Here is a 144,179-nt window from a genome sequence, read left to right as displayed (position 1 = left end):
CATAGGCTTTATGAGCATAGGCAAGTCCCTTAACTTAACCCTACATTATTCCAGGCATCTCTCTAACACTTAAGTTGTAAAGGAAGTAGTAATCTACATTGATGGAGGAAATTTCCTCACTTGGCAGTTCCCTATACCAATGAAATTATAGGTCCTGTCCCTATTTTTGGTTTAACAGACATAACTGATATTATTAGAATTTTCTGAGAATTTAAAAGTGATATTTTATATTTTTTATAATTTTGATTAACTCACATAATAATTTACATCTCTATAATACTTGAAAGTTTCTCTAGCACTTAAATTGGCCCTCTGAAATAAAGAATAGGAGAATCATTATATTTAGATACCATCATAGGATGTAGAACTAGAAGATTAGAGATCATATAGTCCAAACCCTATTAGATGAAGAAGGAAACTGAAGCCTGAAGAGGTGAAATAACTTACCAGTGTTCTACAACTCCCAAGTACCAGAGCTGTGACTCAAAACCAAAACTCTGACTTTCAATCCAGTATATGTTGTTGTTTTTCTACTCCCCATTATCCTTCATTCCTCAGATGTTAGAGTTCTTATTCCTATTATGGGAATTTTTTCCTTAATAAGGACCTTCTGTTTTAAGGTCACTAATATTTAAATGTTTTGTGTTGTGCATGTTTGAGAGTAATAGAGATAAAGGGGGTAGAGATAAAAATATCTCTCCAAGAGGTTGTGATGGAAAGGAGTGTGCCAAAAAACCAACTCCCATCTGTAGTTCTAGGAGGTTGAGTCATGGGAAATAAAAGGAAATGAGAACTGAGGTAATTCTCTCTTATTTTTACTCTGTAGCTGACATCAACTGCTTTGGAAGAGATTGTTATATACTTGTCTTGGGGGTTTCTGGATTATTTCAACTGTCTGCAGTGGGTAAGTTACTCTGGGGTAGTAGTGAGAGGCAGAATGCTAATTTCTAGGAATGAGGAGAACAACAAAAACAGTGATGACACTTACCTGAATAAACAACGATAGTAGTCAGGACTTCTGATTTTCTACTCTAAGAATATATTTTCTTTCCCAGGTTTTTTTATTTTCAATTAACTAGCACTTATTTCACACACACCAGCTTCTTGTAATTCCCAGAGAGAACCAATATGCTTGTAAGAAATTTGCAAAGTTAAGCAAAAAAATTCCCACATTGACTATGTAAAAATTCATGTATCATTCTTCATCTTGAGGACATCATCTTATGATGGGTAGTATTTTTAATCACTGGTCTTCTGCAAACATGGTTAGTCATGGCATTGATTAGCATTAAACTTTTCCAAGTTGTTTTTCTCTAAAACATTTTCATTGCATAAATTGTTCTCTTATTTCTGCTCACTTCAATTTCTTTCACTTTCTCTGCAACTGTCCCTTTCATTATTTCTTCTGGCATAATGATGTTCCAGTACACTTATATAGCACAATTTGTTAGTAAGACTTGTCATTTAGCACCTTTTTTGCTTTCTGCACAAGGTTAGAGCCCTCTGTAACAGATCTGGAACTATTTTTGTCTTGCAGCACAGATGAGGCAGTTCTCAAGTTGGAAGGCTCTATGCAAAGCACTGCTGGCTGAACATTGTTCCCAGTGTCATCAAGCCTTGCTGTCTCTCCATGCTGACCTTAGTTAAAAATGACTCACTAATTTTTTTCTTTGAATTTTCCAAACAGAAAAATGTGGTATGTTTTCTAGACTTTGGTAATACAGAATTTGGGTATACTTTGTCCTTTTAGTATGACATCTTGATCTTAAAGACTTTAAGGTGAGTCACTGTGACCCTAGTCCACTTTTCCAAAGCTCCCTGATGATTTAGTGTTTAGTGAATTACACACCAATGGATGTGGGAAATTCTCTAGAAATGTTTACTGTTAGAAATGGTTTATCTTATTGATATGAACTGATGCAAGGTGAAATGAGCCAAATCACGAAAATGTTGTATACAGTCACAGCAATATTGTAAGATGATCAACCAATAATGACTTAGCATTTCTCAGCAGTACAATTATTCACATGACTCTGAATGGTTTATGACAAAAAGCTATCCATCTCCAGGGAAAAAACTGATGGAGTTTGAATACAGATTGGAGCATACTTAATTTTACTGTCTTTATTTTTCTTATTTTTTAGGGGGAGGTCTATATTTTACTTTACAACATTACTAATATTGAAATATGTTTTACATGACTATACATTATTATAACATATCAAATTGCTTGCCTTTTCAATGAAGCAAGGGAAGAGATACAATTTGGAACTCAAATTTTTAAAGCTTAATGTTAAAAATTTTTTTTACATGTAATTGAAGAAAATCAGATACAAAACAAATAATTTTAAAAAGAATAATGGCTTACTGTTGGAACTCTGTCTTCCCAGAAATTAGCCGGAGTCAGGATTATTAAACGTCTTTATTCTTGATCTTTTAGGGTCAAGGTCAGGGGATTAAATCTAGCAATCTCCCCACACACCTTCCTCCCTCAAATGCCAGAAGAGACTGACTCAGTGTCTGCCTCAATTCCTCTTCCTCCTTCTACTCCTCCCACACCCGTCACTTCCCCCTCTTTGTCCCACCAAACTGACTAGATCAGCACAGAACAGCTGGGGAGGGTCAACCTTCAAACAAATTAAAAAAAAAAAAACAACTACCTATACATATGTACTGTCAAAGAAAATGTTATTATTATAAAAATTAATAAAAAATAGATAGAAAAAAATTTAAAATATACATTTGAAAAATAAAAACAAAACAAAACAAAAAATGAATAGAAAAGTTTATAGGGTAAGTATTGAGAATCGACTACTCACTATATTGCTATTCAACCTGGTTGCCTGCAGGTTGGCAATTAGTCTCACATGCTTCATTATCCAAGTGCATTGCTCAGTTCTAGCCCTTTACAGCTTACAATTATATAGGACTTTATAATTTACAAGTACTTTTCTTATAGTAAGTCTGAAAAAAAACTTAGATCAAAACAACTTGAACTTCTGGGGTCCATATAATGAATTTTTATAGAATCTCCTTAACATGTTTTCACTAGTATATATTCAATTTTAGGCATAGTCTCAAGATTACAAATGCCATATAAGTGTCAAGGGAAAGGACAAATCCCTCATCATCAGAATCTTGGGATGCTGTATAAATTGGAGTTATTGTTGTTACTTGTGTTAATCTTATTATAATCAAATATTACTAAAGACTTGTGTCTCTCCAAGGAACTAAAGAGCTGTAACTTTGGCTCAAAACGTATGTAAATCCAGGGTTTCTTATATGTCCAACTACCCCAAAACTTCCTCCACCTTGCCTCCATGATAATTTATTGTAGATCAAATTAGACAAATCAGACTGTCTGATTTCTACATAGGAACCTAGCACTAACATTCCAGATGATGTCCATGTGACAAAGGCTTAAGTCCTACCAAAGGGAGAAAATGAGATGAAGTACTCACACAAGCCTACAGAAAGAGAAACCTACATCCTATTGTTTCAAATACTCTTTACACCTCTTGTTTTGCTTAAGCCCTCCTCCCACTAAAATATTCTTTAACTCTCAATGACTCTAAGAAGGGAAGAGGAGATTCTTCCTGCCTATGAGGGAAGGTATAATTTCTAATGACAAGGAAAAAAGTGAGATGAGGAAGAGGCGGTATAATTTCTAATGACAAGGAAAAAAGTGAGATGAGGAAGAGGCCCAGGAGAACTTTTGGATTGAGAAAAGGAAGGGAGGAGAAAGAGGAGAAACTGGGAGACTTTCATAGAATGAAGGACTGATATCCTCCCTATCCTGTTTGTCTCCATGAAGCTTGTGCTTTCTCCTTACATTATATGAAAGTTCTCACACTGTTCTCTCTCTGCCCAGGGCTCTCAGTGGATTCTGCAGGCAACCAGGTTGAATAGCAATATAGTGAGTAGTCGATTCTCAATACTTACCCTATAAACTTTTCTATTCATTTTTTGTTTTGTTTTGTTTTTATTTTTCAAATGTATATTTAAAATTTTTTTCTATTTTTTATTAATTTTTATAATAATAACATTTTCTTTGACAGTACATATGTATAGGTAGTTTTTTTTTTTTTTAACAACATTATCCCTTGTACTCCCTTCTGTTCCGAGTTTTTCCCCTCCTTCCCTCCACCCCCTCCCTTAGATGGCAGGCATTGCCATACATATTAGATATCTTATAGAATATCTTAGGTACAATATATATGTATATATATATATATGTATTCGCAAGGTAAACATAATCTGGGAAGAGAAACAAAACAAAACAAAACAAACAACAAAAAAAAAAACCAATGCTCTCAGTTTACACTCATTTCCCAGTGTCCCTTTTTCTGGGTGTAGCTGATTCTGTCCATCATTGGTCAATTGGAATTGGATTAGCTCTTCTCTATGTTGAAGATATCCACTTCCATCAGAATACATCCTCATACAGTATCATTGTTGAAGTGTATAATGATCCCCTAGTTCTACTCATTTCACTCAGCATCAGTTGATGTAAGTCTCTCCAAGCCTCTCTGTATTCCTCCTGTTGGTCATTTCTTACTGAACAATAATATTCCATAACATTCATATACCATAATTTACCCAACCATTCTCCAATTGATGGACATCCATTCAACTTCCAGTTTCTAGCTACAACAAAAAGGGCTGCCCCAAACATTTTGGCACACACAGGTCCCTTTCCCTTCTTTAGTATTTCCTTGGGATATAAGCCCAGTAGTAGCACTGCTGGGTCAAAGGGTATGCACAGTGTGATAACCTTTTTGGGCATAATTCCAGATTGCTCTCCAGAATGGCTGGATTCTTTCACAACTCCACCAACAATGCATCAGTGTCCCAGTTTTCCCACAGCCCCTCCAACATTCATTGTTATTAGTTCCTGTCATCTTAGCCAATCTGACAGGTGTGTAATGATATCTCAGAGTTGTCTTAATTTGCATTTCTCTGATCAATAGTGATTTGGAACACTCTTTCATATGAGTGGAAATAGTTTTAATTTCATCATCTCTAAATTGTCTGTTCATATCCTTTGATGTATATTTTAAATTAATCTGGTCCTTTCACTTACAACTCCTCTCTCTCATTGAACAAAATTTTTAAATCCCTCAGTATATAGGTACATAGTCTAGCAACATAAATCTCTGCATTAAACCATGTCAGAAAATGCATGTCTGCATTTTAAGTTCATCACTTCTCAAGAAGAGTGTTTCAGGTTTTATCTTCATTTTTTTGGACTGTGGTTAGTTGGTTACTGTGTTAGCTGGAGTGCTAATATTTTTCTAAGTAGTTTTCCTCTATAATGTTATCACTGCACACATTATTTTCCTAGTTCTGTTTATTTTGCTCTGCGTAAGTCCATAAAGTCTTTCCAGTTTCCTCTAAAATAGTTCTGTTATTTTTCATGATAGAATGATATTCCACTACATTTATTTACTGTTATTTGTTTAGCCAGTCCTCAATATGAGGCTAACTTCTATTTTCCCATTTTAGGTTTACTTTTTCAATCTTTTCTCCCATTATTACCTTCCTTCCCCTATTCTAGATTCTCTGTTCCTATTATTAACCTCAATACTATTAACTTTAGGCACAGCTGCTGTCTATGGTGCTGACATGAATTCCCCATCAGGTCTTCATTGTGCACAAGAAGGATATACCTCTGTCCCAACCTCATTCCACCCCTGATCCTGTAGCAAATAGTTTAAATGGTTCAACAATTAATGCCCCGTTTTAATGGAGCAAAAAGAAAAGGATAAAAGAAGGAGGGCTAGTCCCTGAATATTATTTAGCTCTATTCTATCATTTAGAAATAAAGATCCAGTAAGATAAAGTGACTTATCTAAAGTCACATAGCTATTTAGGATTAAAAATAGGGCTAGCACCTATTCTTACTCTTACCCTTAATGTTAATCCTTACACTGCACTGCATCCTAATGTCATGTCCATTTTCATGTATTGTCTTGACTTATTTTGATATTTCATCCTATTGTATCTTATATTGGTACCTGTCTCATTTCTTTGTTGCTTGTCTTCCCAGCATAACAGAAAAAATTTTGGGATTGTGAGCCATTGTGTAGATACCTTTTGTTTACTCCAAAGCACTCAGCACAGTTCTAAGTACTCAATATATATTTCTTTAATTGAAGTAAATTTCAATTCACTTAAGAGACATTTAAGCAGATCAATTCAACTATTTTCCCTGAATATAGAAGTCTATTGACCCATCTCATTCATCTATCTCCAGGGTCAAGAATTTACACCAGAAATTTCTTCAAAATATACTACTGTATCAGTCTTAGAAGCAATCTCATTGGTGCAATGACAGAAGATGGTCCTTAGAGATGCAATGTGTTTATTAATGTTCATAGTCAAGTTGAATTAGAAATTGCTTCTTTTGAGTTGGAAAAATTTCAGAATTCTCTTGTCTCAAGTATATTCACAAACTTCTCTTGGTCTCATTCACACTGATCTCTGCTAATCCCTTATTACGTATGTGTCATATTAGTCTATTAGATTGTGATATTCATGAAAATAGAAACCTTTTATTATGCAAACTTGGCATGTCTCTGCTTCTAATACAGTGTTCTGCACAACACAAGCACTTAATAGTAATAGCTAGCATTTATAAAGGGTCTTAAGATTTAGATGATAGTTAACATATCATAACATATTTTTAGAGATGAAAATCAAGGTCCAGAGAAGATGTAATATGCTCAGGGTTACATAATTAATAAGAATTTGAGACAGGTTTTAAACTCAGATCTTCCTGATTCTAAATCCAGAATTTTATCCACTACAGTACCTAGTTAGCTTTTAATGAAACTTAATAATTGTCAAATTGAGACACAGTAGTGCCTTCCTTATGATTCCAAAATCAACCTTATCTCCCTCCCAAGAAAGAGCCTCAGAATCCCATCCAAATATATAAGGAATAGAACAGAAAGATTGATTTGTATCTTGAAATACAACTTGACTTCTTCCTTCATTCAATTAATGAATATTTAGTGCCTAGCATGTGGTGTCATGGCCTGTGCTAAATGTTGAGGATACAAAGACAAGAGTGAATATATCTCTGCCCTCAATGAGTATAATTGCAACCTAATGAGAAAAATAATATATACACATATTAAGCACATGTACAGTATGTACAAAATGAATATAAAGGAATTTTGGGACTAGCAAAAGTAGCACCTGAGTTAGTCTTGAAGGCAACCAGATTCCAAGAACTGGAGTTGAAGAGGAAATACATTCCAGATCTAGAGGATAGTAATGGAAAGGAATGAAACTAGGAGATGAAATGTCTTTTCCAATAAGTCAATATGGCTGTACTGCAGCAAAGCACAAGAAAATTGGCAAGTTAAGGAGGTACCAAGCTGTGAAAAGCTTTAAATGTCAAGTAGAGAAGTTTATACTTAATTATAAATGTAATAGGGAGCCATAGGCGTTTAGTGAGCTCTTAAGGAAGTGACATGATCAGTCTTTGACTTTTGGAAAATCAGTATGGAAAGTCCGGAGGCAGGAAGATCAAAAATGATGCTATTGTAATAGTATTGGCAAGAGGTGATGAGATTCCTAAACTAGGGAGACAGCAGGATGATTAGAGACTAAAAGACATATGTAAAAATATTGTTGATATATAAATGATAAGATTTGATTTGTGAGAATAAGGTATTGGAGATGACATATTTCAAATGTGGCTAGAAGGATGATGATGATGCCTTTAATAGAAATGGGTAAGTTAGGAAGAAGAGTGCATTTAGGGGAAGGGGAATATATACATTTTTTTGGATATATAAAGATTGAAATATCTATGTGGCATCTGGTTGGAAGTGTTCAGTATGCAGTATATAATGTGATTTGTAGGGCATGATTTTTAAGGGACTTAGCATATCCCACTTCATTTGTTAATATTAACAGATACTTTTAATATCAGATAGTGTGGCAATACCTAATTAGCTGTTTCATTCTTTTTCAAAGACTTTTTGTAATCAAGCCTGATCAAGTTCAGGTAAGAATCTGTACTGCCATCATGGTGTTCTACCTTTTGTCCTCTTTCAATTTGCTTTGCTTATTATTTTATAACTCAAATAATACATGATAAGTTTGGAGTAGGGAGGAGATTTTTATGAATTGGATCAGAACAAAATTGGGGAAATTCCCTTTCAGTTTAGCTATAAGAAGTTCCCAAAATGTTTTCATGGATTCAGGAAGGTGATGAGGGGTATAATGGAAGTTTAAAGAAATGTACTTGCCCTGTTCCCCTGCTCAAATAACAGACTGAGTTCAAGGGAGTGGTAGGCTGTTGGGGGAAAATCAGTTCAAAAGACAAATATAATCTAAATCCAAAGACTGCTGGGGGGAGTTGGGGTGGGAATAAGGTGACAGCTTGTTGCAGCTATGGATTTGACTCATAAAAATCCGAAATATCCTAAAGCTATGGACTAAAAATGCTGAAACTCTCTCCTTATAGAGAAGAAATTATATATGCTAAATTTTAAAATAGGGGTTATTTCTCAATTATTCTCTAGTTTTAGCATATCTGAGAATTGTGAATTAGAGAACTTTCATTCAGAGAGGAGTCTGATTCTCTCTTTTACTCTTTAATGGTTTTTACATAAAGGGAACAAGACTCCAGGAGGGCTATTCAAACTCTCCAGGACAGTTCGTCTCTAGCTCTCTCTCTGCTGTTTTCTTTTACAAATCTTTGTTCTCAGAATGAGTTTTCATAACTTTTTCTGGCCAATCTAATTTCTTCTTTCATCCCAAATTATCAGGGGTTAAAAGAAGTGATTAATTATCTGAATGTCTCTGAATATGAGCTTATCACTGGTTCTTCTTATCTGGTGCAACTATCCCTTCATCCCAACATTTGACTTGGTCATTTACCCACTAATAAAGATGTGCAGATTCAACTTAATGTTACCCCTGTCCTAGAAGGTCCTTCTGACATATTTCTGTTCCCAGGAAGGACTATTCCTCCTATACTGATATATTTTATATTGGTAAAATTCTTTGAGGAAAGATACTATATAGATTGCTTATATTCCATATTGGTCTTTTTCTTTGTTTTTATTTTATGAATGGGGAAGTAGAAATGAAAAATTCGTGGATCCAAGTTATGCAGAGTCAATTAAAAAAGGAAAACCACTTATGTACTCTAGCTCTACTGCTAGGCTCCTTGCATGATTGACCTGAAGCAAAACTAAGAAATAGGAAAAGTTTATCTTTGGGCTCCTTCCTTTCTTCTCCTCCTCCTTTCTCTTATTCCTATGCTGAAACTCTCTTCTTATAGAGAAGAAATCTGCTTTCAGAAGATTTGTCTGTTACTTATGCATTAGTATCAACTTTAGGAAAGAAGGAAACAAGCATTTAAGTGCCTACTATATATCAGGCACTACACTAAGCCCTTGACTAATATTATCTCATTTTAACAATCCTAGGGGGTAGATGGTATTATCTCCATTTTGGAGCTGAGGAAACTGAGTTAGACAGAGAGTAAGTAGGTTCAATGATAAGTTTCTGAGCATTAGCTCTTCTGGAGTTATTTTCATTTATTATCTCTAACTGAAGAAGGTTTTGTTCTTCCTTAAGAGAATTTCCAACATCCATAAATAATAAGAGACATAGGCTATAGTGGAGAGTGCTGTACTTGGAATCAGTGGGACTCAGGTTTAAATTCTGCCTCACTAGTTTTTTTTCAGCTTTATTTTCTTCATTTGTAAAATTTGGGATTGGACTCAATTACCTTTAAAGTTTCTTTGAACTCTAGTTCTATTATCTTGTGAAATTTGAAGATATTTTAAGGCAAGGGAATTTTCTTTGAGGAGGTGGTCATGTATAAAAATGAAGGTATTTCCTCATCACACCTTATTTGAAGTGCTGCCTATAAGTTTGATGAGCTCTTGATTCATTTTCTGACTCATCAAGCTTCTCTTGTGTGAAGACCTTTTATTTCTGGTACCCAATAATTTTGAGGATTTACCCCAAATAATTGCTTTAGTAGTTTTATGTCCATGGGCAAGTCACTTCGTTGTTCTATCTTTCATTATCTATCAAATTAGGAGGAATGAGTAAAATGATCATCCCTTCTAGCAATAATGGTTTTTTTTTTCATTTCTCAAGAGTTCCATGACTACATATGCAGCAAATACTCCCTGAATTCCCCTAATTCAAAATTCTTTTTTTTTTAATCATTTAATAAAAAATCACAGGGATGTTGTGTTTCTAAAATCTATACTTTTGTCTTTCATGGCACAAGGATAAGAAATGTGTTAATAGGCATCTGCCTCCTGAGATTTAATTAAGTGGGTGCTTTTGGTATTCCCCTAATTCAAAATCACAGAAGAAATTTTACATTTAATTTATGTCTTTTTATTAAAACCTCAAACATAGAAGTACTTGCATTTATAACAATAATAGCTAACTTTTACATAACTCTTTAAAGTTTGCAAAGAGCTTTATATATATATCATCTCATGATCATAATGTACCCCCTCAATTGAACAATCATTTTTTTCTGTTTGGCAGAGAGTGAGGGAGAGAGGTCACATAGGGCAGTTCCATTGCACATGGTCAGCCTTTGGCAAAAGCAAACTGAAGAAAACTCACAGATTAAGGATACTATCTAAGACTCAAGTAGCTTCAGTTATGGTATCTAGATATTTAAGGGAAAAAATTCAAGGGCAACTTCCAGGAGTGTGTTTCTCTCAAGCTTTTCAGCAGTTTCTCCCCTCAAACAAGAGTGATATCCTCAAGGACTGGGTTATTTGCTAGGTTTTCTCCCTTCATTAAACAGAGATAAACAATTAGTAGATGTCCTTTTCATAGTGTGTGTTCCCTTTTCCCACGTTATATACCTGAGCTAAGTTCTTTCCTTTTTTCTCCACATCTCCCAGTTTTTACGAGATTGTCCAATTCAGTGTCAAGTTCATGAAGGAATCTGGGAATGTATTGATGGGTACCTACAAACTCCAACCCATGTTAATTTACCATTTTACTAAACACTAATAATATATTGTAATATGATGTGATTTGACAATATATGGTAAGGTATAACATTGCATATATAACTGGAGGAAAGAGGGAGAGGATGGGAAATTTGGATCTGTGATTTCATTTGTGTGGACAACTAAGAGCATTGGCAAATGAGAGCTTTTTAAGGCACTGACAGTAATTTTCCATCTAAGTCTGATTCCAAGTCAATATGCTAAGGCTTGATTCAACAAAAAATAGCAATGGTAATATCAAAAGCAATAGCAATAATGCATATGGCTTAGAAATACCATCTTACAAACAAATAAAAGTAATGGGAAGAAGGGTAGTATGGAGAACTGTCTCCTTTGTTTAGAGAGGTAAACTTATCCCCTCTCTATGTAAACACATATACACACATGCATATATACAAATACATACATTCAACACATTTGTCCAAGAGCAGCTGAAAAGCCTGTATGTTTTAGGAGATAATGGAAGCCATTTGAAATAAGTTATTATAAATAAACATACCTAATTAAAATGATTGAAGTAAATATTGACCTATGGTGATTTTCATTCAGTAAAGTCAGTAAAATAAGACCTTTTAAAAGAAGATTGCTGGACCATGCTAACCTATACACTCAACAATAATTAGGACATAGTTCTTTGGAACCATATTTCTATTTCTTTTTTTTAATGCCTTTGATTTAAAAAATGGGAGATTAGAGAAGTCTGGACAAAGCAGGATATGACAGGAAACATGTCTTAGGATATTGTTTGATTGATGCGGAGGATTTGCTTCTCCTGATATGGCCTAGGCAAAATCTATTTCACACTAAATGTAGCTGCCTTTTCATAGACCACTAATTTATATGGGATTTTGTCCCAAGCACTCTTTTCTTCATCCCTCTGGAGACCCATTACTAAGATGATTATTAGAATGATATTGACAGCTTTGACATTCGTTGCTGCAGTCATTCTACAGTTTAATGTAGATGTAAATATAAACCATCACAGTGCCCAGAATCTCAGGATTTACAGGTATTAAAAGGATTTTGCTCAAAGCCCATTGCTTTGAGTTTAGAATTTAATTAGCCAATTGTGGAAAACTTAATTATATATCTTGAATGCCAATTAACATAATATGTTTATCAGATTATGTAGTTTACTGTTTTGTATCAATGGGTACAAAGTAAGAGCACTCCATGTAATCACAGGTCTGTGGATTATCTGTCTGACCCACCCATAACTTGTTGTCTAAGCTAACACTTTTGTGAGATAATCTATTTAAATAGGGGTTATTTAATGATTTGCTTGGCTTCTGTAAGAAGAAGCCTATTGTGCTGGATTGATTGATTGTATCTGTTAATCTTTCTTTGTGAGTTTTCCTATGTCCTTTTCATGTGTGTGTTTCCTTCTCCCACATTATATACCTAAGTTAAGGTCCACATGGGTAGGAACTATATCTTCTCTATGTACTCACTATGTCTTGTACAGTTTTCCACATAAGTATTAATTATAAGAAATATTTCAGTTATCAGGAGATTAGCCTTCCAGCAGCCTAAATAATCTGAAACAGTTGTGAGTATAGAAGAAGCAAAACTAAATTTCCATCAATGAGAACAGAATCCATAAAGAATAAAAATAGCTAAGGAGACCCAGAGCACCAATGATTTGAATATTCTATTTCAAACACTGTAAGATTGGTCTGTTGTTGACATGAAAAAAAAAAAAAAAAAAAAAAGGAGTATCTTAATGGATTAGTGTTGATTGTAAAACTCAGTCCTAATAGTTTAAAAGTTAAGAAACCCAGGAAAAACAGATGAGGAAAGAGGATTTTGTGTTAAGAATAAAAACAGGGAAAAAATGAAATGATAGAAAGAAACCTTGATGGAGATTAGGAATACTCCTGATAGAGGGTGAGGGAAACAGACTACAGATACTGACAGTATGAAGAAGTGAATCAACTATGAGGAGTATCCTAGACCAGCTCTGAAGTACAAATACTTGGCAACATAGTGATGGAAAAAGCATCCTGGAATTAAAATAAATGGGTTCAAATCCAACTAGTACCTGTATGAACTAGTGCAAGACATCTAACTTCAGTTAAGACAGTTTAGACACTAAGCTTCAGTTACCTTATATATAAAATGAGAATACTGGACTCATTTATTATGAAGGTTTCTTTCAGCTTGGAATCCTGTGGAATTACTTTCCCTTTAAAAGCATTAAAAAGTTCTACTCTCAGCTCTCTGAGATACGTAGTAATGTAGAATCAATCAATAACTCCTCAGGACACCAAACTTAGGACACTTCTGTAATGTTGTATAAGGAGATATTATGTATCTAGTGAAAAGATAGGCTAAGTTCTTTAATGGCTTCAAAGGGCATCTTTCAAGTAATGCCATAAGAAAGGCTCTAGGACCATTTTGAAGTTGGGATAGGAAGTGTCATATTATAATGTAGATTTGCAAAATTCCTCCTGGATACTTTTGAACAGTCAAAAATTTGAATGAGTTATGGCTCACAAAATAAAATTAAGTCATGAAAAGGATGTGTCTTGCAAATTTTGATCAGAGAAAATATTTGATATTTCAATCTTTGAAAATGATTGATGTCTAAATGTTTTGTTTTTCCTCCCCAATTCTGAGTGAAATAGTTAAAATACTGTCATTCCAATACATTTGGTTAAATCTGCTTTTTCCATTTTTTTCCCTCAGAGATTTTGTCCTGTTTGTTCTTAGAATATTACTTCAGAGTGAGCACTCAATAAATGTTTAATATTAGCTCTACTAGATATTTTATATGACATATGGTAATTTATATCCATGTATATCTTATATGTTGCTATATGATATCTTTTATGAGTAAAAAGATCAGAGTACATTTTACTTCCTATTTTACATTGCAAATCAAGACCACTAGGGATGGATCCAGATAGGTAGAGAGATGACAGATGATAAAAATACAGAACTGCTTAAATATCATTTTGCTTCTGTTTTCTGTGAATGCTCTTTAGACTGGGATGGATACAATAACAAAAAAGTGAAAAGGGAGCAAAGTCCAAAGATCAGTTAGGCATCTAGTTCTCTTTAATAAGTTCAAGTTAACAAGGCCCCAAAGAATTACCTGCTTGCATTTTGAAATACCTGGCAGATATGATTGTTGCAAGATATTGGAAAATGGGAGAAGTTGACAGGAATTTTAAAAAGACAAATGTCCTTGTTTTTAAAGAAAGCAAGAAAATAGAGGTTGTGGACTATAGAGCAGTAAGCTCAACTATTTTTTTGCAAAATTATAGAAAAGTATTAATGAAATAGTTTGTGAGTACTTAGAAAAGTAGTAATCATTAAAAGCAAGTATGACTTCCTCAAGAACAGGGGATACTAGTCTAATTTAATTTCCTAATTTGATAGTGTAGTGAAACTAGTAGATCAGGGGAATGCTGCACACAAATAGTACACTTCAATTAAACAAGGCATTTGACAAAGTGTCACATAATATTCTTGAGCAGAAGATGAAAAGATATGGCCTCAATGATAGTACACGTAAGTGTATTTAGAACTGTTTGAATGACTGGAGCAAAGAGCAATTATTAATTATGGTTTAATCACTCTGGAAGGAAGTTTCCAGCGGAAGGCCTCTGGGATTTGTCCTTGGTCTATTCTATAGTCTTTATTTTAATTAGTGACTTGGATGAAGACCTAGATTGAATGCTTATCAGATTTACAAATGAAACATAGGATAGTGAACGTGTTGGATAATAGGAAGTTTGAATATGTCCAAAGAGGATGGCCAAGATGTTAAGAGGCCTGGAGAACATGCAAATCAGTTGAAGAAAATGGGCATGCTTAGCCTGTAAAAAAGAAGACTTATTACTGAATACTGTGTTCAAATGTTTGAAGGGTTGTCATGTTGTCTAAGAGATTTGTTCTGCGTGACTCTGGAGGGCAGAACTAGGAATAATAGAAATTTTTGAAAGTCTAACATGAGGCAAAACTTCTTAGCAGGGCAATTCCTAATTGCACTGCCCACAAGAGATATTTTTAAAGGTCTTCAAGCAAAAGCTGGAAGATCACTATTGCAGATATTGTAGAAGGGAATCTTGGTCTTGTGAAGACTTCTGAGAAGCCACCCAGTCTAAGTTTCTATGATCCTTTCTCTCTTTCTCTCAATTTGTATCCATCTCTTTTCTGTACTAATTCTCCTTTCCTTTCTTCCTCCACCTGTACTCTTGATCCCATCAACTCCCATTTATTTTTGTTCCCTTTCTACCCTTTTACCTCAAATCCTTCAAACATCTTTAATCCTTCTTGCAAACATGTATTTCTCTTAACTTGATGAACCCTATAGCCACTATCCTATTTTTTGCCTTTATTCCATAGCTATATTTCTGGACTAAACATTCTATACTGAGTGCCTCTATTTCCTCAACTACCCTTTATAACTCACTTGCAATGTGATTTCTGACCCCTCCCTCAGTCTACTGAAATAACTTTTGTAGAGGTCCTTTAATAATTTCTTAAATACCAGTGTTCATTTACTAGGTGCTCATTTTCCTTAACTAATAATGATGGTCCTCAAAGAATGTACCTCAAGTTTCCTAATCTTGCAGCAATCCAGGTATAATCCTGACCCCAAGTTTCTTCCCCTTTCTTTTAAGACAAAAGGAAATCCTACATGGTAGAAATTGTTCCTGGTAGGAAATCCTTCAGAAAGTGTTTCCAGACTTCTTTCCCAGCTCTTTATTAGTTTCACCACTATGGGAATCAATTTGAGAGCACAACTGGAGTTGGTATTAATGGTAAATCCAGGGCCAGAGTTGAATATCTGAACTTCATTTTCTGTATTTCCAAAAGGTAGTGTCTTCAAAGTACTGAGAATTTTTCTAGATCTAAGAGGAGCTCTTTTGCTTAACTAAATGAATTCTGAAGTGGGAGGAATAGTAGAAGGGAGAGGTAATCCTGGAAATAAACATTTTTCCCCCATTTAAGTGTAGTGAGGAGGAAAAGAGAGTAATCAGTAGAATGTAAGCTCCTTGAGGTCAGTAATTGTTTCTTTTTTTTTTTTTTATCATTTCCAATACTTTACAGAAATAGTGCAAATAGGGTTTTGCACAAATTTGTGGAAATTAATAAACTCAACAATTCAGCATTTATTAAACATATGCTATCTAAAAGGAAGGCACTATTCTAGGTTATATCGAAGTAGCATATCTGGGGTGTGGGTGCAAAAACAACAATTTGCCTTCAGGGAGCATATGTCTTTATTTATATAACATGTACCCAAATAAGTAAATACAAAATATATGGAAAATAATATAAAGTAATTGAGAGAAGGGAGGAAGAAGTAGAAAAGGTAGAAAGGGTAAAGAGGAGTGAGGAGAGAAGGAAGTGAAAAAGGAGAGAGGAGAGGGAGGGGAGAAGAAGTAAAAAGAGATGGAGGAGAGAAAGGAGAAAGGAAAGAAAATAGAGGAAGAGGAGACAGAGAAACAGATACAGAGAGACAGAGAGAGATAGAAACAAAGAGAGAAGCGGAGAGAGAGAGAAAGAGAGAGGGAGGGAGAGAAAGAGAGAAGAAATGGAAATTAAATAACTATGGGCATTAGGGAAGAATTCAAATAATAAGTAGTGACTGATCTATATTTTTGATGGAAGGTAGAAATTCTATGGGGGGAAAGTGAAGAGAGAATGCACTCTTAACTTGATACAAAGGCATAGATACCGAGAGATTCCATATTGTGCCAGATGAACAAGAAAATAGGAGAGTTAGATTATAAATGGAGAATTATAATAGAGCAAAGGGGGATGATATGAAATGGCAATAAAGGTAGTTAGGAGCCGAATTATGAAGGACTTTAAATGTGAGGCTGGGGGATTCACATTTTATTCTAGAAGCAATAAAGAATCCAGTGAAAGGTTTTTTGTTTTTTTTTTTAGGGTGAGGGGAAGTGACATGTTCATATGTATATTTTAGGAATATCAATGTGTAGTATACATGTAGAAGACAGATCAGAGAGTATAGTGACTGGAGGCAGGGAGACCGAATTAGAAAGTTATTGAAGTAGTCCAAGTCAGAGGTTAATACAGCCTGAGGTAGGATAGAGGATATTTGAGTAGAGAGGAGGGTGAATGTGAGAGATATTGTGAAAACTTGGCAAACAACTGAATCTAAGGGATGTGCAAGAGAAAGAGTTGAGTATGGCACCAAGATTGAAAATCTGGGTTATTGCAAGGAGACTAATGCTGTCAATAAAAATACAGGGGGAAAAAAGAAAATTTTGGAGGAAAAATGAATGGATCTGGCTTGGGAAGAGGAATATAAGGAGATCCATTTTGGATATATTGAATTTGAGATTCTATGGCACATTGAGGTTGAGATGTTCAATAGATGACTGCTAATGTGGGACTAGAGTTAAGGGGAGAGATTAGTGCTGGATAAATATATCTGAGAGTCTGCACAAAATGATCATCACCTCCATGGGAACCCTTTGAACTCACCATTGTTCTTTTGAAGGGAGACAAAAAGAAAATGGTCTTTCTTGAGGAACTACCATACTTAGAGTGGGCAAAGATATAGTAAAAGAACAGAAAAGGAATGATTAGACATGTAAGAGGAGGGAAGGGGATACGCATTTATATAGTATCTACTATGTAACAGATACTGTACTAAGTGCTTTTCAAATATTGTCTAATTTTATCCTCACAAAAAACCCTGGGAAGTAGATGCTGTTATTCTTCATTTGAAGGAACTGAAGCCAATAAATATTGTAACTTGTTTAGGGTTACACAGTTATTAAGTGTCATGGAAGCCAAGAGAAGAGTGTGTTCATGGAGGAGAATGTCAAACACTAAAAAGAGATTAAGTAGAATGAAAAATGAGAAAAAGTGATTTTTAGCAGGGAAAATCATTGATGACTTTGGAGAAATCAGTTTCAGTTAACTAACGGGGTTGGAAACCAGACTGAAAGGAGTTTAAAAGTGAAGGAGAAGTAAGGAAGTAGTGGTAACAGGCATAGGCAACCCTTTCTAGGAGTTTAGCTCTGAAAGAAGCAAAAATAGAGTATCATAGAAGAGGGAATGGCAGATCAAGTGAAAGTTTTTAAAGATAGAGGAGATGTGATCATGTTTGTAGGCAGTTAAAAAAGCCAAGGAATAAGGAAAGTTTAAGATAAATTGAAATGTTTGAAGTTAAAGTTCTTGAAGGAGATAGGAGAAGGTGGGATTAGCTTTAGCAAATAAAACTATAAAGACAACCTCTTCATTCACAAGTGTTTGTTGAAGTACTCACTATATGTAAAAAAAGAAAAAAAAACCTAGGAAACTATGCCTTTTGGCCTATACCTCCACATTTTTTCTTTTAACTAAGGGGGAAGGATGGGAGAGATGAGATTTTTTATTTCATTGGTCTAACAGAGGTCCTCAAACTTTTTAAATAGAAGGCCAGTTCACTGTCCTTCAGATTGTTGGAGGGCCGGACTATAATAAAAACAAAACCTCATACTCTGTTTCCTCCCCTCAGCCTATTTGCCATAACCGGAGGGCTGCATAAACGTCCTCAGCCTGCAGCATCTGGCCCTCGAGCCATAGTTTGAGAACCCCTGCTCTAAGAAATGCTCAATGATGGAACATATTTAACTGCAAGGTAATTAAATAGGTGTTAAAATAGGTGTTAGACCTTCTAATTTTCTTGAAGAATCAAGAAGGAAGTGTCAAGAATTCTTTTTCTTAGAGAAAACTTTGGAAAAGTGACACAAAATGTGTTTCACAATCCACTAGTCTTATTTTTAAAGGTAGTGTTAAGGTTATTGCTACATTCTCCCTAGGAGCTACATTATATAATTTGCCCTCAAGAAAACAGGAAAAAACAGGTACTGAAAAACCACTATTTGGAACAAAGGCATTATAAGAATTTATATTAGATTTAGAATTGTAAAGGGCCAGAGAAGTTATCTAGTGCAATTCCCCAATTTTTAAAGTTGAGAAGCAGAGACCTAGAAAGGGGAATATTTGAAAATTGCATATCCTATTAATGGAAACTTTGGGGCTGTCACAGTTGACCTTGGATCCAGGATGAAAGAAAACAAATCAATTTCATGAGATTCTATATAAAAGTTTAGTTTTTTGTTTTGTTTTGTTTTGTTTTTTCTCAGCTAGGTTTGGGTCTGATTTTAAAGTGACATTTTATGAATAAAATGGTAGAATCTTATCCCATGGAAAAAGCAGTTACAGTTTGCTCAAAGAAAAGTAAAATCAGACAGAACTATAGATCTTTAGAATATAAGGGACTTTGGAGAGAGAAATGAATTGCAAAAATTTTCAAAGTAGTCATCAAATGTCAAAATAAATAATTTTGTTATTGCTATTTCTATTAATGTTCAAACAATTTTTGGTTTTCAGTCTTCTGGTAGGTCATTTATTGTCTTGCTGGATTCAGATTCCAAAGAGTTCCTATGGTCCAAGAAGTTAAAATAAGTGAATCTTATTATTTGAGGATTTGTGAGTGAAACTCTCATAGAATCTTGTCATTAGAAGGAACCTCAGTGGTCATCTGGTCATTCCTCTATATGAAAGATATTTATCTCTAGAACATCCTTGAGAAATGCTCAACGAGTATCCACTTAAAGATCCCTAAGGATGAGGAATCCATTATCACCATTACACTTTTGGAGAGCTCTAATTTTTGAGAGTTTTGTTTTTTTATAATGAGCCAAAATCTGCTTCTTGGGAACTTCTGTTATTATTTCTGTTTTCTAAATTCAAATTGCCTACTAAAACAATACCTTTTTCACTCAAAATTATGACTTACCCACCATATGCTTATGCTGTTGATTATATCTCTGCTCAGATTTCTAAATGCTTTGCAAAAAATTATGTTAGTAGAGGAAACTAATGTCATATTTAGTTTTCTTTTTTAATTAATTAGAGAGAATTAGCAAGCCATGACGCCTGGTACCACTAAAATATGAGAACCAGGCTGCACACAAAAAAAAAAAAAAATTATCATCATATAATCCCAGTTAGGAAACTGAGAGTAGGTCAAAATGTTTGAGAATGTATTTATATATTTTTAATTTTTATTTTCAGTTCCAAATTATCTCTGTCCTCTCACCCATCCTGCACCCATTGGGAAGTCAAGAAATATGATGCTCATTATAAAGGATGTATTTGGAAATTACCTTCACCTAGGAGTGGAGGTAAGGGTGGAGGCATAGGAGGGATTTGCTTTTTTTGGCACATGTTCATGATAATTTCAGGTAATGTCATTATGACTATGTGGTACTAAATAAAAATGATATTGAGAACCACTGAAATTACTTTTCCAGTCATTAAGCAGCTTGGGCATAGCCTTAGAGAGTGGATGCTCCTTCCTGTAGCATTTGCAATGACATGCTAAGTACTTTGAATAATTAGGATCCTCCTGTGTGGACTCATGTTAGTAGAATTGCTTTTTTGCTTTAGAAGACGGCTTTTCACAGACTGGGAAGTTATATGGGCCTAGTAGGGGTTCAGAACAAGGCAAACAAAATGGGTAAGGAGGGGAAATGGAAAAGGAAGACATGGATCTAAGAAATCTAATGGAGAATCACTATTACTTGGTATTAAATTGGATGGTGGAATGTTGGGGATAGGGGAAGAAGGGCTAAAGAGATGACTGAAAAATTATTCAAAAGTTGTTTACCATGGGCTTAGTGCTCCTTGGATGGGCAGAGTGATGGGTCAGGGATGAGCCTTGAGCTAATAAAACAATACTGTAAATGTAATCTCTAACCCAAAGCTCTCCTTAGAGATGGTTCCTGTCACGTCAGCTGAGAGAGCTTTCTAGAGATCATAAATCTGGCCAAATCAGATGTGAAGATGATAATGCAGAGTAACCAGGATGATACCTCAAGGCCCTTCCTTCCAAGGAAAAGGGAGGAGAGAAATGGACAGGGTGGGGCTGATTTAATAGTAAATTACACTGTGTCTTTCCCATCACTATTATCTTACTTAAGCCAAATATCCCATTATATCTTAAATTACTAATCTTTCTAGAGAGGGATGGGGAAACTTTTTTCTTCCAAAGCCCATTTGGATATTTATAACATTTTCTGTGTGCCATATAAAATTAACAACAGCAGTGGAAGGTTGCTGTACCTAGCTGTCAGCTCATCATTACCTGTGGTTGCTTTAACAAATGATTTTGTGGGCCTTATACAATCTGTATGTACCAGATGTTCCCCATCCTTGCTCTAGAGCTTGACTTATTAATTTTTTTTTTTGTCATGGAACTTTTTTACAGTCTGGTGAAGCTTATGGATCTTTTCTCAGCATAATGTTTTTTAAATTCATTCAATAAAAGATATAGGTTTACAAAAGAAATTAATTATATTGAAATTAAATGTAGTTTTTCCATCCAAATTTATGTATTCCCTGAAATCTATACAGAGAATTCTTGGGGATCCATGGATTCCAAGATAAGAACCCTTGCTCTAGATACCTTTGAACAATAGAGCAAGTAATGAGAATTATGGGTATTCCTGCTTAAAATTAGGGAATTGTCATAAATTAGAAAAGTTATTTATCTAGGGTTAGACATGTAAAACATAAATCCAGGATATTAGAGAAAGTCCAACACTTTCATTTTTAATACAAAATTACATTGCAGTTTTTACAGAGAATTATGATTTAGCACAACACTATTTTATTATAGTTATCTTAAGCAAACCTTTGATAATCACTCTAAGTTAAGGATAGCATAAGTAAATTTAAAACAGTAATTTGAAACAATATACTGAAATATTTATGATGAGCTAAGACTATGAAGCCATAAAGAGAAAACCCATGTTCTAATGTAGACTAAATAATAAGAATAGATATCTATCAAAAATTGCAGAGAGCTAAATGGCACAATAAATAGAGCACTACTTCTGGAGTCAGGAGGATCTGAGTTCAAATTTGCCCTCAAACATTTAACACTAGTTGTGTAACTATGGGCAAGTCACTTAATCCCAATTGCCTCACCAAAAAAACCAAACAAATAAATAAATAAAGAGAAAGGAAAGAAGAAAAAAAAATATTAGCTATGAGGAACCGAAGAAAGGAAAGACATTGTTCCCTTCTTTGTTTAGCAGGCACTAAAATGGTTTGCCATCAAATATCATGCTAGGAATTGTGATTATTTTTGAGTTCCTTTTTTTTTTTCTTTTCATCTAAGTGTTCATTGTTGTAAGCTGCAGTGATTTATCAGAGTAGGCTTTTCTGAAATTTTTTAATATTTTTAATATTTTTCTCAAATTATACATGAAAAAATTTTAAACATTGCTTTATACATGTGATAATTTAAAACATATTTTCATATTAGCCATATTACAAAACAAAACAGACTGCTCCTCTAAGAAAAAAACAAGGAAGAAAAATAAAATTTTGAAATTCAAATACCATCAGTTCTTTTTCTGGAAGTGGATAACATTTTTCATCATAAGTCTTTTGGAACTGTCTTGAACCATTATATTGCAAAACATAACTAAATTGATCATTGTTTAATATTACTATTATTTTGCATAATGTTCTCTTAGTTCTGCTCATTTCACTTTGCATAAGTTCACATAAGTCTTTTCAAGTTTTTCTGCAGAGAAAAAGATGATCCCTTTTCTCAAAGAGTTTATCTTTTAATTGGGTGTGACAACATATATATATATGTGTATATATATATATGAGGGCCCAGATGTAGGGCAGGAGGTTCTAAGGGTGAAGTGACAGAACTGATGGCAAGCCCCCAAGAGTTCTAGGGAATGGGAGTTCAGCAACCCAATGCAAACCTGGCCCCACTAGCAAAGAATGGCCTGCAAGCCTTAGAATCAGCAGCAACACTAGCAGTTTCTACACGTCTTTGGCCAGAGACACCAAGATGACTTGGAGGGCTAGCATAAAAGATTTGTAAGTAGGGTGTGAGGGTCCTGGGAAACCATACCAGGAGGGGGTGTGGGCAGTGGTGGTAGCTTCTGGAGGCTGCAGCTCATCGGAGTATTGCTTTAGCACACTAGATCTTAAAGCTACAGTGGGGCAGGAGCACTCTTAACAGCACCAGGGCAAAAAAGGATTGTGGCCAGATTCCTAGAAGGATCTCTGAAAACAGCTGCACAAACCACTTAGAGCTTGGGACAGTGCACTCTACACTCTGGAATCAGAGCCCTACTTTATTTATTTTTATTTTTTAGCTTTTTTTTTTTAACAAGTTCTTTTATTATTATTATTATATATTTTTATTTACAAAACACATGCATGGGTAATTTTTCCAACATTGACCCTTGCCAAACCTTCTGTTCCAAATTTTCCCCTTCTTCCTCCCACCCCCTCCCCCAGATGGCAGGCAGACCCATACATGTTAACTATGTTAAAGTATATGCTAAATCCAATATATGTATATATATTTATACAGTTATCTTGTTGCACTAGAAAAATCAGATCTAGAAAGAAAAAAAAAAACCTGAGAAGGAAAAGAAAATGCAAGCAAACAACAACAGATAGAGTGAGAATGTTATGTTGTATTCCACACTCTGTTCCCACAGTCCTCTCTCTGTATGTAGCTGGTTTTCTTCATTATTGAACAATTGGAACTGGTTTGAATCCTCTCATTGTTGAAGAGAGCGATGTCCATCAGAATTGATCATCATATAGTCCTATTGTTGCCGTGTACAATGATCTGGTTCTGCTCATTTCACTCAGCATCAGTTCATGTAAGTCTCTCCAAGCCTCTCTGTATTCATCCTGCTGGTCATTTCTTACAGAGCAATAATATTCCATAACCTTCATATACCATAACTTATTCAGCCATTCTCCAATAGATGGGCATCCATTTAATTTCCAGTTTCTAGTCTACAAAAAGGGCTGCCACAAACATTTTTGCACATGCGGGTCCCATTCCCTCCTTTCTGATCTCTTTTGGGATACAGTAAAGACACTGCTGGGTCAAAGGGTATGCACAGTTTGGTAACTTTTTGAGCATAGATCCAAATTGTTCTCCAGAATGGTTGGATCCGTTCATAATTCCACCAACAATGCATCAGTGTCCCAGTTTTCCCACATTCCCCTCCAACATTCATGATTATCTTTTCCTGTCATCTTAGCCAATCTGAGAGGTGTGTAGTGGTATCTCAGAGTTGTCTTAACTTGCATTTATATCTGATCAATAATGATTTGGAACACCTTTTCATATGACTAGAAATATTTTTAATTTCTTCAGACAAAAATTGTCTGTTCAAATCCTTTGACCATTTATCAGTTGGAGACTGGGTTGATTTCTTATAAATTAGAGTCAATTCTCTATATATTTTGAAAATGAGGCCTTTATCAGAACCTTTAGCTGGAAAAATGTTATCCCAGTTTATTGCTTCCCTTCTAATCCTGTCCACATTAGTTTTATTTGTACAAAAGTGTTTTTTTTTTAATTTAATATAATCAACATTTTTTATTTTGTGATCAATAATGATCTCCAGTTCTCCTTTGGTCACAAATTCCTTCCTCCACAAGTCTGAGAGGTAAACTATTCTATGTTCTTCTAATTTATTTATAATCTCATTCTTTATGCCTAAATCATGAACCCATTTTGATCTCATCTTGGTGTACAGTGTTAAGTATGGGTCAGTGCCTTGTTTCTGCCATACTAATTTTCCCAGCAATTTTTGTCAAATAACGAACTTATCCCAAAAGCTGAGGTCTTTGGGTTTGTCAAACACTAGATTGCTATAGTTATTGTCCTGTGAACTTAACCTATTCCATTGATCAACTAGTCTATTTCTTAGCCAATATCAAATGATTTTGACAGTTGCTGCTTTATAATATAGTTTTAGGTCTGGCACAGCTAGGCCACCTTCATTTGATTTTTTTTTTCATTACTTTCCTTGAAATTCTTGGCCTTTTGTTCTTCCAGATGAATTTTGTTGTTATTTTTTCTAGGTCAGTAAAATAGTTTCTTGAGAGTTTGATTGGTATAGCACTAAATAAATTGATTAGTTTAGGTAATATTGTCATCTTTATTATATTTGCTTGACCTATTCAAGAGCATTTGATATTTTTCCAATTGTTTAGATTTGACTTTATTTGTGTGGAAAGTGTTTTGTAGTTTTGCTCATATAGTTCCTGACTTTCTATTGGAAGATAGATTCCCAAATATTTTATACTATCAATAGTTATTTTAAATGGAATTTCTGTTTGTATCTCTTGCTATTGGATTTTGTTAATGATGTATAAAAATGCTGATGACTTATGTGGATTTATTTTGTATCCTGCTACTTTGCTAAAGTTATGGATTATTTACAGAGTCCTACTTTAACAAAGAGCTAAAAGCAGAGTAATGAGCTAGGAAAATGAGCAGACAATAGAAAAAGTTTCTAACCATAGGAAGTTATTATAGTGACAAGGAAGATCAAAACACACACTCAGAAGATAATAAAGTCAAAGCTCCTACATCCAAAGCCTCCAAGACAAATAAGAATTGGCCTCAGTGTATGTAACAACTCAAAAGGGATATTGAAAATCAAGTAAAAAAGATAGAGAGACATTACCTGTAAAGAATTTATCAAGGAAAACTGTCCTGATAATTTAGAACCAAAAAGTAAAATAGAAATTGAAAGAATCCACCAATCACCTCCTGAATCCCCAAATCTGTTCAATCAAAAAGTGTCTCCTTTACAAAGTTGTAGCAAAGAATTATTCATTGGTGTTAGATGTTTGTTCCTGGGGTAGTTGATTGATGTTTCTCCTTTCTCCTCTTTTGCAGAAATCTGGAGAAGGCCCTTCAGCCTAGAAAACAAAGAATATTCCAGCCAACAAGGTGTCTATCTTGTGGCAAATGCCACAATATGTGCTTATCACAGCTGGAGAGGTCATGCTCTCTGTCACTAGCTTTAAATCCAGTTACATTGAGGTATACATTTCTGACTTTAGGGAAATGAGTACTGGAGCCATTGATTGGAGACGTTGGTCCCTCATGGTTCTTAAATTCTAAAGACATCTAAAGCTGTCACTCCAATGTTACTACTTCTGCCCTCAGGGATCAGGTAGCTTATATAGATTCATATAGTAATAGGTAGAAGAAGAACTATGAGAACCCTAGAGTCTAGTCCCAAACTCTAAATACATTTCCATATTTCTATTTCATGGCCATTCTAACTTTACAGAATAGGGATTGGGAATTCAGTTGATGATTTTGAGACCTGAAGTTTCCCCAACCAAATCTCTCTTCTCTGTAATGCTACAGAGAAATCCAGCTCTTCACTTAATTCAGCTCTGGCCCCACACACAGCAAATTCTCCCCAAAGCCAGACCCGATATACTGCATTAAGTGCAGACATTTATCCACTCTGATACAAAGGCTCCACAAGGCCCACAGCTTCCTTTCTTTTTCTTTGCATGCTCCTTCCAACATGAAGGTAGTGCTACAGGCAGTCTGACAGCTGACAATCTCCTTAGGAAACTATATTGTGCTCATTGTGGCAAAATCTGTTTTTCTCCAGGTAAAAGTTCCAAATTCTGGGGCATGGGACTTGTGGTTAAAATTATAGTATTGTTCTCTAATATTTAACAAGCTTTAGCAGATTCTACATTCACATATGATTGTACACAGAAGTCTGATATGTGGTCTTCCATGGGTTCATCTTAGAGGAATTTGCCTAAACAAGAAGGATGAGTATCAGGATGGTGTAGGGGACAGAGACCTGAGGGTTGCTTCATCCATATATTTCCATCACTCATACTGTCTGGAGGGGAAATGGCTCAGCAACTGAGAAGGCAGAAATCTTTCTCATTAGACAAGAGATTAGTTTATCCTTTTCTCTGTGAGCACTTGCAAAAACAGAAGTTATATGTAGTTCAGTCAAAGGGCTGAGGGTCCACACACTGGAGTTCAGCTCCTTGTTTTGTCCTTCACTTGCTGTGTGATAAGAACAGAATTCATGATTCTCCCATAATAACCCTGTAAAGTGAGTAGTATGACTATCATCATTTTACAGACATATAATTTAAGTTAAGGACAAAGTTGACAAAGAAGATTGTTATGTTGAAAGGGATGTTATTTTATGGAGAGGGAAGATAAGGATTTTAAAGTGCTCTCCACACCTGCGGCTATTCTGTAAAGTTAGAATGGCCATGAAATAGAAATATGGAAATGTATTTAGAGTTTGGGACTAGACTTAGGGTTCTCATAGTTCTTCTTCTACCTATTACTATATGAATCTCTATAAGCTACCTGATCCCTGAGGGTAGAAAGTAGTAACATTGGAGTGATAGCTTTAGATGTCTTTAGAATTCAAGAACCATGAGGGACCAATTTCTCCAATCAATGGCTCCAGCATGAATTTCCCATCTTGAAGTGCAGGGACAAGAGTCTCCATGATTTTACATTAAAATTATTTCCAGCTTTTCCTTCCTACCTCTTCATGGATCATGAAATTGTTGCTCAGTGTTTTCAATAGTGATCCCATTTGAGGTTGGTTTGGCAAGATCTTGGAGTAGTTTGCCATTTCTTCTCCAGTTCATTTTACAGATGAAGAAACTGAGGCAAACAGGATTAAGTGATTTGCCCAGGTTCACAAAGTTAAGTGTCTGAAGTCACTATCCACTGTATCATCTAGCTTCTCTATCTCTAAATTAGGTGCCTCCAAATTAATTTATAATCTCATTTTTTTCTTCTCTGAAACCTAATAAAGGCAACTAACATTTGATGGTCTTTGTTCTAAAATTTCATAGAACTTTTTTCTTCTAAACATCCCTGTCAGAGGGAAGGATAAATTTTTAATCATGAAAAAAACTTGAGAGCAGAGAGAGAGAACAAACATGGCTTCTGAGAAGTACCCTGATATGACTATTACAGAGAAGAATTGAAACACCTCTAATATATGTCAGATGGGAGTCATTTTGTGTAAAAAGGGAAAGCTTATGAGCTTCCTATTGACCCTAAACCTTTTTCTCATCTCTACCTCCTAAGCCCCTTCTCCATCTCCATCCCTTGTGTCCCCAGTAACTGAAGTTAGACAGCAAGTGATTTTGTGAAAATTACTTCTACTCTTTAATCTTCCACAGACCCCTGGGGGTTACCCTTTACCCTTTACTACCAGTCCTTTGGGAGTTCTTGCCTCTTCCCTTCTCCCATCCCCTTCCTGGATGATCTAAAACTACCCACCCTTGCTCTTGGAGAAGTGGCAGACAATTTAAAAAACAGATTTGAGCAGGATCTTGTCTCACTTCCATCTTTGAGGCCTCTACTGCCTACAAAGAATATCCTTCTATAAATATTATATTTGCAATTTTTATTCAATTAACTTGTTTCTTTTTCTTCTGGTTGTGTTGGTGAGTTTATTACAAAGTCCTCATTTACAGCCAAGTAAATATAGTTAGTAATTTGAATAGGAGAAATCATTCAGTCCTCTTCATTTTCTTTCTATGCTCTACTTATACTTTCTATAAACCCCAAGAGTTATACTAGAAGTGGGGGGAAGGAGTAGGGCCCTAAAATGGCTATTTAACATTCTTCTCAATGTTTTAGCAAGTCCCTTGTCCTCTCAGAGTCTCAGATAATTCTATAAAATTAGCTGCAGAATAGTTGGAGGTGTTTTTTGGTTAAGAGGGTTTCCTTACTGCAACTTTCCTTTGCCAATAAAGGCATAGATCTACACACAAAACAATGTCTTGGATAAAGATAAGCATAGCATGCTTGTAAAATTTGAATGTCACACAAAGCTGGAAGAAACTTAACACAGTCTGTGACTGAGTTGGATTCAAGAGAAAATGTTTTAAGGTTAAATACTGGACTGAATTTTAATAAGATGAAATTTAATAGGGATAAAATTAAATTTCATTTACAATTTTCCAAGTACAAAATGGAGGAAATGTAGCTAGAAAGTAGTTTACCTGAAAAAAAAATCTATGGCAGCCAAGAACACAAATCCAATAATTCAGTTATACTGAGAAAAGTTATTGTTGTAGATAATACCTGAGGAAATAATTTGAGCTACATGATTTATTTGCAAAACAGGCATAAGAAAGGATTCAGTCCAGTCAGACCATTCTGAATACAGAATGAGATAGATTTTTATGTACTGAAAACAAATAAGACCTAATTAAAAGAAAACAATTAACCAAGATATAACATTAGGTAATCTGATTTGTGACTGAAGGAATGATTTCCAAGTTGGGGGCAGGAAAGTGGTATAGAGTAGAGAGGGGAAACAAACGGTGCAATTCCCTGAAATCAGAAAAAAAGGTATCCCACTCCCCACAAGTATCTGCATTCAATCAAAGGAACATGAAAACAATAACTGATTGATAGAACAAGGCCAGTTTTCAAGGGTTACTTGAGATGTACAATTGTGAGAAAACTCCTTGCATCGATCTTTGAATCTGACTAGATTTCTAGTCAGCATAACTGAGGTCCCTAGTTAATAAGGGTCTCTAAGCAACAAGGTGGTCCTGCTTCCCAGCCATGTAGAGTTAGGCTCGAACAATAAAGTTTTTTCACAACTCCCACAATTGAATAAAGTTTTCTCACAAGTCAGAAGTTGGACTAGATCCATAATTGAATAGAAAGAAAACTGAGCTAGCTTCCAGAATTGAGTCACAAGATGGAGTCAGTCTGGTTCACTCAATTCCCACAGTATAGTGTCCAGGACTGGAAAGTAAATAGACTTGTTGTACTCAGTCTTGGTCACAGAACAGATCAAGCATCATATTCAGTTTTGGATAGCACATTTTAGGAAGAACATTAGTTATAGGGGGCCATCCCACAAGAAAATTAGTTGAAGGAATTAAGAACGTTTAAATTGGAAGAGAGAAAACTTTGGAGGGGAGGATGAGGATTAGGAGGGAAAAGTACATAATAATTACCACCTATGTTAGTATTTATATATTTGGTTATTCAATCATTTCAGCCATGTCAACTCTTTGTGACCCCATTTGGGGTTTTCTTGGCAAAGATACTGAAGTGGTTTGCCACTTCCTTGCCAGTATTATATAACACTCTAAGATTAAATATGTTATTTGATACTTAACAAAAACCTTGAACTCATACTTATCCCTATTTCATAGAAGAGGAAATGGAGACTTCAAATTTAAATGCCTTTCCCTGGATCACTTGTAAAAAGTATCTGCAGTAGGACTTGATCCAGAGGATCTTCTTAACTCTTGACTATATTATACTCAATTCACAATGCAACTTTTCAACTATTTGAAGAGTTTTCAAGTGAAGGAGGGTTCTAACTTGTTTTATTTGACTCCTAAAGATAAACATCAGTCATCATAGTCATGATTATCATCATCATCATCATCATCATCATCATCATCATCATCATCATCATCACTAATAATACAATGCTTTAAGATTTCCTAAGTGCTTTTATACACACATACTTACACATAAACACATTATCTCATTAGATATTTAGAACACCAGAACATCTACATGAGAATAATTGTTATTATTATCTATCTCCACTCAAATTGAGGCAGGGAGAGGTCCATTATCACACTGCTAGACTTCCTGGTCAATAAATCCAGTGCTTTATTCATGAGTGAAAATAAAACAAAACAAAACAAAACAATAAAAAAAGGAACATTAGACAATATAAACAAATACTTCCTAATATTCAGAGTTATCAAAACAAGTAGAAGCAAAGGGATGCTCCTCACTGGACAGAGATAAAAGGTGGATAATCACTTGTGGGTACAGAGGAGATTCTTGTTCAGATCTAAGATAGCTAATATGATCTCTGGGATTCTTTCTGAGATTGTGTGATCTACTGTGTTCCCTTTTCTAGCTCCCACCTTTCCCAAGATCTCTTTCTCCATGGCTCCTTGCTCTATCTGCTTTGAATTTGGAAGGTAGTTAGCCAAGGTCAAGAGGACAGTTTTAGAAGAACAAATATAAAGTTATTTTGTTAGGATGATGCTTTCAGAGATTGCAATCTTTACTTCTGGTGACTGTGGATTGTGTAGTCTCAGTTTTTAGCAGAATCCATAGTACAGAGGTGGAAAACCTCATGGTGGGGGTAGAAGGGAAGGTGTGAAAAGAATAGATAAGATGACTCCTAAAATCTGGCTGGAAGAGGATGAGAATGATGGTGATAGTAAAGTTCTTTAAGCATATTATCTCCTTTTATTCTCACAATTTTCCTAAGTAGTAGGTGCTATTATAATCCGAATTTTGCAGTTGAAGAAACTGAGGTTAAGTGACTTGCCCAGAATCACACAATTAGTAAACATTTGAAACAAGACTTGAATCCAGGTCTAACTGATTCCAGGTCCAGTATTCTATTTATTGCCACCTCGCTGCAACTGGTCCATATTCCTCGGGGCCCCAGAAAGAAAACCTGTGAAAAAGAGGAAAAACAATGATCTATTGTTCATCTGAATTTATTTGAAGCAATGAAACGGATAATCCAAGGAAAATGAGAGCAAATAAAATGATTTTTTTAAACAGTAGAGCCTCAATTAACCAGAACCCAACTATCAGAATTATCAATTAACTGGAACTAGGGCAATTTTTTTTTTTTTTTTTTTTTTTTAGGAAAAAAGGCAAATGACAAGATAAATGCCAGTGGATTACTAAAGGACTAACACCAAGTTAACAAGCATTTATTTCTATTTATACCAACTTCAACAGTAGGTCCTAGGGAAACAAAGGATGAAACAATCTCCATTCCCCAGGAGCTTACATTCTATCAGGAAAGACAATATGCACAATATCTTAATATGTTTTTTAGGTTTGGTACTAGATTTGTGATCTCACTGCTATAAAAGAACTCCCAGATGAAGCAACTCCCTCTGCTAATGCAAAAAACACCACTTTTCTTTCCCACTTAAGAGTGGGAAAGCATCCTGGGGCACTGAAGTTTTAAATCACTTGCCTAGAATAACAGTCATTCTCTGTCAAGGGATTTGAACACACATGTTTACACAGAATAATATAACTAGTAAAGAGGAAGGACACTAGTAAATAGGGGAGGAAGGAAGTGCATTCTAGGCAGGAGAAATGTACAAAGTCAGAGAGATGGTAGAAGTAATTGTGTGTGTAAGGTACAGAGAAAAGACTAATTTGGCTGTACTGCAGAGTTCAGGACAGAAAGTAATGTATAGTGAGTTAAGCAATAAATCCTTATTAAAATACCTACAATATGTCACACACTGTGCTAAATTAGCTCTGAGGATACAAAAAGAAATAAAAGGCAGTACTTGCCCTCAAAAAGTTTACACTCTTAGGAGGGAAGACAATAGTTAAACAAATATATACAAAGCAAACTACACACAGGATAAATAGGAAATAATTAAAAGAAATCACTGGAATGAGGAGATACAAAAGGTTTCCTGTAGGAAGTGGGATTTTAATTGGCAAAGTTAGGTTGGAGCTAAGTTTTGAAGAATTTTAAAAGACACAGAGGCATTATATTTTCTTCTATAGGCATTAGGAAGCTGCTGAAGTTTACTGAGTAAGCATGATCTGCCTTTAATGAAAGTCACTTTGGCAGCCATAGGAATGAGATATTGGATTGGACTGAGAGTTGAAGTCACTGAAATTGTACAGACTAGTATTGACATGAACTAAGTGGCTATATGAGTAGAGAGGAGTCAGAGACAAAAGATGCCATGGAAGAAGAAATAAGATTTGGCAAGTGATGGACTACGTAGGTAGAGGAAAGAGCCAAGTAAGCTGAAGTTTTGAAGCTAGAGACTGGAAGAAGGGTGGTGCCCTTGAGAGAAACATGGAAATTCAGTTCAGGGGAATGACTTAGGAGAAAGATGATGAATTATTCTTTAGGCATATTCAATTTGATATACTTATGGGCCATTCAGTTTGAAATAATGAATAGGTAGTTTATGATGTGGTACTGGAGCTCAGAGTGGATGTATAGATTTGTGAGTCTTCTGCATAGAAATGGTAACTAAGCCAATGAGATGATAAGGTAACCAAGAGGAACAGTGTAGAGGGATAGAAGAGAAGGGCCTTGTGGTATAACTCGTGTATACAAAGATTCTCAGGGTATGGGCTACACATTTAGCCCAATTTCTTACATATAAAAAATTGGCAATACATTTAATGACAGAACAGGGATTCAAAATATTTCAACAGACTGGAACAGCAGGCTGAACTGGCAAGCTGAATTGGAAAGTTGTTTGCTGTAGCTTGATTGGGTAGGTTTTTAGAAATTCATTTACACAAGAATTGGATGGGAGAGATGTGACTAGAAAGTGGTTCATGTGGAAAATCCTAGGTGTTCTAGTTGACCGCAAGTTCAATGTAAGTCAGTAATGTGATGTGGAAGCAAAACAAACTCTACAACTACTTTAACTTGTAGTAAATGCATAATGTCCCAACTCAAAGAAAATGGTAGTCTTTCCATACTAAATGTGCCAGTCACATCACTCTGTTAAAATGTGTGCTATTTTAAGCATTATATTTTACACGGTACATTGACAAAGTATATTCCTCCTAGAACAGGGTAACCAAAAAGATGAAGAGACTGAAAATTATGACATATATTGAAGCTGAAAGAACAAGCTATGCTTTTTCAACTGTCCTTTAATTTTTTCAGTGATGTGCTCCTACATTTACACCTGCAAATTCTTAACTTAGTCATATCCCCAAATACACACTCACACACAACTCATTATGAACTCTTAAGTCAATGACCCCACTGTCAGATGATGGGTAGCATATTGATGGTTGGTTGCTATGTTGATTAGAGTTCTTAATCAAAGTGATTTGTCTTTACAATGTTGTTGTAACTGTATAATTTATTCTCCCAGTTCTGTTCACTCCACTCTGAATCAGGGGATATGTCTTCTTAACTTTCTTTGAACCTTCCCTTACAACATAATATTAAAATGAGTTATGAGAAGAAATGAAAAGGCTCAGGGAGATCACTATTCACTGTTTCTCTATCATTGTCATGAAAAACAGTGGAGGAAAATGGCAAGAACTCTTGCTGAAGGACATTCAAAAGATGCTAAAGGAGGTACTTGTCTGCCCGTGTTCACACATAAAAATATCCATGGGTCACGGAGTATAGCCAACCCTGTGAAGTTTTGGCCAGCTTTGACTTTTTGTTGTTTACCCCAGCAGCAAACTAACATGTCCCAGCTCGGGTCCTGACCTCTTGTCAGTAAGTTGACACGGTTCTACTTTTGACTTTTCTTCTGAATCAAACCAGTTCCTTGGGAGAAACATTTCTTAAACTACTACTATGTGCAAGGTGTTGAGCTTGACACAAAGTGCTGGTGCTAGGAATCACTTGGCTCTAGTCAGAAGGCATTCATCGTACACATTTCTGGTACAACAGGTGTCAATGCCCAAGGTCTCGGAGGGTGCTGGCAAGGCTGTGGAGAGCTACCTGCCAGGAGCTGTCCATGATCAAGAGGACAGGATCACCCCACTAAGTCTGCTGGACCGTGTCTCCCGAGGGCAGATTCAGATGAACCCCTCATTGAGAGTCAGAATGGCAGCGAGAGCTCTGGCTAAGGCTGGCTGACTGGTGGATAAAACCATGAGGTTTTTGTTCTTAATAGTTGTTAGAAAGGAGCAATTATGTGTAAGGAAGGAGAGGTTTATCTAAGGTACCGAAACTGTACGAGCTCAGACGGCGCTTTAGGGCCACTTCAAATTATCTTTATAAAACTTTGCCTACAGCGTGTAACCAGTGGGGCTAACTATGGTTACATTAATTTATATGTTTCTTTTTAAAATTTAAAAAGAAGCTGCTTTGCTAAGAGTAGGGGACATGCTTTGAATGATAGTCATACATAATATGGGAGCTTTAGGAATTTTGTAGACTCCACAAAGGCGCTATGCTTGGTGCGAGTATACCAAGGCAAACAGGAATTATCAACTGGTCTCAAGGAGTTTACATTGTACTGGAAAGAAAAGATCTAAGTGGATAGAGGATGATCTGAGAAGGGAGGAGAGCTCTAGCCACCAGGTTGTTAAGGAAATACTTCACACCTAAAACCTACCTGAGAAAGCCAAGGATTATGAGATGAACTGGAAGTGCATCGTCTAGTTAGAAGGGGTGGCCTAAGCAAAGGCCTGGAGGCAGGAGAAGGGATATTGAGTACATTTAAGGATGAGTTAATTGCCAACATTTAGAAGAGCAGCTCTCCAAGGTCAGATGTTAAGCAAACAAAGGAAAGTATTAAATGTTAAGGGGAGAAAACAGATTGGGGAGCTTTAAAAGTCAAATTGATTTTGTAATTTACCTTGAGGTAATAGATAAATGGGGACTTTTCATCTGAGTGGTGACGTGGTCATAGGATCAAAGGTTTGTGTCCAGAAAGGACCTTAAAAGACCTTTAATTGGTTTTTTTTTTTTTAAAGCAAATAAATTGAATCAAAACCAATAAATAATTGTTTTATGGTGGTATCCTAATTCTATTTCTAGTTTAATTCTGAATTTTAACACAAGAAGTCTGGGATATATCACACACATATAATTTATCTATCCATCATCAATGGAGATGTTTCCATTAAATGAAAGAAAATTCCAAAAATAACCTTGTAACAATGATTATAAACCAAGAACAGAATATTTATCAAAGGAAAAAAGTGTCAAATATATATTTTGTGATGTTAGATCATATATAGAATATATAAAGTCATTTCAAATCATAAAGATGCAAGCAAAAGTGCATTATTTACAGTGGAAAAAACAATAGAAGCTTTCTCAATCAAGATGAGGATGAGATCATCTCTAATATCGTATAAATCTAGACATGTTAGTGATAACAAGATAAGAGAAAGAAATTAAAGGCATAAACATTGGCAAAGATGAAACTATTGCCATTTGCAAATGATATGATATTTACTTTGAAAGACTAGAGAGAGTCCCTGAAGAAACTAATGGAGACAATTAATAGCTTCAGTAAATTCTTAAATTTTCTCAAACAAAATAAATCCACCAAAAAATCACCAGCATTTACATAAAGCAGTAACAACACAAAAAGTAAAAATGCATAAAAATCTGGGAATTAATTTACTGAGACTCATTCAAGACTTTTATGAATAGAATTATAAAATATTCTTTACAGAAATAAAAGACTACTTCTCATCACAACTTTTTTTTTTCTCCCTAAATGTATTTCCACCCTGTTATTTCTTCAGTTTTCTTTATCCTAAGTGTCAATGGCCTGTTGGGAACAAGTCTTTTCAGTAGAAAGACCCTGGGCTTTGGGGGCTGGGGCTAATCTGGAGAAGCTGGAAGGAAGGGTGATAGAGAACAGTTTTAAAGAAGAAAATGTCATCTTCTTTATCTGAGATAGTATGATCACTGTGTCACTTCCCTAATCATCATCTTCAGTTGTTCACAGAGCTCTGAAAGGAAGATCCATGGTTCCAGATCCGGCACTGGTTGTCTTGCCTACAAGCAATTTGATCATTAGCAATTTGTAGGTTTATCATACTTCTTCCACAGCCGTTGCTGACTAGCTATGTGACCCATGAGTTCCTCATCTCTATTTCCTGGCTTCCCTGAAGTCCCAAATCTCATCTTTAATAAGAAGCTTTTCCTGATCACCTTTCCTTTATTGATTATCTCCAATTTCGATTGATTGATTGATTTATCTTATCTCTCCATCCATCTATCTATCTAGCTATATTTATTATTTGTATATTTTATTGCAGATTGTCTCCTGCCATTAGATTGTAAGCTCCTTGAAGTCTTGTTTCTTTTTTGTTTTTTTGTATTCCTGGGTTTAGCATGGTGTCCAGCATATAGTAAGTCTTCCTGTTAATGACTGACTGGTGTCATCTAGACATCTAGTTGGTACATGGGGAGGTCACTCATTTATCAGATCATAATCACTGCAGCAGATTTTTGACACATTTTTTGGAAGAGGGTATGGCACGAATGGGATGGCTTTTTAACCGAAATTATCCCACCTGTTTTAATTTGAAGTCAACAGCTTATTTGTTGCAGGGGAAGAATAGGATGGATTTTCAATAGGAAATGTTCTTTCACCTATTTTAACCTGAAGGTGACAGACTCTTTATTGCAGGAAAGAATTTTGTACATTTTAATGCAAGCAATCATTTATTCACTTGTGTTTATGTGTTAGACACTGTGTTGAAATGGTGGAGTTACAAAGACAAAAAAAAAAAGTGTAAAAATGATCATTTTTATTACCATAAATCCTTTGGCTCCAAACACCTATTATGCTTTTAAAGAGTTGATGCATTATTAACATAGTGGTCAAAATTCACATTTGTGTAGGTGAAAACCTTGTATCCAGTGTGAAGTCCAGAGGTATGTGGACCTGTGAAAGAGAAATGTATGTCACAACTAATTCACGCAACTCTCCTCCTTTCCTTGAATCAGTTACAAAATGTCTAATATACTGTCACCAATTTCTTTCAGCAGTGAGCAGGCACAAATTAGTAGTCAGTTTGAGTTCAGCATTATGTGCATTGCTAAGCTTGAAGTTTAGCTTGGTTTGGCATTTTACCCAGTGCTACATACCAACATGAGTTAACCATTATGAGCTGTAAAATAAGTTTTTCTCCAGCTTAAGTTCTTATAAAGGGATTTTTAAATGAATAATTTCAAGATTGACCACCAAAAACAAACAAACAAACAAACAAAAACAATCAGCAGAGTTTGTGAGGGGGGAATGGAGGCCTATTTGGGAGTATTTCATCTGAGCTTCATAGAGTATAAATCCTGTTCACTAGAGTGACTGGAATACATATCTCTCCCTTGGATAGAGCTGACATTCTTAAGAAATTCTATTTAATAGTCTAGTAGACCATTACCTCTCTGTTTTGTGTTCATAATAAATGTTATGTCCAGGACACAAGTTGCTTTTACATTATGTTTTCATTAGTGTCTTTTTGATGGGATTTCAGTAGATAAACCAATTTTAATAGCACCAGCTTTTCCAACATTTTTTCTCCCATGGCCAGTTTTTTCATTAGATGACTAACATTATCCACATTTCTGTCAGCATCCAATTTTAGTGTGTGACATTTATTGAACTCTCCCCTAGATTCTGGATTGTACTCATTTTTGGCATGTAGATCTTTGTGAATAGAATAGACTGTGTTACTACTAGAAGGAAACATTTCCTATTGCAATTTATTAAATTGCTTTTCTTATACAACTCTATTTCCTCTTAATTCATTCAATTTACATTTATCAAATGCAGATTCACTTAAAGACATGTGTCAATCTCTTGGGCATCTACAGTGTCTAATTCCTTGTGACTCCGTTTGGAGGTTTTTTGGACAAAGATATTGGAGTGGTTTGCTATTTCCTTCTCTAGCTCATTTTATACATGAGGAACCTTGAGGTAAATGGGGTTAAGTGACTTGCCCAGAGTCATACAGTTAGTGTGTCCGAGGGCAGATTTGAACTCGGAAGATGAGTCTGACTGATTCCAGGCCTGGTACTCCAGCTGTTACAGTATGGGCTCAGGAACTGGCACCTGCAAAACCATAGCAGTTGGCCGACATTAAGGAAGCTCACCAAATGGGGCAATTGCAAACAAACAAAAAATGAGATCACAAATCCATTCGATATCTGTCTTAGACAACACTAGCCAGCTTTTCTTTCCCTCACTCTTGCTTCTTCAAATAAGTAGCCCTAAGCGGCAGAAGTCAGTCTGTTAATATGCATTTATGGAGGATCTACTAAGCCCTGACAAATGGGAAAAAGCTTGATACCTTTTGGAATACTCAAAAGATTTTACAGGACCAAGCAGGATCAAGATTAGATTTCGGATAATCTGACTTCAGATCTAGAGGTCCAAATCTCAATTAAGTACACTGAGAAGAGAAAGGAAAATCTTCTCGATTTGTTAAACATCCCGCAATTTCCTTCGCCTGCGGCTCCTTTAAATCTTATTAGCTCAATTGATAAATCCTTTGTTACTGAGAATTACAGTTATTCATTTAACTTTTCTGTATTTCCTAAGGGGAAATAGGGAGCGAGATTGGAGGGAGGGACTAGCTGGGATTTGAGATTTATTTCTTAGGGCAATTCTGAAACAGACAAATTTTAAAACAGCCCTGAGGCAAGTAGCTTAAAACTCTAACTTCCTTTCTTTCTTTTTAAAATTAGCTTTTAAAGGCAAACTAGAGTCCGTGGAGGAAAGCGGGATGGGAGGGACTCGGCCTTTAGGAGAAGTGGGTTGAGCGGGAAGGAGCCGGACTGCACAGTGGTTGCTGCCTGCTCGGGCATTTTCCCTCGCCGGAGCCCCAAGCCTGGAGCACTCGGCCCCAGCCACGGACCTCCGGGCTTCTTTTAAGTCTCCACTAAAAACCTCACCTTCGCCTTTCCCAAGCGCTTCCAAAGCCTTCCCTCCTTTAACTTTTTTTCTCTAACTTGTATATTTCCCACTTTGATTGCCCCTAATCTCCCATTGAGGGATGTAAATAAGCTTCTTAAAGAAAGGTGCAATCTTTTGCCTCCTTTTGTGTCTATTTCTTGATAATGAAACTCACCGCCCACAAAGGGCAGAGCACTTGTTGTAAGGACACTACCCACAGCTCTTGGCACGTAGTAGGCGCTTAGTCCCGGATGAGACACCGAGAAGCTCGAGAGGTTCACGCGATGGAGTTGCACAGAGCTCATGGCGGCAGAGCTGGTCTGGACAAGTCACCTCGCGGCTATTTGCAATATAGATCATAAGCTGCCTCTTAATTACCGTTTTAAAGTTTGCAAAATGTTCTAAAAATATTTTATTTTTACAATAAATCAGGACAGAACAGGAAACTGAGGCAGGCAGTGAAGACTTGCCCGGGGTTAGCAGATGTCTTGAAGGAACATTTGAACTTCCACGTTTCCAATCCAACCTTGCACTCACGTCACGGCAAGGAAGTGAAGTGAAGCCCGAGAGCTGGGGAACCCCCCTCTAAAGAACACCTAGGAAACCGACCCAACCTCAAAGGTCGCTCTAGCCGTCTCCTCTCGGCCTCTCCCTAATAAAAAAGAGCGCCTTCTCTATGGTCTCTGAGGTGACTCCATACGCCGAACTCTATGGTTCCGGGGCTGGGTGGGAGGCCTGGATTTGAAACCGCCGGCGGGAAAATGGCGACGGCTGCAGCGCCGGGACCCGGGAGCCGCCGGCTTCTCCTGCAGCAGCCGGCACGGAGCTGACGAGCAGCTGGGACGATGAAACTCACCAGGCGGAACGTGAAGCGGCGGCGCTCGTCGTCGCCCGGCTCGGATTCTTTCTTGGGACGCGGTAGCAGCGGCAGCGGCAAGAGAAGAGACAGAAGCAGCGAAGGTGTTGGGGCGAGCCCGCGGGAGCCCGTGGGACCGGTGCTGAGCCCGCCCCCGGAGCTGGCGAGTAGCCTTCGCAGGAGCAGCCTCAGCTCGCCAGGTGCGGCAGCGGGAGTGGGATCGGGGACAGCCGGGACCAAGAGGCCAGCCTGGAAGTGTGCGGCCACCCCCGCCGCTGTCATTCACTTTCTCTCGGAATCGCCGCCTCCGGGGATGTCAATTGCACCCAGGGAAAGTCTTTTCTGACGCTCCCGATCCTTCCCTCTTAATTTCCCCCTGTCCTTTCTCCTCCCCCTCTTCCTCAGTATTCTTCTGTGTAACTCCCCTCTCCTTTCAATCTTCCTCTCTTCCTTCTCCGTTTCCCCCTTTCTCTCCCTCTCCCCCTTTTCCCATCCAATTTTTAAAAACTTCCCTCCTTCTGTCCCTCGTCCTCTCTCCCCCTTCCCCCCCCCACTCCTTTCCTTGGTTGCTTTTCTCTTACCTCCTCAAAGGATTATCACAATGCTTGGAATTTACTAAGCACTTGTTAACCTAATGAGGTTAATATTCAGTGTAATTGATTTCCTTTGTAATTCTATACATTTTATTTTTAAACCTACATTTCTTTTTATACTGTAAAATTTTCTTCCAGTATCCTTAACAGCGCCTTACCTCCCAGAGCCAAATAACTACATTTTTATTTATTTTAAAAATAATAGGTTTTTCATTTCAAAATACATGCAAAGATAATTTTAAACATTCACTCTTGCAAAGTCTTGTGTTCCAGATTTTTCTCCCTCCCTTCCCCTGCCCCCAGATAACAAGTAATCCACTATATACATATGCTAAAATTTAAAAAAATATTTAATTTAATTTTCAGTTCTAGATTCTCTTCCTCAGCCATTGGGAAGACAAGAAATTCAAAACCATTACAAATATGATGCCATATTTTCTTTTGTGTGTATTTTTTAATGTATTAGCTATGATGGGGGTAGCAGAAAAAATATCCTTCAGTTCACACTTTGAGTCTATCCGTTCTTTCAGGGGTTCCTAGCATTTTAAATTGTGAGTTCTTTGGAATTTTGGTGAATGATTGTCTTAATCATAGTTTCTAAGTCTTTCAAAGTTGGTTATTATTATTATTATTGTTTTACAATATTGCTGTTGTTTTGTAAATTGTTTTCTTGGTTCTCACTTCATTTTGCATCAGATCATATAATTCTTATCAGGGTTTTCTGAAACTATCTCTTACATCATTTCCTATAATATAGTACTGTATTCTATCACATTCAATACATTATAGCTTCTTCAGCCATTCCCCAAGTAATGGACATCCCTTCAATTTTCAGTTCTTTTCTACACAAAAAGAACTATATGAGATAGTTTTTTAAAGAAAACATTAGCAAAACTGATCATACATAGAAAAAATAAAAATATATGCAGCATTCCACACTCCAGAACCTTCTACCTCTGCAAAGGGGAAGAGTTGAAATGTTTTCTTATATCTCTTCATTATTGCATGTTCTTGTGTTCTGAAAAATTTAAAATTTTTTTATTTGCCTTTTGTTTTTACATCGCCCAAATTTCTTCCCTATCCGCTTCTCAACTCCTTTCAACAGAGTAATTTCATATAACCAACAATATTTTTAAAGAGGAAAAAAAAAAAGAAGGGGAGAGGAAGCAAAGCTGATGTGTAGGCTGAAAATATATGTGGTGTTCCACATTCTTAAACCTCTCACCTTTGCAAAAAAAAATGGAGGGGTATTTTTTCTTATCTCTTTCTTAAGACAAAGCTTATTCCTTATAATTGTGCAACATTCACTTTTTATCCTTTCAAGCTTCCTAAACTTGTCACTATATTCATTGTTATATATAATGTACACATTTTCATTTGATGCATCTAAAAACATTATTGTGAGAAGTAGAAATGTTAAAAATTCATAGTCTACTGAAAAATTCCCAGCCCTCTTTTTATGGATGGGGAAAAATAAGCTCAGGAGTTGGGCACAGAGGAAAATGTACTCCATTTGGAGGAGAGGCCCTGGGTTTGCATCTTGGCTCTGGCAATTCCTCTCTGGGTGACCAGTTATTAATAGCAGGTATTTATATAATGTTTTGAGGTTTGCAAAGCACCCTTCATTCGTTATCTCAATGGATTCTCAAAACAATCTTGTGAGCTAGATACTATTATCATCCCTGTTTTACACATTAGGAAACTGAGAAGTTAAGTAACTCACTCTGATGACAGAACTGTTGTTATTTATCTGCCTGCCAGTTAATTCTGTTGTGCCTTTTGTTTCTCAGATCCTAACGTTTCCAAGGTCCAAAAGCTGGAATGGACTGAGGCTCCTTCCATCAGGTCCAAGCCATTCTCAAAAGGAATCCCCACTGTAGACATAATCTTTGAGTGGCCATCCAGACTCTGCCTGAAGGACTATAACTAGTAGCAGAGCAGCTCATGTTACTTTGGGATAGTTTCTAATTGTTTATCAGCTTTTCCTGGCAGTAAGCTGAAATTTGCCTCTTTATAATTTACATCTATGGTTCCCAGTGCTAACTCCATGGCTAGAAGAAACAAGTCCATTTGCTGGTCAATATGTTCATTCCTCAGGGTCAGCTTATATCTACCAATTAAATCTAAGCATTCAGACTAAACATTCTAGTTCTTCAACCTTTCTTTTTATAAAATTTACTCAAGCTGTTTCAGGCACTCTGTTGGTTCTGGGATTACAGATCAAAATAGAAACAATCCTCGTTCTCTATGAGTTTGTATAATGAGGAAGGATGAATAAGTATATATGAATCATATATGTCTATAATATATATATATATATATACACACACACATATAGATATATATACATATATAAAGCATAAACATAAAATTAACAACCACAAATATGGTCCATGGATTTAGCAGTTAAGAGACTTTTGTAATCTTGGAAAAGTTGGTGGGATTAGAAGACAGATTTTAAGGTGGGGAAGAAATGGAGGATGTAGAAGTAGAACCATTGAATATAGACAACTTTTTCTGTGAATTTAGCTTTGAAAGTCAATATGTAAAAGTAGTTAAATACTGGATGATGAATATAAATATAATAATAAATATATAAAAAATAATAAATATAATAAAATTGATCTCTAAGGCCTCATTTGTTCTAAATGTGTGACAGTAACATGCCAGAATTATAAGGGAACTTAGCAGTTATCTAATCTAACCACTTTTTAAAGATTCTCATTTAAAGATGAGAAAACTGACTTGCTCAATATCAAGGTAGTAAGCTCAGGGCTCTAAAGTTCTAAATTGGTTCTAAATTTCTTTCTCTTTCAATTGCATAACGCTGTCTTCTTTTATGATTTCTTAGAAATTTCTTGTCCTTATCCACAATACAAATAATCAGAGCATACTAGACAAGAGACTAGTGCTGTAGTTCAGGTGTGGCATTGAGGAGAAGTATGAACTTGAGCCGGTCACAAACTCTCTGTAGTAGATGACTCCTTTGAGTTTTAACAATCTTAAAATGAAATTTCTATTCCACCAGTCATCACTGTTTGTTTGTTTGTTTTTTCCCTAAAAGGACCTTTCAAGCCAGTGGTAGTTCCTGATAACCAAATAGACAAATTGCTCTTGGCAAGCTGGGGGCTTCCCAAAGCAGTTCTAGAAAAATATCAAAGTTTTGGTGTGGTTCAGATGTTTGAATGGCAAGCAGAATGTCTCTTGCTTGGACAGGTCCTGGAAGGAAGAAATTTAGTCTATTCAGGTATTCAGATTTCTATTAACTATTATCTAATTTATTTTAAAGACATTATGGATATGTAAAATAGTATGCTAAATAATTATAGGTGGAATGTTTTTTTTAATCAAATAAACACGTTCAGATCAAATATAATTATCTTATAATGAATTGTTATGTAGTTATAGGATGCTATTTGATAACAGCTTTAATTTTTTGGAATTGGAATTTATTTATTTCACTGTGGTGGCCTGAAGATGAATGAATTAATTTACAATACATAAAGTATTTCAAAGTCTTAAAATGTGTTTTAATCAGATACCAAGCTCATAATAAGCCTTTTTTTTTTTTTTTTTTTTTTTTTTTTTTTTTTTTTGGCAAAGCATTTGGGCTAACTTGCCCAGAGTTACTACACATCTAGTAAGTGTTAAGTATCTGAGACTAGATTTGAGCTCCAATTTTCCTGATTTCAGAACTAGTGCTCTATCTACTATGCCATCTAGCTGCCCCTTCCCCCGAGTATACTTTTGATATTTTTTTTATTTAGTCTGTAAGTACATGTGGCTTCAGATTCTTAGTTCATCATTAAGAGTATTCCAGCATATTATTTCAAATTATTGTCTTAAATTTATTGACTCTAGCTTTAATCTAAAGAACTATCAAAGATATGCTTAAAATAAGTATAATAAAATAGTGTTAAACGCTATTTACTTTGTGATGACTTTTAAAATAATCATGTCCTTTTAGCCCCTACCAGTGCTGGAAAGACTCTTGTTGCTGAATTACTTATTCTGAAGAGGGTTTTGGAAATGCGAAAGAAAGCTCTATTCATTCTGCCCTTTGTTTCGGTGGCTAAAGAGAAAAAATATTACCTTCAGGTAAGTTTAAAATAACCATCTCCTTAAGATTACTTATATTCTGACTGAAATGAATGAAAAGTCCACTGTTGAAAATTGTGCTCTAAATCTTTTTTAAAGTGAGTTCCAGAAACAGTTTTTTTTTTGTGATAATAACATTGTGTCTTCAGAATGTCATTTTTAAAGAAGGAAATTTGAAAAGAATGATATAAGTTCAGTTCAACAAGTACTTATTAAATGCTTACTATTTGCTGGGTACTAGTAATAAATGCTGGGGATAACAGATAAATATGTAACAGTACCTGCCTTCAAGTTGTCTTTACATTTTTTTGGGGAAGAGCTATATCATGTACATATATTATTCATATGTATAATATACAATATAATATAATAATTTGAGGGACAGAGTAGTGATAACTTAGAGATCAGAAAAGACTTTCCCTAGTTACCAGAGTTAAATCTTGAAGAAAAGTAAAGATACTTTGAGGAGGTGAATGGAAATGATTTCAGGTATAAGAATGACTACTTAGGTACAGATGTGAGAGATCAAATATTGAATTTCAGAGATAACTATTATAGTCTACTTTGGCTGGAATGTAGCATTTGCTAAAAGAAGTAGTATGATATAAGATAGCAAAAGTAGGTGAGAGCTAGATTGCAAAGGGTTTAAATGATAGTCATGGGAATTAATTTTTTATCTCAGAGGTAATAGGGATTCACTGAAAGATTTTGAGCTGTGAAGTGTCATGGTTAAACCTGGGTTTAGGAAGATTATGTAGGTTGCTCCACAGTGGTGCTTACCCTAGGATAGGGAAGAAAAGGCAGCGGATGTGAGAGGTGTTCTTGAGGCAGGATTGGCAAAACTCGGTGATTGTATGTGAGGGATGAGAGAATGGAATGAAGTGAAGATGAGCCCAAGTTTGCTACACTGAATGACTGGAAGGATGATGGTGCCGTAATTTGAAATAGGGAAGCTTGGAGAAGGGTCACGTTTAGATAGTAAAAGAATGACTTTTGTTTTGAATGTTCATGAATTACCTAGGTAGAGAGTTTGGTGATATGGTACTAGAGGCCAGGGTCATTTATTTGGGAATCATTTATGTAGAACTATAATTGAACTGATGGGAGCTGATTAAATCACTTGAAAAGGATTTAAGCCCAGACAGAACTTTGTAGAATAAACAAGGTTCAAGGCTGAGACATGAATATTTCACTGAAGAATGAGAGACAGGAAGGAGAACTAGAAAAAAAGAATATTCAGAAAAAGTGGAGGGATACAACAGTGTCAGAAACTGCAGAGAGGTCAAGTAGGATAAAGACTGAGAAATATCCATGGATTTAACAATTAAGAGACTTTTGTAACCTTGGAAAAGTTGGTGGGGTTGGAAGACAGATTTTAAGGTGTGAAAAAAATGGAGGGTGTAGAAGTAGAACCATTGGTTATAGACAACTTTTTCTATAAATTTAGCTTTGAAAGTCAAGAAAGATATGTAATTATAATTTGAAGGAATGATATAGTCAGGTAAAATTTTTTAATGGATTGGGAGGCCTGGGAATATTTGTAGGCAGCAGGAAAATAATGGATACCTCTTTCTTTTGTAAGTTAAGGAGTTATAAAAATGGTAGTATAATCTTGGAAAGGAAGATGGAAAACTCATTGAGCATTTGATGCCTCAGATTTGTAGGAATTTATATCTTTTTGGTTTATATTTTATATTTACTTATCTGTGTATATATTAATTTCTAATACCTTCAGCAGAATGTAAGCTTGTAAAGGCAGGAATTGTTTTGTTTGAATCTTTTAGTCCTTAAGTACCTTGCTCAGTGCTCATTATATATTAGACACTTAACAAATCCTTATTTAACTGAATTGTATTTGGCTCCAGTTAGCAGGATGGGGTTCATGCATAAATCAACCAATTTTACTGTTGCTAATTAACAGGACATAGTTTATATTTAAGACAAAGAAACAATTTTGTTGTTGTTGTTAATATTATTTACACCATTCATCATCTCAAACAGGATTTCACTGCTCATATATTAGCCAGAGATGGGGCAAGGCAGAGTAGGAAGGGGAAGAGGGAAAGAATGTGTGTGTGTGTGTGTGTGTGTGTGTGTGTGTGTGTGTGTGTGTGTGTGTGTGTGTGTGAGAGAGAGAGAGAGAGAGAGAGAGAGAGAATAATTCTGATCCCAGACGATAGTCTTCAAGCTTTAAGTCATGCTTCATAGACCATAATACTTTTTCATAGATATTTCAGAGTAAAATAATCAACAAGTCTGGGCTTAAATGCTGTTAGCTTTAACAGAATTCTCTCAAATATGTGGCAGGTCCAAAGTTAAGAAAATGATGAAAACATCCTTGTTATGAACACCTTGGATTAAAGGTTAACTTCAAAGTCTGTTACAATGGAAAGATTTCATTTTATATAATAGGCCAAAACTGCACTAAAACATTTGGGACACTCCATAAAAATTTATCAGAATTAGTTTATGACAATGAGAGTTTAAATTCTATGGTCAAATTATTTTCTTTTAGCATTATAATGAAACTATAGGCATGATTTTACTTTGTTTGGGGATTTAATGCTATAGTCTAAGGTGGTTTTCCTGTATTTTTTATTTTTGCAGATGGCTATGCATATTTGCATATATGCATATCAATTAATTACTTTGATCGTTGTCATTAAAATAGTACTTGAAAATTTTTTTATTTGTTTTGTACATTTCTTCATTGCTTACTTTGATGTCTTATTTTCTAGTAGAGATAATTCTGTATTTTAGAGACTTTGCCAATAAATAGTATTTCTACCCTGCTATGACTTAGCAAGCTGAAAAGACATGGGGTGTGGTTCAGGTCTGGTCTCTGAGGACTAACTTAGCTATATTAGGAGTGGGCTCCTTACCAGAGGGTTGGCTACTGGGGGATGACTGTTTCTAGCTAGAGCAACTAGCAATCTGTGTCTTAGAGGTGGAAATGGCAAGGCTTGATGATTGTATATGAGGAATGAGGGAATGGAATGAATTGAAGATTACCCCAAGTTTGCTAAACTGTTTGGAAGGATGATGGTGCCATAATTAAAAATTGAAAACTTTGATGAAATCATGAATCCTGAAGAGTATAATGTCTTAAAGCCAAATATGTACTATGTTCTAGAATTTCTACATTTTAGCACATAATTCTGAGTTGAACCAAATAGGCTCAGGTTTATAAGATGGATATGAGTGGTAAGTGATCTTCAGAGTTTTAATATCTCTACATTTATGAGTGCTTGACTATTTAATTTATCTTGTAAATTACAATTCAAGTCAGGAATTTTTTGTTTTTTTATTTTTAGAACCTGTTTCAGGAAGTAGGATTGCTGGTGGAAGGCTACATGGGCAGCTGCTCCCCAGCAGTCCGTTTTTCTGCTTTGGATATTGCTGTCTGTACAATCGAGAGAGCCAATGGTCTGGTCAATCGCTTAATAGAGGAAGACAAGATGGATTTGTTAGGTGAGCTCTCTATGAAAATAAGCAATTTTGTTCCCATTGTTTGGTAGTGGAAAGGAAAAGTCACTATGGAATGGTTCCTGTTCCCAGTATTTACTTCTCAGGTTTTTCACACTTTGCTTATTTCTTCTATTGACAAAATCAGCAAGGTGATAAGACCAGGATGTAGTAGAAGAATAATTTTTGTTGTTGTTGTTTAGTTCAACAGTTATTTTTTAAGACCCTATTTTGTACAATGCACTATGCTAGACAGTAGGGGAAATCCTAAATGTCTTACAAGATGAAATTTAATGGGGAAAGTGATGCATTTACAAATACTATTATAAAATACATAAAAACTTAAGAGAGTTGTAAATTAAGAACTTTTAGATCTGGCCTGGGGAAGATAGATTGGTGATATCAGTAAGAGTTGTCAAGGAGACATAAGATTATCTTTTGCTATTTGGCTCAAAAGCACTTTCTTCATAGTGCAAAGGGTAGCAATTAAAAAGGCAAGTATGTGAAAACACTGCACGGTAGGTGAACAAGAATTATTTTACTCTGTAAAAAAAAATTATAGGTTACAAATTATATGCACAGTAGAAAAGTAAAGCATATATAATTTTATTAAATTGACACAGCTTTATTCTAGCTCATCTTTCCTTGCTTTTGTACCTTTGCAATACTGGTTTTTTTTTTTTTTTTTTTTTTGTTGTTGTTGTTGTTTTAATTTATGAAACAAACTCCACTCCAATCTCCTCTTGAACTTCTCTGCCATTAATACCTGACTCATATGTCATCTCTGGTGCCTTTTCTAAGTAGTCTTTTCCCAATCCCAAGCTAGAAGTGATTGCTTCTTTTGTTATTTTGTGATTTTGCCTGTGTGATTAGTCATTTTCTAATTTCTACACAAATAATTATTATACCTGAATCACTTGCTCTCATAAGATCTTAAGCTTATGTTTTCGGAGGTAGGGACTGTTTTCATCTTTGTAGCTTAGCACTGTTTTTTTGTAAGTAAGCACTTAACAAATATTTGTTGAATTAAGTTGAGTTATTAAGTGGAGTAGAATTAAGTATAAGTTCTCTCATTCAAATTAATTGTGATTTATGTCAGTCTTTATTAGTGATGTTAAAATTTTAGACTGTTGTAAAACACTGTTTATTGCACAATACATTAACTGTTAATTAGGTGATAGTAAATACAAGTGAATACAATTAATAATAGTAGCAGAATTCCTAAAAAACACTTCACCTGAAGTGCATAAAAATATGATATAATTGATTTCATTAATTTGCTTGCCAACACTTAATTTTTTTATTTTTCTAATTATATTGTAAAGACAGTTTTCAGCATTCATTTTTGTAAGATTCCGAGTTCCAAATTTTTTTCTCCTTTTCTTCTTTCCCTCCCCCCTCCCCAAGGCAGTAAGCAATCTGATATAGATTATATATGTAGAATCATTTTATACATATTTTCATATTTATCATATTGTGAAAGAAAAATCAGAACAAAAGGAAAAAGTGAGAAAGAAAAAGCAAACAACAAAAAAGATGAAAATAGTATGCATTGATCTTCATTTAATCTCCATAGTTCTCTCTCTGAATGCAGATGGCATTTTCCATCCCAAGTCTGTTGGAATTGTCTTGGATCTGTATTGCTGTATTGTTGAGAAGAGCTAAGTCTACCATAGTTGATCATTACATAATCTTGTTATTGTGTACAATGATCTCATGGTTCTGCTCATTTCACTCATCATCAGTTCGCAAAAGTCTTTCCAAGCTTTTCTGAAATCAGCCTGCTTATTATTTCTTATAGAACAAAAATATTCCATCACATTTTCACACCATAATTTATTCAGCTGTTCCCCAAAGGATGGACATCCACTCAATTCTTTGCCACTATAAAAAGAGCTGTTAACATTTTGCACATATAGGTCCTTTTCCCTTTTTTATGATCTCTCTGGGATACAGACCCAATAGTGACACTCCTGGATCAAAGAATATGCATAACCTTTTGTTGCCAGCACTTTTTAAAAAAATAATGTAGAGGTAGACTTCATGGGAGTCCAATTTGAAGAATCACAAATTCTGAATTAATGGATTCCAAAATAATGAGATTTACTGAATCATCTGAACTTTCTTTATATTTTTCTGATATTTGACGATATCTTTGTTGCCACTGTGCCACTGTAGAAGTCTGAAATGTTTGACTGGAATGTGATGTGTGTAATTTAATCTTCGCTCCCAACCATTATCATTTTTAATAGTAATGTCACTCTAAAGAATTGTGACATACCTGCAACAAGATTCTTCTCCCAAGTGGGCTTTTAGGAATTTGAGGTTCCAATTCATGTGATTATTATGCCTGCTGTATAATTAGAAGAGTTGTAATTATAGAATCACTTTGAGTTTAAAGCTGGCAGGGATATTAAAGGTTTAATCTCCTAATTTTATAGATTTTTCAGAGACTGAAAAGCCAGAGATGGTATTTACTCAAAGTCACATTTGTGTAAATGGAAAGCAGTTGGGATTTGAATCAGTAATGTGATTTAAATCCAATTTGCTCTTTCCTCTAAGGCTGATTGATGCCTATGTGAAGGATATAAATAGGGGAAACATGTTGAAATGGGGATGAATTAATAGGCCCAAATGGTATTGGTTCTCAGAGTCTTGAGCATAAAAAATATATGTTTGTTGAGATTCATTCTTTAGTGTTGACCGGAGAAGAAATTGTCCCATCTGGTTTATAAGAAAATTCGCAAGAACATTTTTCTTTCTTGATCAAGTGTGACAAATTATGCAACTATAGTTTAATGAAAACATCTATAAAGCCATCCATTTTCCTTTGTTCTAATTTTTCTTTTTTTTAAACTAAGCAACCTCATGATAAGAAAGCAAAAAGGCATGTTCTACTGAGAAGCAAGTATACTGCTAGCTGGTAGTTAGTTAGTATTTTTGACTGTTATATTTTCTTTAAAGGTACTTAATTGTCTTTTTGATAGAAATAAGTTTAGATAATATGAGTCAATTTTTCAGGGTTTGCTCATCAAGGCCCTTATGTAGAATTAGGACTAATTGTATTCCACCAAAACACAGCTGGCCAACTTTATCCAAAATCTTTATTGTAGAGGTTAGAGTATAAAACGGATAGTTTATCATATGAAACTTTTTTACATTATTTCTACTTTTAGAATTTTATTATGCCTAGGCATAATAATCTACCTAATATTTATAATATTTGATCTTTTTAAAGTTTATGGGACTTAATGTGAAACTCTGTAGAACTTAATATCTGAAGATATCTTTTTAGGAATGGTGGTTGTAGATGAGTTGCACATGCTGGGAGATTCTCATCGTGGATACCTACTAGAACTTCTGTTGACTAAGGTTCGATATGTGACTCAGAGAGCGGCAGCACGGTGAGTGAATCTTTTTTAGATTTTCAGCCAAACTAGAAAAACTTAAATTATTGAATTAGCTGAATACGGTACTTTTCTCCTTTGGAATCTGGTACATAATGGGAAACAATTCCTCTTTCAATAAACCCTCATGTATAGATCATGGATCTAAAGCCAAAAGAGACCCCTGGGGTCATGCGCTCCAGTATTGTCATTTTTCCAGAGGTTACCCCAGAAGAAAGTTTCAGAGGCAGAATTTGATGCTATCATCTGACTGTGGGACCATTGCTCATTTTTCTTCCTTGATATTGAAGAAAATGTATAATTTATATTGGAGCACTTGACACTGAGACTGAATTATCGATTCCTTTTTTTTTTTTTTTTTTTTTAAAGAAAACTTTATCTTTTATCTGTGAGCTTCACTAAAGTATCTCATTTAAATAACAAAATAAATGAAAATTCTGTAAAGGAATTAGGCTGTCATTGATTTAAATTATGATTTATAATCACATTCCTGTTAAAATATTTTGATCCTAAGATATACTAAATTTTATGCTTTAAGAGTGCTGTGAATTTTTAAAGGTTATGTTTAATAGGAAATTATATCTTGAAAATTTTCACATAATCTACTCTTAAATTTGATTGCATTGTATTTGCAGGGGGAATGCAAATTGAAAATAAAAGGAACTTTGGAATTTTTAGGTTGTGAGATTCTACTGGGCAAAATCCAGAGTATTTTAACTTAACTGTCTGACCTTTGAGCTTAAATCACTTCTATTTCTCTGTATGAACTAAACCAGAAGATAAAGTTGTGAAACATATCAGCCTGTTCTTCGTAGCCAACACTAAAGATGCTTTTAATGAGAATAATTGATAATGGTTAAGTTTCTTTTTCATGAATCTAAAAATTCACATTAGTGATTACTCTAGTTGTAGTAGTTTTGACACCCTGCTTCAGTGATTTCTTATGATTTGTAAACAGCAAATGAGCTTTAAATACATTTCCAGTGGCCTAGTGGCAAAACTTATCATTCTGAGGTTTTTACTTAGCAAATTAAGGGGATCTTTTGGCAAATAACGTCTGTAAAGTGAAGACTCAGATAGCAGTTCTTAGCAAGTGAGGTACTTACTCCCATAATTCTGTCCTTGCAGAAAGTATTTCTGAAATTTTCCGCGCTGGAGTTATTGGCATTCGGGGTCAGCTTGGAGGTAGTCAGTAATAGATACATACAATGGGACATTATGCAGTTTGGCATTGATGGGTTATATTTGGGGGGGTATGTATATGAGGGGTTGTAGCAGGATCTACTTATCATCTAATACTAAGAATAAACTTTGGGAGCTTTATTATGGGGAATAGCTATAACTCGTCTTCTGTTTTGTTACCACTTGTTTTACATGCCTTTCATAGCCCAGAAAATTTGACCAGTGATTTTTCTAAAGACATCCAGATAATTGGCATGAGTGCCACGCTCCCCAATCTTGACCTCGTGGCTTCCTGGTTAAATGCCGAGCTCTATCACACTGACTTTCGGCCAGTACCGCTTTTGGAGTCATTGAAAATTGGTAATTCCATCTATGACTCATCTATGAAACTTGTGAGGGAGTTTCAACCCATGCTCCAAGTGAAGGTAAATTCTTTTTGTTTTTTCTAAACATTGTATATATATATCCATACCTCTTAGATTGAATTCATAAGTCTCAACCTATAAGATTATATTAGAGATTTTAGAGTTAGATAATTTAGAGAATTCAAAATCATTGCTAATAATTGTCCCTTCAAAACTCATAAAGTAGTATTCTGTTACTCTATTGCACTCATGGTGTAATCAATCAATCATTATTAGTCTCTCCCTACAAAGGAGTATATGCTGTAGTTGTGCTCATGTCTGCATTAGACAGAACTCTTCAAGGGCAGGAAGCCCAGCTTTGCTTTTGCTGAATCCCTAGTTGCTCACGCTCTGCCTTCTTGGGATATTTCATAAATGTTTGCTTTTGCTTAAAAGAATCCTGTTAAAACTAAAGGTCAATATTTTACTGATGTTTAGTTATATCCTACAGAGCTAGTTAATATTCATACCAGATAATATCCCCCAAAATGTAACTTTTTATGATTACAAATCCTTTTATTTTATGATTATATTTTTTTTCTTATTCCCATCTGGAGAGCAGGCTCATAAAGGCCTCTCTGGTGTGATATCTTCAGTTTCACTTGCCTTTGAACACTACAGTAGGCACATTTTAGTAGCAGGGCAGGTATAGGACTGACAGTGTAGGGTGTACTTATGCATTCTTTAAGGCGTGCAGTTGTAACCTCTGATGAATAACCCTTTTTTAAGCTGCTCTGAGAACTTCATAGGAATATGTATTTCCAGTACTTTGAAGCAACCTAAGGTCACCCAGCTTTGGGTGAGTGAGCTTCTCAAGTGGACATTCAGATCTGGGTGTTATGAAAGGATAATTCTTTTTCCTTAACATATATGTAAGTATAGTATAACTTTGAAGCCATAATGAGAAGTAGGTCAACAAAATACTTAAGAACAAAAAAACCCAACCTTAAGTATGTGATAGTAATAGCTTTTATGTAATACTTCAAAGTTTATAGAGCTCTGTAAATATGTTATTCGATCTAACTATTGAACCTGTGAAGTAGATGCTGTGATGTATGAAAATTGTGAGAGATAATTTCTGGATAATTAATATCTATTAATTATAGCTAGAAGATGATTAATAAAATTGTCGTCATTTGGTTGTCTCTCTAAAAGCAAAGAGAAATTATGGGTGTCAGTCAGCCCTTGGAAGAATGGGGTGTTCCTAACTGGTGGAAATCACTTTGATTAGTTAACAATTAATTGGAGAATGAATATTTTAATGAGAGAAGGACCTCTACTCATGAGGGGTAGGAACGTGACTTTGACTAGACAAAGAGATAATCTTTATCCACAGACATCTGGAGGTCTTTCCCTCTCAATTTAGATAAAAAAGGGAATACCCAGTCCACCCGTGGACTGAAAATCATCTAAATTAGTTTTTCTTTGTAAGGTCTTCTAATTTGGGAGGTGAGAAACATGTGCCCCGGAAATTTTGGACAATCTTGGACAATCTCATCTATCAGCAAGGAGTGGGTTCTGAATGAAGAAATAGAAAGGGAAAAAACCCTTAGTCTTTTTCTACTCCCTTATCTTCCCCTCCTATATTAGTCATTGGTTATTCACAATCATTTCTCTCAGTCCTATTATTATCTCCATTTTAAAGTTGGGCAACTAAGGCTGAATCATCATTAAGTGACTTGCCTAGGGTCATACAATGTCTCAGTGGCATTTGAATTCGGGTCTTTTTTTACTCTAGATCCAGCACTGATACCCATTGAGCCATCTCGGTGTCTTTGATAAGTGTGCTTTTACATATGACATAGGAAGGCTTATCCCATTATCACTAAGAGTTTTAAGTACATTTGTCCTTCTGGGCAGGGGACAACAAGTTGGGGCCATTCTATTTATTATGTGAGTTATATTTGGTAATATGTATTTAGTTATATTTGTTAGAGACAGTGTTTAGTCTTATAATTGTTCATTGTCAGTTCTCTGGCTAATTGCCACCCCTCAAATGAAGGCCCCAGGAGGACAGAATCATCAGTTTCTCCTCATTTGGGGCTGACACTAGATTACTGAGTCCACAATCCCACTAGATACTAGACCACTATCCAACACTTCAAGAAGTTTTGGAGTTATTTAACAGGTAACAGCTTATTTATTATATTTGCATTAGAAACTGAAAATCTTGCTTATGAAACAATATGCTTGAAAAACAATATGACTTGAAATTTCTTGATAAGATGTGTATATATAATATAAGACTTTATATTGGAAGAGGTACTAAAAGGTATTCTTTCCTTTTTAGGGAGATGAGGACCATATAGTTAGCTTATGCTATGAGATCATCTGTGATGGCTATTCAGTCCTAATTTTCTGTCCATCAAAGAGTTGGTGTGAGAAACTGGCAAATATCGTAGCCCATGAGTTTCATGACCTGCAGCATCAAAAAGAAGGTGAGTTACAGACACTAGGACTAGGCAATCTTTCTCTGTTGGAGCCTCTGGTAATAAAAAGATACTGACTGCAAACACAGTTCAGACCAGACAGGGTTCTTTTGAGTGTGAGAGAAAATGTTCCAGGTTATTATTTGAACTTGGGAGGAGCTTTTAGGTAAAGAAATTGTCTTTCCATGAGTAATGGCAGTGCTTTGCCACTTCTAGTGTGAGTGCCAAGAGGACACCTAGATGTTAAGTGACTTTTCTAAGTTCATATAACCAGTATCAGAGGATACCCTTGAGCTCACATCTTCATGATTCTGAGGTGGGAAGTTTATTCATTATGCAAGCTGCTTCTCTTTGTTATTAATCAGTTAGCTAACTAGAATTTGTAAAGTACCTAATATGTGCTAGCTAAGCATGGGGATATAAAGAACAGCAAAACCCAAGGAGTTTACAATCTAATGGATATAATGATATGCAAGCAATTATATACAAATAAACTAGATAGAGGATAAATTGGATATAGTCTCAGAGGAAAGGCTGTAAAATTAAGAAGGACTGGGAGAAGGTGCATTAGAAGCATACAAGAGATAGGGGAAATTATGAGAAATAAAGTAATCAATTTTGTTAATAAAAAAGCAAAATATAAAATTAATGTAGCCAGACTAAGAAAAGTCTGTCAAATTGGAGAAATATATTTGCCCCGAGTATCAGATTAAAGTCCATTATACAAAATCTATATGAAATTGATACAATTTATTAGAATATAAGTAAGCAATTTTCAAAATAAAACTCAATTACTTCATGAAAAAATGTTACAAATAGAGAAATACAAATTAAAATAACTTTTATATAATGCTGCACTTACATTCAATTGACAAAGTTGAAAGTGGCAAAGGTTGAGATAAGAGCACAGATATACAGTTTATAGAGCTTTGAATTACTCCAGCTGTTCTGGAAAACAGTTTGGAACTGTTTTATTAAAAGATACCATTATACTGGGTTTATGTGCGAAAGAGGTTCCAAAAAATTATTAGTAGCACTGTAATGTTCTTTTTGGTTGGGTTTCCCTGGGGTCTCTGGGAGCAATCTTCCTATCAGTTCAATAATTACCACAAGTGTAACCAGAAGTTAAAGTCCAAATCCTTTATTATCTTTCTACCTGATACTGGGCAACTTTCTGGAGACCTTTTAGTCTGGCCTTGGTCTTAGTGGGGGAAGTGCCGGCCAGGCCAGTCACCAGGAATATCTATCGAATTGAATTTCTCCCCTTGGTTCTGAGAGCTTAAGCTCTTGCTGCCAGTCCTTTGTCTTCTCTCCCTCTGCCAGCTTCTCCTTTGTGTGTCTCTCAGTCCCTGCTTATATGCTCCACACTGAGTATAAACCAATCATTATATCACTGAAATCACTATTTGTTGTAGAATCAAATCAATGCTACACCATATTTATCCATTGTCTCCTCAATTCCACTTATCTTGTTTCAAGTTCTGGCCCATAACATTGTACTATTTGTAATAACAAAAGAACTAGAGTTGAATCATATACTCATCTACTTGGAAATGACTGAACTTGTTTTAATATATTCAAGTAATAGAAATTATTGCATTATATAAAGATGGGAAAATGTGAGAAATTTAGAAAAAATGTGGGAAAATGTGTGTGAATTGACAAAAGAAAGGTAAAACTAAAGAGTTCACAATTACACAATGATGACAGTAATGTAAGTGAAAATAACACTAAAAAAAATATAACATTTTGAATCAAACCTAGTCATAATGATAAGTTCCAGTGTTTGATGTTAGAACCTGGTACATTTCTATTAAGAAATGGTTAACTATGCAGATAGAATGTTACATGTGGTTTTTGTTGTAATCACTATATTAAATAATTTTGCTTACCTGCTTTTCAAAAGAGAAGGTACATGATGAGGGATTATTGTTTGGGGCATTGATTGTTGTGTTTTAACAATAAATCAGTGTAAAAATTTTTTAAACTACAAGTACATAAATTGGAAAAGAGGCTATACTATTTCTGTCACGTTATTAGTTAACAGTAATTAATGATTATTATTTATATATGGTGCTCTAAGGTTTGCAAAACACTTTATATATATCATCTCATTTTATTAGGTGCTTTTTTAATAGCTTCAAGTAATATACTTTTATAAGGAACTTACATACACAGATATCAGATACACACGTACCCCTCTGATTCAACTTTTTACCAGAAGAGCACGAATAATTTTTACTGAATAAAGATAGCTATGAAAATATATGAACATAGTCATTTAATGAAAAAGGAAATGGCTTGATTATAGGAGTATCTCACGCACATATAAGAATAATGGATGGGAAAGGAAATAATGGTTTTGCTTTATGATGGCTAATGAAAGTTTATTTTGAATTATTTTATAAAAGGATTTGTAAAGCCACCTGAACTTCACCCAGTTACATTGGATCAAAAAGGACTCTTGGAAGTGGTGGATCAGTTAAAACGCTTGCCTTCTGGACTGGATTCTGTACTGCAACAAACTGTCCCATGGGGCGTGGCATTTCATCATGCAGGTAGTCTGCAAACAAAATCAAAAATCATTAGAATTGAGTCTGATTTCTTAAGAGAACCTCATTTTGAAAATGTCAATATTTCTTGATTTTCTGATTATTTCATATACATATATATATATATATATATATATATATATATATATATATATATATATATATATATATATATTTAATTTCCTCAGTGCCCAGATACTTAATGTTATAAGAGATTATAGCATCCCAGCTATAAAATACAAGTATAACCAGTACCTGACTTGATATGAACTTGGGATTTGGAGCAGGTTAGACCAAGGAGGTAACTTTTAAAGGAGTTACATTTCTTTTCTTTTGATTCTTTGGGACTTGATGACCATTCTTTGTCCTATTTCATTCCAGAATGTATCCATCACAATGTGTTTTAAAAATTCAAAATGAAATAAAATTTAATTTATTTTCATTTAAACTTTATATTTTGCATATCATTTAGCACTTGAGGAAGGAAGAAAAGTTTACAAGATCACATAAAAACATTGTCAAAACAAAAAAATTTGGGAGATAATGAATTTTTGACCATTCTTCATTCTTTAATAGTCTTTCTAAAATTTTACTTATCACAGACTTTGGTTTTGATGCTTTTAGCTATCTTTTAAATTCTTTACTAAATATTTATGGAAACCCACCTTTTCAGGTCTCACTTTTGAGGAGAGGGATATAATTGAAGGAGCATTTCGTCAAGGCCTCATTCGTGTTTTAGTAGCAACATCTACACTTTCTTCTGGAGTGAATTTGCCTGCCCGTCGTGTGATTATTCGGACTCCTGTCTTTAATGGAAAATGCCTTGATATTCTCACTTATAAGCAGATGGTTGGTAGGGCAGGAAGGAAAGGTGTTGATACAGTAGGTGAGTAGAATTCATTAATGCTAAGAAGATGGACAATTTAGTTATGAGATTATCAGTTATCAAATAGTTGATAATTATTATGGATAATATGTATAATAATATATATAGGCTCTTCAGAATAATGTTTTTAAAAATATAAAGTAAACTTCAAAGGATTACAAGGAAACTAACAGTGAAAATCATGATTTAAACTTTCTCTGTTCAAATTCATAAATCTTTTGAAATAGAATCCATGTTGGTCTTTGGACCTCAGATGAAGACTTCTATTAAGGGAATAAAAAAATGCCTAACTGAATTATAAAATGTACAGTTTTAAAACTACTGAAAATTAGATCTTTTATGTTTTGGGAGGAAGCCTCTTCATATTGGAGACAGATTTACTGGAATCCAAGAAATCACTCATCTCTGTCACTCTTCCTTTCCTTTAAAAAAAAAGTCTTGCTGATTGTTTTAAACCCTACATTTCACAAACCTAAAAAGTGCCTCAGGTAGCAGACATTTGATTTACTTATCAAATACTGAGAGATAGCAGCTAAGAACAACAATACTTTAAAATATAAACTCATTTGTTACCGAGAAAGATTATGAATGGTTTCATCTCATGGAACAGGAAACAGTTAAAATTACTTTAAAGAAAATTTGAAAGAGATCTAACAAAATTTTATTCTGAAGACATTTAAAGATGGAAAATAGAATAATGAAAATACAATGGAAGAAAAAATGGAAACTATCATAAATATTTTTGCAAGAAGTTTTTTTCACTGTGAATAAAACCACCATGTTGTTACTCTTCACAGTCCCAGATGATTGCATATAAAAGTCAGTAAGAATTTATTAAATGTTTATTCTATCCCAAGCATTATACTATAAAAGATAGAAATATTGCTAAAGAAATAAGGACAAGAAAAGCAGCAGAATTATACTAATTTTACATAAAGAAGATCCATGTTGGACTGACACAGTTGTGAGGATATTGAGGAAATTTTCTTATTTTTAATTTTTCTTGGGGCAGGTAATTAGCACAGGGGATGAAAACACTGGTCCTGGACACAGGAACACCTGAGTTCAAATGTAGCTTCAGCCACTTGACACTTACAAACTATATGACTAGATAAAGATCCTATTGCCTTGAGAAAAATTTTTTTCCTTTTTTTCCCATTTTATGAAATTTAATTTTCAGTCCCAGATTCTCTTCCTCTTCCCAGTCTTCTTTATCCATTGAGAAAGCAAGAAATAAAAAAATTCATTACAAATATGAAGTCATGCAAAATGAAATCAGACGTTTTCTGAAGAAAGAGGAAGGTATTAGTACTATGGAAAAATCTTTGGCTTTGTTATTTTTAAAAAGGGAAACTAGAAAGAACAGATATCTTCTGATGTATAAGCTTATATCTTTAATGAAAAATTTGAAAGGCAGCAAATAGTTTAAAAAAAATAATAACAGCTTTTTATTTTTCAAAATACATGCAAAGATAGTTTTCAACATTCACCCTTGAAAAATTTTGTATTGCAAATTTTTCTTCCTTCTTCCCCTGTCCCCTAGACAGCAAGTAATTGAATATAGGCTAAATGTGCAATTCTTCTAAAACATATTTCCACATTTATTGTGCTACACAAGAAAATTCAGATCAAAAAGGAAAAAAAAATGAGAAAAAAAACAACCCAACAACAACAATAAAAAAGGTGAAAATACTATGTTGTGATCTCTGCTCAATTTCCACAGTTCTCTCTCTGGATGTAGATAGCAATTTCCATCACAAGTCTGTTAGAATTATTGTGAATCATCTTACTTTTGAAAAGAGCCATGTCCATCAGAATTGACTACATGGTCTTGCTATTGCCATGTATAATGATCTCCTGGTTCTGCTCATTTCACTCAGCATCAGTTCATATAAGTCTCTTCAAGCCTATCGAAATCATCCTGCTTGATCATTTCTTATAGCACAGTAATATTCCATAGCATTCATATACCATAACTTATTCAGCCATTGTCCAACTGATGGGCATCCACTCAGTTTCCAGTTTCTAGCCACTACAAAAAGGGCTGCCACAAATATTTTTGCACATGTGGGTCCTTTTCTCTTTTTTATGCTCTCTTTGGGATATAAGCCCGTAGTTACACTGCTGGATCAAAGGGTATGCACAGTTTGGTCACTTTTTGAGCATAGTTCCAAATTGCTCTCCAGAATGGCTGGATGTATTCACAATTCCACCAACAATGTATCAGTGTCCCAGTTTTCCCACATCCCCTCCAACATTCGTCATTATCTTTTCCTAGCCAATCTGAGAGGTGTATAGTGGTATCTCAGAGTTGGTTTAATTTGCATTTCTCTGATTCATAATGACTTGGAGCATCTTTTCATATGGATAAAAATAGTTTCTGTTTCTTCATCTGAAAATTGTCTGTTCATATCCTTTGACCATTTATCAATTGGAAAATGGTTTGATTTCTTATAGAGTCAATTCTCTATATATTTTGGAGATGAGGCCTTTATCAGAATCTTTGACTGTAAAAATGTTTTCCCAGTTTATTGCTTCCCTTTTAATCTTGTCTGCATTAGTTTTGTTCGTACAAAAGCTTTTTAATTTGATATAATCAAAGTTTTCTATTTTGCTCTCAGTAATGATCTCTAGTTCTTCTTTGGTCACAAATTCCTTCTTCCTGCACAGGTCTGAGAGGTAAATTATCCTATGTTCTTCTAATTTATTTATAATCTCATTCTTTATGCCTAGGATTATGAACCCATTTAGACTTTATCTTGGTGTGGTGTTAAGTTTGGATCAATTGCCATATTGATTTCCAATTTTCCCAGCAATTTTTGTCAAACAGTGAATTCTTATCCCAAAAGCTGAGGTTTTTGGGTTTGTCAAACACTAGATTATTAAAGTTATTGACTGTTTTGTCCTATGAACCCTAACCTATTCCTCTGATCAAGTGGTCTATTTCTTAGCCAGTACCAAGTGGTTTTGGTGACTGGTGCTTTATAATACAGTTTTAGATCTGGTACAGCTAGGCCATCTTCATTTGATTTATTTTTCATTAGTTCCTTTGAAAGTCTTGACATTTCGGTGGCAGCTAGGTGGCGCAGTGGATAGAGCATCAGCTCTGAATTCAGGAGGACCTGAGTTCAAATGTGGTCTCAGACACTTAACACTTCCTAGCTGAGTGACCCTGGGCAAGTCATTTAACCCCAGCCTCAGAAAAAGGAAAAAAGAAAAAAAAAGGGAAAAAAAAAAAGTCTTGACATTTTGTTCTTCCAGATGAATTTTATTGTTATTTTTTCTAGGTCATTAAAATAGGTGTTTGGGAGTCTGATTGGTGTAGCACTAAATAAATAGATTAGGTATTATGGCAGTTTTCTTTTATGACTTCTTTGCGAAGGTCTGGTCTAGCTCCTCTTGTCAGGATAAGTAAAAGTCCTTGCCCCACGTTGGGCGCCAAATGTAGCGAGCTGTCGTCTCCAGAAGCTGTTGGATCGCTCTCTGGGAAGAGATCTGCTGTGTCTACTAAAATCTCTCCGACAGATTCTTCTTCCTGTAACGAACCGTTGTCTCCAGGCAGTTGCCGTTAACTCTTGTCCAAAGAAGTGACTTCCCTTCCTGCAGAGAGCCCCGTCAAGCCTGATGCAATGCAGAGTCTTTCTCTTGAATCCTGGCTCTGAATCTCCTCCAGCTCTTATCCTTCTCCAGGCCGATCTGCCCTCTGCGCCCAATGCTGTCTCTTTTTATCCTCCCAGAGAATGGGCGTGGGACAATGCAAGGGCTTCTGGGAAGAACCACCCCAGCCAATGAGCTTGCCCCCTCTATCAAGTCAACCTGAGTTCTCACCTTGTAACCGTCCAGAAAACCTGAGTTCTCACCCAGTAATCCTAACATCTCCCCCTTTCTTTTGATTTAGAACATAGGACAGTCATGACCTTGAAACATAAATCCATCAATATGGGAAGTATTACAGATAATTACATAAATTACATAAGCATATAGTAACATAGTAACATAATACATGCTAGAAGTATATGACAAATAACATAATCAAATAATCATAAATTGAAAATTTATAAATGTCCATAAGTCCATTGTCCATTAGTCTCATCTTGTGTGAGGAAGTCCAATGATTCCTGATTTAAAGTTCTTTAACAGTCTTTTTATTAGCCATGCTCTTTCGGTGTAAGATGTTTCTTAGATCTTCTCCTTTATTTTGAGGTCTTTCTCTTTTTCTATCTCTCTCCAGGTGCTTGTTGCCACCCATCTATTTCCTTCTTCATCTGTTTTCTTCTGTCTGTTAAAATACAAGCAAACCCTCTCTCCCAGGCAGTTAACCTACCTAATTTTCTTCTATTTACCACTTTCTAAATCTCTTCTCATCATCTGACAATTACATTGGAGTTGTTTGCACTGGGCACAGCCCTGTTGGTTTAAAAGGCCTGTATTCTCCCCAAGTGTAATCCATTTTTGCAATCTGATTGCCTTTTGACTGACTTATCAGGTAATCCCTTTCTGCCATGTGATTGCTTTTCTGCTGGTTGATTAAATCAGAGTCCTGGCCTTCTAAAGGTTCTTTGGATGTAACATCAGCTGCCATCATGCCCCAAGTCTTTTTTGCCTGGGGCCCTGGACCTGGGCTCCTCATCCCATTTCCTTGTGTCAATCTACATTCGGAGGCCCAGTGGAGGCCCTTGTGACATTTTGGACATGGAGTTTTAGGTCTTCTCTCACCCTGTCTTCTCACTGTATCTCCATATCTACAGTGAGCTCTTAGATGTCCAATTTTTCCACATTGAAAACATCGCCGAGTTTCTCTAGAAATCCCTTGCCAGGAGGGACCCTGCCTTTCCACATTCATCATAGTCCGGGTGTAAAAAGCATTTGTTCCCACTGTAGCACAGCGTCTTATGATCTCCTCTAAAGCAGCATCTTTGTCTAATCCCCATATAATTCTTTTGCAAATCTCATTGGCATTTTCCTTAGCCAGATGTCTGGTCATTATTTCTGTAGCTGAATTTTCTCCAATAGTTCTTTTGACAGCAGTTTGCAAACGTCCCACAAAATCTGCAAAAGGTTCATTGGGACCTTGCTGTATTTTAGTGAAAGCCTCTCCACGATCTTTCTGTCCAGGAAGGACACCCCAAGCTTTTATTGCAGCCTTAGCAATTTGTTCATATATTGTCATGGTATAATTAATCTGTTCCGAATTCTCTCCATATTGACCTTCACCAGCTAAGTGCTCAAAAGTGAATTGTGTGTTAACTCCTATTTCCAAATTGCATCTGACTTGAATTTTACATAATTCATGAAATTCCGCAAGCCATAATAAATTTTCTCCAGGTTCCAGACATGTCCTTGCTATGGATTTCCAATCATTTGGGGTTAGGACTTCATAAGACAAACCATCTAGTAACATTTTGACATAAGCTGATGTAGCCCCATAAAGGGTACAACCTTTTTTCAAATCCTTAATTGTATTCAAATCTAAAGGTGCATATCTTCTCCTTTTTTTACCTACAGAGTCAGTATTTTCAATCACAGGATATGCATGTATAAAATCACTTATATCCTGTCCTTCTCTCTTAGCTTTAACCAATGCTTTTTCTAATCTTGTCATAGGCTTAGGCTTCTTCACAGGCAATTCTGTTTGTGTTTCTGCCTCTTCCCCTCTTTCTTCCTCCATCTCTGAAGGTGGGGTTGATGTGGGCCTGTCAATAATCTGTTCTCTAGGCAGGGTTGAAGCTTCTTCAAGAGAATCATACCATAATTCCTCATTTAAATCCTCTTGCTCTAGGGAAAGATCTTGATCTTTCCTTTTTTCCTCACACTTCCTCCTCTGTTCATTTTTAGAACTTTTCCTTCTCCTACAACTTGCTTGATAGTTTAAGGCTAATTGAACTATGTTGTAGATATAAAATACTTCTGCAGAAATTGAACGAGGCCCATTTTTTGCTTGAAATTCTTTCATTTCATATCCCACTAGCTTCCATTTATCTACATCTATCTTTTCTTCCTCTAAGAACCAAGGGGATGTGCGTCTTAATGCAGCCAAGAGTTTAGCAATCTGTACCCAGGTTACAAGTAAACTCTGCTCCTCAATTATCTTGATTATACTCTCTATAGTACCACTCCTGAATGGAGCTGAGGTTGCTTCTGGGGCTGGGGTTGAGTCGGCTGAGGTCCAGGGATTGAATATAGCTAACATCTGCCCCATTTCAGCTATAAGAGATTCCTGGTTTAGCCCTTAACAAGTTAAGTTCCTTATTTATCTATTAGCACGCTCACTTAATCTTTAACAAAGTTTCCTCGTTACTCACGGTTCTGGGTCAGAGAGACTGAGATCTAGATCGGAAGCTTTTCCACTGGAATCAGGACTGTGTCTGTCCCTGTTCGGGCGCCAAATTGCGAAGGTCTGGTCTAGCTCCTCTTGTCAGGATAAGTAAAAGTCCTTGCCCCACGTTGGGCGCCAAATGTAGCGAGCTGTCGTCTCCAGAAGCTGTTGGATCGCTCTCTGGGAAGAGATCTGCTGTGTCTACTAAAATCTCTCCGACAGATTCTTCTTCCTGTAACGAACCGTTGTCTCCAGGCAGTTGCCGTTAACTCTTGTCCAAAGAAGTGACTTCCCTTCCTGCAGAGAGCCCCGTCAAGCCTGATGCAATGCAGAGTCTTTCTCTTGAATCCTGGCTCTGAATCTCCTCCAGCTCTTATCCTTCTCCAGGCCGATCTGCCCTCTGCGCCCAATGCTGTCTCTTTTTATCCTCCCAGAGAATGGGCGTGGGACAATGCAAGGACTTCTGGGAAGAACCACCCCAGCCAATGAGCTTGCCCCCTCTATCAAGTCAACCTGAGTTCTCACCTTGTAACCGTCCAGAAAACCTGAGTTCTCACCCAGTAATCCTAACACTTCTTGAAATATCATATCTAAGTTTTTGCTTAGACATGATTTTCAGGAATTTCTGAATTATTTCTTCTTGATCTATTTTGAAGGTCAATTTTTGATAGTAGATACCACACATACACATTTTTCAAATTATTAAAGCCTTTTATTTACAAGATATATGCGTGGAAAATTTTTCAGTATTGACCCTTGCAAAATCCTCTTTTTTAACTTTTCCTCTCCTTCCCCCCACCCCCTCCCCTAGATGGCAAGCAGACCCATACATGTTAAATATGTTGAAGTATATGTTAAATACAATATGTGTATACATGTCCATACAGTTATTTTGCTGTGCAAGAAAAATCAGACTTAGACATAAGGTAAAAATAACTTGAGAAGGAAATAAAAAATGCAAGTGGACAAAAATAGAGGGAATGGAAATGCTATATTGTGGTTCATATTCATTTCCCATAATTCTTTTGCTGGGTGTAGCTGGTTCTCTTCATTATTGAACAAATGGAACTGATTTGATTCTTCATTGTTGGAGAGGGCCTAGTCCATCAGAATTGATCATCATTTTATATTGTTGTTGAAGTATATAATATAAAATAAGTATATAATATATATAATATATATATATATATATATGTAGGTATATATATGTATATACATATACATATATGTATAATATATGTATTATATATATAATATATAATAATATATATATATATATATGTAGGTATATAATGATCTCCTGGTCCTGCTCATTTCACTCAGCATCAGTTCAACACACACATTTTTGCAATTTTACAATCTCTTGATTTTGTTCTAATGTTTTTTGTCTCTTTAAATCATTGAGTATTCTTTGTTCTAGTTTTGAAAGCTAGCATACTACTTGTGTAAGGTTTTATTCTTTCTGTTCTAAGTTTTTTTCCTTGTTTCTTTTTCTAGTTTTTTCTTCAAAATTCCTTATTTATTTTTTATCTTCTTTTTTTCCATTCACTGTTAGATGTTTTTGTGGTAGGATCACTTTTCCCCTTCGAGACTGGATGGAGGACCTTGTTGGTGCTTCCCTTTGCTTTTTTTGATTATTTCTTCATGTCATCCTTTAAAAATCTTGGGAGATTTTCTTGGGATGTTTGGCTTAACTATAACCTTTCACATCATCATTCTTTAACAGAAATCTTCCACTAGCAACATTCCATTGTACATCGCAATTTTACTATGATGCAATTTTTTGAAAGATGTAGTAAATACAAGACCACAGTGTTCTTATTGTTTGTTGATTATAAAAGAATATTTGATTTAGTAGAACATACTGTTCTAACAAAGTATCTACTTTAAAAAAAATTTACATTTTATTTTTGTCAGTCAGCAAAAATTTGCCTTCTTAACCTTTTACTCCAAGTCCATTTTTCCTAAACCCCATTATAAACCAATATAAATAAACAAATTTTCACATTGGCCATTTCAAAATTTATCCTGTTTTGCATTCTGAGGCCTTCATCTCTCTATTAGGAGGCTGGTAAAATATTTTTTCACTAGGCCCCTGGAATTGCTGTTGCTAATGAGAATTCTTGATTCTTTCAAACTTTGTCGTTACTGTTTTGTTGCCGTCGTATAAATGTTCTTCTGCTTCTGTTGACTTCATTTGACTTCAGAACATATAAACGCCATCATTTCTCATAGCATATAATAGTATTCCATCTCATTTACATACCACAATTTATTTATCCATTCTCCATTTTATAGGTACCTCCTCAGATTCTCGTTCTTTTCCACTTCAAAAGAGCTATAAATATTTTTTTATACAGCCTTAGACTTATTTTACTTAGGGCTAATCTACCCTCCCTCTGAATCCTCCTCCCCTTTTCTTTCCTTTTCCTTCAGTTTCCCTCATGAATGAGATGTACTTTGGTACCTACTTAGGGTGTGTGTGCATCCTGTTCAGATGAGAATGAATTTGAAATATCAGGTGAATCTCTCCTCCTCTTTGTTTTTTGTTTTTTTTTTTTAATTATTAATTTTATAATTATAACAATTTTTTTTGACCTCCTCTTTGTTTGTATAGCTTTTTGAGCCTCATGATTTTGTAAGATAATTTCCCCTATCTTTATTTTCTGTTAGATACATCTGTCATAATTTATTCAACTACCTCCTCTTTAGGGGGAACCTTCCCCTTAGTTTCTACTTATTTGCTATTACAAAAACAGACATTATATTTTTGTGTACATGGGTCCTTTTTCTTTTTTACAAAGCTCATTTGTTGTTTCAGTGGTGTCCAATTCTCTGTGACAAATTTGTGTTTTCTTGGCAAAGATATAGAAGTGATTCACTATTTCTTTCTCAAACTCATTTTACATACAAAATGCTGAGGCAATCAGGATTTAGTGATTTGTTCAGGGTCACACATTTAGTAAGTATCTAAGGTCCGATTTGAGCTCTGGAAGATAAGTCTTTATGACAAAGAAAAACAGTTAAGGAAAACTGTTACAGATGTAACAGTTTATGCAAAATTTTGTATCAATAGCCCATCAAACTTTCACTTAAAGGAGCTCAGTATATTTTTTTCTCATAGATTCTCCAGAGTCACTGTTACTTATGTGTACTTGAGTTCTGATATTTTTTCGCAATGCTTTCATTGCTTATATTATTGTGGTCATCATATATTCTCTTGGTTCTGCTTTCTTTACTATGAATTAGTTCATATAAGTTTTCTTGTGCTTCTTTGCTAAGAATATATTATATGTCAGTTGTGCTTATTTTTCCATAACCTCTCCATTATTCCATGTTTTATCATCTTCTCATTTGATGAGGATGAGGTGAAATCAGCGCTGGGGTAACATTCTCTTCTGATTTGTGACATGGAGTTTTAAAAATTGTTAATCATAATTTTCTTTAAAATGTTTGTATTTTTTGACCACTTAGATATTGAAGTGACTTTTAGAAATAATGCTTGTATCAATTCCATATATATCTTCAGTTACTTTAGTCAGAGATATTTCATAAACATTACCTACTTGACAACCTTTTTTTCTGTATTGATGGGGGGAAAACCCCCAAAAATTTAGGAGCAAAATGAATTTATTGTTTGTTCTGTCACACTGATAGGTCAAAAAAAGATAACATGACAGAAGCACACCTTAGAAATATCCCATAAGCTTCTATTTTTTTTTCTTACATATTTGTTTGCCTCTAAGACTATATTACTAAGAGTATTCTATTTCAGTTAACCACTGCATAAAGACCTTAAAAAACTGAAAAAGTAGTTTTCTTTAGGGCTAATACAATAATTAACTTAGATTTTAGATGTTAGCACATATCTTAAATTAGGCTTTCAAGATCATTTCATATAATAATAAGGATCACAAAAGTCTTTTCTCTGGTTTTTCTTTTAGCTCTTAAATTCTACTGAACATCATTATGTTCGTGTGAGAGAGAATTAATGTTTGTCACACTTTCCATGGAACCTGCCCTTTTTACCCCATTAAAAAATTGAGACATTTGCCTTTCTCCAGTTTTTTGGAACCACTCTTATTTGCTATGATTTTCTCAACATCATTTCTGATGACTCTAAGATATATCTGAAATTCCTTAATATGCTGGAATATGATTTATCTGTACCTGCAGCAGGTTAGGTATTCTCTTACCATCTGTTCATCATTTTGAAAACTATTTTCCTTGTTTGTGTGAATGTGAGTGTGTGTGTGTGTGTGTGTGTGTATGTGTATGTTGCGAGAGAGTTCAGTTACACTTTCATCTGAGGTCCGATTTATAATATTATAATATCATTAACATTATATTGCCACCTACAACCAATGAACCTGTTGAAGGACTAGTTCTTTTCTTTCTTTGATATTTGGAACTCCAGGGTGACATGGTCACTTCTTTCCAGTGTCTCTCCAATTTTCATATTGTCAAGTGGCTATTTTTATTGGTGAGTGTTGAGTACTATTTGGATATAATTTCCTTGTGAGTAAGGATTAATTCATTTTATTTGTATTTTGAGCAGTTAGTATGGTAACTGGCATATAGTGCCTATACCATAAAAGCTTGTGTGTTGATTGATTGAAGTTCAGATCTATAACACTTCCTCCAGCTGCAATCTTCCTTTTCCTATTCTGTTGAGGGAAAACATGTGCCTGCACAAATAAATGCAGTCTTTTTATTGCAATCTTCTACTCTTTGGATTTTAGTTTCTGTTGTCAATAACAGTATTCTCTAAATGAATTCTTAAGAAACTATTTTCAGAAATCCCCAGATAATTTCAATAAATTCCTAAAATTGCAATAGTGAATAGACTTTTGCTCCAGGGGAAAGAGGAAATGGGGAAGAAGTTTTCTTAGGGTTCTTGCTTAGTTTGAGGCTATGTAGCTTTATTTATAGTATTCTAATAAAAGTCAGTATTAAATCCAATTCCTGTTAGAGCCATCTCTTGATTTTTTTGGGAATGCATCTTTTGTTTTGTTCAGGAGGCTGACTGGTTGACTTATGCTTATACTCCAAGGAGGCTAAAGTTCCATGTTGAACAAGTTTTTAAGAAGTTATTTCTTTTTTTAAAATTTTTTATTAATTTTTATAATTATAACATTTTCTTTGACAGTACATATGCATAGGTAATTTTTTTTTTTTTTTTTTTTTTTTTTTTTTTTTTTTTTTTTTTTTTTACAACATTATCCCTTGTACTCCCTTCTGTTCTGAGTTTTTCCCCTCTTTCCCTCCACTCCCTCCCCTAGATGGCAGGCATTCCCACACATATTAAATATCTTATAGTATATCCTAGGTACAATATATATGTGCAGAACCGAATTTTGTTGTTGTTGTTGCAAAGGAAGGATTGTATTTGGAAGGTAAAAATAATCTGGGAAGAGAAACAAAACAAAACAAAACAAAACAGTGCTCTCAGTTTACACTCATTTCCCAGTGTTCCTTTTCTGGATGTAGCTGATTCTGTCCCTCATTGATCAATTGGAATTGGATTAGCTCTTCTCTATGTTGAAGATATCCACTTCCATCAGAATACATCCTCATACAGTATCATTGTTGAAGTGTATAATGATCCCCTACTTCTGCTCGTTTCACTCAGCATCAGTTGATGTAAGTCTTAAGAAGTTATTTCAATTAGGAAGTCATTTCATAGAATCTACATTGTATTTTGCATTTTAATCATATTTCTTTGGGATTTTTTTAGGAGTGTTTGAACAGAGTGCAGAAATGTGAAAGCATAGTCAGAGAATACTGTTTGGGAATATAATCCTGAGTCTCATTTTTTTTCTGAATCTGCTAGTGTTGACATTGGAAGAACAGAGGTATGCTGCCAAATTTACTTGAACTGGAGATTCAGTGTTCAGGCTGAGGTGAAGAATGAGTACAGTGTGGCTCCAAGGTTCTGTCTTTTACATGATTAACTAGTGACAACCATTCCATAATAAATTAAGATGTTTGTCCTGAATGGAGCTCTTAGCATATTAAATTGTAGGCTAAAGAAGTACGTGTGTGAAATATTCTAGAATCTTTGAGCAGTGTACTGCTATTAGCCACCATACCAGCTGATCTGTTGACAGTGAATAAGAAGCTTATGGGAAATTCTGGCAGGAGTTGAATAAGAGGGGAAAAGTTACATTGGTTGTTTTATAGAATGGTGGAATGACGTGTAGAAGCAAAATGTTTTTATCTGTATAATATACTATTATCCAAACTTGATCAACGTGCTATGGAAAGTAGATCTGCTGGCAAGAATATTGACCTATAGAAATTCTTTCATTATTAACTCCTTATCTAGGAGAATTACATCCATAGAATTGGTATAATAAATATTTTGGATAGAAGGTTGTAGGTATCAACATGAATGAATGAAAATGGATAGGAAGGTGTTTATTCAATACTTACATTCCAAATATTAGGCTAATCATTTAGGATATATAGAGAGAAATTGGCAGTTAGTTCTCTGAAGGAGCTCATTCACCAATTTAGGGCAACAGTACATAAAGGAAAATTCTAGCTAATGAAAAGACCTAGAAGGCCTAAGGGAGCTATAGATTGGCACAGCTCAGGAGTATCTAGGTTATATAAAGAAGTCATGGGTCAGGGCCAGATTGTGTATCTGGGAGGACCCTAGGAGACAGTGTCAGAGCATGTGGTGAAGTATGGTGTTCCTCAGTATCACTGCAAAGAGTAGTTAGTGAGTCCCCATTTAAGCCATATGAACAGTCAAACAGTTGGAGAAGCAAGGGTGTCCCTGCTAATGGTGAGAAGGACAAGCTGATCTTTTGACATATCTAGACATTTAATAACATTTTCATTGAGCATATAACCCTCATTGTAACTTATTGAATTAATAAATAATTTTTGGAGAACCTGCTATGAATCAGACATGTGGTAGGTGTTGGTAATATAGAAATGGAGTGCTTCATGGATACTGCTTCATATCTCTGATTGGCTGGGAATAATGATAGGAAAAAAAATAATGATAAATATTGAAGGGAATGTGGGAAAACTGAGACATTAATGCATTGTTGGTGGAGTTGTAAAATGATCCAACCATTTTGGAGAGCAATTTGGAAATATGTCCAAAGGGCTATATAAATTTGTGTATATCCTTTGGTCCAGCAGACCTCCACTAGGTCTGTATCCCAAAAAGATCATGTTGCAAAAATGTTTGTAGCAGCCCTTTTTGTAATGGCAAAGAACTGGAAACTGTGTGGATGCCCATCAGTTGAGGGATAATATGTGAAGGCAATGTAATGTTATTGTTGTATAAGAAATGATGAGCAGGCTAATATCAGAAAAGCCTGGAGAGACTTTCATGAACTGATACTGAGAAGTGAGCTGAACTAAGAAAATATTGTATACAGTAACAAGAAGATTATGTGATGATCCACTAGGATGGACATGGCTCTTTTCAACATTGCAGTGATTCAAGGCAATTCTAATAGACTTGGGGTATAAAGAGTTGTCTGCATCCAGAGAGAAAATTATGGAGACTGAGTGTAGATCAAAGCACAGTATTTTCACCTTTTTTAAAGTTGTTTGTTATTGTTTGTTATTTGTTTGCTTGTTTTTCTTTCTTTCTTTCTTTCTTTCTTTCTTTCTTTCTTTCTTTCTTTCTTTCTTTCTTTCTTTCTTTCTTTCTTTCTTTCTTTCTTTCTTTCTTTCTTTCTTTCTTTCTTTCTTTCTTTCTTTCTTTCTTTCTTTCTTTCTTTCTTTCTTTCTTTCTTTCTTTCTTTCTTTCTTTCTTTCTTTCTTTCTTTCTTTCTTTCTTTCTTTCTTTCGTGCCTTGGTTTGCTTGCTGTCTGAGGAATGGGGAAAAGGGGACGGAGAAAAATTTGGAATCTGAGGTTTTGCAAAGGTGAATGTTGAAAACTGTCTTTGCATGTATTTGGAAAAATAAAATGCTATGGGGGAAAAAGAGAAATGGAAGTGAAACAGCCTTTTTCCTTAAGGATCTGACATTCTCTCAGTGCAGACCCAACCTTAAAATAGATTCAAGGTAATTTTGTGTGTGTGTGTGTGTGTGTGTGTGTGTGTGTGTGTGTGTGTGTGTGTGTGTGTATGAGAAGATGTTAGCAGTTTGAGTAGGGTCAGGAAAGACTTCATTTTGAAGGTGGTTCAAGTTGAGTTTTGAAGGAAGCTAGGAATTCTAGGAGATAGGTGAGGAGTGGTTATATTGTTATAGTGGGTGATGGCTAGTGGAGAGATGCAGGGGCATGAAGTAAAGTGTGGGAGGAACAGCAGAAAGGTCTGTTTGCATGAAGGAGAGTAATATTTAATAATAAGAGTTTAGAGCTCACTTATAACTCAACTTTGCAAAGTCTTTGCATATATCATGATTTTTAACAATTTGGTGTGAGGTAGGTGCTTTTCTTTCTGTAGATGAAAAATAAGCATTGACAAAATGACAGACAACTTGGGTATTACAGGCTAAATCCACTTCTCTCCTACGTGCTGTCTAGCTCACTCGAATAAGACTGGAGAAGTAGTTTGGGGCCTCATTTTGAAAGGTATTAAATCCCAAGCTGAAGAAGTCATATTTGCTTCTAGAGGTAATAGGGAGCTAATGTGAATAGGGAAGTGACATGGTCAGATCTACATTTTGGTAAAGTACCTTGACAATAATTTGGGGATGGACTGGAGTGAGAAGAGGCTTGAGGCAGAAGGAGTAATTAAGAGCCAATGCAGTGGTTTCCATGAGAGATTGAAAAGGTGTGAATTAGGGTTGTGGCTATGTGTGAATGAAAAGGACAAATTTTAGAGCTCTGAATGTAGAAATAACAAGAGTTGTCATGGGATTTATGGGGGGAGATTGGGGAGTATAGCAGTGAGGTTATGAATCCGGGTCACTAGGTGAATAATGGTTACCTTCAACAAATCAGGAGACTTGGGAGAGAGGCAGAAAGCTTAAAGAGATGGGCATGAGATGGGTCCAATACATGCGGTTTGAAATGTCCGCTGGGCTGGGGGTGGCTGGGTAGGAAGACCAGAGATGAACAGAGAGAAAAACGTGGGAATCCTCTGCCCTAGAAATGATACTTAAAGCCATGGGAGCTGCTGAGAAGAGTATAAATGACATTATTCCTAAAATATGACTAGAGAGAAGAGAGGATCTGGGGATAGATATAACAGTCAGAGGGGACACTGGAGGCAGAGCATGAGAGGCTGGGCTTGGAGAAGGTGCTGATCCCAGCGGAGGAGCCAGAGTTAGTCCTGAGGCTGAAGGGCTTAGTTTGGGCAAGAACAGTAGAAGGTGGTGGAAGAGATGAGGATCATCTTTGGCGGCCTCAGGCTTTAGTGGAGTGGGAGAGGTGGCAGAAAAGCCTCTGTAGAGAATATGAGAAAGGGAGCTAATAGTATTGGATTAAATAATAAAGAGCAAATGAAAATTTGAATTGACTTATAGAAATAAGAGCAGGATCTGACACAATTGTATTATTTGTTTGTAGGTGAAAGTATCTTAGTTTGCAAGAAGATGGAGAAATCAAAAGGCATTGCTCTACTTCAGGGGTCCCTCAAACCTGTGTGTAGCAGTCTGCAAAGAAGGGAGGGAGGAGAGAGAACATCCAGTATGATAAGAGCCATTCTAGAGGTAAAGGCCAACGGGCCAGAATGCCACTTTTTCCTTTGCCTGATAGTGAAGAAAAAAAAAGTTCAAGTCATTTTAATTTGTGTAGGAAAAATATAGATGGACTTTTCAGTTATTTAGATCTTTGGATAGCTCTCTTCTAAAGCTTACCTTAGCTAGTGTTGTATTTATCTGTGTTTCTAATTTAATTGTTATAAAAATTAATACAACATGGCTCCCAAAATACTGAATAATCTAGTGAGCCTCATCTATGAATTAATATCTTTTGTTACATTAATGATTAGATTAGATAAGCATTCAAAAACCATGAATTATAAATTTCAAAAGGAAATGAGAGAGTTAATTTTATTAGTTTAAAATTTAGGACAGCAGTTCTAAATTTAATGTTTTGCTAATACCAGAATTTATAAGCTCTCTAATTCAGATGGTTTTCATCTATTTTTGAATAGGAAAAAAAGAACCAGCTAATTATTTGCTTTAAAATTTTTTCAAATAGTCAGAATGAGAATGATGCTGCTAGTTTTGACAACTAGGTTCTGAAGAATTTTTGACAAAATGAACTTGTTTAACATGTTTTTGTCCATTATTTTATTTTTACTTTATGTTATAGTTTTCCATTTTCCCACTCATTAGATAATAGTTGGTGGAGTTGCTAATACACCAGAAGACGTCCACACTTACGCTTCTTGTACTTTTTTGGCTGCAAGTCTGAAAATGGAAAAACAGAAAAGTTTGAAAGGGGACAAACAGAAAATGCCGCAGGAACAACATGGAGCGATTGAAGACTGTGTAATGTGGCTGCTAGAGAATGAATTCATTCAGATTTCAGAAGCTAATGATGGAATAAAAAGTAAAAATTGCACTTCCATTTTAATCTCCTTACTTATCTTCTCCATTGTTACTTAGAAATTAAACCTCTGAAAATAAATGGAAATTAGATTGTCAAGAGACGAAGACATCAAATAGGAAAATCATTTAATTAAAGTTTATGGTTTCTGGACAATGAAAAAAGTTTTTTTTTCCCCCCTGTGACAGTGAAAAGTCAAGCCTTTACTCATTTGTTTTGTTTTGTTTTCTTTATATATTAGTAACTGGCAATTTTCTGTCCCATTGCTGAATTTTATATACTTTTCTTAGAGAAACACACACAAGAGAAAAGCAAATATTTTTAATGGAAGACTAAAAAATCATTATGAAGGCAGGTGATGTAATCAGGAGGTTATATTCTGTGGCTTATCACTATCCATATTATTCTAGTGTGTTCATTTGTCTTTGTATAACACAAACAGTTCCCATTAATCCACTGAGAATTTGAGGTGGCTCAGGACTAACTAGCTTCCTTTGGAATCTTGCTGGAGAAGAGTCAGCAATAGAAACCATTTGCAGGCTTAATTGTTGCTTTTCCTAATCAGAAAAGCTAGGGAAGTAAAAATAAAGATAACCAGGAGGTATATTTTAGATTTTGAGGATTATAAACTCTCAGATTTGAAAAAGAACTGGATATTAGCTGGAAAATGTGTTTGCAATTTGAATATAACTAATTACTTTCTGAGCTTTTTCTTTTCTTTAAGAATTCATGTAAACTGAGGTATCTCATGTAAATTGATCTGTGCTGATTTAACACTTTGTGGACAGTTTAGTACATTTAGTATGTTTCAGTTTGGGCCTTTTCTTTTCTTGCCAAAAAAAGTCTTGGTTGATAATTACTTGTTAATTCTTTGTTTAATGTTAATATTTTTCACATCAACTTGTGACTCCATGAATATTTGAATTTTTGCTCAAAATAGTACAAAGGCTGGACAAATATTCACTTGACAAGAAGGTATGGTTTCCAAAAATGGAAGAAAAAAGCCAATTTAATTCTGTTAGAATCTACAAAATATGCTTATGATTTTTTGAATTTTTTGCAGAACGAGAAGATGTTTCACCTTTTGAATTTAATATTTGCTTTTCTTTTAGAAAAAGTATATCATCCTACTCACCTAGGTTCAGCCACTCTTTCTTCATCTCTTTCTCCTACTGAGGCCCTGGATATATTTGCTGACCTCCAGAGAGCTATGAAAGGCTTTGTTTTAGAGAATGACCTGCATATTGTCTATCTGGTAGGTTTTTGTTTTCATTTCTTAATCCTTAAATATATTTGCAGAAAAAAATATGTACATACATATTGTCTGTGTATACATACTTGCATTCACACATGCACACAGTCCCTTCCCCCCTTCCTTTTCCATGTTTCCAGACAGGGAGTTCCTTGACAGTATTCTTTATGTGCCAGTTCTTTTTTTGAAAGGAAAGAAAGACTTTTTGGTCACTGTTATGTAGGTCTACTCATTAGACTTCTCTTTCCTAAACTAAACAATAGCTGCTTTTATAATTTTTTATAGCTATAATATCTAAATAAGTTATCATTTTGTGAGTTTTTACAATTTTTTTTTACATCTTTCTAGGAATGATTTCCTTAGTAAAAGATTGAAATCTTGTAATGCTAACTGGACTAAGGAAGTAATCTTATGCTATCCTGTTTTTATGACAAGATTTTGTTCTGTTTCCCCTGAATGCATTCATGAATACATAGTATGTTGCATGCATTTTTAAGATATCACTGAATTTCTGATTTAGATTCTATTTTGTTTAAACAATTTTCAAAAGCCATACAAGTAGCAATATTATATTCAAATACTATATTGGAGTAAGGAAATAATCTTATGATGTAAATCCATTTTTGTAATGGGATTTTTTTCTATTTCCCCTGAATGTATTCATGAGTACATATTATGGCACATGCATTTTTATGATGCTGCTGAATTTCTGGTTTATATGTATCTTGTTTAAAAAAATTTGAAAGGCCATCCAGGTAGCAATACTATATTCAAATACTATTATGTTGGAAGACTATTACTAGCATATATATTCCAATAAAGTACTATAGAGGAGTCTGAGAAAGCCACATGTTCATTCTGTACTTTGTTTAAAGTGAATTTCCCCCAAATAGCCTATTTATGAACAATAATGATTTACTGCGGTTGTAAATGTTGTGTGCTGGGGTCTTAAAAGGTTATGGAAATATGGCAGGTCAGTGCAGTGATGCATAAGGAAAAAAATGTTGCTATCCTTATGTTTTAAAAAATTTATTCTTGAATATAATAAGAATAGAATAAAATTGAATTTATTTTTCACAGGTGTTTAGAAATGTGTTGGGTGTTTTGGTTTTAGTTCATTTTTAAAAGAGTATTTCCTGAGGGAATTGAAGTGCCATTGACATATAGGCTGATAGTTGATGAATGCAGTACTAAAATGGAAATATTTTTGAAATTTTGAGAGGTACATGTTGAAATGTTACTTACATCTCCATAATTTACATCCGTTGTTATTTAAAGATCTTTTTCATTCTAACACTAAAATATATGAAGTATCTAGCTCTGTCTTGTAGGTGCTGACCCGTGAAGACAGTTCCATCTCCTCCATAGAAGTTTCTTTTCTTTTACTTGCTTTTGTTATTGAATATTAACATTTACATATATAGTTGCCTAAGTAGCCTTTTGTGATAGTCCCCAGAAAGCCCACAAGATGGAGATGTTTCCTTATGGAAATAAAATGCTTTCATCTAGGAATAAAGTATCACAAAATGAGATTCTTTATTTTCTTCATTTCTCCATTTCAAAATAAGAAATGACATTTATTTTCCTCTTTGAAAATGGGAAAAATCTTAATTTTTTAAAAATGTCTGTTTATGAAACCCTATCTTAGGACTTTAAAAATCTATAGTTTCCTTTTGGGGAAAATTTACTCACCTATATCTTTGGAGTATTATCTGTACTTTTTCTTCTTTAAAACAAGTTCCACAGGGTTTTTAAAAACAAAGGTCTGAAGTATATAGTACTTTTTTTACTTGCCCTAAATAAATGTATTCAATTAATATTTAATGAATGAATTCATTTGATGGACTAAATGGCTATTTGCGTATACATTGGGAATACAAATTTAAACTTTAAAGGAGTTTAGCATCTAGAAGAATGAATAATTAGAATTGCATTTTTCAGCATTATAGTTAATTAAAAGTCTGGTTTGCCCTGCTTATGTGCTGCAATATGCTTTGACGTCATTGATGCTTTTCTGATCTTTCTTCTGAGACATTGGTTTTGACATCAGATAGGGATTTGTTTCTATTGGCTTATGGCAACTCGATTTCTCATTTTTCCCTGCTAGCAGTGGAATTTCCAGGTTCAATGGCCCATGATAATTTTAATTAGAACATTTAAAATTCCTTGGTAGTTATTTCTGAATCCCTTTAATTTTTTCTAAAACAAGGATGGAGATGTCTGTTTGTAGACTAGATAAAGCCTTTATGTCTATTCTTCTGCAATTACTGCACTAAGGATGCCAACCTGAATTTAATCTCCCATTGGGTTGTTGTAGTTATCAGTTAGTGGGTAAGTTTTTGATGACATCCTATAGTCTACTGCTGACTATTATATGTTTCCATTGTTATTAAGGTGACTTGAATTCTTAATTGTTTGGAAAACGTGGTATTCTCTGGCTTGAAGCCATACAATAAAAATCATTGGTAAGAACATTGGTATTAAAAATTGTTTCAGAGAGAAGATTGGAGTTATTAAAAGCACCATTCAATTTTCCAAAAGCAATCTAGCTTGTTCAGTTATCCATCAAAACTTTATTAATTGTGTCCCAGGCATTGTATTAACCACTGGAGTTGCAAAGGAAAAAAATGAAAGGCTTTATAAAGAAGATGAAACTTAATATGAATCCTGAAGAAAGAAGCAATGGATTCTTTGAGGTGAAGGTAAAGTAGGTAGTAAAGGGCTTTAAAAATAGAATATTTTATATTTGATCCTAAAGGCTGTAGGGAACAATTATTGGCTTTTGGGTATGGAAGTGACATGCTTGGACTTATGCTTCAGAAAAATGTCATTCATCAGCTATCTGGGAGATGGATTTAGGAGAGGAAAAATTTGAGGCAGAGAAACAAGTTAGGCTATTGTAATAGGCCAGATGAGGTGATGAAGACCTGAATTAGGGTAGTAACTTTATGAGTTAAGGAAAGGGGATGATATTAAAGATGTTACAGCAGTAGAACAATAGGACTTGATAACTCATTTGGGATGGAGAGTGAAAGTTGAGTATAGTATAGAAGTTGTTAACTTGGGTGACTAGAAAGATTGTGGTACCCTGAAGAGAAATAGATAGTTTGTTAAAGGAGTAGGTTTAGAAGAAGAAACAATGAACATGGTGAGTTTTAGATGTCCTTAGGACATCTATTTTGAAATGTCCTGTAGATTTATTTCTTCACCCTTTTACTACCAAATTCATAAAAAGGACTAGTTAAAGGGTAGAGAAATATAGAATATCTTTAGGGGTTGATAAAATGAAATGAAAGTTTCTTAAGGTGGGGACAGGAAAATAGACTTGAGTGCGTTTTTAGGTATCAGGGAAAAGAGAATGAGAAATCGGCTAAGTTGCCTAGTAGATAGAGTGCTGGAATTGGAGTAAGAAAGACCTGAATTCAGACCTTGCCTCATGCACTTAATTAGCCCTATGATCACTTAACCATTGGCTAGCTTCCCTGTCCTCATCTATAAAGCAAGGATAATATCATCACCATCTAGAGTTGTACTGAGATAATATATATAAAGCAATTTGCAAACCTTAAAATGAGAAATTTTTTTTATCATCTTATTTTCCTTTTCAAATTTGGGTCCAGTAAATTTCATCTTCATCTTCATCTTACATCTTCAGCATTTCAGATGTAAGTACTGTAGTAATGAGCAAGTTGTAAGAGATGTATCTCTCACAAATGTGTATCATAATCGTACTAACTGAATAATCAACATTCTTGACTAACTTGGTCTTTTCTGTGTGAATAGTGAGACTGAACAAATTTGAGTGATTATTCATGTTGTTTAAAAGACTCTGTATTTATTCCTGGTTGTGATACATTGAGTTTGATGCCTTCCACTCATGGGTACATTTGTAGGGTCTCACCATCCACAGGGTATCATGATGGTGACAGACACTTTTGGCAGGTACACATCTTCCTTTTGACATTACTTGATAGTAATAAACAAAGCATCACTGGACAAAGGTTATTTCTTTCAGAATGAGATGAATGAAAACCCCTTGAGATAGTTTCTGGCTATTCAATAATTTATGGTTTCCATTTTCTCCTGATAACCAAAGACACTAAGGGATACCTGAAGTGCCATAAATTCCTTCTGAAAGGGGACTCCCTTGACAACTGAAAATCAACCCTGATTGGCAGATATTTAATGAGATGATGGCCTAAAAGTCTTCAACTTTTCCTGTTGAGAACTTGACTTGATCATGCAATCAGCAATCTTAAAGCATCAGTGCAAGGGGACACCATCTCCAGCTGTACCTTAATATAGTTGATTTTCTCCTTCGTGAACTGGTTCCCCATCCTGGAAGAGGTTAAGGAAAGGAATTCCTTCCATTAGGTAAGGGCTTGCCTAGATTGAATTCTATATATGATCTAAACAGAATATTCTATTTATAATCTAAACAGAAATTACATCTCCTAGTTGGCTGATGAACATGAGTAGCATGTTCCTTGAGGGCTAGAAACCGTTTTATCAATCATCAGTGCCCTTCATAATCTGACTGACTGCAGGAGTTAGGCTTTTATAGCAAATGAAGAAAAAAGGGTGGATCACAATTAATAATTAGTTATTGACATAATAGTAAACAAAGTTAATTTCAAGATCTTTCAAGGAATGACATAATTTTTAAACAATGTCTTTAGATATTTTGTTGGAGGAGAGCCTTTTAAGCAATGTTGTCTGAACAGAATAGTTTTTAATTATCTAAAATTTTTTAATTAGTTAATAATTAGCAATTAATTAAATAAAATGAAATTAATTCAAAATTAAGAATTTTTGATTATTTTTAACAGTCATTGTATCATAATTATAATGAGATCTTTATAGTCTTAGCACCTTTTAGTCAATTTTGAACTATAAAGTTGTGGTCTATTATAGGATGGTTTTTGTAAAACACCTTTCTGATCTCATTATCAAAGATATCTCAATATGAGTATAGCTTGTTGTAAAGATTTTATGGAGATTAGTAAATAGCCACTATTATTTATGATTTCATGATTACTTTTTTTTTTGGTTGTAATATTTTATGGCCCATGTTTTTTTTTTTTTTTTTTTTTTTTTAGTAGCTTTTCTTTTAGACAGCTTGAAAATTGATGTCTTATCCTCAGAACTGTGTCACTTCCATCTCATCTTCCTTTCTGTACTTGTTTTGGTCTAGTTGCTTTATTTGCTTCCTATGAGTTATTAAACTTCTACTTGTAGGACTTTGCAACTGTGATGCTAGAATATAAATGTAACTAGAGAAAAGTTGTTACAGAAACTCGGACAGATTTTTTTTTTTAACCTATATTTGTCTATTGACTTCTTTTGAGTTTTATCAGTAAATATTTTCAGGATCTAGATTTCTTGTTATGGTGTTCTAAACTTTTATTTACTATTTCCTTCTGCTTTGTTAGACACCTCTGTTCAATCTTCTGCCATTGTCCTCAAACTGTGATTTCTCAGCTCTCTCTGATTCTTTTCTGGTAATGATTAATTTAGTCAGTTCTTAGTAAATGATCATAGCTTATATTAACTTAAATTCTTTTAATTCATTTCCATTTTTTTATCATCACTAATTTACTAAATGGGTAAGGTTAGAATACCATCAACTTCATATAGTACCTTTTATTCTTCTCTTTTGGTATATAGTCACCATTTACTCCTCATCTATTAGAGAAGATAATCAATGTGGGTAATACCATTCACGCAGATGCATAGTATAAGTTATCAAAGCTACCATAGCAGATCATCGATACAAAAACTTTATATAAGCATTGTAGTCAAATGCCATTCTAATTACAAAAGTTAACAGTACTTGGAGGTACATTTTATCTTTCAAAATACCAATGTTTGGAAATCTACCAAAGATTTATTTTTTATACATATACCATCTCACTATTATGCAGTACATGGTGTTTATTTTTTTCTTATAGATTATAGAATATTGGCTGCCTGCATTAAATACTTCTGTGGTAATTTTTTAAGACTAATTTTAGATATAAGCTTATTGAAATGGGATACTACATATATGCAAATTTATATGCATGATATCTTTCATAAGGAATTACTATATCCCTTGTAGTTCTTTCCTTCATCCCCTAACAAATTCAAATTATTTATATTTGGATTTGAAAGATATCTTTTTACCTAAAATTCTGGGAATTCACAATAGAAAAAACAGCACCACAACTTGATAATTAGTTATTGACATAATAGAAAACAAAATTAATTTCAAGATCTTTCAAGGAATGACATAATTTTTAAACAATGTCTTTAGATATTTTGTTGGAGGAGAGCCTTTTAAGCAATGTTGTCTGAACAGAATAGTTTTTAATTATCTAAAAATTCTACAGTTCTACAAAAATTAGAAACATTTTTGATTTCCTTTTTCTTCTCATTCCATTTTCAAGGCTTATGAGCAGGAGAGATAACTACATGTCTTGTTTTTAAAAGTCTTTTTCCTGTTGTGACACAGGAACCACTTGACAGTGGCTGCTGGATATCCAACTCAGACCTGTAAAATGGATCTCCTTGTGTGGGAGGATGAGACTGAGAAGTAGTTGCTGTTCTCTGACTGAGAGGCCATTGGGTTGTATGTTCCCTCTTACCTTCAATTTATTTCATTCCCAATCCACAAGGAATATTTGCATTAGTAAAGGCTGCTTTGCAACTCCTTCAAGTTTATGATTCATAGCTGTGGAGGCTCTTGAAAAATGACCTGCCCCTTCACTAGGCATGGTCCTTAACAATTCCCCATTTTTAAAAATTTTTATTTTTATGGAAAAGTGATTTCCCCCCACCCCTCCCAGCATAATCAGTAAGTTTGTGCATTAGCTGTTATCTGAGTTTTGCACACTGAGGAACACAAGCAGCACTATCATCTCTGGATGGTTGTAGGTGTTAAATCTTGTGAGATATTATGGAGGCAAACTTTCAAATGGAGAAGTGGACTGCAGTCAGAACAGGCATTTTTCATAAGTCTCTCATCAGTCTCCTGGCTCAGCCCTTTGTTGTGTTGGCCCATTTAATTACCCTGGCTAAAAAAGTCTTACCAGGTCTCTTCTCCCTCTCCTTTCCCAGGGATTACCGAAGGAACTCTGGGAGGATCCTACTCACAAACAGCTCTGAAGTGCTGCTGTTTCTTAGTTTCTTATGCCCTACGTTGGGTGCCAGAATGTAATGTTCCAGCTAGCTTTCTGGAGGTCCTTTGGACAGGCCTTAGTCTCAGCAGGATAGACACCACAAGAATGGTCAGGAAAAGAGGCTAGAGTCTTTATTTATTCTGACCCAGTTTTGATCTTAGTGGAGGAGTACAGGAGGCAGGAGAGCCACCACAAGGATGGTCAAAGATAGAATGTCTATCTTCCAGTCCTTGTTAGCCCTTATATACCTTAATGTAATTACATCATTACAGTATATTGATTATATGTGAACTAGAGAACCATTACATCACCATGTTAAGTACTAATTTGTGAACTACAGAATCATTATCTCATCAATTCCATTGAGTTAACCTTTGTTTCAAGTATACTTCTCCAGAGTTTCAGCTCTATATTTCTCAACAACTTGAGTATATAATTTTTGAGGGAAAATCTTAAGCTTCATTTCTTTATAATAATAGGTATATTTCATGCTATATGCTGATTGAGAGAAAGTCAGGAGAGTAATACAAACATGATTGCTTCTTTAACTAGTAAAACCTTCATCTTGCTAAAACCTTAGATGAAAGTAACTCCAGTTTGACTATTTTAAATAGCCCTGAGAAATACCATATGTTTTTCTGTTGCATTTTGAGATCATAATAAGCACAATCATTAAAATTAATTGGAAGTGAGGGACAACTAGGTGGCACAGTGGACTCTACTGGCTCTGGATTCAGGAGAACCTGAGTTCAAATCCAGCCTCAGACACTTCTTACCTCTATTCTAGCAGATACTATTAAGTGACTGGGCAAGTCACTTAATCACAATTTCCTCAAAAAAAATTAATTGGAAGTGAATTCAGAAAGCTTTAAGCAAACATGCTACTTTGAATATGATTCAGACAAATGCACTATGATTGAAATCTAATAATAATAATTGAAAAATTTTGCACAGGTTGACAACCACTGACATTTGTATCAGCTTAAAAAGAAGTCATTTTCTGATAGTTCCCAAGATCTAGACTTGAAATCCAGATGAGCTTGAAATGAATGTCAAATGTTAAATTCTAATTTTGGGAATGAAATTAAGATACACATAATAAAAGATTTCAATTAGCATAGTGTCTACTGGTGATTCCTAGTATGCTGTTTTTTGTAGTTTTCCAATAATTGTTTTTGTCCAGAAACAGATTGTGAAGGATTTTAAATGCCAGTGCAGAGTTGGTATTTGATCCCAGAGACAAATGTGGGTCTAACAGGAGAGTTGAAATGCTTGGAGTCATGTTTTAGGAATATCAATTTGGTAACTAACTTTGTTCACTAGCAGACTGACTATTGTCAGTCCTATATATTAACTAGTATTAAAGAAGCATTTGTTAGAAACTTCTTCATAAAGTTTAGAAACTTTTCTACTTCTAAGATGACACTTTTTTGATTCTAATAATTGTTCTATTTTCTTAGCATATTCCACTTGAAAAGCTCTTCCATTGGGAGAGAAAGTTAAAACTGACAATGGGTCATGTCCGTTCCTTTGATGTTTCAGGTATATTTTGAAGGGATCTTTTCAGGGTCTGGAGCAAGCTAACTTAATCATATGATCCAATGGTGTCATTTATGAACATTCCATAAGAATGTTCTTTATTCTTTTTATAATAAAGTATCCTCTGTTTTAGTCTTTTCTTTCAAATTCCTCCCCCCCCCCCCATCGCCTAAGGAAACAGCCCTGAGGCTTGTTCCTCCAGGGAGGACAATGGAGTCTTTGTTCAGAAGAATTTTAAAATTTCTTCAAATGAATTAACCAATCTAGAATGGAAGTAGTAGAAGAGGGAACTTCACAAAGATTTTAGTGTCAAAGAGAAAAAGAATTGGCTTATCAAAACAGGATGTCTCCAATTTTTTAGCTCCCTTTTATGCCTTGTTTTCCCTCTTTAGAATGCAAACTCCTTAGGGTCAGGGACTGACTTTTTGTTTATATTTGTTTTTCCAACTCAACACTGTGCCTGTCTGGTGCTTATTAAGTGCTTTACAAATGCTTGTGGTCAGCTTGTCTTGTAATGCCGGAGAAACTGAGGCAAGATAGAGATTAGACAGTTTTTAGTATTTTATTTGAAAGGGAGAGATTTTCTGGGACCAAATGGATCCATGGTTTGGTCCCAGGGCTGAATGAGACTATCGTCTCCAAGAATCTAGCATCCAGCAGCCAATGGAGTTCTCAATGGCATATTTATACACAGTAGTTAAACAAAGGCAGGGGGTGGAGTCCAAACTCTGGTGAGTGGGAATCTCCAGACAGGAACCATCTACTCGGTTCTGACAGGTTGGAGGGGTAGGACCATAAATTCTAACAAACTGAAAGTTAAGAAGGTGTCTGGCAAGAGACAGAATGTCTGAAGTATCCCTTTCTGAGTTTACACATTGACAATTTATAATCTTAGAGCAAATAGCCTTGAGTTATATCAGTCTTCATGAACCAAAGAGGGGTTTGCAACTAAGGGGATTGAGGCATAACAATTAGAGAAACTGAAGCAGAACAATTTAGGGAAACTGAGGCAGGACAGTAAAAGAGAACTGTAGCACAACAGTCTTGCATATATTTGCTAGGAAGCCATAACATTTTATTTATATTTTTCAGTGAGGGCAGGCATTTACAGTTACACAAATCCTAAAAAGAACACATTTACTTATGTACTTTATCACCAGGGGTGTTTTGCAGAGACTGGGAAGCTATGGATTACATTGTAGCAATGATAAAGGAGCAGAAAAAGGAGCAGAACCATCTGGTCAATTTTATATTAAAATAAGTTTTGCAAAAGTGTATTTCTAAACATTTCATATAACACTTCCCCTCTCTTCCCCCCAGACAATTGGGGTTAAAGTGACTTGCCCAGGGTCACATAGCTAGGAAGGATATAGCACTTTGTTGACCTGACTGGACCTCCCTAGGCTATTATCCTGTTTTGCTTTTCTCATTGATTTCTCTGTTTATGTTCAAGGCAGTTGAGTTTACTTCTTTCTGTAATCTTTGGTACTCTATCTCCCTGACCCTTCTTCACTTATTTTCTCTATTACTCATTCCCTTCTCCCTCATTTCTGACTGGTTTCCTTTAGGGCTGGATTTCAGAGTGTCTCAGCCTCTTCCCAGACTTGGTAGTCTATGGTTCTTCAGCCCAGACCTCTGCCCCTGTGACTTTTGGGTCCAAACCAGCCCCACCTGGATGCCATCCTTTTCTATTGGTTATGTTGGAGCTCTGCACATCTCCCCATTTCCTGATGACTTGTCCATTTCTTCTATTACTTAACTCCTTGACCTCATACTGGCAGTTCAGAGCCTTCTGGTACCAGCAGTTCCGAGCCTGCTTTATCTGATATTGGTAATTCAGAGCTTTGCTACATTGGTACTTACTACAGCCCCTGGGTTTGGCTTCTGCAGAGGCTTGAGGAAGTTTCCCTGATCTGGAGTCACAATGTCCATGGCACTTGGAAGTGGAAGGGGGGATCAGGAGGCAGGAGTCTTGTCCTTGGGACTCCAAATGCAGTCTCACTGCTGGCAGCTTGGGAGAGGAGGCAGAGGTGCTGTGTGAGCTCAAGCCCAGTGAGTGTCAGTTCCTGGAGCTTGTTCTGTTTGTTTTTTTTATTTTTGTTTTGAAATCTTTTGGTTTTTTGGTATCCTAGACCATGAAAACTGCTAAAGTTGCTTTATCTTTAGCATAGAGTTTCAGTTTGGGAAAGGTTTGAGAGGTTGTAGGGATTGGAGAAAATGTGTGGTCCACTATTGATATTGCTTGTGTGACCTAGTAATAGTGATGTCTTTAACAGAAATAAGGATGGCGTGAGTTGGGAGGGGCAGATAATGAGAGCTGCTTTGGGCATGTTAACTATGAGATATTTTAGAGACATTATTGCATTGTTGATTTAAATTTGAAAGGGACCTTCAAGAACATATATTCTGTCTCCCCCCCCCCCCCCCCAATTGTATGGATAAAGTCACTGGAGCCCAAAGCCACATGAGCAAAGCTGGGGTGATTTCAGATACAGTGAGGGATATCTCCTATGGGCTCTGCTTCTTCAGATAATGCACACTGGTTCTGAGAAAGAGCTTGAGGGATGCTCCTAGCAAGAAGGTGCTTGTTTTCAAGCTTAGTGACATGACTTTGGGCTGCTTAGAAGCTGCTTTTGTTTGCATCTAGGTTTTTGGTTCATGTTCTGGAGAGGTGATTTATGAAATGCTTAGAAATACACTTTTGTGAAACTTAGAAATGCAATTTTGTGAAATTGACCAGTATTGGTTCTGCTTTTTTGTTAATGACAGTTTGTTACTTAATACATAATTATTGTTTCCCTCCTTCATCTGCTTCCTCAATAGGTTACTCCTTTGTATGAAGACTGGACCGCTATTGATTGGTACCCGCTTTTTCTGTCTGTGGGAGAAACTGCCCACCTCTCTGAAGAGAGTGGCGGAACTGGTGGGAATTGAAGAGGGTTTCTTGGCCCGTTCTGTGAAAGGAAGAATAGTAGCCAAAACTGAGAGACAACATCGACAAATGGCCATTCATAAAAGGTATTCCTCTTAACAGTTTAACTCTCTTATCTAGGAATAGATTCTGGTCAATATTTTTGGTTTCTCTTTACAAATCTTATTTTGAATTTCTCCTTTCTGAACTTTATTGCTGATAGAAATACATTTCTCTTGAATTTGACTTATGCATTTCAGCAAGTTCTGAAAAGGTTGCTCTTGTTTTTAAACAAAAAGGCGGGGGTGGGGGTGAGAGGGGTGAGGGGTGAGGGGGTGTTACCCAAAGGATTAGTCTTGCTTGTGAAGCTAGAAATTTTATTTTCTCCTGAACTTGATAAATGTGAGAATAGTTTTGGTTTGATATGGTTTTCCATATTAAGGTGTAACTCCAAAAATTAATTCCAAATTAAACTGTAAATGAACCTAGGCTTCATGCTATTGTGAATTATTTGTACCATTTCATTTCTTTTGTATAAATGATAAAAATCTTACTTGGTTTTAAAATAGTGGTTTTAATGCAAGTGCAAATAAAATCTTTTTATAACAAGTTCTGAGATTCTTTTGTTGATTTGAAATTTTATAAATTATATATTTCTTTGTAATATTTCTGTAATGTAATATTTCTACAATTTAAATAATAGTTTGAAATTGGAAATACCCCCCTCCTTCATAGATTTGGTTTCAGTGATTAAGTGGCTTAATCACTGAACATTTGTGAACATTATCTCATATGATCATGTTGTCTTTCTCTTTAGCCATTTCTCTATTTAATATTAGTCTTAGATTTTAGAGATTAATTTAACTTCATTATTTACAACATTTGTAAGTAGCTTGAATTTCAATATTGAAAGAATCAGATATTTGGGCACCCCTGGTTATCAGGCCTATCTTATGTATCTTATAAAGTAGAGATCTTATCTGCACTAAGGGTTCTTGTATGGGTCAAATGAAAATAAATAATTCCAAGCTATTATGATAAAATAGAGAACTTTGCAAACATAAATTGATATATAGATGTAAACTACTATTATTTGAATGTTATTAGTGCATAAGTATTTTTCCTACATTTTCATGTGGTGTATGTCTTTACAGATTTTTCACTAGTCTTGTACTATTAGATTTAATCAGTGAAGTTCCTTTAAAGGATATTATTCAGAAATATGGTTGTAATCGTGGACAGATTCAATCTTTGCAACAATCAGCTGCAACTTATGCAGGTGAGTTAAAGAAATGGAGAGGGTTTTGCAAACCTTGAAGTTCTGTTTAAGTAGAATCAATATATAAAGATAAAAATCTAGATAAATAGTTCTATACAAATATTTCTACATAAAATCCTATAAAATAGTTGTTATTTCTATGTCAATTTATTGCTATATTTGCCTCAGTTTGGGTTATTTGTAGCATAAAGGTTGGGCCATTGTTACTCTAAAAAGAGCTGGGCAGGCCAAAATGAGGGATCAAAAAAAAAAAACCCAGAAGTAATTTTAAACCTTTGCATGAGGCATATGTGTAAAGGCTATTTGTCAGTCTTTTCCTACATAGGTACCCCTCCTCTGAGCAGGGTATAAAAGAAGGTCTTGGGTTTTTTTTTGTTTTTTTTTTTTTAATGAAGTAAGTTTGTTATTTACAATTCTTTTTATTTTTTTTTTTTTATTTAAAGCTTTTTATTTTCAAAACATATGCATGGATAATTTTTCAACATTGACCCTTGCAAACTCTTCTGTTCCAAATTTTCTTCTCCTTCCCCCATTTTCCTCCTCTAGATGGCAAATAATCCAATATATGTTAAACATATTAAAATATATGTTAAATCCAATATATGTATACACATATTTACACAATAATTTTGTGGCACAAGAAGAAAACAACTTTATAATACAACTTATATATAAAATAAATTGGAGGTAATCAACAAAGTCCTAGCATTAAAGAGGGAGAGGGGATCAGGAAAAGCTCCTTATAGAAGGTGAGATTTCAGCTGTGACTTGAAGAAAGCTTGGATAAAAGAGATGAGAAAGGAGAGAATTCCAGATATGAAGTTCAGCAAGAAGGCCAGTGAAAATAACTGAGTTTTGGGCATTTGAAGTTTAAGGTGTCTATGGGATATTCAGTTCTAAATGTCAGGAACTTGGAGATGAGAGGCTGGAGGTTAAAAGTGATTTTAGAGCTAGATAAATTATTCGAGAATCATCTATATAGAGATGGTCTACAAAGTTGAAACAGTATAGAGGAAAAATAGAAAGGGGCACATGATAGAATCCTGGGGGACACTCAAGGTTGAGAGGAATGACTGAAGATCCAACTGCTATTATAGGCATCTACAGGCAGAAACTCTTTTTCTTTTCCATTTTTGTAAGCTGTATATGACAAAATACACTATAAATACATATACATATACAACTCTGTCAGTAGGACATTGATGTGCCTATTTTCTTTCAGCCCCTCCAGCTCTTGGGATTTTTCTTATTTTTGGTTATCTTTGCTAATCTGATGAGTATGAGTGATATCTGACTTAATTATTAGTGATTTAGCTTTTTTTTTCAAGTGGCTATTGAGAGCTTGTATTGCTGGCTTTTGTTTTTGCTCTGTGCATCTCCCCACACATTCCTGTGCTGGAAGACTATGTATATTCCTGGCTAGAACCTCTCAACAGAGTTCTAGCTATCTCCTGCCAATCTGAGCTGGGCAAATGACCCATTGTTGTTTCTTCCATAGATTTTTCTGTTTATTTTTCAGTCTAGTGCCTGCCCTTCCTTAACCTTGTTGGAATAATTAATGGAGGGTGCTGGACTATACTGCTTCCTTATACCTTTACATCTTTCCTGGTTTCTCTATGTAAAAATTTATAGTATTGGTTATCTAGATGTGCAATAGCTTAATGTTCTGGTGGGTCATGAATTACATTATCTATAGAAGTGTAAATTAAGCTTGTAAAAGACTTTAATTTATGTCTATGTCATTATAAATATTCCAGGGATGATAACCGTGTTTTCTAATCGTCTTGGCTGGCACAACATGGAACAACTACTTTCTCAATTTCAGAAACGTCTTACATTTGGTGTCCAGAGGGAGCTGTGTGACTTAGTTCGGGTGTCTTTGTTGAATGCACAGAGGGCCAGAGCTCTTTATACTGCTGGCTTTTTAACAGTGGCTGATCTTGCCCGAGGAAGTGTTGTTGAGGTGGAAGCTGTTCTGAAAAATTCTTTGCCTTTCAGAAGGTGAGAAAAACCTTCAACTCAAACTGTATCAGTAATTGGTGATATGCAATCAATTAATTTTTAAACAATGAATGGAGATGTGTATATAAAAGCATTACAGTGCATTATAGGGAGTCTCATAGTATATTGAAGCCATAAAAAATATGCCAAGCTGCCCATGTTGCCAATTTCTGGCATCCAGAAATTCAAGTTTACATCTAATCTAAAATTGCATAATTACAGAGAGGTTCATAAACTAGATTATAGGCCTTTCCTTACATAACATGTCAGGCTTGATCTTGGACAGAAGAGAAATTAAATTAAGGCAACTTTTCTTTCTCATTTTGAGAACTGCTGACAATACATGTGCAGATAAGCTTCTCCCCCCCCCCCCCCCCCCAGTTTTGCATCCTTGTAAACACAAATAGTTTGGCTTGATCATGGGGCATTTGTCTTAGGATGCTAAGAAGCTAGTTTTTTTCTTTATGTTAAGCATTGAAGTATAGGTGGATATTTAAAGAGGGAAGATATTTAAAGACAATATAGAAAACCATTTTAACAAATATACAAAGATAGGAAAGCACTGATTATGTCTAGGATATAGAGGGTGGGCCAAACTGGCCCAAAATCATGTTTCCTAAGCAAAGATTATTATCATATTTTCCATAAATATTATCCCAGATTTCAGTACTTTCATTAGCATTTACTCAGTCTTGCTTATTTGAAACCTTGATATTATCTGATTTTTCCAACCTTCACATTTATATGTGTGTGTATATGTATGTATGTGTGTGTGTGTGTGTGTGTATATATATATATATATATATATATATATGAATAATCTCTTACAACTTCTTATCATTTCTAATGCCACAGTATCTTTTGCATTTGTTCTTTCTTTTCTTTTAACTGAACCTAATTCAGACCCTTGTTACCACCTGCCTGGCCTACTGAAGTCTTCCCAGCTCCATTCTTTTCCCCCTTCTATTCCATTCTTTGTATTGCTACCATATATCTAAATTCAGAAAGGAAAGGGAAATCAGCATCTGAGGATATATTAGATTAAATACTTTTGTAAGCTAGTTTTAGAGTTTTTTGGTTTTTGTTTTTTTTTTCCTGAGGCTGGGGTTAAGTGACTTGCCCAGGGTCACACAGCTAGGGAGTGTTAAGTGTCTGAGAGCAGATTTGAACTTGGGTCCTCCTGAATTCAGGGCTGGTGCTCTATCCACTGAGCCACCTAGCTGCCCCCTAGTTTTAGAGTTTAACTACTTTTCTTTTAATAAATAATCTCAGTGTTTGAAATTCTTTAGTCCAATTTGTACCTAAACAAAAATTCCCCCATATGATCTATTTATCAGTTGTTGAGTATTTTGTTGCAGACAATAATTTTAAAAGCAGCCTATTCATAACATTATTTCTGTAGGAAAATGTGGGATATCACTGATTTATTACTTTTAAGAAAAAAAAAACTGTGTAAGTTTGTACAGTTAGATTTAATAGCATTTTGGTGTTAAAAGGAAAGGTTGAGATTAATCAGTTAAATTTTAGGATGGCGGGGCAGCTAGGTGGCACAGTAGATACAGCACCAGCCCTGAATTCAGGAGGACCCGAGTTCAAATCTTGTCTCAGACACTTAACACTTCCTAGCTGCGTGACTCTGGGCAAGTCACTTAACCCCAGCCTCAGAAAATAAATAAATAAATAAATTTTAGGATGGCAAGGAAGGCAGTTACACTCAAAAACAGAAACAGAATGCCTGGGAGAGTCTCTAGTATAGTGCAATGTGTTTTGATGTAAATGTGTAGGTTTGAGATTGGTAAAGAATTTTTCTTCCTTGATACAGGGTTGAGCCTGTGATTTTATTAATCTTGGGGAACTCTCAGTGTAGAAATTCCCTCAATCCCATGTCCATAATTCATCTGCACCCTATAGTTCTAGAGAGTTGCCTAGAGTAATGAAAGTACAATGAAAATTAAGTGACTTGCTTGTGGTTGCAAAGCGAGTGTGTTTCAGGGGCAGAAATTGAATTTGTCTTCCTGAATGCAAGACTATAAATAAGATATACCACAGTGCACTGGAATAATCACATCAGTAAGCATTTATTAAGCACCTGCTATGTTCTGATCACTTTGCTGAGTGGTGAGGGCTAAAGAAAGAAAAAAACAAAACAGCTCCTGTTCTCAAAGATGCTAATAGTGGACATAATATGGAAACAACTATTTACAAAAACAAAATGTATACAGGCTAAATTGGAGATATTCTCAGAGAGAAAATACTAAGATTAAGGAAGACTGAAAAAGTCATTTTATAAAAAGTGGGTTTAACTGAGATTTGAAGGAAGCCAGGAAGCCAGGAGGCCAAGTAGGGATGGAGAACTGACTCAGGAGTCCTGAGGATGGTCAGTTCTGCATAGTTTATGATGTCTATGGGTCAAGCTAGATACCTAGCTTGAGATGTGAGCCTGGAAAGTGGGAGAGAAGTTTGGACTGGACAAATAGATCTGAGAATTATCTACATAGTGCTGATAATTGAATCCATGGCAGTTGAGATCATCACATGTGTAGCAGAAGTAGAGAAGAGGATCTAGAACAGAAACTTGATGCACACCCATGGTTATTAGCAAGCAAAAGCTGGATAAAATTTTAAGAAGTGAGACTGAGAAGGAGTGGTCAGATAGGTAGGAGGTGAACCAGGAGAAGGAACAGTATAATGAAAACCTAGGGAGGAAGAGGGTGGTCAGCAGTGTCAGAGGCTGCAGAGAAGTGGAATAAACTGAAGACTGAGAGAAAGCCAGGTGGATTTGGTTTTTGAAATCACTGGTAAATTTGGAGAGAGAAAAAAGAATTAAAAGGAGAGTGAGAGGAAACACTGGAGCTGTCAATGGTATAGAACTTAGTTACAAAAGGAAGGAGGGATAAAATACCATAGCTAGCTCAAGTGAGGACTTCTTTGGGATGGAAAGGCACGGTACTGTTTATTGGAAGTAGGGAAAGAGAGCAGGGAGAGGGATTGGAGGTTCCTGCCCATCTTCTGAGTCCTCACTCTCTAGGTCCCATACTTGATCTCCGTCTTCCTTACCATCACCGTGTCCCCCAGAGTGCTGCCTTGGGCACTGATTTAGATGTTTAGTAGATTGTTATTTTCACTTCCAAATCATCATTGTTTTCTGAAAAATAAGGAATTGAATCAAATGCATACTTCTTAAAAGGCTGGATTTTCCACAACCATACCAGAATCCCTGAATGAAAGAAGGAAGCACTATTTATTTAGTAAGGGCTACTGTGTGCAACACATCGAGCTGATGCTGGTGGTGCAAAGAGAAAGGGGCTCCTGCCGACAAGGTGTACCAGCCTGATGGCAAAGACCATGCATTGGCAGGTTTAACTGTGAGTCTGTAGGAAGATGCCTGGTCCTTAGGAAGCAGTAATGAAGAAGATGGCTGGCTCGCCTCTTCTTGAATATCTTTTCTCCTCCTGAGATCCCTTCAGTTGTTGGCAGGAAACCATCTGTAAGTGCAAGGACTGCAAGAAGTCTCCCTTGGGGTCCTCAGAACCCGTGGCTGGAGTGTGGTCCTGGGCGTGGTCAGGCTGCATCTGCCCAGGAGGAAGAAGGAGAGCCATTGGAGGTGGGCTGATTGTCTGGGGTGCTGCCATTCTCAAAGGTCTTATGCCAGTTTGCCTGTTCTATCTGTTGTTTCCAGAGACTCCCTATTTTTCTTGCCTTTTGATCTTTTCCTGAAATGCACATGCTTAGGTAGTAGACATTGTTCATTACTTAAAGCCAAAATCACCCAGTAGCTTCATCCTCTGGTGAGAAAACTTTCTACTGTTTATAAATGCTAATTATATATTTTTACGCTGTATATGACAAAATATACTATATAAAATTTTTCTTTGATTCCATTTAAATATGAAAAAGTTTGTTAAACAATGTGTATGTTACCTTGAGGTAGTATATTATTGACCTTTCAGGAAAATTTCTTTATCCTTATTCATTTCCTTCCTTAGTGTCCGCAAGGCAATAGATGAAGAAGAGGAAGCAGCTGAGGAACGCAGGAATTTTCGAACTATCTGGATAACTGGAAGAAAAGGTTTAACTGAAAAAGAAGCAGCAGTACTTATTGTGAAGGAAGCCAAAATGATTTTGCAGCAAGAGTTAGCTGAAATGGGAGTGCAGTGGAATCCAGACTCTTTTTTGAACTCTGAAACCTATTCAGCTAGAAGCAGTGAATCAAAAACAGAGGACCTAAAATCTAGGCAGCATGCCAAAGACTTATTTAAAACACCCAAAGTATCAAAGAGAGAACCCAAAATTTCTTTTGGTGAGTCTCTTGCTAAGACACCCAATACTGTGCAAAATTCTAATTCAGACAAGATGTCTGCTAACTCTTCAAACTCTATTGTCCATGATGGAAATGAAGAGCATCAGCTACATGTTGAAATGAAAAGTGATGAGTCTGTTTCTAGAGGAAGAAAATCCCCATTTTTGGATTCAAGTAAAGATAAAATTATCACTACTACAAATAAAAGAAAGTCAGGCAATGAGAAAATTCCTAAAACATTCTCAGATGAAAAAAGGAAAAAACCAGCTTTAAATTTTAGTTCAGAAAAACTGTCCCAAACTCCCCAGTTTAGGAATCAAAGCAATCATGTAAACCAATCTGAAGTTAGATGCAATGTCAAAAACTTTAAAACACATAGGATTGGTTCACCAAATATTACTACATTCACCTCTGGTACTGTTAAAGATTTACTCACTTCAGATGAAAAGAGTACAGAACTTCAAAATCCAGGACCTTCTGTTCAAAATGAGTCTTTGGGCACCAATGTCAAATATTTCAAGCATACAATAGCACACCTTCCACAAACAGGGGAGAGCTGTTCAAAGAACAATATAATCCAAAACTCTATTATTTCAGAACATTTCATCATAAAATCTCAAACAGAAAATAATTTCAACCAAGTTCCTTGGCTTGCTGGGAATAATATGGTGGGTGAAGGTAAGCCATACACAGAAATGGTGAGTAATGTTTCAAAGGACAAAGATAATCACATGAAAAATCAGAGACTTCAGGGGAAGCACACCAATGCCAATCCAGTTATGAATTGTCCTGAAAAAAGATCAGTTACTTATACAAAAATTTGTGTCAAAGAGGAAGTATTGTTAGGCAGAAAACCACTCAGTGAGACAGACTCCAGTTACACAAACACAAATAAAAATGTTGCTGCTAGCAGACGGGAAGGTGGAGATACTAATGCCGATGAAAATGACCAACCACCCAAAGACAACAAAAGCCGACCCAAGGCGCCTCATGCAATATCAGTACAAGTTGGAGCTATGGATAAAGGAGGCCTGGATGAAAATGATCCAAAGGCCTCTGGAGTGAAAAAAAATGCAGGTGCTCATGTTGCAAATGAAACCAAAAATAATCAATCTTCTGACTTAAGCTTGGGCCTTAGGGACTTTGACGATAGTTTCCACCTGGATACTCAGACAGAGAAAATAATACAACAGATGGCAGCTGAGATGGCAAAGGACAAAAAGGCAGCAACAAAGTTGGCTCAGAAGAGCTCAGGAAGACAACACTCTGTTAGTGCTTCGCAAAGTGAAAATGTTACTTCTGCCAGGGAAGGATCAACTGTAGGGATGAGAAAAATGGATCCTTCAAGTTGTAAGGTTGTAGATTCTAAGAAGACAACCACCGAGTCACATAGCGTTGAAGTCCTGGCTCTGGAAAGCCCTGTTTTACAGTCTTTGGAGAAATTGAGGGACAATTATTTTTCTTTTAAAGGAAATGAAAATTCTGTCACTGACTCCCAACTAAATAGTTTTCTCCAGGGTTATCAAACACAAGATTCAGTGACATTAACCACTCCACCAGGTTTACAAAAGAGAGCTTCAATCAGCAGAGAGGCAAATTGCCATCCCATTTTTGAAACGAGTTTGAATATGAGTGATAGTTTACTCTTTGATAGTTTTAATTTAGATTTAGAAAAAGATGAAGTAAAGGAGCAACAACCAGACCCACAAAAGAGTGTCCCTCCTTCTGAAATTACTTCCAACCATTCCAGTGACATTTTGTGTCAGCAACCACATGGATCAAAGGATAAAACAGTTTTGAATCTATTACCAGTTGATGGGAATCAGGATATGCAGCAACAGTTTGCCTGTTTTAGTGATGAATCAATCATGTTCTCAGAAATAGATTCTTTTCAGATGGCTGAAGCTTTGGATGGTGCAGATTTAGCTCTTAGTCAAGAGCAGCATGCTCCTGCAATAACTCTTAATAGGTTAGAGCAAAGGAAGTTAGGAGTTATAAATGATAATTACCCCAGATCAACAGTAGATAGGATAGGTCAGGATATAAATGTGCAAATAATTAAATCTGCTGGAGAAAATAATGATGATCCATTGATGTGGTCTGGGGCATCATTTGACTTAAGCCCAGGACTAGAAAAAATTTTAGATCGATTAGAGAATGATAAACCAAGTTTAGTAAGTACAGAACTATCTGCTCTGAAGGAAAAGCACATAGACTTAAAGGACCAACAAGAAGTAACCTCATCTTGGCTAGCACAGGAAATGCCATTTTCTCCTAATGGCAAATTAAAAGACAACTTTGAAGTGTTGGAAAACAATGAGAAGATTCCAGCTTTTCATGGTAAAACTTCATCTCCTTTGCTTTATAAAGAAAGCAACATTATTTCTGCTCATAATCTGGAGAGTCATGTATTTTTTCCTTCTTCACCCACTTCTGTTCTACCCACCAAGCATGGCCCATCACTGGTTCTTGGAACATCTAAAAAACTTGGAGAAACCCAAATGGCTTTACACAGAGATGAAAGTTATCCACTTATTTCAATATCAGATATTGGAAATCAAAAGCTTAAACCACAAAATGAAAATTGTAATATGAAAAACCACAGTCCCTCTAAAGATACAAACCTTTCACTGAAGTTTTCACAAAATACGTCACAATTAACTCTAGTCCCATGTAGTACTGAAATCTTGACAATCATTGATGTAGCAAGTGACAAAACTCTTTTTCAGACCTTCATCAAAGAATGGCAGTGCAAAAAGAGATTTTCCATTTCACTAGCTTGTGAAAAGACCAGTTCTGCAGGTCTCAAGTCAACGAATATAGGTGGTAGATTCAAGCCAGGTAAGTTTTTGTTACTTTTTCCTTAAAAAAAAAATGTGGTTTGGTTTTTTTTGTATATTGGTTGTGGATTATAGTAGAATATTAGCTTTTTATCATCAGTTATTGTGCAAATTATTTAAGCTTATATTTATGGGCTTATTTAGATGATGCTTATTTAGATTACTTTATTAGTAATTTATAGCTATTCTTTTTCTACTACATTAGAGTAAATATTCATGTTCTGAATATAAATTGTTTTTTAAAAATGGCATAAAATTGTTTTGATTGGGCATTATACATTAATGGATGATAAACCTGGCAAAATATGGTTGAAAATGTACACAAATTATTCCTTATTTTGTTCCAGGAAGTGGTTAATAGAAATGGCAAAAACACTCCTATTAATCACATTTATTATATGTATCTTTAATTAGAGTTATAGTTTTAAATAATTATAAGAAAGAAAGATTTTGAAGCTCACTCAAGTTTGGAAATTTAAATCATATTTAAATTTTGCTGAATTTGCCATTAGAAAAAGAACAAACAACTTTGGTATTCATTTTTAAGGCTGAGGAAACTGAGGATCATTTTATGAGTTATCCCCAACTAAGGAATGTCACAGATAGCACAGGTCTCTGCTGATTCCAAGGTCCTCGTTTTATTACTCAGTGCCTCCACCAGACTTTGGTTTCTATAGTGGGGAAAATTCTGCCCGAAGAGTTTTTTCCTAATATTTATTTCTGTTTGGAATTAGCATTAGCTCTTACTTTGTATTCCTTTTTCCTTCTCATAAATCTCTAATTTTTTTTTTTCCTTTTGCTCTACAATTTACAAGTAAGTAAGTGAAAAGCATTAATGAAGCCTTTGTTATGTGCCATATGCTATGCTAAGCCCTGGGAATCACAGATAAAAAAAGCCAGTCAATCCCTGCTCTTAAGAGCTCACACTGTAACTGGGGGGGAGGTAACATACATAAAGAGTTTCGCTGCCCACTGGAAGGAAAGTCCCAGGAGTGCTAAGAAGGCATTAGCAGGGTGACTATCAAGGCCCAGGAAATCCTTGGATGCATCTGGGGATCAGATAACAGTGCGCAGAGGTCTCGATTAGGCAGGAAGATGCCTGATAAGGCCTTGAAGCCTTTAGGACACAGGAGAATGCTTATGGGGAGTCCTGGTGAGCCCTAAAAGCCACTGGTGACATAGTGGATAGATGTTGGGCCTGCAGTCAGGAAAATGCAACTTCTAAATGGCACCCATGTGTATGACCTTGGAGAAGCCATTTGCTTTTTCTTTGTCTCCATTTCCTCACTAAAAAATGAGGATAATAATAGCATCTCCTTTGTTGGGTTGTTGTGAGGGCCCAGTGTGTGGCACAGGGTAGGCACTTCATGCCAGTTGTTGCTGTTGTAGATTATTATTATCATTATCATCCATCTCACAATAAGACTTACAGTTGGTGACTTCCACCTCATCAAGGTATTTGTTCTTTCTGTTGCCAGTTTGGATGTAGATGGGGTGGCCCATGGTCATTATGGAACCATAATGTTCATTGGTTTATGGAAATTTGGAACAGAGAAATATCAGCTTACCTTTTAGAGATTGCCCAATGTGTAGTAAAGGCAGGCTGCTGGGCTGACTATCTGCTGGCTGTCTTTTCATAAATTAACCTTCCTATGTCTGTGCACTGTCCCATGCATCAGACATTGTACTTTCTGCCACGCATCTTACAGAGCAAAGAGCCTTAGAGATTCAAGTTTTGGGATTCAGATCCCATCTGTCATCTAACAACTAAAGGACAGTAGGCAAGTCACTTAATGCCCTTTGGTCTTATTTCCCTCATTTATGCAGTGAGGGGTTATATACCAGATGCCTTCTGAAGTATCTTCCAACTTTAGCTCATGAGCCTAAAATGCTTGTGTGTTTGCATTGCTGTATAGGCCAAGTTGCATGTTTTCCAGAGACTCTGGTTATTTTGGATCTCTTATTTTGTATGATGGAATCGTTCCTGATTTACTTAAAAGCTTTTTTTTGGAGACAATTATAGCTAATTTTTTCCTACTTTATCTCTCACTATCACTACCTTGAAGGCAGTCAAGATTATATCTCTCTATCCTATCCTACTTTATTCTTTACCTGGTTCCCCATCTCACAAGTCAGTGTGCCAAGTACTGTGTTAAGCGTCAAAGCATCATAGTCTTATATGTCATAGAGATAAAGTAAGGTTCTCAGAAATATTTTGGCCCAATTCTTTTTTTGAGGTCAGTGTACTTGAGACTGAACATAAGTGACTTTCATTCAATCACATAGTAAGCAACAAAGCTAGATTTTAAAATTGAAGTTTTTTCTCTACAAATATAATGCTTTTTTCAACCTTGCCATATAGTCTAGAAGTGGTCCTCAAACTTTTTAAATGGAAGGCCAGTTCACTGTCCCTCAGACTGTGGGAGGGCCAGACTATAGTAAAAACAAAACTCACACTCTGTCTCCGCCCCTCAGCCTATTTGCCATAACCTGGCCGACCACATAAATGTCCTCAGTGGGCTGCATCTGGCCCACGGGCCATAGTTTGAGAACCCCTAGTAGAGAAGTGGTTTTTTTTTTTTTTTTTTTTTTGGATTTATGGACCTTTTATAATAACACTGATCTTTTCTTTGACAAAGAAGCAAGGTACAAATTAAGTCCAAAAAAAATTATCAAGATATTTATAAAATGCAAATAAAAACTAATAGGAAACCAAAGAAAGAGGGATTCTATTGAACATCAGTGTAAAATGAACAATATTTAATAGTTACCATATAAAGACCCACTCTGGACATATAGTTTAAATAGGCAAGACCAAAAGTAAATGAAACAACTGCTTCATGTTCAATAAATGAACATAAATTACTTGGGAAAGAACTTCTGGGAAATTTAAAAAGTAGTTTGGTAGAAAACAAGGTCATACTAATATTTCAGAATATATACAAAATGGATATGTAGCTTGAAATATAAAAGGTTATCCAGACAAAAAAATTAAGATTGGAGAGATGTACCTTTTATAGCTATATTTAGGGGGAGGCTTCATTACAAAAATAGAATAGAATGGATCAGAACAGACAGCATACAATTTTAAGACTTGCATGAACAAAATCATTGCAACTGGAATAAGAAGAGAAATTGTCAAATGGAGAAAAATACCTTTCTATCAAATATTTCAGATAAAAGTATGGTGCAGATGTAGTTAGAATCAAAAATTGTATTAAAAAGAAACAGTGCCCTAACAACTAAGTAGCCAGAGGATTGGGAACAAAGTTTTCAAAGGAAGATTCCCAACATTTAAATGCAAAAAAATTTTAAATTACTAAAATGAAAAGAAACACGTATCAAAATGACTCTAAGGCTTTGTTTTGCATCTGGTATGTTGACAGAGGTGACAAAAGGAAAAAAGAAATCTAGTACTGGAGGGACTTTGGGAAGATTTATCTACTAATTGACAAGTAGTAGAATTTTCTAAGGATTTTGGAAAACATCTTAGAATCCTGTGTGAAAAATCACCAAATTGTTCATATTTTATCCATCGATCTCACTAGTAGACATATATCCCAAAGATCTCAAAGACCAAAATAAGTTTTTTGTATAGTAAATATAAGTAACAGCACATTTTTGTAGTAGCAAAAAGCTACAAACAAACCAAGTACCCATTGAAGAATGACTAAACACATTGTGGTGTATGAGTGGAATGTTTTTGTATAATAAAAAATTATAAGTATGAAGACTTGCAAGGACTTATATGAACTGGTATTGGAAGGAAGTATTACTATGGAACAATAAATAAAATGATTACAGTAAAAAAAATTACAATAAAGGGCTGCCCAACTCATTAATGTGGTGAAGGATTTTAGAGAACAGATGGATGAAATATACTTTTTTTTCTCTTCTCTCTTTTCAACTGATCTCTGTCAAATGAGATCATGTTTATAAAATCACAAACCTGGCCCATAGTAGGCCCTTAATTAATGCTTGTTCCCTCCCTTCCCCCTTCTCCAGCAAGCTATCAAAATGAACTTCTTCTAGGCAGGTCTAACCATTCCCCTTTCCCCTCATATTCAATTAACTAAAGTAGTTCCTTGTTATCTCAAAGATCAAATATAAAATTTGTTTAGCTTTTAAAACCTTTTATAACCTGTCTTCTTCTTATCTTTCCAGTCTACTTGAATTTCATTCCAACCTAGCTATAATTCAGGGACACTGGCCTCCTTTTTCCTTGCACAAGACAATGAATTACCTGACTTGATATTTCCACTGTCTCTCATGTCTAGAATTCTCTCTTTCCTTGTTTTTACTACTGGCTTCTGTGGCGGCTTTCAACTGTCATTTAAAAGACTAACTTCTACAAAAGATCTGTCTTGGTCCCCCTTAATGCTAACAAGATTATCTCCAATTTGTCCTGTAAAATATATCTTGTTAATATACTTATCTATTGTTTTCCTCAATGAAATGAGAGCTTCTTTAGAAGAGGGATAGTTTTTAACTTTCTTTGTATCCTCAGTGTTTAGCATGGTACTTGCATATACAGATGCTTCATAAATTCTTATAGACTTGACTTAAAAAAAAGAGTTAACTTTAGTTAGATAATAAACCTTTATTAAGTATCTACCATGTGTCAGGCACTGTACTAAAACATTGGTACGTTGAATAAAGTACAGGAGAAATTACTACAACAATTTATTTTTCTCATGTTTTTATTTTTTACAAGAGATTATGCAGGGGAGCGGGGGAAAGATATTATGAAATGACTGTGCCATAAAAATGAAAGACAATAAAATTGAAGAAATCTTTGGTATAGATTGGTTGCTATCTGTATCTATGGACTTAATTAATACACTGGTAAAAATCTCCAATCTTTTTAAAATTAAGGATACCTAATAAAACTGGCCAATCAGGGCTGCCAGGGTCTCAAAATTATTTCTGTATATATATGTACCTATTTATGGGTGTATGTATTGCTTAGTATATGCTCTTGCATATAGCTAGACTTGTATTTAGTTTGGTGAATATAATCATGTGTATCGTTTTGCAAAATCATTGTGTTTTCTGTAATTCAGATTTTGTATATCAAATTCCATTTTACTGTTGACTTGTATTAAAAATTTGGAGATGTCTTCTAATGAAAATACATCAATTTACTTTATTCTCCACATAATTGAGGCACATTTATTTTCTCTGAATATATATTAACTACTTTTAAGAATTATTGAATTCTTGGGAGAATTTGTATGGTGTAGCAGTGATCTTTAATTATTTGCTTTTGAGCTGAATAATGCAGATTGCTAGTAGAGCTTTTGTATTCAACAGTTATCTTGTACAATTCCTCATTCCAGATATGCTTATAGTAAAATCTACTTTAGATTTTGTTTAATGTCAAATGTTTCAAATGATCTTATCTATAGAAATACTGCAGAAATCAGCTAACAAGAACTAGAGTTCTGTTTTTAAAAGAAAAAAGTCTGTAAAATAGTTTGACATGTCAAGTATATAAGTTTTTGTCACATTTTTAGTAATAGACTGGTTTTATAGATGACTTTTATAATTTTAACTTAATTTTATTTTCATTTAGTAAGATCACCTGAACTAATCCCAGTTACAAATGATGGGTTTCCTGTTAAAGGCCATGAAGACATCTTGCTGGTTGGATTGGCTGTATGCTGGGGTGAAAGGGATGCCTACTATGTGTCACTGAAACAAGAAGAAAACCATTCTGGTAAATTAGCATCATTTAGCATCACTGAGGATTGTGTAGTTTGGGGACTCTCAGTATATTCATGTTATTTTTAGTTGGATTATGTGACACTTACCTAGGTTATATTTGTGATAAGAATAACAATACTTTAGTGGATAGTCATTTTGTGTGTTTGCATGTGTTTAAGACAGGATACTTCCCTTTTATCACTAGAGATATTTAGAATCCTGTAGTTGTACCTTTTGCACACACCGTCACATGTGGTTGCTTTGCCAGTAAATTCTGCCTAACTGTTTTTTGGTCTAAGAGTTCAATGGGAGCATAAAGGTAGTGAGAAATAACTGATATTTTAAATTTTTAAATAAAAAAAAAGAAAGAACAAAGAAATAAATATATATGCATAAAGAAAAAGGACTCCCGATATATTTGGTTTTGCAATTTATTTGTGTACAAGTTGCATTTCCTCATTTGAATTTGAATTTCTAGAGGAAGGGAGTACTTTTTTTTGCCTTTTCCTAGAATTGTAGATGCTTAAAAAATGGTTTCTTGAATTAAACAGTTGAACTTTTTTTTCCTAGAATGATAGAGTCCAAGGCTGCCTTCTGAGTTTACTTCTCAGAATTTTAGCTATTTCCTGAGAGTCTTAATTTAAAGTGATTTCTTCCCTCCTCATCCTTCAAGCCCATTGAAATAAAAGCTTTTTATGTATGCATAATGTGTTTTAAAAATGTTTGCTGAATTAGATTGCCTGAATTAATGGCATATATTTTTCCCTTTAAAATATCTTTAGAAATCAGTGCCAGTTTAGCACCACCTTCTTTGGATCCAAATCTTACTGTGAATGAAAGATTGTGGCAACTTCAAGCTTCTTTGCAACAAATTTTTGTGGAAGAACGTTCAGTTATCATCTACAATTTCATCCAGAACTATAAGATGCTACTTCTCTCTTGTGGTATTTCCCCTGGCAGGAAGTTTTGAAGATCCAAAGGTTTTAATTTCTTAATTTATTTTTCTTTACTTAGAAAATTGATAATTATTGGAGTTTTAAAATTTAATTTTATAATATAATTTAAATAATTTATTATAATACTTCTCTAGTCATCATTCTAAATAGCCCAAAACATGGAAGTAACCAGTAAAACCTGAAACACCAAAACTCCATGCTTATCAAGCATCAATGTATATGAATTTTCTCATCCTTAGGGATTCTCACTCAAATCCTGTGTTCCCTTGTAGAAATTATTTTTCTAACAAACATGGCTATTTTATTTCTTAGTTCTTAGCAAATTAAGAGGAGGAAAGGGACTGTTAGAGTCTTGTACACTGTTAGCATCAAGAAATGATGGCTGACAGCCTAAAAGTAAGAGAATATATATACATACTTACATAAATACATACACACACACACACACACATATATATATATATATATATATATATATATATATATAAAGTAAATTTTTATGTTAATGCCAAAGCAAAATATTCTTTAAAAAAAAAAAAAAGACATCTATTCGTAATGGATTCCAAAACATTAAGAAGGTATGTGATAAATTTTAGAAAGACTTACATTGAAAGAATCAGTTTTTTTTTTTTTTTTTTTTTTTTTTTTTTTTTTTTTACTGTTATTTAAGGGTATAAGCTTTTAGTTATTTATCTTGAACAAATCATTCATTCATTGAATTGCCCAGTGTGTCCCAAAAATCTTAGTGCAGTTTTAAGCTTTATTAGCTCAACTTGTTATGAATTTAAAATCGAACTAGGACTTTTGGGACAATCTGAAAATGACAGTTTTTTATTGAAATGGAAATTTATTGAATTGAAATGTAGTTTTTTATTTGGAATTGAAAACCCACACAGGGTTTAAAAAATTTATTGCAATTTTAAGAGCTATCAACAAAAATATCAAATATACAGAATAATAGTAAACTCTTACATAAAACTTTTTTAAAATTAATTTTATAATTATAACATTTTTTGACAGTACATATGCATAGGTAATTTTTTACAACATTATCCCTTATACTCCCTTCTGTTCTGAATTTTTCCCCTCTTTTCCTCCATCCCCTCCCCTAGATGGCAGGCATTCCCGTACATGTTAAATATTACATAAAACTTTTAGCACTTACGGTAGAACTAGATGAATTAAACAAATTTTTGTTCCTTTCAAGCTGTGTCTGAAATTCTTATTATGGTTTTATTGTGTGCCTTCCTTCTCTACTTCTATTTAATTGCAATTAGTGTTTATTCAATTTTTATTCTGCTAGCATCACTTTGCATTGTTTTGTATAAATCTTTATTTGTCATTTATGCTTTATGTTTGTTATTTTAATTCTCTAATTGTTAGACATGTTATTTTAAATTTTTTGATGTTATGATTATAGTAATTTGTGTAACTTGGTCTTTTTTGAAATTTGCAATGTATTATAAATACCTTAGCAGTAGTAAAATTTCTGGCTTAGTATGCTTTTGACTTAAAGGGTATCGGGGGAATGCTACATTAGATCAAAAGATACAATCAGTTTTATAAGAGAATTGACCAGAGTTTTGACAATGTTACTAACACCTGCAGCCAAGTAGTTATTTTGATTCCTATAAAAGTTTCTGATTATTATTAACATGTTAAGCAAATGGCTTTGCCAGTAGACTTGATTTTAAATAAGGTATGTTTTTTCCCACTTTATCATGATACAATTAGAGTAAGAAGTACATAGTGGGAATATTGATTTTATAAGCTTCACAGTAATACTATAATGATCAATTTAGATTTCTGTAGTACATTTCCTAAGTTGCCATGATTGTTTGGCAAGACCTTAGATATAATTAATGGGCTTCCCTGTGCTCTACTTGGGACTCCTTGTGATAAAGGCCTTCGAGCACATCGGGCAGCCCCTCTCTGGTGAAGTGATAGAAGGGTGGAGATGAGTCCTGGGAGCTAGGTAGTCAGGGATAGGTTGTGAAATGCATTGTTAGAAGAAAGAGCCATAGTCAAATTGAATGAATTGTAGATTTATTTGAGTATAGTACTTTTACTTTTAAATGTTTAAACTAAAATAACTACTTTCAATAAAGTGTATGTGAAATAGGAAGATAGCTTCATCTGGTCCTTCTAGATGCTAGTACCTTTCCCTCCAATGATACTTTGTGTGTGTTTTGTATGTACCTACATATGTACAAGTTGTTTCCCCCTTTAGAATGTGAGCTACTTGGGAAGAATGACTTGTTTCCGTTTTGTCTTTGTACTCAGCTCATGCTCATGGTGCCTGCCACATAATAGATGTTTATACATACCTTGACTGACACAGTTGTGGTTTTCAGTCATAAATAGGACCTAGACTTTTTGCCTCAGAATCTACAATACTCCCCTGCTAGATAGAGCTAGCAACTCTCAGGTCTCCTCATTTCCATAGAAAGTAAAAAATAGCAATCTTGGATAAGACATAATTGACTGGCACACCCCAAGGAAAAAATTTGAAGGCTTTGTATATGAATGATCAGTAGCAACGACTGATGACCACTGGCAGTTTGATTTGTGAAAGGCTACAAAAGACTAAAAATATATTCATACCATTTACCTTTTAGTTTCAGTGAATATTTGAGATAAAGAGGTGAGTTTGTATCTCGCTGACTTGCAGATCTTGCTATTAATTAGATTTGTAAGCCTTAATTCATTAACAGATTCATTTTGGTTTTTGCTCATATAAATTACCATATCCTATCTGGTATCTATTTAGCTACACATATATACACACCTATGTATGTATGTATGTATGTATCTAACTATCTGTATCTGTATCTTTAGCTGGTTTATATGCTGATTTGAAATACTTTTGAGATAGAGATGAATCATTTGAGACTAAATGAAAATTTTTAGAACTCTAAGAATGAGTATAAATAGGAGAAGGAAGAGGCAAGGAAGACTTTCAGATTTTAAATCTGGAAGATTAGAAGGATGGTAGTGACCCTAACAGAAATAGGAAAACTTAGCAGAGGGGTAGTTTCACAAGGAAGATAATGAATTTGTTTTAGTTATTGGATTTGAGATGCCTACAGGGTGCCCAATTAGTAATTGGTGATTTTTTTAGGGAACTATAATTTAGGGGAGTATTTTTCAAAATTTACTCAGCCAGATTTTTATTTTCATATATATTCACATATATATATATATATACACACACACACACATGTACAAAATATGCATGTATGTGTTTAAGTATATGTATATATATATATGTATTTACACATACATATGTGTGTGTAGATAACTATATGCATCTATACATGCACACACATACACACATGGCAGTCTTAAGGGATTATGTAAATGATAGCTATTATTGTTGTTGTTATCAGCAAAGAGCAATGCATTGCTGGAACAAATGTCTTGACTCTTGAGCTGGTCCTGATCTTATTGGCGCTAGAAATTTATTTAGTTTCTTATTTTGTATTCTGCTTTTTGATTGGCAATAGGAAGTAAGGGAGTTCAAGAAGAAGTTGTTCATTTTTGGTCCTATTTACATATTTGAAAGTTTATATTAATGCTTCTAAATTATTTTGGAATTAATAAAATAATTGGGTACATTTCATTTTCAGGTGGCCTGCTGGCTACTAGATCCTGACTCTAAAGAACCAACACTTCACAATATAGTTACACGCTTTCTTTCTCATGAGCTACCGCTATTGGAAGGAATAGAAACAGGCCAAGGGATTCAAAACCTGGGACTGAATACCAGTGGTGACCACTGTGGGCGATACAAAGCAGCCATAGAATCTATTCTCATCTTCAACTCTATGACTCAACTCAATTTGCTGTTAGAAAAAGAAAAGCTACAAGGTAAGTGTCTCGGCAAACGAAGCTCTCGATGTTCAGTAATGTGAGATAAACATGTGCAGTAGAGGAGGCCCTTGGATGGGAGGTGCAGGGACCTCAGTGGTCATTTAGTCTGACTTCATATTTTAAAGTTGAAAAAACTGAGAGATGAAATTATTTGTCCAGGGTGGTGGTATGGATCAGTATTTTTTTACTGTGCCATACTGCCTCAAAATATGTATTCTGTATGGGATATACATTTTCTATAAATGGAATTATACAAAATGCACAACTTTATGTGTGTGTATACACATACACACATATATTAATATATTTTTTCAAGAATGCAACTATGAAAGTATGTTTGTTTCCATATAACACTCTGTATCTAAATATATGTGCCTCGATAATCATTGCTAACAGAGACCAGACTTGCTCTTGAATGTTAGACTTTATCTTAAATTATTACTAATTTTTTTTTGATGGAGATAGGCTCAGACCTCTGATTTTTCTGTGGAGGCAATTGCCTATGAGGAAACCTTTCCACAAGTCAGATACAGCTGTTCTCTGCTTTATGGAAGTTGAATCAGATTTGTTCTGTTTGCAATGGGGCACATCCAGGACTAAGAGATAAAAGCTGTAGAACAAGTTAAGCTGGTGTTCTAAAATTGAAAAAAGGTCTCTGGGAATTTTTGGGTTGTCCCCTTTCTACTAATCCCTCCATCTCCCCTCCCTTACAGTTGAAGATCATCAAGCAAAAGCTGCATGGTCCTTGTTGAATATATTGTAACAAAGATTTTTTCAGGTATTGGACTAGATGGACACTAAGGTTCCCTCTTATTTGGAAATTATTGGATTTTTGTTTTTATACTTCCATTTTACTTTTGAATTTAATCAACATTTATTACTGTTGACGCTTTTTTATATTTCAAACTTTGTATAACTTCTGCAGAAAAGTTACATTGTTTCATAGCATTTCTTTGCTAAAGAAGGTCTGACCACACAAATGAACTTAATAGTGATTGACTATCCTGTTAAAAGCTGATCAAAGATATTTACATTCAGAGTTGAGGTCCATATGCTTTGTATCCTAGTTCCAAATGTGATAAGACATAAAGAATCTTGACATAAAAATCACCTGAGGATTCATAAAATCCAGTTTCTGAAAAAATGTAAAATTACTTTTTACAGTATTATCAGGAAATTTTTTATCTACTGGGAGAATATCTTAAATCATTAAAAGCTCATTACTGTTTTGGATATCTCTGATTCTTTCTGTACCCTGTAATCTCCATCCATTGATCTTGCTTCTTTACTTTGGAACAACAGAGAACAAACTTATTTTGTTTTTTCTGACTAAACAGCCTCATTTATTTCAAGTGTTTCTCATATGAACTGACTTAATCCTTATATCATCATTGCTTAATTCCTATGAATGATCTTAAATCTGGATTGAACTAAGAACTAATAACATTAGGTAAGTGGAAATCATTAATAGTTGAGCACTTAGGCCTAAATATATTTCTTGTATGCCATTTTATGAAATAAGGCTTATTATATTTGCTTGTCAGTTTATCCCATTTGAATCTGAAAATAACATCCATAAAAATTTACAGCTGCTACTCTTGCTTTCCATGAAGTTTTGCAATGTTTCTTTGTATCCAGGTTAATAAATACATATGAAATTTTAATAGAGGAATAGACGTTTCTTGACTATAGTCCTTTTCTTCTCTAAATTACATGCCAAATCTGATTGATATAAGAACTCTCATGTTGGCTCAATGTTACAAGTTAATTGGTTCTGACCAATCACCTAAAATTCAGGGGATGGAGTTTTGGGTGTGAAATTAGGAAGACTTAAAGTCAAATGCAGCCTCAGATCCTCATTAATTGTGTGACCTTGGACAGGTTAATTTCTCTGCCTGCCTCCATTTCTTCATCTTTAAAATTGAGGTAATAACTACACAATTCCCAGATTAACTGAGATGACAGGAAAAGACACTAATACATTGTGGGTGGAGTTATGAACTGATCCAAGCATTCTGGAGAGCAGTTTGGAACTGTTCCCAAAGCGCTATCAAACTGTGCATACCCTTTGATCCAATAGTGTTTCTATTGGGCCTATATCCCAAAGAGATCTTAAAGGAGGGAAAGGGACACACATGTGCAAAAATGTTTGTGACAGCTCATTTTGTAATGTCTAGAAACTGGAAACCGAGTGGATGCCCATCAATTGGAGAATGGCTGAATAAGTTATAGTATATGAATACTATGGAATATTATTGTTCTGTAAGAAATGACTAACAGGAGGAATACAGAGAGGCCTGGAGAGACTCACATGAACTGATGCTGAGTGAAATGAGCAAAAGTAGGAGATTATTATACACTTCAATAACAATACTATATGATGATCAATTCTGATGAACATGGCTCTTTCCAGCAATGAGCTGATTCCAGCCAGTTCCAATGATCTTATGAGGAAGAGAACCATACCCAGAGAAAGGACTGTGGGAACTGAGTGTGGATAACAATATAGTTTTTTCACCTTTTTTATTGCTGTTTGCTTGTTTTTGATTTAAATTTTTTTTTCCTTTTGATTTGACTTTTCTTAGGCAGCATGATAATTGTGGAAATATGTATAGAAGAATTGCACACATTTAACATATATTGGATTACTTGTCATCTGGGGGGCAGAAAGGAGGGATAAAAATTTGGAATACAAGGTTTTTGCAAGGATGAATGTTGAAGACTATCTTTTCATGTATTTCAAAAGTAAAAAGTTATTATTTTAAAAAGTAAAATAAAATAAAATTGGGATAATAACCTTCTAGGATTGTTGTGAAGGTCAAATGAGATAATGATTGTAAAGCACTTAGCATAATACCTGGTACATGTGCCATATAAATGTTGATTATGAGTATTATTATTGTCACATGACTTTTTTTTATTTTATTCTAATGCCTAGTTTGGTTTCAGAGAGTTTCAGAGTAGCTTTTATCTACTGAATCACTGTCTGACATTATCAGACTTTATGAAGCTTAGTTGCCACAATAATCAATCTGAGAAGCAAGTTGTACAAAAGAGTTAAATGAATTTTAATTATGCACTTTTCCACTTAAAACTAACTTTCTTCAAGCAAGAGACTTGATTTTGCTTGGGATTGCTATAAAGTTTAATTCCAGTCTGAATAAAAACCCTATTGTGTATGCTACTTAATTGGAAGGGAACAGATTGGTTAAAATCAGATGCTGAGTACCATTAGTTATTTTCTCCATTCTGAATGTTGTTGAATAATAATCAAGTACACAAAGTGGGTACTTTGAAATAAATATTATTACTGATTTATGGTAATTTGATGAGGATGTCTTATCTGCTTCAGAGAAATATGATTTCTTTACATTTATAATTCTTATTTTATATCAAATTATCATAATGCTTCTACTCTGTCCAGAGAAGAGGATGATACTGCCTGGGGGCTGAGAGATTTTCTATCCACTTCTTTTTTCTTGGGTGGATTTATTTGTAGTTATGCTCAGGAAACTGAAATCCTAAAAAATAATTTACTAAGGGCATCTAAGAAACTTGACTAGAGATGTGCAATAAATGTAGTCTAGTAATGATTGGTTGAATCATTCATAACTGACAAGATGTTAATGACTTTTGTTTGCTTTTCTTTTTTCTTCCAGATGTTTTCTGTAAAGTGGAAATGCCCTCCCAGTATTGTTTGGCTTTACTGGAACTAAATGGAATAGGTTTTAGTACAGTAGAGTGTGAGAGTCAAAAACATGTCATGCAAGCCAAACTAAGTGCAATCGAAGCTCAGGCTTATGAACTAGTAGGCCATAGCTTCTCCTTTACTTCTCCAGATGATATTGCTGAGGTTTGTACAATGTGCACAGGATAAGTAAATAAGTACAATCTGTGACTTTTTAGAGTGGTGTTTTTATGATTTTGTTAATTTTTAAATAGTTGTTAACATTATTGTTATTATATCAATACATAATGTTATTTTAATATCATTAAGTGGTTAATAACATTATTGATATGTTCTAATTCTTACATTATCTTAGCTATTCCAATTACACATCCCCTTGCCCTCCAGAGAGCTATTCCATATAACAAATGGCAATTTTTTTTTAAAGAGAAAAAGAAATCAACACAACTGATTGATACATTGCAAAAGTTCAAAAAGAGCAAATGGGATTCTGCCCCTTATTTTATCTCCATAGGTACTTTCTGTTTCAAGTGTGTTTCTTATAAACAAGGTATTGGATTTTGGTTTCTAAACCATCCTCTTATCTTCTTCTGTCTTATGAGTGAGTTTATGCCATTCATATTCTCAGTTAGGATTGCTAACTGTCCATTTCCTTTCATCCTATTCTCTCTTTTTTTTACATTGTCCTTCCCGAACAGTCTGTATTGCTTCTTATCCAGAGAGATGTCCATCCCCAGACACTACTGCAGTTCCGTAGCTCACAGACAGTGTTGATTTCTACCAGGCCTTCCCCCAGTGTCTATAGAGTTCCCTTTCAGTTTTTCTAACCTATCTTTTTCAGAAAAAAACCAACAACAACTCACTGTGACTTTTCCTTGGCTTTCTTGCTCAGAATTCTGTTTTCTGTTGTCATTTTACAGGAGAGATTTTAGGGAAGGTTTGGCAGATCTTTCACTCTGCCATCTTGACTCTGTCCTAATTTTGAAATTATTAATTTTTATATTGCTCCTACTCTCACTTCCATCTCTCTCTATGCCTCTCTCTCTGTCTTTCCCTCTCTACTTACATGGTTAAGTTGGTACACTGTTATAATTTTCCAGCTATTTATTAGACTTGATTGAAGAGTCCAGAGACTGCCACAATGCCTTATTTTTTAGATGGTTGATAAACAATATAATGTATAGCATTACCTTTTTGAAAACTGAGTCATATTAGTTCTTTAAAGAAGTTATAGTACCTATTTAAAGATGTTGAATAATTAATATTGTTGAATTTAATAGCATTGTTGATTTTGAAATTTCATTCAAATAAAGCAGCTAAAATATGTGTAATGGTAGCTTCCCATGTATAGCTCTGATAATGACCATCCTTTATTAAATATTTTTGCACAAAATACATAATAATACCTAGAGCCAAGTTTCTTAATAGAACTACTTCCTTAATCAGCTTTTTAAAGTATTTTGTGAATGACTTTTTAATTTTATGTCACCTTTAATGCAATTCAACTATATATACCTTGATGGTTTATTTTCACTTTTCTGTAATAAGATATTTAATCTAAAAAAATGCTACTTTTTTCCAGGTTTTATTTCTGGAATTGAAGTTACCACCAAATGGAGTTCAAGGAAACAAGAAAACTTTGGGTTCTACCAGAAGAATGGTTACAAATGGACGTAGTAGCAAGTTAGGCAAACAGTTCAGTACTAGTAAGGTAATACTTTCAGGAAATTTTGGAGCAAAGTCAGAATCCTGTATCACATTTTTCATAACTATTTGTTCAAATAATTTTGGTGTTCAGAATTAAGATCCAGAATTAATGATTCCTGGTTGCTACTTTTGTCTTCATTCAGATACAAATAGAAATACTGGTTACTTAGGCATCCCATAAAATTAGTGGTGGCCATCATTACTTGAATGAATGAATGGATGGATGGATGAAAAAACATTTCTTAAGAGTCTATTTGTGTACTAGATGTTCTACTAGAGTATGCAAATGCAAACGTGAGATAATAACTATCCTAATGAAAGTGACAACACATATAAGGGGGTGGGTCAGGGAAAGGAAATTTAGTTTGGAAGCCATGGGAGATAGTAAGTAATATCAGAGGGCAATCAGTTATCATACTTTTTCTAGAAACAATGATAGTGTTGATTTGATTTGTGTTACCAGAGCAAAAGGTGGAAGTTTATAGAGGTAGGGACCTATAAAATTTTGAACTATGCCCAAAGCGATACAAAACTGAGCATACCTTTTTACCTATCAGTGTTTCTACTGGGCTTGCATCCCAAAGAGATCATTAAAAAAGGGAAAAGGACCCACATGTGCAAAAATGTTTGTGGCAGCCCTTTTTGTAGTGGCAAGAAACTGAAACTGAGTGGATGTCTAAGTTGACTGAATAAGTTATGGTGTATGAATGTTAAGGAATATTATTTTTATATAAAAAATAATCAGCAGGATGATTTAAGAGTGGCCTGGAGAAAGTTATATGAACTGATGTTAAGTGAAATGAGTAGAACCAGGGATCATTATATATGGCAACAGCAAGATTATACAATTATCAAATGTGATGGATTTGGCATTTTTTTTTTTTAAACAATGAGGTGATTCAAGCCAATTCCATTAGGTTTGTGATGGAGAGAGCCATCTGCATCCGGAAGAAGAACTATAGGGACAGAAGATAGAGCACAACGTAGTATTTTCACCTTTTTGTTGTTGTTTGCTTGTTTATGTTTTTTTTCTCATTTTTCCCCCTTTTGATCTGGTTTTTCTTGTGCAGCATGATAAATGTGGAAATATGTTTAAAAGAATTGCATATGTTTAACTTATATTTCTGTCTAGAGGAGGGGGAAGGTGAAAGGAGGAAGGGAGGAAAATTTGGAATACAAAGTTTTGTTGAGTGTTAAAAGACTATCTTTGCATATATTTTGAAAAATAAAAAAACTATCATTATAAAAATAAATTCTAAAAAAAATTATAGCTATAAAATTAAAGGTGTATAAATTAGGGTTTCTTAATTTGAGGGATATGAAGTTGTTTCTTAAATTATTTTGCTAACTATATTTCAGTATGATTAATTTCTTTTGCATTTTTCCTAGGCAATTTGTTTTACTCATCTAAAAATATTATTCTGAAGAATTTTCCACAGGTTTCACTAGACTGCCAAAGAGATTAATGAATCAAAAAAAAAAAAAAAAAAGTTAAGAGCCCTTGGTCCAAATGTTTGTTCTACTAAATGTCTTTCCAGTTTTATAGTTTATTCTCTTCTTAATTCTTTGTATTATTGTTTCTGGACTTATCATTGAACTGAAACTTGTCTATTCACAGGTTATCAATGATCTTTCAATTCGCAAATCTAATAACCTTTTTTTTTTATTGCTTACCCTTGTTGACCTTTTTGCTGTTCTGACACATTTTCCATAGTATGAAGTTTGCTTTGACACAGCTGTATCTTGCTTCTGCTTCTGTCTCTCTGACCACCCTTTACCTGTCTTCTTTGCTAGATTTTTATATAGTTCACAAGTTTCTTCAGGGGTTTGTCCTGAACCCTCTTTTCATTATATATTATTTCATTTCATGATCTCCTTAGCCCCCATATATTCAATTATCATCTCTATACTGAGTATACTCAGATCTATTTTTCAGTCCTAAATTCTCTCCTGATCTCCAGTCTTACATCTCCAACTGTGTATTAGACATCTAACACTGGATGCCTCCTAGAAATCTTAAATTCAACATGTTCAAAAAGGAAAAAACAAGAACATTTACTTTTGAACATGTTGAATTTAATTGCACCTCCCCTGCTATCATTAGCCATTAAGCTAATTTTCTTTCCTCTTCCAAATCAGTTCCTTTTCTTAACTTTCTTACTACTTTTGAAGATACCATAATTTTCTCAGTAACCCAGAATTACAATCTGGCTGTCATCTTCAATTTCTCATTCTCCACATCCAATATTGTTAACAAGACTATATATATATATTTTATGTATGGCCCCTTTTTTCTTATCACTATGGTGCAGACTCTTATTTTCTCACAACTGGACTATTGTAATACCCTTGTTTGGTTGGTGTTCATGCTCCAGTTTATCCTCAATTCAACTCTCAAACTGATCTGTCTCTCCCTCTCTCCCTGTCTGTCTCTGTCTGTCTGTCTGTCTGTCTGTCTGTCTCTCTCTCTCTCTCTCTCTCTCTCTCTCTCTCTCTCTCTCTCTCACACACACACACACACACACACACACACACACACACACACACATGGAATGCTCTTCATTAATTTCTTTATGTCTTCTTTCAAGTCTCAATTAAAATTCTATCTTCTGCTTGAACTCTGTCTTTATTCCTTTTAATGTGATTGCCTTTCCTTCAAGATTATCTTGAACTTTTAGCTTATATATCTTATTTTTGCAGTTATTTGCCTCTTGAATCTTCCATTAGATTTCAGATCCTTGAAGGTAGTGATTGTTTTTAACTTTCTTTGTATCCTGAATAATTAGCATAGTACCTGATATGTAGCAGGTACTTTATAAATGCTTATTTGCCTTTGCCTTTGACTTTGATACTGGTTCATGGTAGCATTACACATAATATAATTTGCATGTTTATCTTTAATATTGTATTCAAATATTACAAACTGTTACTGAAATATTATTTTTATTCCAGAGAAAATAATTATTTCAATTAGTTAATTAATTAAATTAAACTACAAATACTTGATGCCTATATAAAAACTTGCATTGTAATTTAAATATATTTTCCTTTTATGGCCTTGGTAGGATGTTTTAAAGAAACTGAAGACCTTACATCCATTACCAGGATTGATTCTAGAGTGGAGAAGAATCACCAATGCTATTACCAAAGTTGTCTTCCCACTGCAAAGGGAAAAATGTATGAATTCTGTCCTTGGAATGGAAAGAATCTATCCTGTATCACAGACTCATAGTGCTACAGGTAATGACATATTTACCTTTGGAATTAATTCCTTTTTTAAAAAAAAATATTTCATCAAATATTTTCCTAATTACATATAAATTTTTTAAAACATTAAAAAATTTTGAGTTCCAAATTCTCTTCCTCCCTTGTGTCCTTTCCCATCCATTGAAAAGGCAAGCAATAATATATCAATAATATATGTGAAATCATATAAAAAATATTTCTATATCAGCCATGTTGCAAAAGAAAACACACAAAACACCCAAGAAAAGTAGTTTAAAAGTATGTTTCATAATTTGGAACTATTCTCAAAGGATTATCAAAATTTGCATTCCCTTTGATCCAGCAATGTCTCTACTTGGGCTTATATCCCCAAAAAATCATAAAAAAGGGAAAAGAACTCACATGTGCAAAAATGTTTGGGGCAGCCCTTTTAGTAGTGGCAAGAAATGGAAACTGAGGGGATTCCCATCAGTTGGAGAATGGCTGAATAAGTTATGGTGTATGAATGTTATGGAATATTATTGTTCTATAAAAAATGATCAGCAAGATTATTTCAGAGAGGCCTGGGGAAACTTACATGAGCTGAGGAGATCATTATACAAGGCAACAACAAGACTATATGATGATCAATTCTGATAGATGTGTCTTTCTTCAACAATGAGATAATTGAGACCAGTTCCAATGATCTTGTGATGAAGAGAGCCATCCACACCCAGAGAGAGGACTGTAGAAATTGAATGTGGTTCACAAAATAGCATTTTCATTCTTTTTGTTGTTGTTTGCTTGCATTTTTTCTTACTTTTTTCCTTTTTGATCTGATTTTTCTTGTGTAGCATGATAATTATATAAATATGTATGCATATATTGAATTTAACATATGTTTTTATCATGTTTAACATATATTGGATTACTTGCCATCTAGGGGAAAGGGTAGGTAGGGGAAGGTAGGAAAAATCGGAATACAAAGTTTTGCAAGAGTTAGTGTGAAAAATTATCCATGCATGTGTTTTGAAAATAAAAAGCTTCAATAAAAAAAATTTTAAAAGTATGCTTCAATCCACGTTCATTTATCACTTTTCTTTTGGAAGTAGATAGCATTTTTCATCATTGGTCCTTTGGAACAGTTTTGGATCATTGTCTTGATTAGAGTAGTTAAATCTTTTACAGTTGATCAGCTTTAAAATAGTGCTGTTACTATGTATTTTAAATCCTTATGTGTTTTAAAAGATTTTTAAATTTTCAAATATACTTTACCCATTCAGTAACTGATCGTCTTTTTCTAGTTTTAAATACCTGTCATACATGCTTAATTTTAGGTCGAATAACTTTCACAGAGCCAAACATCCAAAATGTGCCAAGGGATTTTGAGATTGAGATACCAGCGCCAGTTGGAGAGAGCCCACCTTCTCAAGCACAAGGCAGAAGTTTGCCTTTCAGGTAGTGGCCATGTCACACAGCGACTCCACTACCTTTGTATTAGCAGTTAGTATAGAAATGGGGTCAAGGCCCTCTTTTCCAACTGTGTGATGAAACTTACTTTTCTGTTCAAAGATCTTATACCAAGCAATGAATTGAAACAGTTAAATTATGTGTTGGCTTCCTTTAGTGTCTTTTTTAAGCCAAGAGTTGAAGCCTACTCGCTCAGAATGTTTGTGGGCAGATACAGTGACGTAAGTGTAAAGACAGTATGAGGGACTGAATGGGGTCGGGCTGACATGGTGGAACTAGTATTAATACTTCTCAGGTCAGACAATTCCTGGATTAATACAACAACAAGCTGTTGTCTCTAGAGTAAATAATGATTTTTTATTAAATACTTAGATATTTCCTTTGGGGTTAACTTTTCATTATATATTTTTCCATCATTTAAATTTCTCCCTCTTCTTAAAATGATTTGTGTTAACATTTGCATGTTTGCAGTCATTGAATATAATGGCAGAATCACATGCTATTAATTCTATTTGTAGATTTTTATAAATTGAGAGTATTAGATTAGAAAAGTAATATTAATAATATTAATTTTGTGAGCTATCTGAATTTCATTCCAAACTATTCTTGAAGTAAGCCCTTTAGGAAAATTAAACAAAATAAAACACTTTTTTAGTTTCCCATTTAAAAATCTGGCTTGACTAAAAAATAAATCCTTGATATATTTTAAAAAATAAGTCCATGATATATTTTTGAGTGTGATACACAAAATGTTTTTCTTTCCACAGAAAAAGTAAAAGCAATTATAATATAAATTCTCGGTACCAGACATTGATGGCAGAAAGAGTCAAAGACAGTGGGAAGCCATTTTCTGTTAGTATGAGACATGCCTTTGTTCCTTTCCCTGGTAAGTTTGGTTGGTATTTCCTAAGCTCACTCATTATTAGACTAGGATTATACACATAGAAAGGAGAGATCTCTCTGTTTCTCTCTCTCTCTGTGCATTTTGTTTATATTTATTTATGGGTTTATTAAATATTTATTATATATTTATTTATATATGGGTTTTCATTAATACATAGAAGCTCCTTGAGACTGAAAAAAATTTGCTTGCCTCTGCTTCCCTATCTCCTTACTATCTTAATTTTCACTTTGCTTTCCTTTCCAAACTTAAGGAATAAGTCAGCTACCTCAATACTCCAATCCCCTCAACATATACTTACTCTTAATCCCCAGAGTAAGGCTTCTGTCCCATCCTCTACTCTACTTCAGTACTTGTACTTCCCATGTTCAGTAGCCTTCTCTCAATCCTTTCCTCCTCAAGAGTTCTGTCTTTTACCAATCCTACCAGCTTCTTAGTCAGGTAGGTTTAGAACTTTGGTGTCCTTCTACTGTTATTGTTACTACTCCAACACCATCTTAGACCACCTATTTTTCTCCACTTATTGAGCATACTAAACAAGTACTCACTTTGTTCTCATTACCTCTTGTTTGGACTTTTGAAATAGATTCCTAATTAGTATCTTTACTCTGTATATAGCTTCCAAATTTATTCCTAAAGCACAGACCAGATCTTATCATTTACTTGTTCTCCAGTGGAGCTCCCTGTTGACTACCCTAAAAAATATAAATTCCTTTTTTTTGGAATTTGAAGACTTCTTTACTCTGTCTTCATCCTGTCTTTTCAGATTGATTTCATATTACTTTTCTTAACATACTTTGCTTCCAATCAAAGTAGCTCAAAATTGGTCTCTTTGATATTTTTTACCTTCCCTTCCTCAAGATAAATTTTGTTTTTATTTTTTCTAGCTATAAAATGGTAATTCTTTAGTGGTTTGGTGTGACACTGAATAAATTAATTTAGGTAGGATTGCCATTTTTATTATATTGACTTGGACTATCTATGAACAATAAACTTTTCTCCAATTATTTAGAACTCTTTTTATTTGTATAAAGAGTATTTTGTAATCATTACAACATAATTCCTATGTGTATCTTGACAATTATTTTATACTGTCTGCAGTTGTTTTAAATGAAATTTCTCTTTTTATTTCTTCCTGTTGGATTTTGTTGGTAGTATAGAGGAATACTAAAGAGTTTATTTTATATCTAGCAACTGTGCTGAAGTTGTTAATTTGTTTCTTTTAGATTTTCAGTTGACTCAACTATCATATTTTCTTGATCTGATAATTCTGAAATTTAGCTATAATATTCCTTGTAGTTTTTATTTTGGGATCTCTTTCAGGAGATGATACATGAACTCTTTCAATGACTATTTTACCCTCTAATTCTAGGATATCAAGGCAGATTTCCTTGATGATATCTTGAGAGCTGTTATCCAGCCTTTTTTTTTTTTTTTTTGATCATGACTTTTAGATATTCCAGTAATTCTTAGATTATCTCTCCTGGATCTATTTTCCAGGTGAGTTGTTTTTCCAATTAGATATTTTACATTTTCTTGTATCTTTTCATTGTTTTTATTTTATTTGACTGATTCTTGATAATTCATTGAGTCATTCACTTCCATTTGTCCAATTCTAATTTTTAATGAATTATTTTCTTCAGGTAGCTTTTTTACCTCCTTTTGTCCAATTGTATTTTTAAAGTTGTTTTGTTCAGTAGATATTTTTTTCCATTTCACCAAATCTATTTTTTAAGAAGTTAAATTCAAATATGGAACAGGATACTTATAAAAACCCTTTGGATCTTTATCATCCCTAGAACTCTTAAAAGGAATGTATATTAGAGGCATGAGTTTGGTTATATGACACTGAGATGATTTCATAAGAAACACAGAAAGGCTGGGAAGAAGAATGCAGTGGGAAAGGAAAAAGGGTCAAGGTAATTACCTCACATAAATAAGGCTTGAAAGGAAGAGCCTATACACTGGCAGGGGAAGAAGAGGAAGAGACAGCAACACTTGAATCTTACTTCTTTCTGAACAATTTCAAAGAGGAAACACACAGAAAGAAAGCTATAAACCAGTTTTCCTAATAAATCAATACAAAATTTTAAAATAAAATATTAATAAGGATATTATAACTATCTCACATTTACTCTGAAGATAAGAATAATCAACAAATCAAAATAAAAATCACAGGGTTATTTCAATATATGCAGAAAAGGCTTCATCATGAGTTCTTTGGAATTGTCTTGCATCACTGTATTGCTGAAAATAGCTGTCATTTGCAGATCTCCATTGAAATATTGAACAGTTTTTTTTTTTTTTTTAGAATTTTTTTTCACAGTATATATGCATGAGTAATTTTTTTTAATAATATTATCCCTTGTATTCATTTTTCCAAATTATCCCTCCCTCCCTCCATTCCCTCCCCCCGATGATAGGCAATCCCATACATTTTACATGTGTTACAATAAAACCTAGATACAATATATGTGTGTAAATACCATTTTCTTGTTGCACATTAATTATTAGCTTCCAAAGGTATAAGTAACCTGGGTAGATAGACAGTAGTGCTAACAGTTTACATTCACTTCCCAGTGTTCCATCTCTGGGTGTAGTTATTTCTGTCTATCATTGATCAACTGGAAGTGAGTTGGATCTTCTTTATGTTGAAGATATCCACTTCCATCAGAATACATCTTCATACAACATTGAAGTGTACAGCGATCTTCTGGTTCTGCTCATTTCACTCAGCATCAGTTGATGTAAGTCTCTCCAAGCCTCTCTGTATTCCTCCTGCTGGTCATTTCTTACAGAACAATAGTATTCCATAACCTTCATATACCATAATTTATCCAACCATTCTCCAATTGATGGGCATCCATTCAACTTCCAGTTTTTAGCTACAACAAAAAGAGCTGCCACAAACATTTTGGCACATACAGGTCCCTTTCCCTTCTTTAGTATTTCTTTGGGATATAAGCCCAGTAGTAGTATGGCTGGGTCAAAGGTATGCACAGTTTGATAACTTTTTGGGCATAGTTCCAAATTACTCTCCAGAATGGCTGGATTCTTTCACAACTCCACCAACAATGTATCAGTGTCCCAGTTTTCCCACATCCCCTCCAACATTCATCGTGAAATATTGAACAGTTTTAATGAACAATATCGAACAGTGTTACTGTGTATAACATTTCCCGGTTCTATTCACTTTATGTAAGACTTGCCAAGTTTTTCTAAAATCATCTTGCTTGTCATTTCTTACAGCACATAAATATTCCATTACAATTATATACCATAGACATTTCCTAATTGATTAGTATCCCTTTGATTTCCATTTGTTAGCTACCACAAAAAGAGTTGTTATAAATATTTTTGTACAAAAATGTCCTTTTCCTCTTTGTCTTAGTTTTTCCAACATCTTCTACAACATCCAGGATTTTCTTTTTTGACCATATTAGGCAGTCTGCTGGGTGTGATGTAGTCCCTTAGAATTGTTTTAATTTGTACTTTTCTGATATAAGTGATTTAGAGCATTTTTTCATATGGCTATAGATAGCTTTGATTTCTTTGAAAACTGCCTTGTCATATCTTTTGATCATTATTCAGTTGGGGAATGACATATAAACTTGACTAGGTTTTCTATGTGTTTGAGAAAAGAATCTTTATCAGAAATATTTGCTGAAAAAATTTCCCTCCAGTTTTCTGCTTTCTTTACAATTTTGATTGCATTGGTTTTGTTTGGGCAAAAACTTTTTTCCCCTTTGTTTTTATTAATAATATTTTATTTTTCCAAATACATACAAAGATAGTTTTAAACATCCACCTTTGCAAAACCTTTCCAAATGTTTCTCTCTCTCATCTCCACCCCCAAGACATCAAGTAATCTGATATAGATTGAACATGTACAATTCTTCTAAACATCTTTCCATATTTGTCATACTGTACAAAAAAAAGGAGATCAAAGAGGAAAAAAAAATGAGAAAGAAAAAATTACCAAGCAAACAATAAAAAAGGTGAAAATATTATGCTGTGATCCACATTTAGTCCTCACAGTCCTTTTCTTTCTGGATGCACATGACTCTCTCCATCACAAGTCTATTGGAATTGCTTTGAATCACCTCATTGTTGAAAAGAGCCACGTCCATCAGAATTGATCCTCATGAAGTATTGTTGTTGCCGCGTACAATGATTTCCTGGTTCTGCTTATTTTATTTAGCATCAGTTCCTGTAAGTCTCTCCAGGCCTCTCTGAAACTGTCCTGCTGGTCATTTCTTATAGAACAATAACATTCCGTAACATTCATAATACTATAACTTATTCAGCCATTCTCCAACTGATAGACACCCATTTAGTTTTCAGTGTCTTGCCACTATGAAAACAGCTGCCACAAACATTTTTGGCCATGTAGGTCTCTTTCCCTCCTTTAGGTTTTCTTTGGAATATAGGCCCAATAGAAATACTACTGGATCAAAGGGTATGCACAGTTTAGTAACCCTTTGGGCATAGTTCCAGATTGCTCTCCAAAATGGTTGGATCTGTTCACAAGTCCACCAACATGTATTAATCTCAGTTTTCCCACATCCCTTCCAACATTCATCATTATCTTTTTCCTGTCACTTTAAGCAATCTGAAAGGTATGAGGTGGTACCTGGGTTGTTTTCTGTGCAAAAACTTTTTAAATTTTATATAATGAAAATTATCATTTTTATATTTTGTAAGGCCTTCTATATCTTCTTTGGTCCTAAATTCTTCCCGTATCCATAATTCTATGCTTTCTTAATTTGCTTATCGTTTTACTCCTTATTAATCAGACCTTACTAATTTGACCTTATCTTGATAAAAAGTTGTGAGGCATTGAACTATAATGTTTTTTAGATTTCCCAACAGTTTTTGTCGAATAATGACTTTTTGTTCCAAAAGCTTGGATCTTTGAATTTGACTTATACTAAATTCTTATGGCCATTTATGATAATGTTATCTATTCCTCTGATTCACCACTCTATTTCATAGCCAGTACCAGATTATTTTGATTATTACTACTTTATAATATAGTTTGAGATCTGGAATGGCTAAACTAACCTTTCTTATTTTCTTTTCATTGATTCCCTTAATGTTCTTGAGCTTTTATTATTCCAGATGATTTTTTTGGTTATTTTTTCTAACTCTATAAACTATTTTTTTTGATAATTTATTTGCTATGACACTGAATAGATTACTTTAGGGTAGAATTGTCATTTTTATTATATTGATTTAGCTTACCGATGAGTAGTTAATATTTTTCCAGTTGTTTCAATCCATTTTGTGTGAAAAGTGTTTTATGATTGTGTCCATATAATTCCTCAGTTTTTCTTGGCAGGTAGACGACCCCCCCCCCCAAGTATTTTATATTGTCAATAATTCTTTTAAATGGAATTTCTCTTTCTATCTCTTATAGCTGGACTTTGTAACATATAAGAAGTGCTGATGATTTTTTTTTTAAACATGGCTTTATTCTCAATAGTACTCAACTTTCTTGTTTAATGTTATTCCTATGATGGAACTTAACATTATTTTTTTCTATTTTCTGGAGAGGAGAAATTTTATCATACCACTGAATTAAGGTATATTGACAAAAGAAGGAGCAGATTTAAATGTGTTAGATGACATTCTTAGATACATTCTAGTTCTAAAGTTCTGGCTTTTGATATCTTACATAATGGTACTCTCTCTATTCAGTTAAACTGTATAGATTTTTGTTTTCTTTTGTTCCAGCTTTGTAATGGATACTTCTTGGTTCTAGGAGGAATGATCCTGGCTGCTGATTATTCTCAACTAGAACTGAGGATTTTGGCTCATTTATCCCGGGATCGTCGTCTCACTGAGGTATTAAACAGTGGAGCTGATGTTTTCAAGAGCATTGCAGCAGAATGGAAGATGATTGATTTGGAGGCAGTTGGAGATGATATAAGACAGCAAGCCAAGCAGGTACATATGTAGCAAAACAGATACTTTAAAAATTAGGTATCAAAAGTAGATGAAGTTGTATATTTAGAGACCTTTATTTTGAAAATCTGTCATTTACATTTTTTACTGTTCCAGTGCGTAGTAAATAAATTAGTAGATTCATGAGATTTAGAGCTGAAAGAGAAATTAAAGGTCATTTTGTTCAATTCTCTCTTTCCCAGGTAACACAACTAAAATCATAGAAGGAAGTTATTTGTCCAAGTCTATATACAAGTAGTAAGGGGCAGAGTTAGGATAATAATGATAGTTGATATTTATGTAAATGCTTAAAGTCCTAAATGCATACTATCTCATTTGATTATTGCAGTGTCCCCAGGAAGTTGGCTTTGTTACTTGATTCAAACCCGTGATTTCACTAGGAGAGGGAATTCCCAATTAGGAAGCTGCTAATTCGAATGTAGACTGGATGTTTCTCTGGAAATCAATAGCCTTAGAGAGCTTCTTGACTGACTTGTCCTGGATTACAAGGCCATTGTGATTAAGAGACAGAACTTGAATCCCCCAGGGCTTCTTGATTTTTAGGCTGGCCATCCATCCACGAATTTACCTTTGCCTGTCTAGGGTTTTATTTGTCCCATTCTAGAGATGAGGAAACTGAGGTTCACAAACGACTTGTCAAGGATATATAGTGTATGTCTGAGGCCAAAACCAGTATGTGAAACACTGCAGCAATGCAGGTCTTCTGACTCCAGGTCCGTTGTTCTTTATGAGTGATTATGGCTTTGTTGTGTAGTGTGAGATCTAATCCTACTGACCCCTTTTTTAAACTTTTAAAATTTTTATTGTTTCTCTTTATTTTCTTGACTATTCTAATAATGACTATTCTAATAAATGACTTGTTCTTCTTAGTCTTAAACCAATTCTTTAGTAGTTTGATTGATATGGCACTAAATATATAAATGAATTTAGGTTATGTTATTTTATCATATTAGCATGGATATTTATTTCTAAATGTATCTGAAGCAGCTGGTGGTGCAGTGGGTAGAGAGCGCTGGGCCTGGAGTCAGGAAGACCCGAATTCAAAAGCATTCTCAGACACTTACCAACTTGGTGATCCTGGAAAAGTCCCTTAACATCTGTTTGCCTCAGTTTCCTCAGCTGTCATATGGGGATTATAACAGTTTCTGACTCTCAGACTTGTGAGGATGAAGTGAAATAATATTTGTTAAGTGATTAGTACAATATCTATCACATAGCAATTGGTCTGCAAATTGGTTATTCCTTAGTGTTCAGTCAGCCAAAAGCAGCTCAACTTGTTTTTGTAAAATTGTCTAAGATTGTCACAAGAAATTCTTTTCTGTGGCTTTTAAATTGCTTATTTAGTGGGATGCCTCTTTTATCCCAGATTTGCTATGGAATAATCTATGGAATGGGAGCTAAATCTCTAGGAGAGCAGATGGGCATTCAAGAAAATGATGCTGCTTGTTATATTGAATCCTTCAAATCCAGATACTCAGGTAAAAGAAATCTTGACTTATTCTAAAGGAATCCTTTGTATTTTAGACTCACTTTTGATTAGGCAAGTTTAAAATGAGGTGATATCTGGGTAGTCAAAAAATTAACATGTGATATATTTGGGAAAAGCAGGGACCAAGAGTGGAGCACCAGAAGGTTGCCTGTGTGAACAGCATAATGTCCCTGTCAAATCTTTGGGCAATTCTGATCTTCTGCTGAAAAGATTCTTAACAATGTTCATAATTTGTTAAGTGGAAAGAATTGCATAGAGGATGATAAATAGATTATTTTTCCTCTTTTTCATTTATTTTTATTTTTTGCTTAAGAAAATTGTTTTGGGGGCACAAAGACATTTCTCAACAAACACATTCAAAGCTCTTTATAAATTACATTTCTATAAAATACATATCATCAATTTCTTTTTATTCCTTCCTTCTTTGATACTACCTCCCTCCCTCCTCCCCTTCCCCTTTCCTTTCCCCTTCCTTTTTTTCCTTCCTTTCCTTTTCTTTCTTTCCTTTCTCCCTTTCCTCCTTTCCTTTCTTTCCTTCCTCCCTTTTTCCTTCCTTTTTTTTAGAATGTGTTATCTTTTTGTTTGTTTCTTTTGTTCATCACTTTTGTTTTCTGCTTTATTTCTTCCAATCCCTTTCTCAGAGAGCTCTTCCATATAATGAAGGGAAAAAAAGAAAAAGAAAAAAAAATTCAGCTAACTTACATATTGGGGAAAAAAACAAAACAAAACCCCAAAACTGTTTTGTCACATTCCCACCTCCATGGTTTCCCATTTGTCCATTTTATGTTTCATCTTTTTATGTCCTTTTTTTTTGACATCAAGCTTGGTTTTTAAAATTCCACAGCATTTGTTTTCAGATGTTGTTACTGCACTCTTTTCCATCTACATTGTTGTGGTCGTTGTCTATATTAATTTCCTGGTTCTGCCTATTTCATCTCATGTGAGTCTTTTTTTGGGCTTCAGTCTATTCATCATTTCTAACAGAATAGTCATACTCCATCATAGTGATGTGCCACTCTTTTTGTTTAGATCTAGGGATCAATGGGCATTTACTTTGCTTCCAGTCTTACACTACCAAAATAATTTCTGCTATACATGTTTTGGTTTATATGGAACCTTTCTTCCACAAATCTCTAAGACAATATGGCCTAGCAGTGTAATCAATTTCTTATGAACAAAAAGGAGGGAATATGTTCGTTAAATTTAGTAGAATGGTATACTACCATCAATGAGTTTATTTGACCAGTTCAAAAAAAAAAAAAAAAAAAATATATATATATATATATATATATATATATGTTATAAATGTGTTTTGTTTTGTTTTGTTTTTTGCTCTGCTTTTTTTCCCTTAGTTTTACATCACTTGATAAATGTCTTTCCATGCTTTTTTGAATTCTTCATATTTGTCATTGAGTAATAATATTTTTTCAGTCATTTTCTAATTTTGGAGCTTAATTTGTTTCTAGCATTTTGTCACTTTAGATAAGACTATTTCAAACTTTTTTGTATGGATCTTTATTGTTATCAGTAATTTTGAATATAGTTATAGTAGAATAAGGTCTGGGTCAAAGGACAATATAAGTTAAGTAACTTTTCCCCCATCATTCCAAATTATTATCTTTTGTAAGCTGTTTTTGTCAGGCCTCTTACTCTATATTTTTATATTAACTTCCCATGCATTTTAGATATTGCTCTTTTATTAAGAGAAATTTATTGCAAATTTTTTTTCATTCAGAAACTTTTCTTATGATTCTAGATAAATTGATTTTAATTATCTAAGAACTTTAAAAATTTACACAATTGAAATTTGCCTATTTTGTTTTGTATAGCCTCTCTAGTTCACAATTCTACAGATAGAACTTTCCATTAAAGTCTATGTTTATGCTATGACTTTTAACTGTTTAGATGATTTGTAAATTTGAAATTTATTGCCATACAGAGTATTCCTATTTTTTGGTGATCTACCTAGCAATAGTTTTGTTTTTTGTTTTTTAATAATTGTTGCTTTGTAGACTACTTTGAAATCTGCAAAACTGCCCTTCTTATTTTTTCTCATCATATGTTCTTGGAATTTTATTTCTAAAAATGTATTTTGCTTTTTTGTCTGATTCCATAAAATATCTTTTTGATAATTTGGTTATTGTAATGTTCTGATTGTTTCTCAATTATAATCCTTTTCTGCGAGGAGGTTTCTTTTCTGTAAAATCTTTTCCTCTGTTCCTCTTCTTCCCCTCCAAAAGTGTGGGATTGCTGGACTTGCAAATCCACGGGATGTCTTCTCCTTGACCCAATCCAGAATGACGCCTCAGACTCAATGTTCCTCTTTTTATCCTCCCAGAGAATGGGCTTCTGGGTACTCCCAGGGGCTTGTGGGAACTCCTTACTGACCAATGAACTTGCTCCTTTTTAAAGGTGTGTAAACTCCTTTTAAAGGTGTAAACTAAAAGTGTGAACCCTGAGCTAGAGAATTGTTAAGTACTGACTTAGCACCTAATAAGAACCTAACATCTCTCCCTTTCTTTTGATTTAGAACCTAGGGTGGTCATGACTTTTGAAACATAAATCCATCAATGTGGGAGGTGTTATACATAATTACATAAACACATAATAACATAACACATGCTAGAAGTGATGTAACAAATAACATGATCAAATAATCATAAATTGAGAATTTATACATGTCCATAAGTCCATTAATTCATGTGCCAGAAAGCCAATAATTCCTGCAAGTTTTAAAGTCCTACAATAGTCTCATCTTGTGTTAGGGAATCTTTAACAGTCTTCTTATCAGCCATGCTTTTCCAGTGTCAGATGTTTCTTAGATCTTCTCCTTTGTTTTGAGGTTTTTCTCTTTTTCTGTCTCTCTCTCCTGGTGCTTGTTGCCACCCATCTGTTTCCTTCTCCATTTGTTTCCTTCTGTCTGTTAAAATACAAGCAAACCCTCTCTCCCAGGCAGTTAACCTATCTAATTTCCTTCTAGTTACCACTTTTCTAAATCTCTTCTCATCATCTGGCAATTACATTGGAGTTGTTTGCACTGGATACAGCCCTGTTGGTTTAAAAGGCCTGTATTCTCCCCAAGTGTAATCCATTTCTGCTGATTGCTTTTTTGGCTGACTTATCAGGTATTCCCTTTCTGCCATGTGATTGCTATTCTGCTGGTTGATCAAATCAGAGTCCTAACCTTTTAAAAGCTCTTTGGATATAACCTCAGTTGCCATCATGCCCCATCTATCTTTTGATTGATATCTTGGAGCTGGGCTCTGCCTCTCATTTCCCTGGGCCAATCTGCATTCTGAGGCCCAGTGGAAACCCTTGTGACATTTTGGACATGTGGTTTTAGGTCTTCCCTCACCCTGTCTTCTCACTCTATCTCCATATCTACATTGAGCTCTTAGATGTCCAACTTTTCCACATTGAAAACATCTACGAGTTTCTCTATTAGTCCTTTGCCAGGAGGGACCCTGTCTTTCCATATTCATCTTAGTCTGGGTGTAAAAAGTATTTGTTTGCACTATAGCACAGCGTCTTATGATCTCCTCTAAAGAAGCATCTTTGTCTAGTCCCCATATAATTCTCTTGCAAACCTCATTGGCATTTTCCATAGCCAGATGTCTGGTCATTATTTCTGTAGCTGCATTTTCTCCAATAGTTCTTTTGACAGCAGTTTGCTTCATTGGAATCTTGCTCTATTTTTGTGAAAGCCTCCCCTTGATCTTTCTGTCCAGGGAGGGAACCCCAAGCTTTTATTGCAGCCTTAGAAATTTGCTTATACACTGTTATGGGATAATCAATCTGTTCTGAATTCTCTCCATACTGATCTTCACCTGCTAGTTGGTCAAAAGTGAATTGTATGTTAACTCCTGTTTCCATATTGCGTCTGACTTGAATTCTATATAATTCATGAAATTCTGCAAGTCACAACAAATTTTGTCCAGGTTCTAAACATGTCCTAGCTATGGATTTCCAATCATTCGGGGTTAGGACTTCATAAGACAAACCATCTAGTAACATTTTAACATAAGCTGATGTAGCCCCATATAATCTTTTTTTCAAATCCTTAATTTTATTCAAATCTAAAGGTATATATCTTCTCCTTTTTTTACCTAAAGAATCTTCAATCACAGGATATGCATGTATAAAATCACTTACATCCTATCCCTCTCTCTTAGCCTTAACCAATGCTTTTTTTCTAATCTTGTCATAGGCTGTTTAATAGGCGATTCTGTTTGTATTTCTGCCTCTTCCCCTTCTCCTTCTTCCTTCACCCTTGAAGGGTTAATTAAGGGAGAAGATGGGAAATGCTCCTGTTGCTCAGAATTGTACTTAACTTCATTGTTATCTGATTCGTCCTTTTCACCTAGTTTAGTTGACACCTCCCCATTTTGCTCCTTCTTTTTCCTTTTTTTATAACTTATATAATTTCCAAAAGCCAGATGAATTATATATGTTTGAAGTGTGTTTTTGGAAATTGAGTTAGGTCCATTTTTGTTATAGTATTGACAACATTACTCTCCTACAAATTTCCATTCCTTTAGATCCATTTCTTTTTCCAGAGAAAAACAAGGACATATGACCTGCACAGTTTTTAAAAGTTTAGTGATCTCCTCCAAAATTATAATCAATCCTTGGCTTTTCATAACCTTGACAATGCTCTCTAAACATTTTCCTTGAACAGAAACAGAAGGGTATTTTCTAAAAATTTGCCCCATTTCACTGAAATTCTACTTTAGCTCTTTAACAAAGTTTCCTTGTTACTCATGCTTATTTCTGAGTCAGAGAGACTTTTCCACTGAGATCTGGATCAGAGGCTTTTCCACTGGAATCAGGATCTCGTCAATCTCTGTTCGGGCGCCAAAATGTCAAGTCCGAGCTAGCTTCTCTGAAGGGCTCAGAATAAGTCCTTGCCCCACGTTGGGTGCCAAAATGTAATGTTCTGATTGTCTCTCTATTATAATCTTAGCACCTAATAACCTAACAGGTTATTATAGCACCCTCTTTACTTCTCAAATCTACTTTCTCTTTGATCATCTCTTGAATTCATTTCTTTCTCCCTTTTTCATCCCTTTTCTCTTCTGACTTTTACTGCATTTTTTTTAAACAACCTGCTTTCTAAAAATAATCTTCCCTTGCCTGACCTTGATAAAGATGAGGCCTATTAATTTCCTACTTTCCTCACCTCAGTGTTTGAACTATCTTTTCCTGTGATTTCCTAATTATGCGAAATAGTAAGTTCTTTCCTCCTCATTCCAAACATTTCCAGGATATTTCCTTTCTTTTCCCCCCTTTTTCCTTTTTCTTTTTGGCTTCTGTTGGAGATTGAGACCAATTCAATTAGGTTCATTTGGTTCAGAGCTACTCTCATTCTTTTTGACTACAAAGTCAACCACTTCTTCATGAAACTTTTCTTGCTAAGGCCTGGAGGTAGGGTGATCAATGGATGGCAATTTTAACCATAACTTTTTTTTTTTTAGGACAAGTCTAGTAAGTGCTAAATCTGGATTCAAACTCAGACCTCCATCTCCTTCCATCTCAGTGATCTTTATACTGTACTAGGTTACTTCCTAAAGTACTCTGATTGATATTTTAATGTGTCTTTTAGACAGAAGTATGTTACTTAAATTATAGACTTAGAATGTATTTAGATTTTCTTTTATTTTTTCTTTTAGGCATTCAACGTTTCCTAAGAGAGACAGTAAAGAACTGCAATAGAGATGGGTTTGTTCAGACCATCCTGGGGAGGAGAAGGTATTTGCCTGGAATCAAAGACCAAAATCCTTACAGTAGATCCCATGTATGTTGAACATTCTCTAGACATAATTTAAAAGTTAAAAAAAAAAAAAAGTATTTGTAAAGTGCATTGTAAAAAGTAAATCAGTAATTATAGATTTTTACTATTGGCAAATATATTGCTTTTATGTATGTAGCTATACTTTGGGTTAATTATTTATTTAAAATCTTTTAAAAAGAAATGGAGAGGAGCAACTAGGTGGTTCAGTGTATAGAGCACTAGAACTGAAATTCAAATCCAACTTGACACTTGAAGCTTACTAGCTGAATAAGACTGAGCAAGTCACTTAATCCTGATTGCCTCACAAAAATAAATAAAAGAAATTTAGTCTATTATAATGAAAAAGCATTTATTATTTAATTAATGCTCATTAACTTATTATATATTGTTTATTAACAATTTATAACAATTATATTCTTTGGCTAGAAGATAGTAGCATAGGGAAAAGTAGTACACAAAGATATAGAGCATGGGGGCAGCTAGGTGGTGCAGTGGATAGAGAAACAGTCCTGAAGTCAGGAGGATCTGAGTTCAAATCTCAAGGATTAAAAATCCTTGACACTTAACACTTCCTAGCTGTGTGACCCTAGGCAAGTCACTTAATCCCAGTTGCTTCAGGGAAAAAAAAGATACAGTGCATGACAACCAGTGAGTGGGAATAAAAGTAAGGAAGGCAAGAAAGAAAGAGATGGATGTCTTCAAAAGACATCACTTATAACTGTGTATGGACCTGCTACTTAATTTAGGGTATTCTTAGGAATCTGATGTTTGCAGATAGGTTCTGCCCCTGAGAAATAGTGCCAGATAATAGGAAAGAAAAAATAAGGAAGCCCAACATGAAATTGTCTTGATTGGAAATCTTTGGGGCTAACATTGTGAAGAGGGATGGAAAACAAATGGTTTCCTCTTTCAATTAGAGGCGAGACTTAAGTCATAAAATCCACGGAGATCTTAGCATCATCCCATACTGTGCCTTAGCAGGTAGGGGAAGTGAGAAAAATGTGCCAAGGGCTTGCAATTTGTGCTTGTTGGCTTTTTGGTCAGCATTTCTTCCAGAAATAATTAAGAAGAATGTGTTCCAAAATGTAGCATGTTCATTTTTCTAGAAGAGAAATTGAAAAGCATACTGGAAGATTATTTCTCTATTTTCTAGCTTCTCAGGATAAAGGAACTACAGGATAAAGTTGGATGGAGGCAAAAAGAGCAAAGAAGTATAGGAAGCATTTCAGGGGAGTGGAACAGATGATAAGCAATGGATTAAAAGCAAAATTACTAAACTCTTATTTTGTCTTTTCTTCTTTGTCAAGGAGATTGGTCTTCAGATTAGAAATTATAATGCAAAATAATCATTAGGGAATTGGCATGGGAAGAGAATTCTGATGATAGTTCAAGTCACTAGGCCAGATGAACTATATCATGGGTCCTGAAAAAAAGTCATTATTGGCTATTTTTGGGAAAAATTGTGTGAGTCAGGAGAGGTACCATAGAAGTAGAGATGGGCAACTGGTGCAGTTACTTTTAAGGGAAAGGAACTTTAGGGTAATGAGGACAATGTGAGTTGTGAGCAAAATTCTAGAATGGTTTTTGAGAGATTGCACAGGAAACTAGTGATCACAATAAGCTGTTGGGTTCAGTGAGAAAAAATTACATAAAATAAACCTGTTTCCTTTTTTTTTTTTTTTTGCCAGGGTAATTATGGGGGAATTCTTTAGATATGATATACATGCATTTCAGAAAGAAATTTGACAAAATCTTCCACTACATTTTCATGAATGAGTTAGGAAGATGTGTGACCATGTTTTTTAATATGGTCAGGGAAGAGAAAATGGGCTAAATGACCAAAAAGAGTGGGATTATTTGTTTTATGTCAATTTGGAAGATTTCTAATGGAGTGCTACAGAATTATTTCTTTACCTCTTTTTTTCTTACTCAGCAATTCTATAAGTGCAGATGGCATGTTATAACATTTTCAGATGCAGTGGCTTTGAACAGATAGCTAATAACCTATTCATTCATTCATTCATTCATATATTTACTTATTTAATTTTGTGAGGCAATTGGGGTTTAGTGATTTGCCCAGGGTCATACAACTAGTGTCAAATGTCTGATTAGATTTGAACTCAGGTCCTCCTGACTCCAGGACTAGTACTCTGTTCACTCTACCACCTAGCTGCCCCTCATAGTTGATAGATTTTAAGAGTAGCTTAAAGTGGTAGAATAGTGGACCTATTTAATAAGATGAAATTTAATAAAATAAATGTTAAATCCTAATCACAAAAAGTCAATTTAGGTGCATTGCGGGATACTGGATAATATGTGATGTGAAAAAGACTAAAGGATTTTTAGTGGATTCCAGGCTCAGTGATTCAGTGAATATGACAGGGGAAAAAAAAAAGAATATAATTTTAGGCCCTATTAGCAGAAATTTAATATGTCTAGAACTAGATATTATAGCCCTGCTTCATTCTGCTCATGTTGGACCACATCTAAGCTTTCTCTCTCAGTTCTGGGTGCAACATTTTTTTTTTTTAATCATAGATTTTTATTTACCAGACATATGCATGGGTAATTTTCCAGCATTGACAATTGCAAAACCTTTTGTTTCAACTTTTCCCCTCCTTCTCCCACTTCTTCCCCCAGATGGCAGGTTGACCAATGCATGTTAAATATGTTAAAGTATAAGTTAAATACAATATATGTATACACGTCCATACAGTTGTTTTGCTGTACAAAAAGAATCGAACTTTGAAATACATTTAGCCTGTGAAGGAAATCAAAAATGCAGATGGACAAAAATAGAAGGATTGGGAATTCTGTGTAGTGGTTCATAGTCATCTCCCAGAGTTCTTTCGCTGGGTGTAGCTGGTTCAGTTCATTACTGCTCTTGGATGCAACATTTTTTTTATTTTTTTATTTTTTATTCATTTTTGTAACGTGCTCTCCTGGCAGTTACAATTACAAGTCTGTCCTAGACCCACCAGAGTACCTTTGACCACTGTCCTTTGCAGTGTGAGCTCTACCCGGCTCGCCTCCTCTGAGGCCTTCTAAGGTCTCTGGCCACAATCTCTTGAATCTATAGCTTAATAACCGGTAGCGCACTCAAGAACAATCACGTGTAATCTTAAAAGCCTTTATTATACCTACTCACATAATGCCCTAACTGATGCCCTGACTTGTTGGTTCCCGAGTGAACACCTGGTCAGAAGACCCATGTGTTCACTACCAAAACCCTTACCTCTTTTGGCTACCCATCTTGGCTTGGCCACCCAGGCTAGGGAGCCAGGGTCAAGAGCACGAGGTTAAAGAGGGCGGTTGCTGCCTGCAGTGGGCTTACATAGGGCCTGTGAGGTCACACACACAGCCAATCAGCGAGAGAGTCACCCATTACGAAGCTATCTCAATATGGCCAGGATCCCGCCCAAGGGCAGTCCTAATATCCACAGAAATTATTTCCGGGCCTCAATCTCCCGATGCACTGTGTCCTCCCATTTAAAGGGCCCTTATACATTTTTCCAAATTATCCCCTCCCTCCCTCCCTCCACTCCCTCCCCCCCCCCCCATGGCAGGTAATCCCATACATCTTACATGTGTTACAATATAACCTAGATACAATATATGTGTGTAAATACCATTTTCTTGTTGCACATTAATTATTAGCTTCCGAAGGTATAAATAACCTGCGTAGATAGACAGGAGTGCTAACAATTTACATTCGCTTCCTAGTGTTCCTTCTCTGGGTGTAGTTATTTCTGTCCATCATTGATCAACTGGAGTGAGTTGGATCTTCTTTATGTTGAAGATTTCCACTTCCATCAGAATACATCCTCATACAGTATTGTTGTTGAAGTGTACAGTGATCTTCTGGTTCTGCTCATTTCACTCAGCATCAGTTGATTTAAGTCTCTCCAAGCCTCTCTGTATTCCTCCTGCTGGTCATTTCTTACAGAGCAATAATATTCCATAACCTTCATATACCACAATTTACCCAACCATTCTCCAATTGATGGACATCCATTCAACTTCCAGTTTTTAGCTACAACAAAAAGAGCTGCCACAAACATTTTGCGACATACAGGTCCCTTTCTGCTCTTTAATATTTCTTTGGGATATAATCCCAATAACAGCAATGCTGGGTCAAAGGGTATGCACAGTTTGATAACTTTTGGGGCATAGTTCCAAATTGTTCTCCAGAATGGCTGGATTCTTTCACAACTCCACCAACAATGTATTAGTGTCCCAGTTTTCCCACATCCCCTCCAACATTCATTGGATGCAACATTTTAAGAAGAACATTGGCATTTTTAGTTTGTCCATCCAAAAAAGACACTTCAGTTCATGAGGGAATTTAAAACTGTTTTCTAACTGACCACGGGTAAAAGGGATAAGTTTATAGGATAATTTGATAGCCTAAATCCAGTGTATTTAAAGGATTGTCATATCGATGAGAATAACTCACCTTTGATCCTCAGACTTGGAACTAAAATGGATTTCAAGATTATCATCTCACTTTGCAGACAAAGTTATAACCCAGAGAACTTTTCATCTGGTGCTTTAATGCTGCAGTGTTTTACTCAATAAGAGAAATGTAAATGTAAATAATTCCGAAGTTCCATCTTGTTCTTGTTAAGTTGACAAAGATTAAAAAGAAAATGATGGTTGGAGTTCTTGTGGGAGGACAGGAGCACTAATGTACTTTTGATGGAACTTTGACTTAGTCTAAACTTTCTGGAAAGCAACTTGGAATTGTATTTCCAAACCCTCTAGTCTGTGCATATCTTTTTTTTTTTTTTTTTTTTTTTTGCTAAGGCATTTGGGGTTAAGTGACTTGCCCAGGGTCATACAGCTAGGAAGTGTTAAGTGTCTAAGATCAAATTTGAACTCAGGTCCTCCTGACTTCAGGGTTGATGCTCTATCCACTGTGCCCCCTAGCTGCCCCCTATGCATGTCTTTTGACCCAGTGTTACAGGTACTAGATTTATACCCTAAAGAGCTCTAAGACAGAAAGGAAAGGACATACATGAACAAAGATTTCATAAGAAGGAAAGAAGTAGACATTTATTGAGTGCCTACTGTTACTGAGCAGAGTGCTAAGCATTTTATAAATATTATTTTGTCTGATCCGCACAACGATCCTGAGGAGTAGTTACCATTATTTTCTTCATTTCACAGTTGAGAAAATGGAAGCAAACAGATTACAGTGATGTGCTAAAGGTCTAGAATTCAGGTGCTCTTGATTCCAGGCCCATGCAGGTTCTATCCCCTGCAATAGCCCCATAGCAATGCTTTTTTTTTTTTTTTGTTATGACAATAACTGGGAGGAAATGTGTAATTCCCATCGGCTTGGGAATGGCTGAGTGAGCTGTGGTATGTAATTGTAATGAAATATCATTGCAATGACAGAATGGGATGGAGTCAGAAATAATGTGGGAAGGGTTGTACAAAGTGAAGCAAGAAGAACAAGGAGGTCGTTTTATTTAATAACTACATTATGAAGAAAAATAACTTTGAAAGCCTTAATGCAGTGACACAGATCTTAAAGATTGATGATGAATAACACTTCACTTTTCTCCTCTGAAAAGTGATGGACTATGTATTTTTAGTCATGATCACTGTGCGGATTGGTTTTGCTTGACTACTCACTTGTTATAGCAGAGAACTTTTGTTTATTTTGGAGGTGGGAAGAGAGATTCATGGGAGGAAAAAGAGTTTGGTGATAGTGGTGCCACAAGGAAAAAGGGGAAGAATGTTGGCGAATTTGAAAGTGGGCAGAAAAGAGTTGTGGAAATTCAGAAAGAGTCACAATTAGAACAATGTGGGGACTCTGTATTAAAGGTATTATATAATTATTGGGAAAAAATCCCAAGTTGTACATAATAGAGAATGATGCTTTTATATGCAATTTTTCTTTTCTGAAAATTTTTTTGTTTCTAGATATTTGGTTAATGTTTGCCAAGTTCATAATTAAAAAGTGCTTTGAAAGTTTTAATTTTTTTTTTTTAGATAGAATACATATGAAAACTCATCTATACCTTTTTCTGGGGAAACAGTAATCAATGAACTTTTAATTAAAACATTTTGAATTGTTGCTAATTTTTTAGGTTATGTATAGGTAACAGTTTCCTATTGAATTATTTAGGTAAATAGTGTCTCAAAAACTTGTAATAAATGTTATGTGATTATTTGGGTATATGTTATATTTCTCTCAATAAATCACAAACACCTTGAAATTAGGAAGTGTTTTCTTCCTTTTTTGCAATAACCAGCTCCTAGCACCATGCCTTGTACTTAGTGGTTACTTAATTACATCGACATAATCCTGCATTCTTCTTCACTGAAAAAAAATGAATGTTCTCATTTATAGGCTGAACGTCAAGCCATCAATACCACAGTGCAAGGGTCTGCTGCTGATATTGTCAAAACAGCCACTGTTAACATTCAGAAACGATTAGAGACTCTCCCTTCTGTGATCCGCTCACATGGACATAGAGAGAGTAAGCTACATGGTGATAAACCAGGTTTGTTTGCTTTTCATCATGCCATTTTTCAAATTGGGGGAGTGATTATAAGAAAAAGAGGGAGGGAGGTTTTAGGTTGCATTTCAGAGTTTCTTTTTCTTGACTATGTCCCTGCCTTTTTTACCCCTTTGTGAGGCAGTTCTGGTTAAGCATCTTGCCCAAGGCCACACAAGTGTTTGAACTTGGGTCCTCCTGATTGCAGGGCTGCTTCTATCCAGTGTGCTATCTAGCTGCCCCTCTGTCTCTGCTTCTGTGGACATAAGTGAACACATGTGATTCTTAGGTTCTGTGAATAAACTCAATCGACCTTTTCATGTATTCCTTGCTGTTGTCTTCATAGTTTTTGCTTATTCCTCAAAAACATGTCCCCTGCTTACAGTATCTACTGGTTTGTTTAGTGCCTCCTTTTATATTGAGCTTGATAGCAGAGTCAGGAAGGCCTGAGTTCTAATAGGGCCTTAGGTTCTGGCTTGTTTTATGACCTGAGGAAATCACTTTATCTCAGTTTCTGCAATCTAAAATGGAGATAACACCATCTGCCTTGTAGTGATCAAATGAGTAATGGTTGTAAAAGTACTTGGCGGAGGACTGGCTTGTCTAGGTTCTGCATGCACACCTACTCCTTTCCGTTCCCTTCCTTCCCCTTGTCTAAGAGCCAGCCAGGACTGAGGCGGTCAGGGGGAGCAGTGATGGCAGGAGCAGAAATGGCTTAGGAGCCGGTACAGGCGCCAGATCTGCCCTGGACTAATGGACCAGGAAAGATATTGGAATGGGCGGGGAGGGCAGTAGTTTCTGATCAGCTAGCCTATGATTTTTTTTTTTTTTTTGGGGGTGGGATGCATAGAGAAGAGAGGCGGGATCCCGTGTTACTAGCTCTTCTGGTAGAAGGATTCCTGGGGGGAGGAAACAATAAGTCAAAGACTTCTCCAAAGAACACATTGTAATCCATTAACTCGGATTTATTGCCTCTCAGTATCCCCAGTCCTCCAAGTGCTGACCTGATGGAGAATGGTGGGAAGGGTTGTGTAGAAGGAGGTAATGAAGATAATAATGGCCTCTTGAGCTTGTGTAGAACGGCCTGCCAGCAGCCACATGCTACTATATTATGCTTTTGTCACTAGATGGTGGTGGAATGGGAGCTATGCAAGGTTACTCTAAAAGGCCAGGAGAGCTCTCTTAAGTAAGATAGTAAGTTAGGTATTTTCTTGATCAGTTCAGTGATATAATTTTATGAGCTTCCACATTAGTATCAGATAATATTATCATATAAAACACTATATAAATACTTTTTTTTCCCTCCTCATCCTCTTCCTTAATTAAAGGATATTTAAAAATTCTGAAGTTTTACTGTGACATTTCCCTTCTTGACCCTTTTTCCTATTAAAACAATGTGGACATAATGATTAATTTTACTCTCTTTTTAACACTTTCTCCCTCTCTCCATTCAGGACTGAAGAAAGGATTTCAAAGAATATTTTGCCCAATAAGAGGAGCTTTTTTCATCCTACAGTTGCATGATGAGCTCCTTTATGAGGTGGCAGAAGATGATGTTGTCCAGGTATCTTTACAATGTAGAATTAGTTTTTATTGTGCCTGAGAGAATCTGTGGTCCCTTTGTGACAAAAAAAGACCCTTTTCTACCAGTCCAATGCACCTCCCCTTCCCTTTCAGACTTCTGAAACTAGCTGGAAGCTTGGAGAATTGAGGACCCAAGGGCATGGAGAGGTGGATTCACAGAAGAGCTAGTCAGTCACTCATGTAATTAATTGGCATTTTTAAAGAGCCCGTTGTGTGCCAAGCACAGTGCTAAATACTGGGAGAATACAAATAAGAATTAGAGTCTTGCATCCTATAAAGAAGGAGATTATTTTGAGTTTTTTTCTCTGTGCTGGGAGACCCTGCTTCTAATGGGTTGCAGGGATATTTCTGATATTATATTAGGATCTATAATCCAGCCCTGCAATGATAAGGGAAAACTGTAATCTAGAAGCCAGGATTTCAAGATTTCTTACCAAGCACTCTGCTGGGGTTCTCCGCCATTTAGCTGCCTGAAAAAATAGACGGTTTTCCTTGTCATTGAAGACCAGTCTAGGAGACTACCTTGGGATGCCCTGTTTTAGACTTGGGGGAATGAAAAACCTTCTGAAGGAAAATGCAAGAAACTCTTAGAACTGTGTCTTCTGGCAGATGGTCCAGATCTTCCCTAGGAGAACAGGAAACTCTCTCCCTCTTACCTTCATGTGTTTGCTTTTAGGTAGCTCAGATTGTCAAGAATGAAATGGAAAATGCAGTGAAGCTCTCAGTGAAACTGAAAGTCAAAGTGAAGATAGGACCGAGCTGGGGAGAGCTACATGACTTGGATGTGTGACTCTGGAAGGGAAGAGACGCCCCTTGTTCGAGGATCTTGGCTCTTCATGTGGCCTGCCTTCTTGGAAGCCCAACCATAGCCAATATGGCAACAGCTCTTGGATGAACCAGGCTATTTTTATCAAGGCTTTTTAAAAGCATTGCTGCTTCAATATCCTGAGGGACCTTTTACGAGCAGTGTTTTTATGGAAGGACATTTCCAGATGGATATTGGGATGTTCTGATTTTTGGGGAAAAATGAATTTTCTTCAAATGAAATAGAATTTGATGGTCATTACTTCTCACAAAAATATCTGGGGAATTGCCTTTTATAAAATAAGTATGTAGAATTTAATGGTCTCTCTGGCTTATTGTTATATGTACCTGCTGCTGCTTAAACTAATTTGATGCCATAGAGAAGATACTTGCTTAATGGGTCCTTACAAGTGCCTTACCTCAATCTTGCTCAGTTGTCTCTGCTTGAGTGGAGAAAAGGGAACGAACTCTCTGAAGCTTCCCTAAAGGTTCTATTCCTCTGCATCCCAGTAGCCTTGACCAGGGTTAATACCAGGAATGAAGAACTGTAGATAAGTATTATAAGTATTTTTGCACACCAAGGATCAGCTTTTTGTGAGGTTTTTAATCCATAAAGAACCGGGAGGGGGTGGAGAATAGGGGGAGAGTGAGGATTATTTTAGATATTTAGTTATTCTAAGTCCACAGCAATCGAAATTATGAATTTTAAGGCTGTAAGGAAATAATGGATGAATATTATCTAGGAATGTATTTTCTTGAAAAGATTTATCTTCCTTCTATTCCTATTCCTATTCACACAATATATTTAAAATATGTCTTTCCTTTTAATGAAGCCATAACTTAAAATGGCACTTGTTTTAGAAAGAAACTTTATTTTTCATTTGAAGCTCAGTTGAATCTGACACTGAAAATGTCCTATTGTCATTGTTGTCTCAGTACCTTTTCTCATTCTAAAATAGGGTACTACGTATCTTTTTTGTATGTAATTGAAAACCTCATTCTGAAAAGATTGCACTTTATATGGAGTCTCAACATTGGTCCTTTTCATTGTTGAAATAAAATGAATTTGTGAATTCTACTTGAAAATCTTTTTTTTTTTTTTTTTTAAATTTTAGTCATTGTCTTTTATATAACAACATCAGAAAATCTGCTTTTAGCTCTGTCCTACTATCTTTGGCAGAATGCCAATCATAGCTGTTGTGAATTAAGTAAATGATTGATTGTCGTCTAAATAGCTCTTTTATGTTCATTTACCCTGAAACAGATATTTAGTTTTGATATCTCCATATTAAAGTAAGCTTGTTATTAAGCCTCTTGGT

At 35.0% G+C, this 144,179-nt stretch overlaps 1 protein-coding gene across 1 annotated transcript; it reads left to right on the top strand.

The window, feature by feature from the left end:
* Nucleotides 1-40,114: 40,114 nt before the first annotated feature.
* POLQ (DNA polymerase theta) lies at nucleotides 40,115-143,946 on the top strand. The gene is given in 32 exon segments (XM_074301346.1): nucleotides 40,115-40,325; nucleotides 43,783-43,965; nucleotides 44,686-44,816; nucleotides 48,131-48,287; nucleotides 51,577-51,685; nucleotides 53,076-53,295; nucleotides 55,565-55,712; nucleotides 58,115-58,261; nucleotides 58,929-59,141; nucleotides 74,943-75,085; nucleotides 75,716-75,932; nucleotides 77,042-77,184; nucleotides 88,704-88,745; nucleotides 88,747-88,898; nucleotides 89,946-90,070; nucleotides 91,828-92,071; nucleotides 96,058-99,212; nucleotides 104,787-104,930; nucleotides 105,700-105,869; nucleotides 105,871-105,897; nucleotides 109,503-109,743; nucleotides 113,406-113,599; nucleotides 115,017-115,145; nucleotides 118,207-118,381; nucleotides 119,683-119,803; nucleotides 120,583-120,701; nucleotides 126,481-126,665; nucleotides 128,050-128,161; nucleotides 133,842-133,966; nucleotides 140,325-140,478; nucleotides 141,927-142,036; nucleotides 142,733-143,946. Coding segments are annotated over 32 exon segments (7,860 nt in total). The 3' UTR covers nucleotides 142,847-143,946.
* Nucleotides 143,947-144,179: the final 233 nt, after the last annotated feature.

Source organism: Sminthopsis crassicaudata, chromosome 3 (assembly GCF_048593235.1).
Source record: "Sminthopsis crassicaudata isolate SCR6 chromosome 3, ASM4859323v1, whole genome shotgun sequence".
Classification (NCBI taxonomy): domain Eukaryota; kingdom Metazoa; phylum Chordata; class Mammalia; order Dasyuromorphia; family Dasyuridae; genus Sminthopsis; species Sminthopsis crassicaudata.
Note: the sequence above shows the minus strand (reverse complement) of the source record. Positions and strands in the feature narration are given on the sequence as shown.